General features: G+C 38.9%; 5 protein-coding genes across 9 annotated transcripts; 4 read left to right on the forward strand and 1 right to left on the reverse strand.

The window, feature by feature from the left end:
- Nucleotides 1-4,815: 4,815 nt before the first annotated feature.
- On the reverse strand, nucleotides 4,816-18,052 carry nphp1 (nephronophthisis 1). Of its 3 annotated transcripts, XM_085296305.1 has the most exons (21): nucleotides 17,860-18,052; nucleotides 17,473-17,534; nucleotides 17,067-17,127; nucleotides 16,676-16,809; nucleotides 16,231-16,438; nucleotides 15,543-15,644; nucleotides 15,182-15,318; nucleotides 14,935-14,980; nucleotides 14,695-14,797; nucleotides 13,774-13,868; nucleotides 13,563-13,691; nucleotides 12,088-12,162; nucleotides 11,833-11,943; nucleotides 11,676-11,758; nucleotides 11,420-11,496; nucleotides 11,202-11,301; nucleotides 10,909-11,021; nucleotides 10,755-10,828; nucleotides 10,462-10,506; nucleotides 9,211-9,517; nucleotides 4,816-4,832 (listed from the first exon to the last, which is right to left on the reverse strand). In XM_085296305.1, the coding sequence occupies exons 1-20, from the start codon at nucleotides 17,923-17,925 to the stop codon at nucleotides 9,239-9,241; spliced, it is 2,100 nt and encodes a 699-aa protein (XP_085152431.1). In that variant the 5' UTR covers nucleotides 17,926-18,052; the 3' UTR covers nucleotides 4,816-4,832; nucleotides 9,211-9,238. The 3 variants fall into 3 exon arrangements, with proteins under 3 accessions (XP_085152431.1, XP_085152430.1, XP_085152432.1); XM_085296304.1 differs by lacking the exon at nucleotides 4,816-4,832 and having other exon boundaries at nucleotides 8,123-9,517; XM_085296306.1 differs by lacking the exon at nucleotides 4,816-4,832 and having other exon boundaries at nucleotides 8,127-9,517; nucleotides 14,710-14,797; nucleotides 17,860-18,051.
- A 996-nt stretch (nucleotides 18,053-19,048) lies between these two features.
- LOC146560823 (uncharacterized) lies at nucleotides 19,049-21,887 on the forward strand. The gene is made up of 4 exons (XM_085296307.1): nucleotides 19,049-19,427; nucleotides 19,747-19,924; nucleotides 20,553-20,647; nucleotides 21,301-21,887. The coding sequence occupies exons 1-4, from the start codon at nucleotides 19,101-19,103 to the stop codon at nucleotides 21,490-21,492; spliced, it is 792 nt and encodes a 263-aa protein (XP_085152433.1). The 5' UTR covers nucleotides 19,049-19,100; the 3' UTR covers nucleotides 21,493-21,887.
- An 11,598-nt stretch (nucleotides 21,888-33,485) lies between these two features.
- Nucleotides 33,486-66,098, forward strand: pank1a (pantothenate kinase 1a). Of its 2 annotated transcripts, none has more exons than XM_085296310.1 (8): nucleotides 33,486-34,328; nucleotides 49,561-49,707; nucleotides 50,924-51,129; nucleotides 52,767-53,020; nucleotides 54,719-54,895; nucleotides 57,174-57,297; nucleotides 59,613-59,738; nucleotides 59,894-66,098. In XM_085296310.1, the coding sequence occupies exons 1-8, from the start codon at nucleotides 34,040-34,042 to the stop codon at nucleotides 59,951-59,953; spliced, it is 1,383 nt and encodes a 460-aa protein (XP_085152436.1). In that variant the 5' UTR covers nucleotides 33,486-34,039; the 3' UTR covers nucleotides 59,954-66,098. The 2 variants fall into 2 exon arrangements, with proteins under 2 accessions (XP_085152436.1, XP_085152437.1); XM_085296311.1 differs by lacking the exon at nucleotides 33,486-34,328 and adding an exon at nucleotides 34,761-35,022.
- A 2,156-nt stretch (nucleotides 66,099-68,254) lies between these two features.
- LOC146560825 (monocarboxylate transporter 12-B-like) lies at nucleotides 68,255-79,145 on the forward strand. 2 transcript variants are annotated; one of them, XM_085296314.1, is made up of 10 exons: nucleotides 68,255-68,308; nucleotides 69,686-69,762; nucleotides 69,886-70,119; nucleotides 71,731-71,834; nucleotides 72,374-72,517; nucleotides 76,097-76,192; nucleotides 76,417-76,573; nucleotides 76,911-77,630; nucleotides 77,725-77,786; nucleotides 78,346-79,145. In XM_085296314.1, the coding sequence occupies exons 3-10, from the start codon at nucleotides 69,971-69,973 to the stop codon at nucleotides 78,531-78,533; spliced, it is 1,620 nt and encodes a 539-aa protein (XP_085152440.1). In that variant the 5' UTR covers nucleotides 68,255-68,308; nucleotides 69,686-69,762; nucleotides 69,886-69,970; the 3' UTR covers nucleotides 78,534-79,145. The 2 variants fall into 2 exon arrangements, with proteins under 2 accessions (XP_085152440.1, XP_085152439.1); XM_085296313.1 differs by having other exon boundaries at nucleotides 77,725-77,984; nucleotides 78,346-79,144.
- A 27,286-nt stretch (nucleotides 79,146-106,431) lies between these two features.
- LOC146560826 (uncharacterized) lies at nucleotides 106,432-137,534 on the forward strand. Its single transcript, XM_085296315.1, has 4 exons — nucleotides 106,432-106,582; nucleotides 109,029-109,414; nucleotides 115,996-116,117; nucleotides 132,578-137,534. Exons 1-4 carry the CDS (start codon nucleotides 106,572-106,574, stop codon nucleotides 132,728-132,730), a joined length of 672 nt encoding a protein of 223 aa, XP_085152441.1. The 5' UTR covers nucleotides 106,432-106,571; the 3' UTR covers nucleotides 132,731-137,534.
- Nucleotides 137,535-141,068: the final 3,534 nt, after the last annotated feature.

The following is a 141,068-nucleotide window of genomic DNA, read 5'->3' on the forward strand; positions in this document are numbered from 1 at the left end:
GCATACCCTGAACAGATCAGTCTGCCGCAGGGGTAAGCAACAGACAACCATTCACATATACATTCTCACCTATGGACTATTTAGAATGACAAATTAAGATAACCTGACTAACAGCATGTGTCATTCGACTGTTGCAGGAAGTTGGCAAGAACCCACACAAGCACAGGGAGAACATGCAAATGCAAAAAGCCCCCGGCCAGATGTTGGATTCAAACCTAGGACCTTCTTGCTATGAGGTAACAGTGCTGCCTCTTCAGTGCATTCCATTACTGGTAATATGAGTTGTGAAACAAGTCTCTGCCTAAGATTATGTGTAAAAAAAAAATGTGTGGAGCATTAAAAAAAATTGGCATTTTTAAAAAATATAATCAATATGCGATTTAAAGGTGAGTTCAAATCAATCCACACATGAAGTACATGCCAAATTTCAAATTTCTGATCTTCCCAGCTGTCATTACATATTAGAGGCAAATGATAACTTAAGATTGACATTCAACTTCGCATTTTAATATTTGGATAATTAAGCAAAGTTTGGGTACTCCGGCTTCCTCCCACTGTCCAAAGACATGCACTTAGTGGGGATAGGTTAATTGGTTAATCCAAATTGCCCATAGGTGTGAATGTGCGAGTGAATGTGAGTGCGAATGGTTGTCTGTCTCTGTGTGTTGGCCCTGCGACAGACTGGCGACCTGTCCAGGGTGTACCCCGCCTCTCGCCCTATGACAGCTGGGATAGGCTCCAGCGCCCCCCGCGACCCTGAACAGGATAAGCGGACGCGAATGGATGGATGGATTAAGCAAAGTTTGCAAAGGATGTACATTTTTGTATCTAAATCCATCCGACTTATTTATAAACTTGTAAAAAAGAAGCTTTTGATGATAGCATCATATTGGTGTAGGCAATCACATGAAAAGAGCAGTAAATGATTATTAAAAAGAAGCGGTCCTTAGATGCAACCCTGAGGTACCCCTCTGTGCTGACTAATCATACTTCACACCCTATTGCACAAATAGCAATGAAAACATATCAATTTATTCTAGGAAAGGTTTGTACAAAAAAAGATCATGATTGACCAAATCAAAAGCGTTTTTTATATGAATAAACACTGGACCTCATACCTATACATTTGAAGTTAGCAACATGCAAGAAAAGGACAGGTTTAAAATAGTGCCATCAGCATTAATCTCGTTAAAATGACGTTAATGCCATAAAATCTCCGTTAGTGAGTTAGCATGGATTGCCCCAATAAGTTTGATGTGTCACATGGCCCTCTTCCTATTGAAAAAACTAAAGTTGTATCCAAGATGGCCGACTTCTAAATGGCCACCATGGTCACCACCCATCTTGAGGAGTTTGCCCCCTCACATATACTAATGTGCCACAAACAGGACTTTAATATCACCAACCATTCCCATGTTATTACGGTGTATCCATATATCCTCCGTGAGCTTGCGTTTGGGTCCAATTCCTGCCTGCCACACAGCCCAATCATGACAGGTTCAGGGTCTTGCTGAGCACAGATGATCTTGTATTATTTAATAGATCTTTGTTTTAATTGGAAACTGACAGCCTACAAATTTTCACAAAAACAGTAATGTGCCTAATATGCTTTGGAACTTTGTAAGATGAATTTCTGAGTTAAAGATTAGAAATTACTGGGAAAAAAACATGGGTACAATTTCTAATTTCATGTAATCTTAACAGCATACATTTCTCTCACCTCAATAACACATTTTACTTGAGTATACTTTGATTTACTACTTTCAAAACTAGTTGTATAACAATGAATTAGAAAAAAAAAGCTTTGAAATTAATGTCTGTTTTCCTGTTTAGTATATTCTGTGATTCCTGTTTAACATGCAATTTCAATATTGGACTGTGAGTCACTCTGAAAGAGTAGCTTTCAAACCTTCCACATGCACGTTCCCTCTTTCAGTGACAAATACTTGTTTTGTTCTGCTGATGCTGACACACCCTCTGTCAACCCATTTGTCTGTTAAAGCTAATATGTATAAGGACATGTTCCTGTTTAACGACAAAACATGCGTCAGGTACACTATTCAAGTGAAACTGAAGCAAGGATTTTGTTTGCCATGGTAATGTGATCACCATGGCAAACATTTCTTCATTTATAGAAAATATATTTTATTTAGTTTTATTTGCACAAATAATCCTGCTGAGGGTTAAATAATAACAATAATATTAAATAATATATTAAGTATATGACTAGTATTAAAGTATACGTATTAGTATTATTCACAGAAATGCACCATTATTTAAAGTTTTCTAAATAAATCACTCAAGCCTGAAAGACACTTCACTCAAGGATAAACTAGTGTTGTGTTTACACATAACAATAAACCAAATTTTCAAATTGTCACTTTGCTACTAGCTGCCCATCATAAAAACATATCATTGGTTCCCATTTCTTTCTTGAATTAGAAAAAACTAGAATATAAATATGCTGTTTGACAAGCATAAAATTGTATTTTGACACCAAGGTGATTCCCAAAACACTATTAGCTCATAAACCTAGCCTCTCATGGCACAGTGTGTCACATGTCCTCAAAAAAACTGAGGAAACTGAGCAAGTGGAGGACAAAAGAAGAAGTGGCAACATGAGAAGCTTGAGAAAAACCAAGGACAACACTACCATATTCAGAACAATAGGTAGGATTTTAAATCCCAACCAAGGGCATGCATCCAGTAAGGGCTCCAGTCTAGGTCCCCCCATGTTACCCAGGCCTACCTCAAAATATGATTAACAGACACATAACTGAAGCCATGCTGCCCTTTGCCCATAAGCTGAGGAACCAGGGCACACTGATGAGAAGTGGGCTACTGGAATAAGCTAGTGGACAAGGCATGAGAATAGGGAATTGTTGAAGTGCTACTACGCATCTAACCCCAGCAAAAGGTGATACGTGAAAGAGATATGGAACCTATGGATTTTTTGACACCCAACATCTACACTAACATTGAAACGACTAGTACCTCAGTGTTCGAACATTCGGAATAAGCAAGTGCTGTCACAACTAGAGATTCTCCAGGTACAACACAAATGTTACGGGAGGGCAGAGGTATAATTATCCTCACACTCTGAGATTGGGTACCAAGCCCTAAAGAACAACTGGCGGTCCCTTTTAACAGCAAGAAACCTCCAGCAGAATCACGCTCAGGGAGGGGCGGCTATCTGCTGCGACTGGTTTAAGGTGAGGGGAGAGGGATAGTAACACAGAGAATGAAAAATGTGAGTGAACGAGAAACAGTCAGTGCATCATGGCTGTAACAGCCCAAACTTATTGTAGTGTAACCAATGCAGGATTCAGGTTATCCTATATGCTTGCTCAAAAAGGACTGGTATATGAAGAGAAGGATTTTAAATTTGATCCTGGATTTAACAGGGAGCTAATGAATAGAAGCCAACATGAAATATGCTCTCTCTTTCTAGTCCCTGTCAGTACTTTTGCTGCAGCATTTTGTATCCACTGAAGGCTTTTCAGGGAGTTTTAGGACAGTCTGATAATAATGAATTACAGTAGCTCAGCCTAAAAGTAATTAATGCATGAATTAGCTTTCAACATCACTCTGAGACAGGATATTTCTAAATTTAGAGATATTGCACAAATGCAAGAAAGCAGTCCTACATATCTGTTCAATACATGAGCAGGTCTTGGCCGAAACACCAGAGGGGCAAAACACCAGCTGCTGGTATATATCCAACCGTCATCGGGGTAAAAGCACATTAAAGAACTTAAAACTGCAATCCTTTTCATCTTTGTGCAAATTCATTTAGTCTTCATCTGATTAGTTTGATTTTAACTTGCACAAATAATGCATTTTAGATGTGACTTTGTGGCAAACACAATCTTAGAATAACTGTTGATGTTGTAGCTATCATATTGCAATATAAAACCCCCTCAGTCATTACCACCAGACAAACACACAAGACAGAATAAGCAGACATGAGACAGACACACCTTGCACTAGATCCTCTATTCTGGATCTAGTTACAGGATACACGTGCACACACTCACATACACAAATACACACAAAGACAATGACAGAAAATGCATTATATTTTGTGTCCTAAGCCTGGACAACAAACCCATTGCACGTCCAGGGACTCAGGACTCCCCCAATGCTGTGAACTGTAACCTCGAGGTAAACACTGTGTTCCTGAAAATGTCTGAAGCATTTTAATATCTTTCAGCTCTTTTAGTTGGCTTACTCTCCGTTTGGTTAATGGTCCAAACATCTAAAACTTTTCAGCTGTGTCAAGTTCTTACAAAATGTCCACTGAATGTTACTTGAAACAAAATTAGCAAGAAAGAAAGAAAGAAAGAAAGAAAGAAAGAAAGAAAGAAAGAAAGAAAGAAAGAAAGAAAGAAAGAAAGAAAGAAAGAAAGAAAGAAAGAAAGAAAGAAAACAAATTAAAACTACAGTAAAGATGCAAAACACAAAGGCACACATTGTAACCCATTCACCTAGCAATTTTGTGCACAAGCTCTAATTTCAAACAAAAAGCTGTTTAAGCCATTAAAAGATAGTTAGTCTCCATTTAAATTAAGGGAAAACTCTTTGAAAACATGAGATAGACACCAAATAATTATTCCAGCACATCATAAGGTAACACAAAGTTTCCGTTTCCCAAACTGAATCTGTGATCAGGATAATTCTAGATCCTCCACTATGAATCTATTTTTTTTCTTTTAATAACACTGATAGGACATTAAATCTGTGTGTGCATATTCTAGCATTTAACTACTTACTGTGTGAAATCCCCACCACTATCACCTCTTCTACTTCTTCCTCCTTAGACAATAGTCCACCTGGGGCACAAAGAGAACTGGGTGAGAACGTCTCAGTTTTTCCATGTGATAACAATCAGGTCTACAGTTTTACAGTTTTTTCAGTCTGCAGTCCAGTATCATTTATATCTACACAATGATGGTCCGTGTTGAGTGATCTGCAGTGGAGTTAATACATTATCTTCACCTCTGTAGTTAGCAAAGTGAGCTCGATATGGCACAGATAAGATTTTTCTTTCCTGTTGACCACAATTTGAAAAAAGGAGCATCTGACAATACACCACTGCTTTCAAATAAAGTCACATTTTACTCTCTTTTTAAACAAACTCTTAGTACCATGAGATTTAATAGTGATGCAGCCATTCAGAGCCAGCCTCTACTAATCGGTGTATTCAGTCTATTGGTGTCTCTGACACTGCTCCCCCAGCCGAGTATCCTACACTTAACACAATTGAGTGATGGATAATCTTAATCACTGCGCTGCAGACTTGAAAAGATCCAAAAGAACCCTTTTCGTATAAAGCCTCTGTGTTGGTTTTCTAGTTTAGCCAGTTGTCCGTGTGGACATCCCAATACTTTTACTCCTCCGCCACATCAAAATCCTGTCCCAGCACAGCTACAGGTCGTGTAGCCATCTTCTTCCATCTGAAGTCAATCATCATCTCTTTGGTTTTACTCCCATTCAGAAGCATATGATTTATTCCAGACCATTAGTCCCCTGTATTCCTCCTCCTGCTCATCACTTATATATCCAATCACTGAAGAATCATCAAAGTATTTCTGTAGGTAGCATGAATCAGAAGTACGAGGTTACAAGGTGATAAGGAATGGAGATGGCACAGACCCCCCTCTACTGCCCACATACTGCCTTATATACCTGTCCACCACCACGTTTACTGACATTGCCTGTAGTTTCTCTCTCAGTAGCAGCATTTACCAATGTCTAGAATGTCTGTTATTATGAAACCATCATATAACAAGAAGAAACATTTGAGCAAACCCAGAAGCTAGATCATTTTTGGCTCACACCCCTGTCAAGCAATTTTCATATATGGAAAAAAGTAGTATATAGCAGTCAGCAAAGAGGCACAGAAAAGAAGACCAGACACCAGCGAAGGAGGATAAGAAGGACAGACGCAACAACATTGTCATCCCCTATGTAGCCGGTGTATCAGAAAAACTCAGGAGAGTTTTCTCCAAGCATGACATCCCAGTGTATTTCAGACCCAGCAACACGCTCAGACAGAAACTGGTTCACCCGAAAGACAAAACGCCAAAACACAAACTTAACAATGTGGTGTATGCTGTACAGTGCAGCGAGGAATGCTCAGACCTCTACATTGGAGAGACCAAACAGCCACTTCACAAGCGCATGGCACAACACAGAAGAGCCACCTCCACAGGACAAGACTCAGCAGTCCATCTGCATCTTAAGGATAAAGGACACTCTTTCGAGGATGCCAATGTTCACATTTTGGACAGAGAGGACAGATGGTTTGAAAGAGGAGTGAAAGAAGCCATCTATGTCCACTGTGAGCGACCGTCTTTGAACACAGGCGGTGGTTTACCACACCAACTGTCTGCCATCTATAATCCAGTTTTGAGATCCCTCCCCAGACGCCTTAACGCCCACTCACATCCTGGGCCATCTGACCTCAGGAATTCGCATGATAAGGTGGGGCCAGGTTTCACAATGAACTCACCCGAAACTCTGGCTGATTGGGTCCCACACCCAATTTCACACCTTGGCTCAGGCGATTAGAGGATCATCAGGGGGTCCTTTTGTCCCTCTGTGGGGGGTCACTCCCACTAGGTTTATATCTGGGACTCTCCACCATTTGACCTTAGAACTGAAGAAGCTTCTCGGATGAGAGGTGAAACGTCTTCAAGCAACTTAAAGAAGTCCAGACGCTTTTCTTTGCAAGCTCCTTTGACTACGATGACCTGGATGACTGTGAACCTTCACAGACAGTATATAGCAGCTAGTGATAATTAATTAACACATACAAAGTGTCCACAATAGTTCAATATTGTTTCTCCCCCTGGTACTGTCCTCTTTTCTCTTTGAAGCTAGTGGAATTCTACACAGGTGACCTCATCACACAGCGAGCACTGGAACGATACTGTACAAACTGGGAATAGAAGCTGGCAAGGCACAGTGGGCGAGTTTAGCAGTGGTTAGTACTTTGCTGTTGTGTTGTGTGTACATATTTAAGAAAATCACTTTCCCAAGTGCAATATAATATTTTAATAGATAATTTCTTGACTAATCTCAAATAACATTGTCTCATCAACCCTGGAAATTTACTCAAACACATGTTAGATGATCAGACCCATGCTGACTAACTGTATGATATGAGGTTTCGGAAACACCATTAAATGCCACTCTGGATTCTGTTTTCTTTACAGTGTAGCCTCACTACCTCTCTATAGGTACATAGTAAAAGTATTTTCTGTTTAATCTGTAAGACTTAAATTTCATTAATTATTATTTTATTTTATTATTTTACCGTCTAGATACCATGGGAAAAGCACATCTTGCTCATTGCTACTGTCAATCAAGGGATAATCTAAAACCTGTAAATATAATTCAGGACCAAACGCTTCTCTGTCCCTTCTGGGCTTCACAAAGAGTTTCTTTTCCCTTTGTTTGACACAGCCCTGGGATATCTTACTACTATTACCCTGATGGTAATCCAGTTTTGTTTTGTTTTTTCCAAAGCTTATCAACGCTCCGGTCATCAGGGACAGCATACAGCAACCGCAGCAACTGCACTGGAATGTGGAAATACAGGATGTGGAATATGAGTCGCCTGCAAACAGTGCACCAACAAAAGGCTTGGTATGTTTATACACATTCAGAAAGACCACTTTAGGTATTGGGCTGGGGACTTGGAATATCACTTTGGGGGGGATAAAGGCTTTATAGTCAGTGTTCAGTTAAACAAGACAGTTTGAAGTTCAAACAGAAGGTTAAATGTGTGTTAGTTTCAAGGTTAAGATCATGTTAGACGATGAGGGGATGTAATAGGAATTACTAACATGCTAATAGGTGTTTGCACTCTTTGTCATTTTGGAAATATTCTTACTGGCTTTGTTGCTTTTCTTGAGTAGCATGACCTGGCAGATATATTCATGCCTTTAGGGTACAATTAAATTACTGTAGTCAGTTGTCAAATACACATGGGGAAATAAAATATGCCCTTAAGCATTTCTACTCACCAATTAACCGGCTACATCTTATTCCTTTCTTTTTTATTCAGAATGTGTTGGGGGATATATGTGAAGAGTTTAAAGAAACATTTACTAACATCTTCATATTACAAAACCAACAGTGTAAATAATATGGATTTTTTTTAAAGGTCTTATCTCATAAATTAAATTACAGAAGCCTTAAATGCCTTTCAAACATCTTTTTCAGATTTTATTCCCAAAGAAATATGTTTAGTGTGACAATATATAATTTATCATAAAAAAGTATGTTGAATTGCTGTAATAAATGTTGCTTTGGACGTGAAGCCGTAACCGACAGCACCCAAACTGACCCAACCTCCTAGTGCTCCTTAGCTTTTATACCAGGCTATAAAAAGAACACAGCGGGCCAATTATTAACTCCTGTAACCCTACACTACAGACCCTCCCAAACAAGCACATACACACAATGATGTTGAAATAATGGGTGGGGCTCAGTACCCAGTGAGATGACAGGGCTGAAAAAGCACCTTTGTGGATGTAAATAAGTGATAAGAACACAATTTCTTTCATAAAAATTAAATTAAAACATGCCAATAATGTTACCATTACTGGCATCAGTGGCACTCATTGTCCCTTTTTTAATCCTGTAACACATTTTTTTATCTTTAAGAGGAAGGACGTTGATTCTGTGATTAAATACAAAATAAATAAAATATTTTATTTCACAGCTACACAGACTACGATCAGTGCCTTTGGTAAACATAAGGTTCGCAAAGACGTGTATGCTCAGTAGTTTAGCAGAAGCAGAAAGGAAGTAAAGCGTGTTGGACATGTGAGTTTTGTCTTGTTTTCAACAAATTCAGTGAAAAACCAATGAAGAATCGCCCTATCTTGTCACATGTTTTATCTTAAGTGTATCTAAAATATGACATATTATATATCATCTGTGCCATGGACCAAAACTAAAACTATAATAACTACATGAAAGACTAACTAGGTTATAGTATGTGATATATTGTAATGAAAAACAGCTACTAAAGAGGAAGCCCGGTCTTTCATTCAAATTTCAACCACTGCTGGTTTTGGTCTTCTTCATTAAAATTTACTAAAAATAATAAACATATAGAATATTGTGAGTTTTAACCTTTAATTATTTTCAAAATATACGTGAAAATTAGGATAATTAACTTCAACCAAATAGCACCTTCAGCCAGAGGGAGATGACGTTATTGTCACCACGCCACACGGAGAAGGTCAAAAGTCAACTCGGTAACATCAAAAGCGAGATGCGTGTGAGCGCCATCAACAAAGACCTCAGGAACTCCTGACTGGCCGGTGTTGTTGCGTTGGTTTTTCAGCATTTCCAGCATTGCGTAGATGACTCTTGCGCGTTGTTCCTCAGAGAGCGGGTCCGCCCAACGATAACAGGGCAGCGATGGAGAGTGGAGCAGGAAATACACAGATGACATGTAGACTTTAACAAACTCCAGTTTTAGATAGGAGAGGTCCCTCTGTAAACACACAGGGAGAAAGCTTTAGTTCATATTCACATCTCAGTGTAAGCCACCCAATCTATTATACTGACAGCATCCTCTACAGGTCTGAGCTGATATTACGCATCCAAAGATGCAGACTGTTACTGTAATAATGTGTAATGTATTAATGTGTATGCGATAGTCCCCGTAGGGAAATTGCTCCTCTGCATTTAACCCATTCACCCAGTGAAGCAGTGGGCAGCCACCAATGCAGCGCCCAGGGAGCAGTGTGTAGGGACGGTACCTCAGGGTAACCGTTCAGTGGAGTCGAACCCCCCAACCTTCCGATCATGGGGCCACCACTCTACCTACTGAGCTATCCCTACCCCACTGAGCTATCCCTAAACTCAGTAGCTATCCCTACTGAGTTTAATTAATTAAACCAGGCAATCAATACTTCTTCAAAGCTACCTTTTACCTAACCAAAACATCCTATTTCCTCTTTGTTCCCAAAAAGAAAGCAGATCCCCAACATATCACTTTGTAATGGGATCTGTGTCCCAAAACCCTGTTTCCAAAAGAGTTGTAATAATGCATAAAATGTAAATAAATCCAGAATGTCTGGCCTGCAAATCATACAATCCCTTATATTTGATTAAACATGACAAAAAGACATATTAAAAACCTGGAAGGAAAAAATAATTAAAATTTTTACGTTTCAAAATAGTTGGTACAGGCCCGATTAATATATTTACAGGTTTGCATATGCTTCCATCCAGACACAGGGGACGCTAGACCACCGAGACAACTACACTTAAAACTCAAACTCAGCAGTTTTTCAGTCGTTTTATAATGACTGCCATTATACTATTTAAGCAAATATGTAGTTCAAATAATTTGCATTCCATTTTTTATATTTGCACCGGGCAAAAATGTGTTTGGACACAGAGTTGTATAACTACACACCTACACGCACGCACCTTTTGTGCTCTGTTCATGTTAGTCTCAGCATCCAGCCAGGCACTCTGGAAGAAACACAGTTATTTGAATATTCAGTTGTCCTTACCATCAAACAAATGTGATGGGTCATACCACTTAACAAGCTTTAAACTCTCTCTATATATAATCACACATTATTTTTACTATGAGAATATTAAAAATAATCTCACAGAAATCATCTTCAACAAGCAGAATTTCAGCTGTGTTGATAAAGCAACAAAACAAAGGAGCAGTTGTTGAATCTTATTTGAATGACAAATGTGACTTTTCTCACCCTGAGAGCATCTAACAGGTCTGGCTGGTCCAACAACACAGGGAAGGTTGAAAGTATAGGACTGCATATTAGATCTGAAAGAGAGATAATGGTATTAAACCCAGAGCTGTGAATGTGATCGGTTTGGATAAGAACCACTGACAGTGCGAGCTACCTGCATTCTGCATTGTGGGCCTGTCCATCAGCAGTGCGTCTGCAAGCAGATGCCTGTGCAGAACCAGCAGATGGATGCAGTTTAGGCAGTGGAGGAGAGTATCTGGAAGGACACTGAAGAGAGAAAATGTACTTATTACAAACATATACATGCACGCACATACATACACACAGGGATATATCTGAGATGAGTCAGGAATGAGTCCAAATAAACAGAGGAAGGCTTTATGGATAAGATATTCTACTGCAGGTGTTCAAGCACAGTGGCAGTCTTTTTTTCACTGATCTTCTAACCTGAGCTGTGTTTGCGTCCGGCTGTTGGCTGATTTCAGCTTAACAACAAGTTTGGGCTGCCGCCTGGCTTGGAGCATCTGCTGGAAAACACCACTTGGAGCTGAAAGGAGAGGAGATACACTGATTAATATAACATAAAAACTATTATTTTGTTTCTATTGTTTTTTCCTTATATTATTTTAAGATCAAAATGTACTGAGTCTGCCATTTCTCCTTACATCCTCTAGTGGGTGACGCCTCCACTGCTACATCCTTCTCATATGGAGTGCCACCATTCACAGGCAGTTCATAGGTCCTGTACACAGTAGATAATTCAATTTTGTGCGCGCTTAATAATGTCAGTGGTTTTGCGCTAGGTGTCATTTTACTTTGTTAATCTTTTCACTACTGTAGGTGTCTAAAGAAAAGATATTCTGATATATTTTCGCAGTTTTTTCTGCATATGTCTGGATGAATGTAAAAAAACACATGTACCTGTTCGGCACAGGATTTCCTGCATCATCGGTCAATTTGAGGAAAGCCCAACCACAGCTTAGGTCTCCTCTCTCCCCAGTAGACTAAAACAGAGACACTTTTTCTTTTCTTTCCTTATATACATTTTTGTAATTCGCAAAATTGTATGCACCCTTACATTTCGTATAAAAGTGACTCCTAATTCAAAGAGGATCCCGAGGTTAGGAGACGCAGAGTTGCAGCGCAGAAAACAGTCTCCATCCAAGAGGGTGGGCAAGATACCGGTCACCTTGAACAGACACACACATGAACACATGCTAAATTTCACATTTCTCACAATTTCTTTTTTTGTCTTCTTTTGCAGAGCCTCAGTACAAAGAGTCTGCAAATCAGTTTGTGTTGTAAGGTTACAAACATAGCAACCTCCACATACCCTTGGAGAGAAGCTCCAGGTCTTTGGGCTCTTGGCGTTGTAGGCTGCCCTTATTATGTGGATGTTACTCAAAACCTGAAACACAGTGAAACTCATGTTGAAAAAAGCAAGAGAGCAAGGGAATTAGATACAAAGAGTTAAATCTGAAAAAAACCCTGCATAAAAATCTTCCTGTTTTATGGCAGAAACGTGTTCTTTGTTGTCTGAGTTGAGCTGAAATGTGACTGTTTCATAAGCTTACACACTTAAAGAGACCAATACATGATTCCTGCCACTAAAGTAATCAAGGATATGAATTACTACATCCACACTAGCCCGGTTAAATTTGAAAACGGCATTTTGGTCTGAAAACGCTCCGCGTCACACTATCGTTTTCAGTTGTTTTCACAGAGTTGTTGATCCATGGCCGAAAACGATTACGTTCCAGTCCTGCGCATGCATGAAACGCAAGACGATTCGACCTGCCTCATTTCTGTCTGCTGCTTATTTACTTTCCGGCTCTCTGAAATGTTGTGACAAAATGTTGAGGAAAAGCACCAAGTTTTTTAAATGGACTAACAATGAGGTGAGTTGTTGCTGCGAGTAACACAAAAGTACAAAGTTGCAAAGCAAGTGAGAATTAAAGAATTTGAAGAAAAGCTATCTGGAGCATGTGCAAACTGATCTTTAATAGGGCTGTCAAAATTGAGAACAAACAAAACAACTGCTGTATAATGCCCTCCGCTATCATAGTTTAATTGGTCACATGACTGCATCACATGACAAAATGTATCATCAACTTCGAAAAAGTTCCGGGTTCGCTGTTCACACTGCTACGCAAAAACGGCGTTTTCGAATGTATCCGCTTTGAAAAGCGTTTTCAGAACGCTGCGCTTTCCTTGACCTGTATGCACCCTTACATTTCGGTCTCAGTGTGGACGGAAGGCCAAAACGGAGAGACAACGATGCCCTAGCCGTAATGTTTGACACCTGTTTTACCTAATACACCAAAAGTATTAATAAAATTCATTATACTCTGAAGACATTTGGAGAAATTAAAGAAGTGCAGTAAAACATTACAGTACAAAAGAACGTAATAATGATCGCTCCAACCAAGGAAGAATGGAAGCAAATGTTCCCCTGATTCTGTTTGTAATAACGACAGTGGTATAAGCTTTCTGCACAAGCAAATATGCTAAGCCATAAATTCTAGATGTGCAGATAAGGTTGAAATAGCTCTTTTTGCAGACGACTGTACACCACTTTATACAGCACATTTGAGTCTATTTAGAGTGACGCAAAAAAGAAAAAACTTCATATAATGAAGCGTTCAGGATCTTTCTCAGTTCTCTAAATGTTTGTGACTTAGTACCTTTCTTGGTGTGTGGCATAAATTTATGTTGTAAATATCTCATAATGGTTTTAAATGATTTCTTTTTCATTTTTTGTCATGGACTAGTGTCTAAAATAAAAGTTTACAGAGACAACCATGATACCTGAGTTCCGTCAAAGGCGCAGAGGCGGACGTGCCGGCTGAGGACTTGAACACCAACCCCAGGAGTAGGAATCATCCTGCAGCTCCACAAACTGAAACAAACACTCGTGCTGACCTGCCGAGGACGAACCTACACCACAGGAGAATCACACAGTAGGCAGGTTTATGACTATAGTTGCTGGTAAGTGTCAGAAACACAGGGACAAGCTCACCTTGCCAGTGTCTGGGTCCAGGAAGAGGTCTTTAAAGGAGAGCTGTGATTGGCTGAGCTGAGGCTGAATGTAATGACTTCCTCTGTATGTTACACCTAATAAAGGACACAAAGGGTTACAGCTTTGCCCTGAAAGTCATGTAGCATTGGCTTGTTAGATAAATATTACTATTTACAGTGACAGCTGCTTCTATCAATACGGTAACAATAGGGTAAAAATTGTGCATCTAACTCACCATTCAACCTACTGTACCAAAACAACTACAGTAATAAAAATAACATCCAGTATAACTCACCCAGTATAAACTCTTAATTGTTGAAGCCTGTGCAGTTATGAACTTGAATAAATTAAAATGTCTTTTAAACCAGCTCCTTTATCTCACAGTGTAAGCTGTTCAAGCTGTTTTAAGTTTTGGGTGTCATCTTAGTTTAAATCCAAATTTCCATTAAGATGCAACAATTTGTAGAATTGTTGATTTTTCCAAATATAAATGTGACACATCCTGTGATTTCTGCTTCACTGATGCAAGGATTTGTTACTACCTTGGAATACATTACTTAGAATTGGGGAAATGTAATCCACATATTTTGCTGCTTTATAGAAAAATTATACATTGACAAAGTAATTGGCAGAAGTTGAGTAACTGGCAATGAAAACAGTTTTCCCCTAGCCTTATAACAGCCACTTAACCTGTAGGATGATGTCAGGCAGCACTAAGGGAGGCAGGTCTGTTCACCACCAGTGGACCAGCAAGCTCTAGGATTTACTGAATTCTGCCAGTGCTTCCAAAACTGCACAGATCCCCCATTGTGGGCAGAGTTTACTTCATATTAATTTGTGAGTTTATCCAGTCTCTCTCTCTCTCTCTCTCACTCACACACTCACACTCTCACACTCACACACACACACACACACACACACATGCTGCATAATGACCTTCCTCCACCAGTAATTTATTGAGAGTTGATGGTCTGAATCCTGAAGGTATAGCACCCATGGCGGAGAGCACATCTGTTGCATCAATCTGTCACAGACACACGATAAAACCATAAAACGTATTTAACACAGCGCTAAAGATTGTGAATGCAGTATTTGTTGTTGGGAAAATTAATAGCAGTTTCAGTTCTTGTAGTTATAACTGTAGAGTATAGAAAGTCGCACCTCACTCAGAGCCTTTTTGACTGTAGACCAGTTAGAATGTGAAGCACTGTCAACAAAAACAAAAGAAACCAAGAATAATTATGTTATTCATTCACACCAGTAAGTAATATTTTTATGTTGCCATTAATCTGGATAAATGTAGTTTTCAAAATTATCTTCCTTTTAAACAAAGTCTCTCAAGTGTAGGGAAACACAGACCCTGGAAGCTTAATGCCATTAAATAAAAATTAAATAAAAAACTTTCAACCTCCATTTGGCTGGATCATCAGTTAATTCTTCACTATCTTGATTTTCCTCCTCTTCCGACTCCTCCTTGTCATCATCATCTTCTTTTGAATTATTGTCATCATCATCATCATCTTCCTCATCAACACTAGAGCCAATCTAACACATTATGGTTACATTTAAAATATAATCAGAAATCATATCCTGTTATGGTCTTGATCTTTTTTGTCAGTCTATACTAATATTAAAAACACAATGAATAAAGAAAACTGCTGCAGGCTGCATTTTAATGTTCTCAGTAATGTTTTATAATTCCTTCAGCTAAACACTTGTCTAAATGAAAATTCATAATGTTGGACTTGCTATCATTGCAGATTTTGTACCTTCAGGAAGGTTTTTGGAACCACTCCTCTGCTGCCTTTAGTGTTCTGAGCCAGCCACCATCCATCTGCTGCCTTCCTGATAATCCTCAACACCTCCCCCTTCTGAAACAACAGGCCACAGAACACCATGTAAGTTCACATAACTCACACATTTATAACAAACAGATGAGATCAAATGCAGTTCATCACAGACATGTCTAAAATTCAGATGTGAGGATAAACCTATCTTCCTAATCGGTTAAGTACTTGATTAAAAATTAACCGGCAATGGAATAAGATTCATTAACACAAAGGGATATCAAATTGGATAAGTGGAGATGGATGGATGGATGGATGGATGGATGGATGGATGGATGGATGGATGGATGGATGGATGGATGGATGGACATAACGATTAATAAAGCTTATAAATTACACTACAGTGCACTAGACTACATGCCAATATCTACCAGACACATCATAGAAATGTTTAAAATTAAAAAGGTAAATAGTTTTCAGAAATATGTAAATTACATTTATTACTTAATTCAGGCCTGCAAGACTTGAAGAAGAAGATTTGGATGGCTAGAGCGCCCTCTTCTGTTGAAACTAAATATTATACAATATCGCTTTTAACATGCAAGGGGAAAGAATCCAAGCTCTAAACGTCCTAAATATATTGCTGACATCAAGGCTGTTTGTGTTTTACCCGAACAGACAGATCTCCTTCCTGCTCTCCTTTGAAATCACTGAGGACCATGTAGATGCGAGCATCTGACTGAGATGGCGGTTTCAAATCTCGCCTCTCATCACCGGCAATGTTGTTAACAATTTCTACATGCTCTTCTTCATTGTCGTTACTGTCTTCGTCATCGTCTTCTTCAGCACTATTTTCACTATCTTCCTTTGAAACATTACTGTGGACCAGGGAATAATTCAGTGAAAAAAGGTATTCTTGGGTCAGATTTGTCAATCAATTGTCATTGAATCTGTCAGATAAACTGATGCTTTGCAATGAAGCATGCAGGTTAAATTGTTGTGGGGAAGTCAAGCCCCCTGCAGCATGGACTATAAAGTACATACACAGATCAACAACAAAAAAAACTCTACCGTCCCAGTTTTCCTTCTTTGCACTTAACACACATTTCACTAACCCTGCTTCAGTGCTAGGTCCTGGTGGCGACAGCTCCAGAGAGAGAGTTTTTAGACACTCCATGATGTTTTGCACTCGTCGCTCCTCTTCCTGTTTCCTCTGATCATAATTGCCCACTGGAGCCAGCTCATCACCCTGAAAGATCAAGCGTTAGCTTATGATGGCTAATTAGCTACACTGCTGTCAACCATGCAACATTTTCCACAAAGATAAATTAATATATCGATTTGCTGCCGTAAGTAATGACAACTGCTTTAATAAAAACAACTAATATTAGTCAAGTAATATCACTGATTGCTTCCAATTGTTGGCATCGAAAGATTATATTAAATCTGTGTACAATAATAGTATTTGAAAAGGTTGAAAAGTTTCTTAAAGATTAGAAAACTAACCTTGCTCAGTTTCTTCAGTGTCCTTAGTGTCTCCTCTGCTGACATTTGCAGTTTTTGGCATCTGTTTGCAAGTAGATATCAAATTTTCAAGCATTCCATAAAGTAGGTGATCAGGGCATGTGGTAGAGAGGGTCATCATGCTGAAATATCCTTGGGCAGACTGATAGCGAACTCACTGATGGACCCATTGCAGTCTGAGTACGTGTGTAATTGTTAGAAAATGTTTATAGATACAATCCTGTATGGATTTGTGCGTGACTGGGTGAGTGACACTTTTAGCAGAAAACCCTTTGAGTGCTCAACTGACTACTAACTACACACAAGGATTTCAATGTTAAAACAGGTGAGGGTGCTCATCTTAAGGAGTAAGGAAGGGCACTGCTGGTGCTCTACCACAGTTGGTTACCTTCGAAAGGCCTCTTCAGTGGATCCAGCCTGGCTCTGGACATCCTTCTCCAGACTGTCAACCTGTGAAAGTGTTTAAATCAATGTACAGTTCAGCGTCTATATTGATGATTATGTCGGTTTTTATTCTGGTTTACATTGCTAACTCACAGCAGTGCATCATAATGAATTGTTACGAACAGATGCTAATCAATATTTATGCTAGCGCATGCCACGTCGGTAAAGGGCTTATAAGACAAAAGTGTTTAGAGAAACAGTCGAGTTCAAGCCTCGGGATCACATCATTTCGAAAAAGCTCTGGTGGTACATGTGCAACAACTGTATAACGTTCAGTCCGAACAGTTTGGTGCAGTCGCACCTAAGTTTAAAGCGTCGTTCTTGAACTGACCTGTTTTTTTATTTCATCCACTTCTCTCTGGGCTAGCTGCAAAGGTCCTCTTCTTTTTAGTGGCATTTATACACTTTTTAGGGTCACACGGTACGTGTGTTAGCTGATCTTCTAGCTTGCTAACTGACGCTGGGCTTCCAACAGTTGCTAAGCAACTGACTTCTTCTTCTTCTGTATAAGGTTTATTGGCGGTTGGCAAACAGCAAAATGGTGCATTACCGCCACCAACTGGTGTGGAGTGTGGACCGAAAAAGCAACTGACTTCTTCGATTTTTTTTTAATTGTCAATGTAATTTCCGTGCTTATTGTGGGTTTGTTTTAGTCAGCATATTTCGCTTATGTAATATATTTTTATATATTCGTAAATGAATGAACGCGATATTAATACAAAGACTATGTTTTCTGTTTTTTTTTTTGCAATTATTGGCAGTTTACAAGCTTACATCAAGCTACCGCCGCCTACTGGTCTGGATATTTTCTCACGATTCCTTGAAAAATTACTGACGTTACTGCGACTTCATAATGTTGGAGTTGTTTGTGTTTAATGCGCATTTAATTCAGATTCAATGCCATAAGCGTAAAAATTGATCGGTCTAAAGCCAAATATTGGATCAAAAGGCAAAACTACCATTATTGATTGTAATCATATATGAATCCAAATACCCTCCAAATTATGATGTAATGCATTTCCATTTCCTCTAATACTAGTTTTTAAATCCTAGATGTTTGATGCTTTTACGGGTTTTATGTCCAAAAAAGATAACATAAAATATTACTGATATTTTTACTTCTCTTCCGAATCGAGCGTGAATTCCCCCCCAATAATCCTCAGCTTTTGACTGATCGAACCCATCCAGCACCACATCTACAATACAATACAATCTTGGTCAATACGCCCTGTAAAATTATATCACTCTTTCAAAGGACACTTGCAATGCACAGTTGTGTAAGTGCTTTCAGAAAGACCTATAGGGGGCGTACGTTACGTCCTTTGCCTTTCGTGTTACCTTCACTGTCACTTTTCTTTTCCCCAAATTTCAAATGTATAATTTCAAAACATACCACCACTGTAACAGCGTTGGGTTTTTTTTATATAAAAAAAAGTTTAAAGGTCGCTTATGAGCCCATTTAAGATGTCGTTCGGCAAGCGTCCTCGCTAAATTGCCCCCGATTTTCTAAGTTACGACCCTTTGAGTGGCAGTGAAGGCAGCAAACACTGTTAGTTATGTCATTTATCAACCATGGCTGCACCCGTCGCTCTTATTCAAGGTGCGAGCAGAGGACTGGGCTTTGGATTCTGCAAATATATACTTAAAAATAAATCACTCGCTACTGTTGTAGCAACATGTCGAAACCCGGACGGGGCTGCAGAATTGCGGAGCCTGGCCGGCCAACACCCGGGCCGACTGATGGTCCTCAGACTGGACGTGAACCACGAGGAGGACATCCGCGGAGCTGCAGAGAGGGTTAAGGAGAGTTTCGGTCGGCTGGATCTAGTCGTCAACTCCTCGGCAATGCTTCACCCTTCGGGGAAAGGAGAGACCAGCTTGAGGGATGTTTCTGCACAGGTAGACCTTTGTTTTAGTGTGAGAAGCCACATTTCCGTAAAAACTGGAGTAAAAGTTAGTTTAACTCACTGTCGTGAGTCAAACCGTTGCCTGTGTAGAAAATACATGCACAGAAGTAGTGCAAAAAACTTGGTGAGACACCATCATCATAGAGGCATTTGGATTTCCCCCTGTAATGGTACATACATTGGACTTTTTCTAACAATCTCTGGTGGTCCTTAAACTGTGCTGGTGATGTCTGTGTCCAGCAAGAGAGTCTGAAATCGGCAACACCAAATTCATTAAATCCTTAATTAAGTAACTTTTTTCCCATTTCCAGGGTATCATTTCCACCTTAACGACTAATACAGTGGGTCCTTTCGTCATGGCCAAGTATTTCTCCCCCCTCCTTCTTAAGGGCAGTGGTGGATTTGGTCAGCAGCCTGCAGAGAAAGCCAAACAGCACAGCGGGATCATTGTTAACATCACAGCGAAAGTGGGATCAATTGGAGACAATGGTATCTGGTGGTTCCAAAACACTTTGTGCATACATGTCATGTAGGCAGTGGCACTTCCAGACCAGATTTATCAGTGGGACCAGTGTTTTGTTTTGTTTTTTTAATCGGGGCACAGAACAAAACAAAAAAGATTTTTTTTTTTTTAATGTATTAAGCACATACTGTACAGGATTGACAGTCTCTGTTTCTGATCCCTCGTTCTTTGCATCCTCTCCAGCTAACTCCTCTTTCTCTCTTTCATCCCCTCATGATCTTCATCCTCTCTCTCTACACTGTTCTTTGTTAACAGGAGAAAAACCCACCAGCTAAACGGCTCCAAATTTAAAAGAGCAAGTGTGCAGCACCCTAAACGGTCCACGTTGAACACGTCAGCAATTTAATTCCAGTTACCGTGCCACTGCATATCACCATAAGAAATCAATTAATTATTATCTCTTGAGCACAGAGGCCAGAGCTAGTTCTACGGGGGCGTTGGCCCCTGTCTAAAACCACCTATGCACGTAGGCAGCACCACTTTTGTTACTTAGCTGAAGGACAGAGCATAGTTACAAAGCAGATATTTATCTTTTGTTATAATGTGCATGCATGCACAGTGGTAAAATGTTCATCTCTAACACTTTTTTCTCAGGTCTTGGAGGTTGGTACAGCTACAGAATGTCTAAAGCAGCTCTTAACATGGCCACTAGGAATTTGTCTATAGAGCTGGGCCGCAGTCGACCCAAGGTAAGTGTTTTCATACATGCTGCATTAATGTCTTGATGCATGCTCAATCATCAAGTTAAGGAAATCCCAAAGTTGAGTCTATTCATGTGGTTGTTTGTTTGGTTGGCGTTTTCAGTGGGAGAAACATTTCGTCATTCGTCCAAGTGACTTCCACCCTTATGTGTCGGGAGTATCAGAACAGCTGAGACGCATTTTCTCTTAAGACTGGGTCTCTGTTGGTTTCAAACCCCAAGACACACTGTGCCAAAAATTGGTCCACCCAAAAGATATGTCACAAATAGAGTAATATAGTGTACGCTGTTAAGTGCCAGGAGGATTGCCAGGATTTATACATCGGGGAAACCAAACAACCTCTGGCTAAACGGATGGCACAGCACACAAGAGCTAACTTGTCAGGCCAGGACTCCGCAGTCTGTTCACACCTACAGGCCACGAGATACTGTTTCAATGATGAGGATGTACACATCCTGGACAGGGAGGAACTCTGGTTTGAGCAGGGAGTCAAGGATTTACACGAAAAGGGAAAAAACATCTCTGAGCCTAAGGTCTAAGATGCTTGTTACTGGTGTTTGTATCTTTCTTTTAGAGCATGGATTAGGGCATGCCCTTGTACATAGATCCCATAGCCTATAATGATGTTTTTTTTCCCCCAGGTTGTTTGTGTGTCCCTACATCCAGGAACAGTGAACACAGACCTCTCCAGGCCTTATCACCGGAATGTGCCACAAGACAAGCTGTTCAGCGCTGAACACTCTGTGAACTGTCTAATGAGCATCGTTGACACACTAAATATAGAAAAGACTGGAAAAGCGTACAGCTGGGATGGAACCGAACTTCCGTGGTAGAATTTCTAAGAGATGAATTTCACCACTTCTGGTCTTAATGGTGAATTTCTGAGCAGTGTTGAGACAATGTGGAGATGAGCTGGACTTCATGCTATTGATGTACAAGACATTTGTGCTCAAGTGACAGTTCAGATGGTCAATGAAAAAACTCTTTTACTACCTCATAATTATCCAAAGTGCTTAAATCATCTGTAGCACATACAGCTTTTGTGTGAAGTCATTATTGACAATGTATCTGGTTTCAATATTTCATACAACTCTCATATAATTTAGTACTGCTCATTTTAATGGTAAAAATCATGTAATATCTCACTAATCTTGACGTCTTTCCCCAATTCAGTAATATCATCAGGTGGTTTGTATTAAAGGTGAATAAATTATTTGACTGTTTAAAATTTGTGGTTGCATTACACACACAAGCAGTCATTTTGGAAACAAGTGCTGTGGACATACAGTATGTTTTAAGAAAAAAAGATTGCATGGCTGGAGTTAATCTGCTAGTACATTCTACATGCAAATGTTGCACAAAGACTAACTCCTAAAGATAAAATAATAAAATCCTTTACATAGGATCTGTAAGATTTTTTTTTCATCCACATCAAGTCTGAAACTGATTGTGATAAAAGTTAATCCCAAAGAATCTGACTCTTTATGAGATATAAAGATGAAGCTATTTGGCAACTGGAAAAACACTGGACTGCAGCAGTCATGGCTCAGTCTGTTGCAATCTTCCACCAGAGGTGTAGTCACAAAACAATTAGTGCTTTCACTACCTCATATATTCAGAAAAAGTTAATTTAATATGTAATTATAATAATGGATTGCATTTATATAGCGCTTTTCTAGGCACCCAAAGCGCTTTACAATTCCACTATTCATTCACTCTCACAAACTGGTGGAGTTGTAGCCACAGCTGCCCTGGGGCAGACTGACAGAACATTCCGGTTACAGATGAGCTTCCCAATCCCCTGAGCCACGGTCGCCCCGTAATCATAAGAAAATGAATACAACTCCAATAATGTAAATAGATTACTGCATTTGTAGGCTTTTGGTTTTGTAAGTTGCTTTTTAAAACAAGATTTACACTTTAAATTAGAGATGGCACGATACCACTTTTTTATGTCCGATACTGATACCGATATCATAAATTTGGATATCTGCCGATACCGATATGAATCCGATATAGTGTTTTTTGATCAACAAAACTGTTTTTTAAATATCTTGCTGCATTTTGTATAAGTTCATACTCAAGTTTAAAACAACAACTACACTAAAGCTATTCTGTTATACCTGTATGCAAAAAAAAATATTTCATAGTTCAGCAATACTGTTCAATCTAATAAACTTAAACCTACACCATCCTCCCTATTCTGGTATTTTAAAGAGTACTTAGCATAAATATTAAGCAACCTAACTAATAGGGTTCCAACTCCCAGCAACAACAAAAATAAATAAATAAAAAATAGGGAACCACCCCTTAGACTTGTAGTCAAGACCGCCTAATCCGAGACCAAGACAAGACCAGAGGGTATCGAGACCAAGACAAGACCAAGACCAAGACCAAGTTGAGACGAGACCGAGTCGAGACGAGACCAAGACCAAGACCGAGACAAAAAAAGTCTTTAAACTGCAGCCAGATGCTATTCTATATACATATGCAGGACACCTTAAACTAGTTTTTTAATTAAGCAGCAAGGCAGAACAAAGTCGGGCCTGTATCAAGACACAGGGACTAAACCCCAATTCAACCAGACCCAGAACTGATCCGGAATTAAAACAGGACTACAACAGTAACCAAGACAGAACCAGAATCAGAACTAGATGATAGTAGCACTAAAAAATCATCATAGACCTGCACTACACTTATTTTTTAATTCTACCAAAGTACAATATTTAGATTGAGAAAAGTTTATATAATTATTTAGCCTTGTTGTGCAAACAAGCCTGCAGAACTTAATAAATATAGAATTTGAAAAGGAACAAATGGTATCTAAAAAGAAACACTAGGTACATGTTCTGATGAGTTTTGGCAAACAACCATTTGACTAACATGTGTGTCTCACCTGCTCTTGTTCCATCTCTGTTCTGTCCTCATTCTCTCTCTCCCTCTCTGTTCCTCTCTCTCCCTCTCTGCTCCTCTCTCTCCCTCTCTGCTCCTCTCTCTCCCTCTTTGTGCTGACAATCAAGCCAAACACCAACATCATCAAATACAGTGGAAACCAGATATTTACACACTCTTCAGATAAAAACACAAACACTTTTTAATTGTAACATCAAATCAGACTAAATGTTTATTTTTTTAGATTGATAAATATAAAAAACATATTTGTTAACTTTGAGAGTAAAGAGAGAAACTATCTGTATTTCTTAATTGCAAATGGAACCAAATTGTATTCAAAATTGAGCCACACTTATGGAGCTCCACAGTTCTTTTCCTGGTCTTTTGGTTGACATCTCTTGATGTTCCCATGTCACAGAAACAGGCTCTGTGTTTTGCCTTATATGCATCCACAGCTGTGCCACCAGTTTACTCACATGGACTCTACTAACCTATCAGAAACTTCTTCAGCTCAGAATCGAATCGTCTGGAGTTTCTTATTAATTAACAATAAACTTAGTGTATATGTACTCCTAAATTTGATGAAAGTGATTAAAATAGACAGCTCCCTCTTTTTATTCTGACATTCAACTAATTCAAAAGATATTTCAACATTTATTTATCTAAAACAAAAGTTTACTCTAAATTGATGTTTAGCAGTAAAAAAAATTTATGTTTTCTCCCTAAAGTGTATGTAAATATCTGGTTTCAACTGTGAATATACTGCTGTGTATTGAAATTCCTCTTGTTTTGCATAGATATACTAAACAACATCCAAAGCATAATATATAAAATAACATCTACCTGAGTTTTTTCTTTGAAAGAAGCTCCTTATGTCCATTGTTGTGTTCATCAGTACACAATTGAAACCGATTTAGAGAGTTTGTTTAGCCGTGGAGGGTAACAACTGAAAATATGAAATGTAAGCTAAGACTCTCTAAAAAATCAGCATTGCTGTTCGGCTTTTTATTTATCCATTTTTTGATTCACTCGAAGAGCAAGTAACGCAACCAAGTGATCAGTTTGATATCAATCTTTTGTGATACACCGTCATATTTACATTATTAGTTCAGTACGAATGATTTGCTTTGGTACCTGGTCAAACTTAAGCTCTCCTGTCTGCAGCAAACTCGCAGGCAGCAGCTTCTCCCCCCTCGCTCACATGGGTGCTGTGCTCAGTCGCCTAGTGCCTGAGCTCGGATCATACCAAAATTAGGGGGAATTTACGACGGTGCGCTCTGTGCTTCGTGTGTTGTTTTTGTTTTATACAGTTGTCAGTCAGGCATCTAACTAAAAAATTACACTCCAAAAGACCCCATGCTTCTGAAAAAATGACCCGGGCTTAAGCCCAGTAAGCCACCCCCCCCGCTCCGCTGATGGTTGACTCCAAATCTCCCGAACACTATGTCGATTTGAGAACGCAGGACCGAAACAGCGAGACCAAGACCGAGACCAAGACAAAAGTCCGTCGAGACCAAGACAAGACCAAGACAAATGTCCGTCGAGACCAAGACCGAGACCAAGACAAAAGTCCGTCGAGACCAAGACGAGACCAAGACCACGTAAAAGTGGTCTCGAGACCGGTCTCGAGACCAAGACCGGTCTCGAGACATCCAACTCTACCACCCCTCACGCTCCACCTCATGATGCTTAATCGACGTAATCAACCTTAATTTGATGCAGTGTGAAAAAAAATGCACAGAAATCAATTCTTTTTCAAGAAATATTAAATAGATTCAACATCTTTCAGTGTTCCGCGACCAGGACGAAAACCGCATTGTTCCTCCTGTATCCGAGGTTCGACTAACGGACGAACTCTCCTTTCCAGCACCCTGGCATAGACTTTCCCAGGGAGGCTGAGGAGTGTGATCCCCCTGTAGTTGGAACACACCCTCCGGTCCCCTTTCTTTTTTTTTTTTTTTTTCTTTTTTTTTAAATGACATCAGAAACAGCAGTATGCGACATTACCTGATGGCAGAGCTTCAGTTCATCCTTTGTCATTTTTTTTTTTTTTTTTTTTTAATAAATAGGACAGGGGGAATGAATGAGAGAAAGAGGGGGAGAGAAAGAAAGAAAACCAAAGGGGAGAAGAGACGGTGAGAAGGGGGGGGAAGAGAGAGAAAAAAAAAAAAGAACTCCTGGGTCACCTGTATGGAGAAAAAAAAAACAAACAAACAAAAAAAACAAACAGAGGAGACAGCAAACAACAAAGAGCAACATAATAATAGAGAAAACAAAGCACCATCACAATAAACTAGCTAGTCATAGATATCAATATTTACTAAATAATAAACGATATTGTGCAGCACGCAAGATAGACAGCGCACAGTGTGCTTTGAGGCAGCAGCCAAGAAAGCTTTAGTCCGCGTCTGTGAATACCCATGTGTGCATACCTGTGTGGATCAGCATGCTTGCATTCCAAAGGTTTCTCCATGTAATGATCTGCTAGGGAGTGTGGGGGGGCCACAGCCCCGTCCTCCAGGGTGTGAAGCGGGTATGGAGGAGATCAAAACTCCAGACATCCAGAGGCGCCCAGAACACAAGAGACCATGGAAGACCAACAGAGGGGCAGCCGCTTACTGGAACGTAAGAGCTGAGGAGAGTCCCAGATGAGGGCTCGCCCAGCAGCCGCAGAGCAGAAGTCAGGGGGAGTCCCCTTTCTTAAAGATGGGGACCACCACCCCGGTCTGCCAGTCCACAGGTACTGCCCCTGATCTCCACGCAACATTGCAGAGGCGTGTCAACCAGGACAGCCCTACAACGTCCAGAGCCTTCAGGAACTCGGGGCGGACCTCATCAACACCAGGGGCTCTGCCACCAAGGAGTTGTTTAACTGCCTCAGTGACCTCGCCCCCGGAAATTGGCGGGTCATTCCCCTCATCCCCAGACTCTGCTTCCTCCTCGGAAGACGTGTCAGTGGGATTAAGGAGGTCCTCGAAGTATTCCTTCCACCGCCTGACAATTTTCTCAGTCGACGTCAGCAGCGCTCCGCCAGCACTATACACAGTGCAGGTAGAGCACCGCTTTCCCCTCCTGAGACGTCTGACGGTTTGCCAGAATCTCTTCGAGGCAGTCCGAAAGTCTTTTTCCATGGCCTCTCCGAACTCCTCCCACACCCGAGTTTTTGCTTCAGCCACTGCCCGAGCCGCATTCCGCCTGGCTTGTTGATACCTGTCGGCTGCCTCCGGAGTCCCACAGGCTAACCAAGCCCGATAGGACTCCTTCTTCAGCCTGGTGGCTCCCTTCACCTCTGGTGTCCACCATTTGGTTCGGGGATTACCACCACGGCAGGCACCCACCACCTTGCGGCCGCAGCTCAATGCAGCAGCTTCGGCAATGGAGACTCTGAACATGGTCCATTCGGACTCAATGTCCCCAGTCTCCCTCGGAATGCTGTCGAAGCTCTGCCGGAGGTGTGCGTTGAAGATCTCGCGGACTGGGGCCTCTGCTAGACGTTCCCAGCACACCCTCACTACGCGTTTAGGTACAACCGTTGCAAGAGCTTGGTTCGCATTGCCGGCAATAAGTCGGACTCGTTCCCGGTGGGTGATGGGCTTCGCCAGGGCTGCCCTTTGTCTCCGGTTCTGTTCATAATTTTTATGGACAGGATTTCTAGGCGCAGCCAAGTGGCGGAGGGCTTTCGCTTTGGTGGCCTCAGAATCTCATCTCTGATTTTTGCAGATGATGTGGTTCTGTTGGCTTCATCGGGTGAAGGCCTCCAGCTCGCACTGGAATGGTTCGCAGCCGAGTGTGAAGCAGCGGGAATGAGGATCAGCACCTCCAAATCTGAGGCCATGGTTCTCAGCCGGAAAAGGGTGGAGTGCCCACTCCGGGTCGGGGATGAGTTCCTGCCACAAGTGGAGGAGTTCAAGTATCTCGGGGTCTTGTTCGCGAGTGATGGGAGAAGGGAGCCGGAGATCGACAGACGGATTGGGGCTGCAGCTGCAGTAATGCGGACGCTGCACCGGTCCGTCGTGGTGAAGAGGGAGCTGAGTGTAAAAGCGAAGCTCTCAATTTACCGGTCGATCTACGTCCCTACCCTCACCTATGGCCACGAGCTGTGGGTAGTGACCGAAAGAACGAGATCGCGGATACAAGCGGCAGAAATGAGCTTCCTCCGAAGGGTGGCTGGCCTCTCCCTTAGAGATAGGGTGAGAAGTTCGGCCATCCGGGAGGGGCTCAGAGTAGAGCAGCTGCTGCTCCACATCGAAAGGAGCCAGCTGAGGTGGTTCGGGCATCTGACAAGGATGCCCCCTGGGCGCCTCCTGGGTGAGGTGTTCCAGGCATGTCCCACCGGGAGGAGGCCCCGGGGCAGACCCAGGACACGCTGGAGAGATTATATCTCTCGGCTGGCCTGGGAACGCCTTGGTATTCCCCCGGATAAGCTGGAGGAGGTGGCTGGGGAGAGGGAGGTCTGGGCCTCTTTGCTTAGGCTGCTGCCCCCGCGACCCGGCCCCGGACAAAGCGGATGAAGATGGATGGATGGATGGATCTTTCTTCAACAAAATTGCAGACTGCACAGATTAGGGCTGCTCGATTATGGCAAAAATGATAATCACGATTATTTTCACTGAAATTGAGATCACGATTATTTGACGATATTTATTTAACCCTTTAAGACCTACCATAGAACCAAGTCCACCAGAGCTTATATATTTTTTTTTTTTACATGTTGTAGTGCCATTTGTGGGAGCATTTCAAGTTGCTATACATCAATACAACTGTTATAGCCCATATTTTAATAATATGTATGCATTAAGTCCATAGTAATTACATAAATTGCAAAAAAGTGCAATAAACTACAAAAAAAATTGAAAATCGCTTTTGTTTTGTTTACATATATTTCTACTTGGAGAAATTTAAGAGGTTTATCCCTCAAAACTTTAAATACAATAAAGTTGCAAAAAAATAGTTTCCCACCACAGGAAATTTATTTTGAGTGTCTTCATAGTTTTATTTTGGAGATACAGCAATTTTTATATACTGCAGGAAAAACAAAAAACAATCCTATGATGCAAATTTGCAAAGAAAACAGCATGTGCATCATTTTACTATGGGAAGTGTTACGAACAGCTGATAGGAACGGCAAAGCGTGTTTCTGGAATATTATGTTTTTGTTCCTGCAAGCACTTTTTATGCAATTTTTGCAAAGCTATATGTGGAACGAAACCGTGACCGAGGACAAGCTGATGGCATCAGATGTAAGTACAACTCCTCCGGTTTCATATGCAAAACAAATTATTGCGCTAGCTTACACGGTTCAGATTCTACAGGGATTTAAAAATAGTTACGCAAAACGGAGCGTGCTGCTCTGACCGGCTTTAAAGGGTTAACAATAACTTTAAAAAAATAATATAAAATGGTGTGCAACACCACTGAAGTTTTTTTTTTTTTAAACTCTCTTTTCAACCAACGGCAGTCACTCTCCAAATAACTTCTGCTTAGCTTTCCGAGCTTCCCTCGGGTCCTCTTAATCAGCGGTCTCCACCCTTTTTTGCGCCACAGACCGGTTTATGCCCGACAATATTTTCACAGACGGCCTTTAAGGTGTCGCGGATAAATGAGGGAGGGGCTAATAATCGGCTCAGTCATTTTTAATGATCGTTGAAAGCCCAGATCGTAATCGTGATTAAAATTCGATTAATTGAGCAGCCCTAGCACAGATGGTACCTTCCCAAAGGAAAAAGTACTATAGCTTACTAGGGTATATATATTAGACTTAATAGTTACTATATACAGTAATTGACTTCTATTCATTTTACATCAAATTAAAACTTTGGGTGTCAGATAATTATTCATTAAAAGCTAGACATTTTAAATGAGAATAAGAAAGAAAAGTATGTCTTTGTGCCCCCTTTTCCCTGTTAATGCCCTATCGGCCCCCCTGGCTAAACTTTGCTAGATCCGCCCCTGCACAGTTACCAGCGTCAGCTACGTAGAAAAAGATCCTGGAGTAGAAAGTAATATTAAATACATTCTAACAATAGCTGATCAAGCTTAAACGTGCTGCTGTTGTTCAGCCGCTGGTTTCCTCTTTCTGGTGCAAAGTGGGCCAAAAGCAAACTAGAGACACGGACTCGCGACAGAAAAGCCGATCAGCTGATCGTTAAGCAGTTTCATGATTGAAGTAGCAGCAGGAGAGGCAGTCGCTTGTTAAGATTAACGCAGGAATGCTTTACAAACATTCAGAGATGGACTTACACACTTGCTTTACTTCTCTCGGGATAACTTTATCGGAGATGAAATGCCAGGTTGCTAGCGAAGCTCCAAATGCTATCCAGACCACCGACAGGTCCCGCATGCCACAGCCGCTCTATCACGTGATGCATACTGCTCCGACGTGCTAACATTCTGAGGTGAGTTATGGCGTGTTGCAAGTTTTGTGAGGTGCTTTCGTGATATTTAATGGATCGGATTACATTTTTTATTTTTCTCCGATATCCGATCCAGTAATTTAGGTCAGTATCGGACCGATACCGATATGTAATATCGGATCGGTCCATCTCTACTTTAAATAAAAGATTTCACTACATATAAGATAATATTCATAGTTACACGGTTACTTCTATGACTAGGTGGGTCGGTTTTGCTGTCAATTATAAAGCATGTGTCTTTTTGTTTAATTGTTGTTGGTCAATAATTGTTAGTCAACCTATGTTTCACAAGTAGTAATAAAGTCAACCACACCTCATCACTGTGTTTTTGCACGGAGGATGGTTTTTATTTAGAGCATGTAAAATTACATTAAGGATCAGCTCGGAGCCTCTTCTTGTTTACAGTGGTGATGGACAGGTTGACAGATGAGGTCAGGCTGGCGTCTCCATGAACTGTAATGTTTGTAGACAATGTCAGAGTAGGGAGCAGGTGAACAGGAAGATGAGAGATGAGATAGCCTTTATTTGTCAGTTGCAGGTCTTTTGCCCACAACCGAGATGACAGACCTTGCCTACCGTACATACAATACACAAACATCACATTGGGGAGACAGGTCAGGCTACGTAGCGGGGGGGGGGGGGGGGGGGGGGGGGGGGGACGACATCGAAATGTGTAACACAAAAGGATAATACAGGAATGCACAGATATCAACACACCATAACACAATAAAACACAGAAAAGTAACATGGGAGAATATTCCAGTGTGTACAGCTGATCTGGGACCGCTGCAATCTTCGATTGCGCCTCCAGTTGATCCGGTGTCCACATCTGTCCGCTTCTTGTTCTTCGATAAGCCAGGTCCAAGCCAGCCTGAACTCTGTTATCGTGGTTCCAAATTGGTAGATGTCGTTCAATGTCCTTCATCGAGAGCGTTGCCAGACACACGACGCAACCGACCATCAAGTATCCGGCAGCAAACGTCTCTGCAGGACAATTGGGCTCTCCCAAGCCCAGCAGGGTGTCAATTCCATTACAGGACCAGTTGATCAAATCCATAATTCTTTAGGTTTTAGAGAACAAGACTGAGAAACTCTTTGAGGGTAAGAGTTAGACGAGACGAGACAAACACAGAAGCACCAGCAGGGAAGATAAGGGAGGGAGAGGGGGAAAGATGCGTCCGCCTCCTCCGAGAGCCAAAGAAGAGCCAAAGAACAGGAACCTGGAGAGGTGAAGGTATGCTCTGCAGAGAAGATGAATGAAAGCCAGTAGAACACAAAACAGATGTGTGAATGAGAGAGAGAGACAGGTGTAACAATGATCGTGGATGAGTTTACAAGATGGCAGTGATACTTGCTATGATGCATGGTTTTGTGGACAGCGGCACTGAAAAAAAGACAGGTGGCAGAATTGAAGATGTTGAGGTTTTCACTGGGTTTGACCCAATGACTGTATAAAAGATCTTTTATACAGTCATTGGTTTGACCAGAGTGGACACGATTAGAAAGGAACATATCAGAGGGACAGCTCGGGTTGAGTGGTTTGGAGACAAAGTTGGAGAGACAAGGCTGAGATGGTTTGGACATGTGCAGAGGAGGGTTGTGGCACCTTTGCACAAGCCAAAACTACTTTGAGAAATAAAATAACTATTTAAAAAATTAATCACATTTTAATCCTGTTAACACAGATTTGTGTTTGCTGTAGAGGAATTTAAGTAGGGGCCCAAAACATTTCTGTAAAGCTGCAACTTTCCAGTTTCTACATAAACCTGGCAGATTTCTTCAGATTTAGAACTTTTGCTTAAGTGCCGATTTAAAATATTTTTTTCTTTGCTAAATGAATCCTGTTTTATAATAAGATTATAGGCAGTTAAATTACTATATTTGTTAAGCTAGTGTGATTTCAACAGAAATTTTGAAACAACACTGAATCTTTGCCAAAGGCTACATTCAGACAGCATATATTTTTGTTTATGTAACTTTGTGGGTTAGAGGTCCACCACAGTCAGAGGAAAAAACCCAGATTTATAAACTGTATAACAGGGAGCATGACACCAACGGGAACAGTTTTGATATTTTAAATAGACTACCTTAGTAGATAAAACTGATTGTTTCCCTTTTCTGTGAACATTTACTGTGAGGGAAAAAAGCTGATAAACCACATTCAGGTCAGTATGTTATGGACACATGGACATAAGAAGAGTAGAGAAGAGCCTTAAGGCATAGTGAGCTTCAACTAATTGGCTGGGTAATGACTGAACTCAACCCTGTTAAGAGATTTTTATATAAGGTTGACCGGATTCCTACCAAGTCTTGGTTACCCGGATGTCTTTTAAACCTATACTACAACAATATGGTGCAGCCAGTAAAATAATATACCTAACAGTTACTGCATGGTATATGGTGTTTTTTTGTTTGTTTCCTTTTGTTTTTGGTCCATATCAGTCCATGTTACATTATGTCACTTGTAGTTTCAACAGTGGGTTTGCTCATTTTATTTTTGCTTTTGTTGTTTACAAATGTGTAATTTTACGTTAGTTTGTATTCTTGGCGTTAGTTTTCTTCTTTTTGGTTATTATAATTTGTTTCGTTTTAATTAATCATTGTAAGCTCAGTATAACCAAAGCACCATTTAACCAGAAGATGGCAGCAGTACAAGACTCCATCAATTTGGGGGGTAAGATAGTTTGGCTTTATCTTAAACTAGCTGGCCACATAATGGGAATTTTGAGATATGCTTGTTTATTGTGGCATGGTGGTCTCAATTATAGTGTAACTATAGTATTTCAAAGAGTGAAAGAGGGACTGCTATAACTTGTATCAATATATACACGTGACTGAGACTGTTCTAAATGCTCTGTGTATGGCTTCTAAAATTATAGGGAGTCCAATTGTAGCATATTTTATTTATGTATTTTAAACCTTTCATTGTATTTATCACGTAATGATATCAGTTTGTGGTGATGTGTCTGTAATGGGATATCTTATGCATTTCTTTTAAGACCTTTACAAACCGTCTTTCTGGTTTGCCGTCCGTATTAGTTGCTCTAGTCTGTAGTTTCTTTTTTCAAGCTGATATTGCTGTTTGACCTTTGTATCTTATCTGAACCGTGCTCATTATATAATGTTCTGTCCATTGTTTTCTCTTTGCCCCAATGTCTTACGTAAATGATTTTTTCTGGCTATTTATTATAGATTATTTTTTTAAATAAAGTTTGTAGGAAATGGATTATAAGAGGGGCATAATAATAAAAAATATCAGATACTGATTTTAAATTATTCTGCGGCAAAAAATAAACAAACAAATAAACAAACAAAAAACACTGCTCAAAAGACAGATTTTTCAGTTGGATGTGCGTTTTTTTGCATGCAACTTCAGGGTCACTACGGTTCATTTTCATGACTGATACATTGACTGGCAGCTTTGTGCGCGCATCACGCGTGGAGAGGACTACGGGGAATGAGGATGACGGCCAACGGCGACGCTTATAAATAAAGCGCCCACCGCTGCACGGAGTGGTACTGTAGACTTTAGTGAAGAGTAAACCAGCAGGGAGCGGCCGCAGTTCATTGTTGCATCGAAGGCGACGGGGAATGAGTCCATTCTTGCATGTCTCTGTGTTAAAGCGAAGAATTGCGGTGCATCTCCTGCAAAAAGCAGAGGAAACCGGTTAGAGGAGGTGAACAGGTTCAGGCCTTGACTGGAGGAGCTGATGTGACGTAGCAGTCCACCGACACACACGCGCGCGCCGGCTGCTGCTGCCTGCCAGGATCTCAGTTTAGGGAAATGACCGCGAGTGACCTCAAGGGAAACACTGTATTTTAGCAGCTGTTCGCAGTTTTGTTTTTACGGACATTATAGTAAAATATACGACACAATTTAGCCACATACTTTAGATTAAAATACGTTATATTTAGACGCTAGCTGGTCGCTAGACTGCCTCATTACGTTGGAAGACGGGCTAGTATTAGCTGGCTAAGCTAAAGTAGCCGGGATAGACACTGCTAGCGGCTGGGGCTCTTACGTTTTGTTTCCCTCACAGATGCTAAGCTACGTTCGGCTAGGGTAGCTGCTGCCATGGATAAAGCCAAGTCAATGATGGATAAGAAAGGAGCTTCGGGACCCTTTCATGTTAACAATGGGCAGAGCCAGAAGGTTTTTCACAGTCATGTCATGGTGGCCACTAACGGCAGCTGTTGCAGCAGCAGCAGCAATGCATTCGGCTCAAGCACCGTACCCAGCGGCAGCGGCACTTTTGAAAACATGCATCATCTGCACCGCGGGGATGATGCAGAGTGCAGCGGGTCCCCGGCCAAGAGGTGCAGACTACGGAGGAGGACCGAGTCGGTGCGAAAACACAGACCCCGTAAGTTGATTTTTTTTTTCGTTCTGACATGATTTTTCTGTATCTGCTGTCATTTGTGCCAAACATGAGCCGGGTAAATGCAATACCAACCGGCCGGTGTTTGCACAATCGTGCAGTGTTGCAATGACAGGAATGGAAACGCTGTCACTCAGCACGAGTTCTGCCTCATTGTTAACGATTAATAATTTTTATAACTGTGTTATCTGCTTCAGATCATACTGGTGTCCGATCAGAATGCGTTTCGAACTGTTCTGTCCAATCTTCAAGCCCTGCCGTCGCCAGGGAGACCCCCTTTTGTTTTTAATGAACCCTCAGGTTGCATTTGGAACGCTGTGATTGGTCGGTTTCCGGTGGTGAAAAAGCTCCTGATAAGTGGGCCTGGTTTACCGCAGCCAATAAGCACTGGACTCTTGTCTACAAGAGTCAGGGCGAATGAGCAGCAGTCCCGCCCCATTATTTACCGAGTATGTTCTGATGATGGGAGTAGGTTCATCCGGGTAAAGTTGGAAGTTTTAACAGAGAATGTGTGAAAGTCTCGTTTTATTCAACGAGCTAAGTATTTTCTGATCTCCGGGACTGAAGACTTTCTGCGGAGATACAGTTTTTAACGTTTTTCAGTTGTTATTATTATTTTGTTCACACCGTGAGACGATATATTACACCATTATGAAACTCATAAATGAGAAGAAGCCTGGTAAGTTTTAGTTTAATTTTATTTGTTGGTACTGAGGATATCTAGGCATTACAATATATGTAGAATTACTCTTAATTACATGGACATAGCAGTCAGTAATGCTGTCGTGCACAGCTGATTCCCAGCCATACTTAAGCATTCAGTGAAAGCCACTGGGTTTGTTATGGCTGAGTGTGGCTGTCATGGTAAATCTCGTTACTGCTCTGTGGAGATGCTTGCGGAGTGACCACATGGACTTTTGAATGCCTTTGTTTATAAGTAAGCATGACAGCATTGCGTGAGTCTGTTAGAGACTATTTGGGAGAGACAAAGGCTGATGACATAATTCTTGGTTTTCAGTGGATTTTTTGTCACTTTAACCTGTTACAAGCTTGTTCTATATTAATCTCCTCCCTTATGAGATCTCAAATACACTATATGTACACATATTTTTAATAAGTGCTTGGTTTTGTTTGCTTACTAAGAAAACTGTTACATGTTGTTCTAATGCATTGCAATCTTTTTAAAAAGTGATGTGAGTATTGAAATATATTTAATTATGCTCTGATATTTAAAGTTCTTTCATTGTTACTTTGTCACAATATTTTTATAGTACTGCTACACTTTACTCACTGATGGACAGAAATCAACCCATAAAAAAGTTTTTATTATTATAGAATGACATTGCAATCTGTTTGAACGACTTATCAGAGAATAAATATTATCAGTTGTTATTCTGTAGGATGAAAAATCAAGTTCAAAAAGATAAGACAGAATAACTTCTTTTGGTTAGATGTACCCCTGCAGATGTATAGTATGTATTGAGGTTTGTATCTGTGAGTGATATGAGAAAAACTAATCAGAAATTCTGAAAATGACCATGATAAAATGTTACTGTAGAATAATATAACATACTTTTTATATTTCACATCTTGATCTGGCTTTCTGTGATAACTGGTGCATAAGTCATAAGAGAAGTGGTGCCACTGGAAAGAAGAACCTACACCAGAATTAGCCCGGATTACAACATTAAGGACTATTTCATCTGTAAACTTTGAAATGTCCGGTCAGAGCTGCTCTGCTTAATGGTTGAGTTATCCTTGGATGCAGGCCAGCCATTCTGTCAAACGGATAACTTTCTAAGCTTTTCTTCAGTGAGGGCTGAACCTGGAATGTGTTTCCCTCGGGGGTGTGATTTTTGAAGTGGTTTAAGGTTGGGGTTACTTTCGGGTAACACTGCCTGTAGTACCCTTTATTTGCACCAAAAGCAACTTGGCAGCAGTTAGCACATGCAGTTAACAACAAAGCAGAAACTTGTCTTCACAGTTTTATATTAGTTAATGTTTCAATTTGACCTTTTAGTTTTAAACCAGCACATACGATTTTATCCTGTTTGTTCAAAACAGGTATTTGTATAAGTTATATAAGTTGAAGACAATGTTTCAATACAGTACAAATATACAGTAATTACATCCATTACTGAAGTGCACTGTCGCTCTCACCCCAACCAGGTGTGGCAGATAGTTGTCCCTCCCTAAGCCCAGTTCTACTGGAGAATTCTTTCTATTAAAAGTGAGGTTTTCTTTCCCACTGTCACCAAGTGCTTACTCAGAAGACCATCTGATTGTTGGGGGTTTCCTCTGTATTATTGTAGGGTTTACACTGTAAAGCACCTTGAGGTGACTTTTATTGTGAATTGGCAATTCAATAAAATTGAATTTAATATGTTTTAAGCTTAGTTAAATTAGTGTGAGGATCTCATACCAAAGTTTTCCTGAAACTGTTTTGGCATTTGTGTGTATGTCCCTTAATTAAGGGTGTACTAATTGTCATTTTTATTTTATTTTTGCCACTTTAGTAACAGAAAACATATATATCTTATATATAGAAGTGTCTCAAAAGCATTCTCACAAGTGAAACCCTTGATAGTTTTTGGATATATTCAGGTTGTGACTTTTTCATTTAATGTCAGAAACAAACAGACAGACAGAAAAAGTAACAGTGTCATACCCAGTTTCAATCTCATTTGAGTCAGCCTGTTCAACCTGAGCATAATTTAGTAACATAGTTGCAGTGATAAAGAGATACAGGTTCATCCAGGTGTGCCACAGGTTCAGTCAGTGTTCTACTATTGCCTTATTTAATGGATTGTGACTAAGACATGATGACGAGTTTCAGTAAACGTTTAGGAAATTTGGGAAGGTGTTTCAGAGATAATGTAAATTCAGATGACGGGAAGTGCTTGACCTATGAAACCCAAAAACCAACCAAAACTTCTTTTCCAGACTGAAACTTCTCCTCCACGCTGAAACTATGTGGAGTCCTACAAGTCTTCTGATTTCCATTTCTAAAGAGTAGAAAAGTGCTATTTGCCTATATATGTCCCCATTGTCCCAGCGCACTTGAAGGGGTTTTCACCCAATGAAAACTTGCTCCCATGCAGTCCCCCAAAATCCCAACTGCAAATTGCTGGTTTTTGATGATGTTGTGCAGTGGTTGAAAGCGGATTGGTTGACAAGTGTTCCAGAATAGAGAATGGTGTTTGACAGGAATGGGACAAGTGAGGGGAAAAAAAGAGATATAATATAAAAAACATTAGGTATGAAAATTACACACAGTGGCTGCAGTGGACACACTTGGCCTCACTTCAGCTCTTTTATGCTATTACTTTACTCTTCTCTTTGGCTGGCTGACACCAGCAATAGCTCAAGGAAGAGTAGCCCACAGACCGGTTGTACCACGTAATTTGTACACTGCCTCCATCAACAACATACAGGTAGAAAGTGGTCTGCAGCTGGTTTAAAATAGAAATAAGTTGTTTCCAGGGTGTGTGTGTGTATTTTATATTTGTGGTATACAAAATAAATTGCTCAAAGAATAGTCTGCAATGAAAAAAGTAATTTCCTGTGATATCACAAATTGATACTTACAGTACAGAATCTGGAACAAGGGAATACTTGAGATTTAAATCCAGGATTTTTCTTTTATTTAAAAAGATTTGGTGGTCAACCATGAGATTTTTAACATACATTTTTGTTGAGAACATAACAAAAAAATACTCAGGCTTTTGTTTATTGAGGTAAGACAGACTCAAGGCCAGCCTGCCCATGAGGAAACATGAAACCAGACGGACCAGACTATGTGGTAACAGCAGATGATGCTTCAAATAATGACAAAGATTTCTCAGTAATAAATTGATTGTGTTGTTGTATTGGATATAAAAATACACATCTAAGTAAAGTTCAAGTGTGAGAAATGATGGATGTAATTAAGTGTTAGCAGTAACAGTGAAGGTGATGGCGGTACTTCTCTAATTGTAACTATAATAATATGTAGGTAATAGGTAATAGTAAAAGTAAAGTGGATGCAAAAAGAGATGAAGATAATGGTGAAACTCTTAATCTTAAGACTTTAGAATATCCAGAACAAAACATCCTTATTATCGTCGTACGGCTGTTTACATCATCCCAGAATATAAAAAAGGCAACCTCTGGTTAGCATTGTAACGTGTTAAAATCTTTTAAATGAAAAAAGATGTAATCTGTGACCTGAAGTAATGCCCTGTCATTACTAACAGTAAATATATTGTCTAGGGTATGCAATAGTGTACCTTTTTAGTCTCTCTCACTCATTTTTGTCATGCAGGGCAAAAGCAATACTTTTGTGTCATTCCCTCTTCTTTTTACACAATTTTCTTCCACACACATACAAACACCAAACCCTTCTTTGAAACCTGAGCTTAAAGGTGAAGCAATGAGAAATGTTATATGTATGTTAGTGTGTGTGTATGTGAAATCTGTGTATGAAATCTGTGTATGTCATGGGGACATGCAGTGCAATATTGGTGTTTGTTAGGCCAAGGACCTTTTACCTACATCTACACAAATCAGTCTTCATGCCCCAACCTTGCTCTTTGGTGGGCAAAGTGTGTTTGTGTTATATGGCTCTGTATGCTCTTTGAAGCCTTGAATAAGTCAGGTGTTCCTGACTACTTGTTTTTTTGATGACCCTGAAATTGCTAAAGAGCAACTCGTAGAGAGATTTAAATGCTTTGGATACCTTAAATTAGAGCTGGGCGATATATCGAGTTTTTAAAACATATCGATATATTTTTATACGAGATATAAGATGTGACAATGTCCTTTGTATCGATATAGTCTATGTTACGTTATAATTATAGTTGTGGAGCCGCAAGTTTGCCTCTCTTTCGTCCACTTTTGTCTCTACGCAACGTTACTCCGCCTCACCTTCACTGAAGACAACTCCCCCTCCTCCCCCATCGCTTCACGTGCAGGCAGCGACAAGACGGACACGGCAAATCTCCGTTAACGAGTTACTGCGCATCGCCCCATGCGTGGGGCTGGACGGCGTCAACGTGCTAACGAGCTAAACATGCTAACGAGCTAACCGCGCTAACAGCGCTAACCCTAAAATCCTTTCATTCTCTCAAAAGTTGATAGTGCGCCTTATGTATGAATTCTGGTTGTGCTTGATGGCCGCGAACCGATTTTATGTGGTACACGGCGCTCAGCAATCTGTCAAAAATGTTTGAGTACGACTTTGGTAAGCTACGGAGCTGCACCGCTTGATAGATTGTCGGCGCATTACGGCTACCGAGGAGCTTCGCGGAGTGATACGTACTGTGCATCAACGTAATATTACCGTATTGTGTGTGTATAAGGACCATAAATGGCACCTGTAAGAGACGTGGTTATAAAGCAGATTTCAAACTCCAGGCTATCAGTCACACAGTAAAACTTGGGAACAGAGCAGCTGTGAAATCTGTCTGTCTTTGTTATTACGCTCAGCGTCTTTTAGTTTACATTTTGACTGCACAATTGTGAGCTCTTTGTTTAGCACAAAAACAACCTTGTTTTCTTTTATTTATGGAGCATTATTATTTAATGAATGCTCATAATTTAATTTTGAGTAATTTTTCATGTACATCTGTGCTGTATGTTAATAAAAGTGCCTGTGTGACATCTGGGACACAGCTTTGACTAAGAACTCTCTTTTTGTTCTTACTTTATGGCTTAAAAAAAAATATCGAGATATATATCTTATATCGCCATCCAGCTAAAAAATATCGAGATATGAATTTTGGGTCATATCGCCCAGCGCTACCTTAAATAACTTTCTACATAATAGTAAAAGAGTGATGGAAACAGCTAACAGTAGTTTTCCTATTTGCCTTGCAGTGAATCAAGTTTCAGTATGTAATGAAATCCATCCACTCAACCATCCATTTTCTTCAACTTATCAAATTCAGGGTTCTGGTGGTGCTGGAGCCTATCTCATCTATCATAGTGTGAGGGGGCAGGGTACAACCTGGACAGACTGCCAGTCTATCACAGGCATGTCCATGAAATTCAACAATAACAAAAAAAGTTCTCAAATGACTAGGCTATATATTCATATTTGCTAATAGAGCAGGGCGATATGACCAAAAATATTTATCACGATATACATTTGAAAATTTGCGATAACTATATAACTGATGATATAATTGACACTAGACAAAATACTTTACAACTCCACAACTTAAACAAGCAGCTGTTTTTTATGTGCATTAAAGTTATATAAAAATTTAACAGTGCAAATGCAAATTCCTTGCTGAAAGTTTAACCAAAAGGCATTTCCAGTGGAAATTGGCCTGCCTACGGTAGCCGTAATGCTCCGACAATCCATCAAGTGGTGCGGGTTCGTAGCTTAGCAAAGTCGTACTAAAATATTTGACAGATTTTTGAGTGCCGTGTACCACATAAAATCGTTTCGAGGTCAGTAAACACAACCAGAATTCATACATAAGGCACACCGGATTATAAGGGGCTCTGTCGAGTTTCAGAAAAAATCAAAGGATTGATTTTAAGTGTGCCGTATTTTCCAAAAAACACGGCAATAACGACGGCCCGCTAGCATGCTCTACCAAAAATAGTGCTTTGTTGTGTATCTGACGGACGAAAGCCAAACCAGTGCCACACCACTGAAGTTGCAGCATTTTTACAAACCAATTCTGATTCGTGTGTTTCATTCAACGTTCCGCTTTCGCCCTTCTCATTCTCGGTCACCGCCATGCTTTTTCCGCCATGTGCGTATGAAAACAAAGGCACTGTGCATGCGCGTTTTACCCATATTCTATCGCGGGATTTCATTTTCTTATCGTTGCCCAACATTAGGGCTGGGCGATATGACCCAAAATTCATATCTCGATATTTTTTACCTAGATGGCGATATAAGATATATATCTCAATTTTTTTTTTTTTAAAGCCATAAAGTAAGAACAAAAAGAGAGTTCTTAGTCAAAGCTGTGTCCCAGATGTCACACAGGCACTTTTATTAACATAGAGCATAGATGTACATAAAATTTACTCAAAAATAAATTATGAGCATTTATTAAATAATAATGCTCCATAAATAAAAGAAAACAATGTTGTTTTTGTGCATAACAAAAAGCTCACAATTGTGCAGTCAAAATGTAAACTAAAAGACGCTGAGCACAATAACAAAGACAGATTTCACAGCTGCTCTGTTCCCAACTTCTACTCTGTGACTGACAGCATTGAGTTTGAAATCCTCTTCGTAACCACGTCTCTTAACAGGTGCCATTTATGGTCCTTATACACAGTAGGGTAATATTACGTTGAAGCACAGTACGTATCACTCCGCGAGGCTCCTCGGTAGCCGTAATGCTCTGACAGTCCATCAAGCGGTGCAGCTCCGTAGCTTACCAAAGTCGTACTAAAACATTTTTTGACAGATTGCTGAGCGCTGTGTACCACATAAAATCGGTTCGCAGCCATCAAGCACAACCAGAATTCATACATAAGGCGCGCTGTCAACTTTTGAGAAAATGAAAGGATTTTAGGCTGTGCAGCGCCTCTGGGCTGCATGGCGTTAGCGTGGTTAGCTCGTTAGCGTGGTTAGCTAGCTAACACGTTGCCGGCGTCCAGCCCCACGCACGGGTCGATGCGCAGTAACTCATTAACGGAGATTTGCCGTGTCCGTCTTGTCGCTTCCTGCAGGTGAAGCGATGGGGGAGGAGGGGGAGTTGTATTCAGTGAAGGAGGGGCGAGGCCGAGTAACGTTGCGTAAAGACAAAAGTGGACGAAAGAGAGGCAAACTTGCGGCTCCACAAGTATAGCTTTAACGTAACATAGACTATATCGATATAAAAGATATTGTCACATCTTATATCTCGTATAAAAATATATCGATATTTTTTTAAAACTCGATATATCGCCCAGCTCTACCCAACATTATACCGGTATTACCATGAAAGGTATGATATGGCCCAGCCCTATTTGCTAATAACATCTCTCCCAGGAAAGCATCCTCGCAAGTTGGAGATAAAGACACCCTCAGGACAAAACGGTGACATATCAGTCAGGAAATGCATTTTTCATGAAGTGGAAACTTTGTCCCAACACAGCCAATGTTAACATGTTAGAAAAAGTTGGTGGTAGTCTGTCTTGACCTATTGTGCCAAGCTGGCAGAAGGGAGCATTTGTATAAACAGTATTTTTTGCGTTTAGTTAACTTCATATCTCTTTGATATTCTTTATTTTTTATTTATGCTTTATTTAGTTACAAAGTTCCTGAAGACATACCAGGTCTCTTCTTTTAAGAAGTCCAAGTCAAATAGGCAGTGCAAAAGGTTACTGAAAGAACACAAAAGTAACAAAGAGAAATGGTAAAACAAGAGGGGCTTTACAAACCTTAATGCATTTACTAACAACTTTAATCTCTGCTATCTATTGTCCCCAAACTTTGGATTTACAGTCTTTTTAGCCTCTGATTTCCACACACAAAATTGATGGTGATTGATGACTACCTGTGCTCTATTAGTTCTGTTTCCCATTGATGTAGTGGCCTTGTTGAATAAAATGTAGCATCCCTCATTGAAATCCAAAGAGGTCCCTTTGTTGCTCTTTCCTCGTTTTCCCCTGTCCACTAAGCCCTAAAAGCCCACTTTTAGACACAACCTCAGAAGAACTGTAAAGCTTAATTTTTTAATTTTTATCCTCTCTAAGATTGAGTACATTTATGATAGACTGAGGTGGTATGGAAACTGTCCGGGTGGTCTGTCAAATTAAAAAGGGATTTATTTATTTTTTGCTTTTTAAAAAAAAAAATCATGGATGCTGTGTTTTTTGGGCCAGGGGTAGAGGGACCTTTCCTACTTGTGATCAGCTTGAAGTTGAAAAGCTAGTACTTCTGACTGAATGAGGCGTCATATAGTACGGATAATTTGCACATTTGTGAAGGCTTCATTAATGCTGAACAATATGTAAATATTTTATGGAACAGTGTCTTCTTCAAGAAAGGGCTTATTTAGAAGAATAATGCCACACTAAATTCTCCATGTAATACAACAGCATGGATCTTTCATAAAAGACTGCGACTGGAAATGTAGACCTGTCACTTATTGAAAGCATTACAAAATAAAAAGTATAACTGAACTGCTGAGCAGCTCATATCCTTTATTAAGAAAAAAAATTGGTCAAATCAGTTCCCAAATAGTTAGTTTTGTTAAATAAATGCAATGCAGTATCAATCAAATGGAAGCCACAACTTCTCATTTTCAACATTTAATATCTTGTCTTAATGACAAAGTCATTTTCAATTATTGCATTTTGGCATTACATTTTGTACATTATTGCCAACAGGCTTCAAAACAGGGTTACAGTTTTCTCTTACAATGTATTTGTGATTTTTGCCTCTTGTTCAAGGCAAACACCAGTGTTGCAGGCGCTGTGCCTGATACTTGGCTGCCCATGTAATGGGCCAAGCAATTTCAGTGCTTCAGGTTCCGGACATATGACATCAGCAGAAGGGGCTGGAGCTTGAAACACCAAGCTTGCAATTAGTGGACACTCTGCTGTACCATCTGAACCATAACTGACATCTTCCTTACTAACATTATTATTGTGGCTTAAATGTAGTTTAAAGAATTTCCACAATGACAACATAAAACCCTAAAAAGGGAAACAAGAAGTTTGTAGTTTTCACACAGATCATTAAAAAGTCACAGCAGTGATGTTAACATAGTTAGAGTCTCCAAGCAGCTCAAAATTGATAAAATTAAAATCCTTAGATTATTTATGTTTATCTCAGGGAGGAATTCATGATTTTTACAGTGTAATGTTAAATAAATATGTTTGTTTGTATAAATTTAAATTCTGAATTTGAATAATGTCATGAACTGCTTGTGAGTTTGTTTTTTGGCTGGGATTATGGAGAAAAACATGACTGTCACTTGAGACAGACCCTGTCATCTACCCTGGCTGGCTGGCTTTTGTTCCTTTTGCTTGCAGTGTTGCCTTTCATTTTGTCAGAGTGGGTTCATTTCTTTGAAGGTGGAAGGCAGAAATGCTAGTAACAATCCATAATACTTGTGCAATTTTACTTTCTCTTTTAAACCATTAATCTTGATCTCAGTGGTGAGAGCTGCTGTCTCTATTATAAGCATGTATTTCCTTTATTAAAAAACCAGAAAAAGGAAAAAAAATTCTCTTTGTTTGGCAGGATAAAATGATAGTAATGAATCTAAGAATCATTAGTGTCACACTCAACAAGAGGGATGTTTGAGTTAAAAATCTAGCAGGTGAGATTTCCACAGCAGGCATTGGAAAATCAATGTCTGCCAGTTCTTATTTACAGACATGAGAGAAGGTCACTGGGTAAGAGGGCACAGTGGCAAAAAAGTGCACTAGACAATGTGGTGGGTGACTGAAAGGCATTAGCCACTGTAGTGGAGTTGGAGCAGGTGTAGCGTTGGGTTATCAACAGATAACCTTAACAGGGCTAAAAGTCATAGAGTTGGTTTTGGTTCCTATTAGTTAGCTCAGTTTTCAATAGACAAAGGTGTAAAAGTATTGCACGAGTTTACATTGTTCTGTGCAAATCATTTTATAGATATTAAAAATAATGTGAAACCTGAGTAACCTTTGGTTATGACAGTTTGCTGACATTAAAAGCAATATTAGTGGTATATCATTTACAAAGCCTATCCTTTATGTGTTCAAAAGAAAGTAGATTTTAGTAGGTGTAAAAGTGGAGACTGTGACGTAGTTTCATCAAAAGTGAGATGTTATACTAAAGAGATTAATACTGAAGTTACTGTTGCGCATTCACTTTTCTGACAAACCGTAAACAGTATCGTATAAGGACACATCCCCCTACAGGATCTGCTTGGCCAAAACCATTCCACGAAGTCTTGGTGCACAGTTTTTGTGCTGATGTTTACTCTGAGAGGGTGGTTTGGAACCCTGTAGTTATTGAGTCAGCAGAGCACTCGTGACTTTTACACACTAAGATCCTCAGCTCACAGCAACCCTGTTCTGTAAGTCTTTATGGTCTGCCATTTTGTGGCTGAGTTGCTGTGGTTCCTAAACCCTAGCACTTTGCAATAATACCACTTACAGTTGATTGTGGAATTTTTACAAGGGAGGACATGCAGCAAACTTAGTTTTTGCAATCTTGGCATCCTGTTACAGTACCACACTCGAATTCAGTGAGCTCTTTAGAACGACACATTCTTTCTCAAACATTTTTAAAGGCAGACTACGTTGTTAGGTGCCTAATTTTATACACCTGTGTATAAAACCTGTGGATTTAAAACACCGGAATTCAAAGATTAAGATATTTGGCCCAATACTTTTGTCTGTATAGTATGTCAGTTTGACATAATTTACCATAAACATTAGATCAAGGGTCACATGTGCATATGCTTGTGTTGCTAACACTAATTGCTAACAAATCATAAAGTATGTGTTTACAAGTGATCATCCTCTGAAGTGGAATCCTCAGCTTAGCTGAAAGTGGACTTTGCCTCAGTAAGCCAGACATTCAGTCTGTTCCCTTCACTGGTCAGTTGTGAAATAGTCACTTTGATCATCATGCAAGGGCCACAGTAAAGGCGCAGAGAGGGCAGTGAACAGTCACGTGCTGACCTTTTTAAGTCCAAATGGTGGTAAATTAGTTCAGTGTTTAACTACTACTGTCATGAAGGTAAAGAGTCAAATATATCAATGTTCTAAGTCTGATTTACTTGGATTTGAAACAGTTAATTAATGAATTATTTATGAATGTTGTATTTACTATTTATTCTTTGTGTTATTATTGAGAGTTTTTGAAATTGATCGGAAACTGATGACTGCAGGGACACACTCTTTTTACAGTTAAGTGATTAATCATATGCTGAACTTCTATTCAGAGGTAGCTGCTTCAGTAGAGAAGCTTACTGATCAACATTTACTCTCATTGAAGGTTTAAAATAAAATGTGTTCTTAGCATCTAACAGTATTCAGTGAACCAAATCCAAGTTTATACGCCTGGAGTCTTGAATTGCTTATTCTATATTTACAGGGAAATATATATTGCTCAGAATGGAAATCAAGCTGATGTATAAAGTAAGGACACATCACAAGTGTCAGTGTTTGGGTCCCATAATAAACTGATCAGCCGAGGGGTTATAGAAGCATGCTTCATTTGTTTATCATCTGTGTTTCTGTAGGATTTTGTTTACATGTGAAAGACATTATATATTGTCTCAGTGTGCTGTTTACCAGTTATGTACTAAATGGTTGGCTTCAACACATTCTTTTGTTCAATGCTGCCTTCCACAGCAACACAGTTTAAGTGAGCATGGTTGTCTTGAACACTAGCACATGGTTTCCATTGTACCCAACTGCACACTAAATGATACAGCCAGTATTAAATGTCATGTGCGAAACCTTCCTTTTCATATTTGTCTTGCCTCTCTACAGCGCAGCAAAACCTTAAAACTAAACTTGAGGTATGCCGAGTGTTTTTCCTCTCATTTAGCTCTGTGTAACCTCATTTTGTTATCAAACCATTCTTACCAAAATTTCAACCAGAACTTTTCTCTTTGCTGAAGTGCCAATGCAGTTAGCTTCTAAAAATAGAAATACATTTTGTATGTCTTGAGAAAAATCAATAAGAATACAATTTGATGTATTGTTTTTGGAGGCAAATATCCGTTGCTTTGTGGTGAATTAAAAACATCCTGCAGTATCACTTATGTCATCCTGGCCATGTAAATGTTAATTTAATTAAAGTGACTGACAGATGAGATACAAGGGAAAGCTATAAGGAGGAGTGGAAGAGAATGAAGCTGGAAGAAGATGGTGTTCACTAAAATAAAAAGCTGAAAGGACAAAAGGGAAAAATGTGTGGTGAAAGGCAAGAAACTCCAAATGAGAGAATGCTGATGGAGATGGAGGAGGGGAGGAAGTGGGAAAGGTCGAGAAAGGAAGATGGATGGTGTGTATGAGACTGTGATAAAGGCTGAGAGGTGGAGAGGAGAGGAGAAGCTAAGGGAAAGAGAAAATAGGAGGCTGAACAGTGTATGAGATACCGAGCGAACAGGAGATGATGGGGAGTGGTAACTGTTTCTATGGCAATCTTGTTGTGCTGTGGTAGCTTTTTTTCCTAGCCAGTGGTGCTGGAAGATTTTCATTTTTTTGTGCTGAACTCAGTGTTCTACCCGAAAATATCAAGTCCAGATTGTTTCCCCTTGCTCGAGTGTTGTTGTTTTTTTGCAGCATTCGATGTACAGTGTTCCTACTAGAGATGGACCGATCCGATATTACGTATCGGTATCGGTCCGATACTGACCTAAATTACTGGATCGGATATCGGAGAAAAATAAAAAATGTAATCCGATCCATTAAATATCACGAAAGCACCTCACAAAACTTGCAACACCCCGTAACTCACCTCAGAACGTTAGCACGTTGGAGCAGTATGCATCACGTGATAGAGCGGCTGTGGCATGCGGGACCTGTCGGTGGTCTGGATAGCATGTGGAGCTTCGCTAGCAACCCGGCATTTCATCTCCGATAAAGTTATCCCGAGAGAAGTAAAGCAAGTGTGTAAGTCCATCTCTGAATGTTTGTAAAGCATTCCTGCGTTAAGCTTAACAAGCGACTGCCTCTTCTTGCTGCTACTTCAATCATGAAACTGCTTAACGATCAGCTGATCGGCTTTTCTGTCGCGAGTCCGTGACTCTAGTTTGCTTTTGGCCCACTTTGCACCAGAAAGAGGAAACCAGCGGCTGAACAACAGCAGCACGTTTAAGCTTGATCAGCTATTGTTAGAATGTATTTAATATTACTTTCTACTCCAGGATCTTTTTCTACGTAGCTGACGCTGGTAACTGTGCAGGGGCGGATCTAGCAAAGTTTAGCCAGGGGGGCCGATAGGGCATGAACAGGGAAAAGGGGGCACAAAGACATACTTTTCTTTCTTATTCTCATTTAAAATGTCTAGCTTTTAATGAATAATTATCTGACACCCAAAGTTTTAATTTGATGTTAAATGAATAGAAGTCAATTACTGTATATAGTAACTATTAAGTCTAATATATATACCCTAGTAAGCTATAGTACTTTTTCCTTTGGGAAGGTACCATCTGTGCAGTCTGCAATTTTGTTGAAGAAAGATGTTGAATCTATTTAATATTTCTTGAAAAAAAATTGATTTCTGTGCATTTTTTTTTTCACACTGCATCAAATTAAGGTTGATTACGTCGATTAAGCATCATGAGGTGGAGCGTGAGGGGTGGTTCCCTATTTTTTATTTATTTATTTTTATTGTTGCTGGGAGTTGGAACCCTATTAGTTAGGTTGCTTAATATATATGCTAAGTACTCTTTAAAATACCAGAATAGGGAGGATGGTGTAGGTTTAAGTTTATTAGATTGATCAGTATTGCTGAACTATGAAATATTTTTTTTTGCATACAGGTATAACAGAATAGCTTTAGTGTAGTTGTTGTTTTAAACTTGAGTATGAACTTATACAAAATGCAGCAAGATATTTAAAAAACAGTTTTGTTGATTAAAAAACACTATATCGGATTCATATCGGTATCGGCAGATATCCAAATTTATGATATCGGTATCGGTATCGGACATAAAAAAGTGGTATCGTGCCATCTCTAGTTCCTACTAAAACCATCCTGGAAGCAAGATTACTGTCTTGGCAATTTGTACATCGTAACTGCCTTTGGGCAGTTATTTTGCAACTCCTATCTAAATGAACGGGGAGACATTAGTAATAAACTCCATTGATTGAATTACTGGAATTTGCTTCATTTCCTTTATTCATTCCTTTATTATGATATCCATAGACTTGGATAATAATGAGCAGATGTGCCTGTCACATCACAGTTGAAAGTGTGTTATGATTCATGTATCTGTGCAGCAACACAGTTGGCTCATATGTTTCCTGCTTTAGCTTTTAATTGGCTTTTGGCAAAGGGATTGGGGGATAAATGCCTTGCCGTTATTGAGTTCTTCCATAGATTTCTATTAAGGATTATTACTCTGAGTCTCTGGTGCTTATTTCATGCAACTTTGGTCTAGAGCACATCATGGTTCAGGGGTATGTCCTTATCATTTGCAAAGGAAATAGGCCTGTATTTATTTTTTATTAGCATAACAACCAGAATTCAATATGTTATGCAAAAATGTCTGCATGTCTTGTTTTCCTTTTTAAAGTAACAGTTTACTTGTTTTTCCATTACCTTCTCCAGCCTTCCCCTGGTTTGGTATGGACATTGGTGGAACTTTGGTCAAGTTGGTGTACTTTGAGCCAGTCGATATAACTGCAGAGGAAGAACAGGAGGAAGTGGAAAACCTCAAGTCAATCCGCCGCTACCTCACCTCAAACGTTGCCTATGGTATGACTATTTACACATGCAGATTAGGGCTGCCACGATTTGTCGACTAGTCACGATTACGTCGACTATCAAAATCGTCGACGACTGATTTAATAGTCGACGCGTCGTTTGAAGCTTTGTAAGATCACAAAAGACGCAGGAATAAGTGGCAGGATTTAAGAGTGTAATAACGGACTGAAACAGAAGATGGCAGCATTGCATGTACAAGGATGTCAGCTACCGTTAAACCCCGAAGAAGAAGAAGCAGCTGTGTCCCAGAATTCATAGCGCGGCCCAGCGCAGTTTCCAACAATGGCGGCAGCTAGTTAGTTTTAATGTTACTCTTATTATTCTTTCTGGGTCACAAAATAAACGTTTAACATATTTTCAGGCGAGAATGTAGCTGTGTAAACCTCAAATATCTGCTCAGTTTATCAGGACACCACATATTTTCAAAAGCGCTCCAACGTTTTCGGAGACGTCTGTTACCCACTAGCTCGTTAGCGAGCCGGGGGCAAGGCTAACTAGAGCCGTGAGAACACCGGACTCCCCGCAAATCGTTTTCAAACCCACCGCCGTCTTTCACTACTCAGGTTAAATATATATGAGTCACTTAGATAACTTAAAATGTTATTGTTTGGCTTTTTTTTTAGTATTTTATTTGTTCCTGAGTAAATCAGTTTGTCTGAGATTAAAGTTCTAGTTTTTACACAGCTGAATAAACGTCAAGCAGACAACTGATTATCAGAAGTGTGAGATGCTCCAGAATATACTCCAGTGTCCTGTTATATTTTAGATAGCAAGGAGTTTATTAAACTTCACCAAAACAATCTGCAAATTTCATTAAAATTTAATAAACTATCTTGTCTTTATTTTTAGTTAGCACAGACCTTAAACACTTAAAGCTGTAAGCTAATGATAGTTATATAAGAGCAGATGCTGCTGGTGCAATAAGCTGTAGTTTTACGTCCAATGGATGATGATCTGATTAGTCGACTAATCGCAAAAATAATCGGTGACTAGTCGACTATCAAAATAATCGTTTGTGGCAGCCCTAATGCAGATGGATATAGGTATCTCTCACTGATATATTTTACAGTTTTACAATTTATGAGATGAATTTTGTTATCAGCTTCAAATTCAGCTTTTGGGTCACTTGAGTGTTCAAACGAAATTAAAAGCATAACACAAATCAGGAGGCAATGCCATATGGTAAAATTATTCTTTCCTTATTCAGGTAAAACAGGTGTCCGTGACGTTCACCTGGAGCTGAGGAATCTGACCATGTGCGGCAGGACAGGAAACCTGCACTTCATTCGCTTCCCAACACAGGCCATGCCCCGCTTTATTCAGATGGGACGGGATAAGAACTTCTCTAGCTTGCACACAACACTCTGTGCCACTGGAGGCGGGGCTTACAAGTTTGAGAATGAGTTCAGAATGGTGAGTGTGCAGTATATACAGAGATAACATCTCAGTATCAGTGGTACTGATTAAACATTGTAACATAATTACAGTGAATAGTTGATTAATCAAATACTTAGTTGATTGAAAATAGATATGTGGTGTAGTGGTTACCACATTCGCCTAACATGTTAAAGTTCCCCAGTGCAAGATTGGGAGGAGACACAAATCCTTCATGTTTGAAAATCTGTGTCAATTCAAATATGCAGATTAATTCACGGTGGTTAACCTTTGCAAATAACAGCAGATTTAGAGTTTTGTGCAGTGACTCTTTATACAGCCCACGACGTAACCAATGCAAGCAACCAGCACTATTGCAAGGATTCATACTTTGCGTGGTGCAATAAGTGTTAATTACATTTTGGTCATGTCCTAGTATTTTACAGTATTTGGGTTTTTTTTTAACCTCCTAGGACCTGGCGTCCACATATGTGGACGTCACGTTTTTGGTTGTCAAGACCAAAATACTAAATTTTGCTCTACAAGGGCCTGATATCCACTTACGAGGACATTATACTGCCACTGTTCTATCAAAATTTAAAACGAATGCCCTCTTATGTGGATCTCATTTTTCTTAGAAACAAAAATCAGGTTAAAAAGAAAAAATCAGGTAATTCTTTGTTTTTACATTCATCAGGTCCCAATCAGCCCAAATAGCAAAGAGAAATTGAAAATGCATGCCATTTTTCTACATCTTTGTCCATTCTGATAGTTTCAGCAGTCTCTCTCCAGGAGTTTGCTGGTAGTTGTGACTACTTTTATTGAGGTTTTGATTATTTCTTATATTGAGGTGACTTTTAGTCTCTCACTGATCCATTCAAAAGTTGCAGTGAAAAAGTAGCTGGAAATACACAGGAGTAACCACCTGTACAGAACAAGCAAAGGGAATTTACATTTCTAGGGAGGTCAATATCAGTTTGTGGCATATAGGGTTTCAGAAGGGGCCTTTTTTTTTTTTTGTCTTTGGTGCCCATTTTTGATATGTTAATTCAAACTCTAGATAAACAATCAAGAAAATGGTTAATAGATGAATAAATGGGACAAAAAGTGCAAAAAATCTAGGTCATTTGTTTACAGAATCGTGTTTCAATGTAATTTCATCAGAAATTCTTGCCTTCCCTCACAGTACCTTTTTACCTAGGTTCATTGACCATGTCTGCACTTCAGCAGGATCAGTGAAATCTCTGACACTGCACAAACTGTGCTAAATGTCATCAATTCAACCCCAATGTGTTTTAAAATATTTTAATGTCTCACGTCTACACTCATGTTTTTTTTCTTTATCTCTAAAAGTCATAGTCCATAGTTCTTGGGCTCTACTATTTTCTACAAGCAACCAGTTTTCTTCTTAATTTTTACGCCGTTACCATCATGCCAATTTACAGTAATCCACATTGTATACTTTTATAGGAATGTTGATAGTCTAGTCTGCATTTGGATAAGGAACTTTTTAATTTTTAAAGACCATTTTCAGTGAGGTTTTGAAAGTCATTTTAATACTATACAACTGACAAATCAAGGGTTTCAAGGAATGTTTTACTTTAAATAATCAGGAACAATTTAGCAGATAAAGTAGTGCCTTATCAATGTTTTAAACCTCCTACATTTGTGAGCAGATGGCTGACCTGGAGCTGCTTAAGCTGGACGAGCTAGACTGCTTGATTCGTGGTCTGCTGTTTGTCGATCGGGTAGGCTTCAACGGACACCCTGAGTGCTACTACTTCCAGAACCCATCAGACACCCAGAGCTGTGTGAAGAAGCCCTGCACTTTGGACAACCCCTTTCCTATGTTGCTGGTCAACATTGGCTCAGGAGTCTCCATACTGGCTGTGTACTCAGAGAACAACTACAAACGGGTGACTGGTACCAGGTGAGGAGAATGGGAACCTCTTTAATGGTGCACACAGAATATTTATAAGCAGAGTGGAAGAATATAATAATAAGAATATAATTTTTGAAAATTCAAATTAGATAAGTTTTAAGATAATTAAAAAAAACTGATCAAGAGATTAATGATGCAGTGTGGCTACTGTCACAAGCAAGTGATGGTGTGTAGAACAGTCCATGTCAGTAGAAGACAATACCAATAAGTTATTAACAGAAGTATTAATTAAGTACAGAGAAACTATATTGGAGTTCAGCTCCAATAATAATTTAAGAAAAGTAAAAAATTATATATATAGATAAACTATAACTAAACTATAAACTATAGACAAGTGTTTATTTTTATTTTTCACTCAATAATAGAATATACACATTATTCTTCACATTAACAAACTTGTTAAAAAAATGTTTCTATAACCCGGCTGTGAAATAAACTCATTGTTTGAAGCAAAATTTATGGAAGAAAAAGTGCCAGTGATAGAAAATAGGTGCTGTTTCAACCAAGTGATTTCCAACCTAATAAACAACAGAAGGATTACAGCTGTTTGTTGTTGTGGTGAACTCCTCTTAAGCCCTACATCCGTGTTCTTTGAACATGAAGTTCTGCATGAGAAGTATTTTTCAAGAGTATGTGCAAAAGGTGAAGGTGGCACTTTTATGGCTTTAGTAGATCTGGCAGATATGCCAGACTCAGTTGCTTTAGTTGCGACAGTCATATTCATTATCACCTTGTGTACCTTAGTACTTACAAAGTTGTAGAACTAGATATGATCATAGAATGAACTGTAAATATTTGTAAGAAATTGAAGTTACTTCTACCCATTATGAGTTGTACAAAGAGTTTTTCCTTTGATGATATTAGGATTTACTCAGCCTCCTGAGTATTCTGTAATACAGTGAAATCATATTTGACCTTATAAACAAATTTTTTCAACTATGGCCAGTCGCTGTTGTCGCAGTGTACCTCTGGTCATTCTTTACTTCCTTGTTCTGTAAATGGCAAGTGTGTCTTATTGCAGCTACTCACCGTGACATCAGTGTTTATGTGTGCATGTACAGCCTCCATCTGAATCTATTGCACTGTTCCAGGAAGAGAAACATGATCAAACAGAACTCACTTGTTGTGGGTGTGAGTAGTGTGGGCTAGTTGAGGCACAAAGGCTTTATACATTAATGTTGTATAAAGTATTTTATTTCAAAACAGCTGTCTCATGTTGGCTCTGTTTCTCCTCACTTATTCTGGCACCAACTAGGTGTTTATTTTGTAGCATATTTTAATCGAATGTATTTATATAGCCAGTTTAAAAATATTCTCTAGCATATGCAAAGATACAAAGAAAAATAAAATGAATAATATGGAGTTTAAATAAAGACATAAAAGTATAAAAACATAGTAAACTAAATCTTGAATACTAAAATGACAAGTCACCCAAAAGCCATAAAAACCATAGATGTGTTAAGATTTGTATTATGAGCTTTATTTTACAGTTGAAGCATAATGTGTGAGACATTTTGTTGGCCTAGGACTTAACATTTGTTCCAAGGTTGGAGTTGATATGGACATTTTTTGTGTACTGTCAGTGTTAAAGTGTTCACACCGTTTCAATTGCTTCATTAAACTTCAGTAGCATTTTTCTCCCTTCTTTTTCTTTGATCTATAATTTATGTTGTTTACACCCTTCAGTCTGGGAGGTGGTACATTCCTGGGGCTTTGCTGTCTGCTCACTGGCTGCGAGACGTTTGAGGAGGCTTTGGAAATGGCTAGCAAAGGTGACTCTACAAATGTGGACAAACTGGTGAAAGATATCTATGGGGGAGACTACGAGCGATTTGGTCTACAGGGCTCTGCTGTAGCATCCAGGTAACATCTCTTTTTTTTCTTTCTATATTTAAAGCTTCTTGTTTTTGTTTTTTAGCGGTACAATGAAATACAGACTGATCCCAGGAGTGTTTGTATGCATACTATAAAATAGACAATAAATAGAACAGTGTGATGCAATGAACAGAGCTGTGTTTGGTTTGTATTACTGAACTTTGACCAGGATGCACATCTTGTATTTGTCTGGTTGTCCGGTGTCTTCGCTTCTGACATGATAATGAAAACCAGTGAATTCATGTGAAACTGAACATTTTAGTTAAGTGCATTTCATGATTTAGTAGCTTGGAGAACCAGCTTTAGAAGCACTAACTTGAAGTAAGCATTATCTCTGACTATCTGCTTGACATTAAGAGGCCTGTCCCACCAAGTCTGGACTTTGACTGGGCCGTTGCAACAGCTTGATTGTTTTATTTCTCAGGTGTTCTGTTTGCTTGGGATCATTGTCCAGTTGCATGTCCAAATTGGGGCCACGTTTTAAATGTTAGACGGATGTCCTCACATTTGACCTACTTGTTCAGTCTTTTTCTTATTGTAGTGAATTTTAACATGCTAACTGAGGCCTGTAAAATCTGAGATGTAGCTCTTAGGTTTCTAGCATGTCCACTCCTAGGAATATTGTGGCAGTGTGTTAAAACTAACTTGAACACTCCAGAACAGCAAACTGGCAAACCATCTGCTTTTATATAGGTGATCACAGCTGCAGATGATTTATAAAAAATTAATCTGTTGCATTTGATTAGGAGAGTCTGTCTGCTCTTTATTTCTGTGGAAGCAATAAGAGTGTACTGTAGTTTTCACAATGTTATGCTGTTTCACATGACACTGTTTATGTAACACTTGTAATTTTTGTAGATGTCACAGGAGATGTTATAGGAGCTTATTTCAGCTGGCTGCACTGCATCTGTGGTGGACTGCATTGTTTACTGTTAAAATACTATTTGGTTATTGTAACTAGGGCTGTGCGATATGACCAAAATCTCATATCCCAATATAAGACATCTATCGTCCGATAACGATATAAATCACAAAAATTCAAAATTTTCTGAAAATTCTGTGAATCTCGGGCAGCTCGACTTGCGTGAAGTGTTTCAAGCTGGGCGTTGTGTACCTGGAGTCGAATGTTTTAACCGATGCATGATACTATACATTTTTAGACATAAGTTGTAACGGCTGCGGTTTTCTTTGTGAGTATTTATTACACGGCGTGCTGCGGGGAAAAGCCTGTTCTAACGTTTGAGTCAAAGGTTTATTTTTTAGCACCTGACGGCTCTTTTTTGCTTCTCATCCGTAAATACTCTGCATACTCTTTCACGTGATTTAGTTTATTTTGAAAAGTCTCAACAGGATCTTGAGCTTTATTGTGAAAGGTTTATGTGGAAAATAAATAAGCAGACATGGAGGGTTTTACCATCGTCGTTGTTAACGACAACGCATAAAAAACAGGCACTTGTCCATCGGTAGCGTGGTTATATTAAATATAGGAGAAAGAGAGAACTTTAAGAAATTAATATAGCCACTACAGTGACAAAACGATGAAAAAATATTGCCGTAAACAGTTTATTTTGCGACACCACAAAACAAACGATAGCAATGTTTTTATATCGTCATCCGATATATATCGTTATATTGAGCAGCCCTAATTTTAACTATAAAAGATTAATAAAATGGGGAAAAAACACGTTGTAGATGCAGATACAACACTAGAGTAAATCTTAATCTGTGTCTCTGATTAAAAGCTGGAAAACCTAAACTGATATTTACTCACTAAAATGCACACCTGATTAATCAATAATCTAATTGTGTAAAGTGGATGAAATTGCCTTGGAACTTGATGAGTGAGCTAAAAGCTCTGATTTATGTGCTCACATAAATTGCTCATTTAGCACAATGAGATAAGAGGATAAATTATCCAAAATTGTGTGGACATTGTTTAATTGCAAAAAAAAGCAAAAACATACCAATAAATGAACAGTTAGTTATAAATATTTTACACAGAGACACACTGTGCTCATGTTAAACTGAATTTACCATGTATACAGTAAACCTGCAGCTCTGGGTCCAAAGTTGATCCATAAAGCATTGTAAAAACACATGTAACACCCAGTGACAGTTGCTTCAAAAGGTTTTTAAATAATTTATGGGTTCACTTTTTTTTTTGTTTCCGTTTTTTGTTTGTTTGGTTTTTTTAATGTGAAGAGTTAATCAGACTTTGAGGAAAATGTCTTTTACATGTTGGGTTTTTTTATGGTCTCTTTTATAGTTTTGGTCACATGATGAGCAAAGAGAAGCGAGACAGCATCAGTAAGGAAGACCTGGCCAGAGCCACTCTGGTCACCATCACTAATAACATAGGATCCATAGCACGCATGTGTGCAGTCAACGAGGTACACACACACACACACACACACATGCTGAATCAGTCAACTATACCCAGCTAATCATAATAGCCATATAAAGGTTATGTAATACAGATACTTGCATGAGTTTATCTACTGTTTCATAAACCTCTAAGATAGTTTCTTTGAGTTCTTAGAAACAGACACCCAGACCAGAATTTAGTCATTGCATCACCCATCGACACTCCTACACCTAAACTACTCTTTACTGGCTACTCAGGATTACCAAAAACATAAAATCAACTAATTGTTCTTTACAAACACATTCAAAAGTTACATCTTATGGCTTGCTATAGCTATTTAACAATAGAAAAGAAAAGTTCTTTGTTGTTGTGTGTGTCCGTGGTGGTGGGTATGGAAGCCCGTTTCCGCCACTAAAAAAAAAAAAAAGGATCCATAACTCAAAATTTCGAGTTATTTTCTCGAAATTTCGAGTTATTTTCTCGAAATTTCGACATATTAACTCAAAATTTTGAGAAAAGCAACTCGAAATTTCGAGTTAGCGCTGCCAATCAGTAATCTACGTGAATGACGTCATTTCCATGTTACCCGGAAGCTGAAGCCCTCAGCTACAAATGCTACTGCTAAGCTACCGGTATTACATCCAGTCGTGAATGCACAGATTGCTGAGTGTTTTCAGCCTGGCTTCACAAATGATGAAATCCCTGTGTTATTAGCTGAATCACATGGTGTTACTATCAGCAAACATACTTTAATTTGTTGGGATCCGTTTTTGAGTGCGCGGTACTGCGCCATATGCTTCCGGGTAACAAGAAAGCGACCTCATTCACGTATATTTTTGATTGGCAGAGCTAACTCGAAATTTTGAGAAAATAACTCGAAATTTTGAGAAAATAACTCGAAATTTTGAGAAAATAACTCGAAATTTTGAGAAAATAACTCGAAATTTCGAGAAAATAACTCGAAATTTCGAGTTATGGATACTAGCTTTTTTTGTTTTTTAGTGGCGGAAACGGGCTTCCATAGGTGGGGGGTGGAGCTTTTTTTTTTTTGTTTAGTTTTTTTGTTTTTGTATTTTTAGAAGTCCAAATATATATTCCTTAATTTTAAGTTTTGGTTTTTTTTTTTGGTAAGGTTGCTGGATTTGTTTATATTTTAAATCATGCTTATGTTTTGGGGGGTTTTTTGCTGGCAAAAACAAAATCACCAGATTTCACACTTATGTTGTAATATTTTGTAAATAGCCAGCTGTAAGCTATAAAACAATTCTGGGATTGGGGTTACTCGTACTATGTGACAACAATTTATTAGTTTTAATAGGCAACTGTAAAATTAATTTAAAAACCAAAACCATAGCAGCTAAAGCTGAAGTAAAGGATCAGTCTGGAGTATTTCTACATGCTGTGAGCTTCTTTACAGTGTTGCCTTGTGGCATGGCGATCAAGCAGCATTGTACAGGGCTATCACTGCATGCAGAGCTGCAGCGAAGAAAAACGTGCATATATAGGGTTATGGAGGGTTTCTTTTAAATGACTTCTGAAAGCCTTAGTAATAAAATTAAGACCCGCATTTTATCATAAACAAAAATCTTGATAACTGGATTTTAGTCCTGTATTTGACCATTATATTGGCAAAGAATTGTGCTGTTTAAGCTACATCGACAAACACAAAGTTACCCTGCTAAATTTTCAGGAGGAATTGCATACTTGCATACACCACAGCAGGATGTTTTTCAAGATTTTTGTGTCTTTGGTATTCTACCAGATTTCATCAGTGTTTGTTTATTGGTTCTCTAGCACCACCATGTGGTGGTGCTAGAGAACCTTTATTTTATTTATATTTTCTTTATTACTATATTTGCAGATTATATGCCTTTTATTATAGTCAGTTTTTAATCAAATTTGCATGGCATGGATTAACTGTCAATGTCATAAGAAACATTTACCTTTAAAATATTTTATTTCACCAAATGAAAGACCTGGGATTTAGTATCACTTTGGTGACCGTGTCCAGGGACAGAGCGGAGAAAAATAAGAACTCTGCAGTTCATTATTCCTTGTTAGGTTATATGTAAGAATTTTAGTGTCACACTAATAAAGGATTTTCAAAGCCTATAAAAATATTAGATCTAAAAATTAAGTATATTGGCTGAACTCTTGATAAAGAGAACATAACCTAACATTTTTTATGTGTAGCTATTTATGAGTCATTACTAAGATGACAGGAGCGTTTAGAAATGACCTTTCTTCATTATCAGAACAATTTGTGAATTACTTGTTTAAACTCTTGTTTGTTGGGTCTCAGTTTCTCTAAAATTATTTTTTTCTTCTTTTTCTCATAAGAAAATTGAGCGTGTGGTGTTTGTTGGGAACTTCCTCCGTATCAACACAGTGTCCACCAAGCTGCTAGCTTATGCCATGGACTACTGGTCCAAAGGCCAACTAAGAGCTCTCTTCCTTGAACACGAGGTGAGCAAACGGCTGTCCTTTTATTAAATTAAAGCGATTGCTTAATGTGTTTATAATAATTATAATCATTATATTTACCCTCAGAAACAAACCACTGGTTGGTTACATGATAAAAGCCTATAAGATATATTTATGTGCTTGTCTTTTTGCTCCAGGGTTACTTTGGAGCTGTGGGAGCACTGATGGAGCTGCTCAAGACAACAGAGGACCCCTGAAGGAAATTCTGTCAGGACAACATCAACTCTTGACAAGACGATGTCACCTGCCCTTGAAGGCCGTGATGTCTTAATGCTGTGACATCATCAACTTTTGAAGCTGCTGAAAGGTCCCATTCGTCGAGGCCACAAAAGGAACACTAAGAGAGAACACAGAAACTGATAAAAGCCATTTTTAATAATTTAACACCTGTAAATAACAATGACCTCTAATATTCATCTCTTAAATTTCCCATCATCCCCCTATCATAGACGTTTAATATTGTAATCTTTTATTTATGGTTTCCGTTAATGGGGTCTGCTGATTCGTGTAATCAGCCCTATGTCAGGAAGCAGAGACAAAAAGTATTTTGGTGTATTTTGTTATTGTGTTTGTGTGAATAGCTACTGTAGCATTACATCCTGGGGACAGTAGTGCGCCGGGAAACAATTTGTGCAACAGTTCTTTAAAATGGGATACCTTTGCAGAAGAGTTAACTGCTGAATGAGGGATTTGTACCACCAGCAACTCAAGGAAACATCACCTTTGGGCAGCTGTGGTTGCCGGTTTGTTGCACAAAAAGTAGCCCATTGCTCTACTGTTTCTGCAGAGTGCACTGAAGCCAAAACCTGTTGAGATTCATACTTTACCTGCCTCCTTCAGCTCCAATGGGAAGCAAAAAAACAAACAAACAAAAAACGGTCTTTATTTTGCTCTACTGCATATGGCCTTTGCTTTTTGTTTGTCTCTCCTTTGTCTGCCTATATGTAAGCAAAACTAGCACCACCAGATTGCCATGCATGCATACTCAACCTGCTGAGTTTAGTGTTAGGTGATGGGACCAAGACGTTGTCTTCCAACAGATTGCAGTGCATCATTGATTTCTGTTCTGTTCTGTTCTGATTGGCATCGCCAGAACTACTGTTGAAAACCCAGTCTAACTCGGCTGCTTGTGTTTGTGATGTATGAAATACTTGATCTGATCTTTATATTTATTTCTGTTTTTCTTTAACTTCCCTGTTTTCTGTCAGTGTCAGGAAGATGGAAGCTTCATTCATCCTTTTCTGGCTTTTCTGCCACGCTGATGCCTTGTTTGGGGATTTGTAGTGTGAGTTTAATAAATGTTCAGACTCAGAATCCCAACATAAAAAATAGTTAGCTGATGATGCAAAGGTAAAGTGTCAGTTTGGGGACAACATGTTAGACTGTTTACCATTCTGGTGCCGACACTGTTGGTAGCTGTTTTAGGTTTGGACCATTAATTGTATTTTCCCCCAAACCCCAATTACTCATCTCTAAAAACAAGCACTTACAGAATTTTAAGAGTTGCCCAACATTCCCAAGAATTTTAAACAGGTACTTTATGCTTGCTGTGAAACAACCATAAAAACCTGGAAAATATCCAAATCCAAATTGTCTAAATTGAAATAATTGGTGAGTATTAGCCACAATTATGTGGTAGACTTTAAACAGAGAATGGGCTTCATATGCTATTGCTGCCTGTTTGCACTGATCTAAGTCTATATTGACACTAGAACTATAAACAAGTCTATTTTTAACACTTAGGGTAATACCCATAGGATCAGAGACTCAGACCCTTTGAACCGAGAGCCAGTCCAGATTTCTGCACTGAGGTAACCGGGGCTGAAATAACACACTTGTATATTTATCATATACTTGAAAATGGCACATAGAGCTTTAATATGTAATAATTTAGCATTGCCATTTTTTTAAAGGAAACATAGCGTGATCTGCGATTATTTGAGAATGCTGAAACTTAGTTAACATGAGCGCATGTTTGCATGGACACAGGAAAGGTTTGTGTTATTTACTAAGCTTAGAAACAACAGTTGTAGGGAGTCCCACTACTAGTAAGTTTTCCATTTGCTATAAGAATTGTATAGTGTTTTTCGAGAAACAGACCACAAGTGTATTACGCTGTTATGTCCCACCCATCTTCACTTCCTAGCCTGAACCTTTCCAGCCTTTCTTTTTATCATAAAAGCAGCTGAGCTATAAAGCTGAGCAAAGCAGGAAATACTGTCCACTGTTTTATATTAGGCGTAACTGTCTACCTGCCTTTACTCTCCCGAATAGGAACTATGTGCTTTACGCAATCTCGAGTTAGTCGTCGCTTAATTCGCCTTCAATCATTAGACTTTTTATCAACACTCACACCTCCAGCTGTGTTCAGTATTGCGGATTTTTGTGAAAATCTTACCTACAGTACCTGAATAACACAGATATAAACTTAAAATTACAAGGGTAAAATCCTAAGGATCTAGCTTAATGTAGCCTACTAAAGTATTCTGAACATTTTATTGACAAATATTGTCCCCACTTCACCATCTAACACAGCGGTCCCCAACCTTTTTTGCGCCACGGACCGGTTTATGCCCGACAATATTTTCATGGACCGGCCTTTAAGGTGTCGCGGATAAATACAACAAAATAAAACCAGTACCGGTACCGAAAAAAAGAAAATTTATTCATAACGCGTGAAAAGACCCAGGAAAACCAAGTAAACGATAACAAAATAACGCTGAAAACCGATAAAACCCCTGAAAACGATACATTTCACACCTGAGCCTCAACTCTCGCGGCCCGGTACCAAACGACTCACAGACCGGTCCGAGGCCCGGGGGTTGGGGACGCTGATCTAACATACACACTGACTACACTTTGACCCTGACCCTTAAGCTGCTTTGCTGATCTGTTTGTGTTTAACACATAGGAGGGTAGGATCATAGACCACTTTTTGTGAAACGTTTATTTTAAACTGACACCCATAGTGCAATAACATCTAAAAAGATTTTCTTGTGAATTGAAAATGCATCATTGTTTCCCATTTGGTGATTGAACAGAATCAAAATAGATAATTATACTTTTTTTGTGACAAATGGTTTGGGTTATCTGTCTCATTGTAGTCCAGCCAGTGTGATTCATACTAAAAGTTTGTATTCAATTTCTGCTGAAAGGTTAACAGGCTTTATAAGCTTTGTAATGGCTTGAACAATGTAAATGCCGTCACTTATGCAAGTGTTTTGAGTAACAGTGTAGTGAAATAATGGAGGCATAATATTGTGAAGAGAGGTTTTGCAATTGCTTCCTCAAAAATGATCAAGGTTTCCTGATGTTTTCTTTTAGCTGTGATGACACTGCAAACTGTGACACAAGCTATGCTTTCTTCTCTGTGTGTTTTTCTTTTTCTGTTTTCCCCCCTTTGCCTTGTACCAACTGATGTTTGGATGTTAATTAGTGACCTCAATCTGTCAGGTGCCACTCTGCTTTAAAATCAGGCTGGAGTTTGATAACTTGTGCCACCACTTCATTTAATCTAAAAAACCAAATCATTTGCCTTTTAACATGTGTTAGCCTGGTTGCACCGTGTTTGTGTCCTTCAGTTCCCTGCTACTTCACCTCATTTTTACAAGTTTTAAGTTTTACTCTTGCTTTTTTTTTCTCCTTTTCATTTGTACTGTAACAGAAGATTCATTGCAGTTAATACCCATTCAGAGTCTGAATATCAAAGTGTCCACCTGCAGTCCCAAGTGGATCTTGGTACATAAACAACATTAACCTTCAGTGCTAGCTTTGGTTTCCTTTGTTTTTTATTTTATTTTGGTAGAGGTTGTGACTGTCTTTTGTTTTTAATCCTTATTTTTTGTGGCCAGTAAGAAGTGATAATGTGAGTTGGCATCTTTTTGTGTGTGTGTGATTTCAAAATGTCTAAAATGCCTGTTTTGTTTTTTTTGTTTTTGTTTTGTTTTTTGTTTTGTTCTCTATTGATGTTTCCATTGATTTCAGTTGGCACAACAGACCAGTGTAATTGCTTCCAGCCGTCATAATCTGTCAATGTGCAGAAATCTGTGGGAAAGCGTTGAAAGTTTTACTTTTTGAACACATATCACCACTGTCTGCAGAACATTGTTTCGCAGCACAGGGGAACATCTTTTTATGGAAACCAGTGGTTGTATCTTTTTACTTGGTGTTAGGGGAAGCATTTTGAGATGATACATAATCACTGTAGAACATAAATGATATGTTGTTAATTTTACTGTTTACCCCTATATCCCCACTAACAATTGCAAGCTATTACATAATTTTCATACTCCAGAAATTTGAAGCTGGTGTTATAGACTGTTGTGGGAATATGGGATTATATTGAGTTTAGATACGTTTAGTATTGTTGAAACTAACTAGTGTACTTCCATACTGTTGTAGCTTCACTGTTTCTAATGAGAACACTTGCTGGGTTTTAAATTCTTCAGATAAAATGTTTATGGAACTGCATCATGCTGTAGATAAAATGTGAAACAAGAATTAAGTCCTTTTAAGGAAATGAACTACTAAGTGGTGGGTTTTTCTGTTATCATAAGTGATCAGTGTGGGTCTCTGTCTGCTTTCACAGCAGTCTGAATTTAGAGTTTGCTGTTTGAACATCACTAACACTTTTTTGGTGTTTTATTTCCCATAGGAAGGGACCATCTGTATTCAGACCAGTATGTATTTCTATGTACTGTACAGAGTCTTGGCCTACAGCAGGAGTCCCCAATCTCAGTCTATGAGGGCCGGTGTCCCTGCAGGTTTTAGATCTCACCCTGGGTCAACACACCTGAATCACATGATTAGTTCATTACCAGGCCTCTGGAGAACTGAAGACATGTTGAGAAAGTAATTTATCCATGTAAATCAGCTGTGATGGATCAAGGACACATCTAAAACCTGCAGGGACACTGGCCCTCGAGGACTGGGATTGGGGACCCCTGGCTTACAGTATCCACTGAACTGCAAATCTTATGTAATCATAGTGAAATCTAACCAACAAGCTATGCAGTATCTCGTCTGTTGATATCTTTATCCCCACGTCTCTTCTTCAATACCTACCAGAGTTGATTTGACTTGATGTTACTCTAAAAGATATGCAACCCTGTTAGCTTTTCCTTCTGAGAAATCCTGTTTGAATCTTGACAGAGAGTGAGTTTCTCCTCCTGAAGTTTCTGTCCTGCTAATTTAGTTAACACTAATCAAGGTGGATGCTCGTAATCAGGATGTTTCAGACCCAATTATGCAGCAGAAGAAGCTCTTTTTCTTTTCTTTTTTTTCCAGATGTGTGTGACAGTTATTTTTGAATGGTGCCAGGTGTTCTTCTAATCCAGTCTATCATGTTGGATGGATGTTTGAGGGGGAAAAGTATTTTAAATGTCCTGGAGCTCTGTAGTGTTAGTGAAACCTAATATTAAATACAAGCCACTGTGATGACATGTTCCTCTGACCTTTTGCTTGTCTAATATCTTTCACACCATTTTCCTAACATTTCCTCAGAGGTTGTTAATCTGGTCGAACATCCTGGTACGAGAAGACATCCAGCCTTTTAACTGTTTTCTGGAATGCTTGACTGGCGGGGCAGATATTGTGTATTTGATTGTACAGAGATTTTGTAAATATTAATATGATATATTCTACACCAGCAATCTGTCCGTTGATAAAGTTGTTTTAACTGTTCAGAGCCAGGTTTCCCAAGCACGACTCACAATCCCAATGCAGACAGAAAATGCATCATGACAAGACAGAGTTATTACCTTTGCTAATAATTCTATTGGGGCTGTAATTTAAAACTGTTGGCTAATTGTGCTGTGACTGATTAGATTAACTAGATACTAAGTTTTGTGACATTAACATGTAATTGTGTTAAATTTGCTAATTGGATATAGAATTAATATATATATATACATTTTACATTTATTACCACTTGTTTGTATACATTTCCCCATTGAATTCAAATCCATTTTACTTCTTTACCAAGGTTATTTCTTAATCTAAGTTCAACTTAACATTAGGTGGCGATGAAAGATGTAGTTGTTGAATCAAAGCTTGTTTGGATGCTCTTTGGTGGCCTCAGTGGGGGGGGGTTGCCTGTTTTCTGTCTGCTGGATTTCAGTGCTGGTTGTTCACCTTGGCTCGCCTGCATTTGGGAAGTTTTGGGAATCCCAGTGCTGGTTGTCAGCGTCAGTTCTGCTGCTGCTTTTAACTCTGATTTGGGGGGGAAATGGTTTTTAAAAAGTCAGTTTAAAAAAATGGCTCCCTGCCTTGTGCAATGTGTATGTACTGAAGTGAAGAGATTTTTTTTTTTCTAAAGAGAAATAAAACTAAAACTGGATGAGATTTTTTCTGGATATTTCTTTATTGACCTCGAATGAAAGGTACACTGCAATCTATACAGAAAAAAGATGAAAAGCATGAAGTAGTTAGGAAAAAAACGCTAATAAACTATAGCTAGTTTAAAGGTGAAAGCTACAATTAGAGTCCGTAACTATTTATTTATTTGTTATTTTTTATTTAAAAAAAAAAAAATTTTTTTCAAGCTGACTGGATGAGATCTCATCCCGTGGGGTCAAAATGATCATGAGAACGGTGAGCAAAGATCCCAGAACCACACGGGGGGACCTGGTGAATGACCTGCAGAGAGCTGGGACCAAAGTAACAAAGGTCACCATCAGTAACACACTACAACGGCAGGGAATCAAATCCCGCAGTGCCAGACGTGTTCCGCTGCTGAAGCCAGTGCATGTCCAGGCCCGTCTGAAGTTTGCCAGAGAGCACATGGATGATACAACAGAGGATTGGGAGAATGTCATGTGGTCAGATGAAACCAAAGTAGAACTTTTTGGTATAAACTCAACTCGTCGTGTTTGGAGGAAGAAGAATACTGAGTTGCATCCCAAGAACACCATACCTACTGTGAAGCATGGGGGTGGAAACATCATGCTATGGGGCTGTTTTTCTGCCAAGGGGACAGGACGACTGATCCGTGTTAAGGACAGAATGAATTGGGCCATGTATCGTGAGATTTTGAGCCAAAACCCCCTTCCATCAGTGAGAACTTTGAAGATGAAACGAGGCTGGGTCTTCCAACATGACAATGATCCAAAACACACCGCCCGGGCAACGAAGGAGTGGCTCCGTAAGAAGCATTTGAAAGTCCTGGAGTGGCCTAGCCAGTCTCCAGACCTCAACCCCATAGAAAATCTGTGGCGGGAGTTGAAAGTCCGTGTTGCTCGGCGACAGCCCCAAAACATCACTGCTCTCGAGAAGATCTGCATGGAGGAATGGGCCAAAATACCAGCTACTGTGTGTGCAAACCTGGTAAAGACCTATAGTAAACGTTTGACCTCTGTTATTGCCAACAAAGGTTATGTTACAAAGTATTGAGTTGTATTTTTGTTATTGACCAAATACTTATTTTCCACCCTGATTTATGAATAAATTCTTTACAAATCCTACCATGTGGATTCATGGATTTTTTTTTTCACATTCTGTCTCTCACAGTTGAAGTGTACCTCTGGTGCAAATTACTGACCTCTGTCATCATTTTAGGTGGGGGAACTTGCACAATCGGTGGCTGACTAAATACTTTTTTGCCCCACTGTACATAAAATGAGATGCTGAGCTTCTTTAGAATAAAATCTGCAAAAATACTGCACTTTGCCAGAGGGGGTGCTGCAGATTCATACAGGTTAATGAGTTTCTGAACATAAATTTCTGAACATATTTCTGAACATAAAACATATATAAATAGATACAGATCTGTATGCACTGGGACTGAATATTAAAGTGGGCGTCCAGTGTATCTCCACTAAAATATTTCGGCAGGCATTCATTGGTAAGTCAGGGCGAAAATTGGCAAAACAATCCACCTCTGGGAGAAAACATTTTAAAATCAATTGCAAGACAGATTTGAAAAAACAAATTTTGAACATTTTTAAATATGGCACTGCAAAAAAGTGAAAATAAAAAAATACATATATTTTTTCATTATTATAAAAACCCAGCGGTATATTAGCTGGCAGATATTATTACAATTGTTTGCCGACCACTATCGGCAAACAATTGTAATTTACGTGCCAATAAATACAAATTTTACAAGTAAAAAGTCGGTGGAAGAAACGCCTTTCGGCCATGTTAAAAGAGTTGACTTTGCATACACAAAACATAGATCTGAGCAGAGTTGGGTAACGAGAAAAAGACTCATTTACGTGTTGTTGTGACATTAAAAAACGTTTAGGGTCGTTGTAAGTACTCATAACTAAATACACACAACAAATGCTTGGGAATCTGCTGGTTTCGTGTACCTGAAAAAACAATATTATTTTTACTGTTATCACTATTGTTGCGTGCATAGCGTTTTGTGTAAGTCTAAAAAAACTCATCTTCAGTCCTCCAATGGCGGAAGCGTAGCTCCACTGCAGCGTGCTGATGCGTCGAAGGATCAGCCAATTAGCTTCCACTTCTTATCAATGGAAGTTCTCTGTGTTACTGATGAACACTTGAGTCATGGAACGGTGACGGAGGGGAGCGGAGATTATCTGGAGGCTGTAAGCAAACACCCGTACTTCTCACTTGTTTTGTGTTTTAGTCTTGTTCAGTACTGCTCTGCTGTTTCTGTTCCTGCTCGTTTTTCTTTCCAGTTCCATTCCTTGACCCTCTAACCCACATAGGCTATGTGTTGATGTTTACTCTGTTTTGACTTGTACTGCAAAAGGCTGCTGCGAAAAACAGCAGAAAAAATGCATTTACCTGAAAAAACAAAGCATGCTTTTAGATGACAGTCATAATAAATGAATTGTACTAATTTACATTTCTTATGGATGCTTTCCCCTTTTTGTTTTCAAATGAATATAAAGTGAAATCAAATATTCTGTGGCCACATTTTACAACAAATTACAGTCTTCAATGACTTAATGTAAACTTTTTAGTGTTTCAGAGCCAAAAGGTTTGCATTTTACTGCAGGGTGGAATTTCTGTGTTTCATACGTTTGCTGGTAGCACAGGCATGCAGACTAACAACCTGTTATTTTGTCAAGATAACATTTTGAGCAACATATGACATAACAAAAGAAGCTGCACACAAACCTTTGGACAAACACATGAGTGGAGTTGCAAAAGCACAGATAGGCCAAGTGCAATACTTTACATTTTAGTCTCTTGTTAAGGTTTTAATTGTCTGTTTTTTTTCTGGTGTTTTATTTTGAAGGTTTGCTGTTCTACTGGCTATTCTGTTGTATTTGTCACCACACATAAAGCTAAGACCCAGGAGCTGATTTGTAAACACAAATTTAGCTAATGTGAAACCTGGAGCTTAAGAAATGGAAAATACACATTTTGCATATCAACACAATCTGACATCGCACAGACTTTGTACTCAGGAGCTGGCAGGTTAAAGACTGGCTAATGTTCTCAGCTGATCCTCGCCTGTGAATCGAGTTGGCTAATCATATATAGGGTTCACTATTTAAGCTGTTTGAACCTGCCCATATCTCTTGCACTGCTGCAAGCTGTTTTGCAACACACTTCGACCCCATCCCTTGCTTTCATGCAATATTTAAATAAATAAATATCATATTGGTATCTTTCTACCTGCCTACAACAGAGCCATAACAACACATATAAATTACTTCAGGTAGAAATGACAGTCCCATACTAAAAATATACAAAAGTTTTAACTTAAAGGATCTAAGTGAACTACATATGCACCGTTTGTGGCATTTGCATGGTCAGTGTTTACAATAAATGTACTTACTTTGAGTTTCTTGACCTACTTTTCAACCATGAAATCTGTGAAGTCGGTAACTAAAACAACTGACTCTAAACTCTAAAGGCCATTATGGTGTCCAAAAAGACTACATCATCTTTCTTTGTTTTTTGTTATTAAAATGTTCAGTAATTGCTTCTTTTGACTGCTCCCATATTAGGAAGGGGTTGGCACAGACTTTTACGCTGCAGCCATCCTTCCTGACACAACCCTCCCAGGGATTTGTGTCTCCTACTGGTATGTGAATGTGTAATAAAAAAGTTTTACACTGTGTATTTATGTGACATAACAATAACAAATACATAGGAAAATAGGTTTAATGTTATACTTATTGATAATGTAATTTCTACAATTTCTCAGGAGGTGGCAGAAGGCACACCGACAAATGAGGGTGATTTAAGAGACATGTAACAGACAGGTTTGCTGACATCAGCTGGTTCTGTAAATGGCTGGAGGGATGGCAGTTACCAAGCAGGAGACACTTGAAGGAGGCAAAAGTGCATCTGGAGTCCAGACCGAGCCTGAAGGAGGCTGGGGTTGGATGATTGTCGCTGGTTGTTTTCTCGCTACCATCTGCACCCGAGCAGTAACCAGGTACCAGTCCTCACTTTGAAGCTAATTATGCTTAAAAACTACAAAATCGCTTATCCATAGATTTTGCTGTGATTTTCCCATTGTCACTACTGGGCACACTCTTTATATGCTTGTGATACAGCTTCCATTTAGTATTTCACTGTATGATTTAATCTGTTATTAATTTAAGAGCACCAGGCCAACAGCAAATTATTTCCACTCGTTGGTGCACTTAAATCTTTATTCTCCACAAACTACTCAACATGACTTCACCTCCAGGTGTACAAAGCTCCAGCTTAGCCTTTTGTAGCAGGTGTAGGATTATTACTATGCAATATGCAGTTTTGACATGTAGCTGTACTTAGCAAGACTTTATGTTCTTAGATTATTAACACCTCAAAGTTATTACTTGGCAATAATCCATTCTGACTCACTTCCAAGGTTTAAGCGTCTCAGCAGCCATATTTTTTTTTCTACTAAGACTTTGAAATCCTGCAGAGATGTTTCCACATTTACGTCACTGTACATTACTTTCACAGGTCTGCCACAATCTGGTGTTTGGCTTTAATTGAAGGTTACCTCTAGATTTACACTATAGAAACTGACTGGGTGAACAAACTGGGTGAAATGTGTAATTTTTAAAAAAAGTGACCTGTATAGTTTACAGCATGTGCTGGGAAGAAGACGTTTGGTGAAGTGTTGTGTTTTTCCATGTAATTTACTAACATGTTCTTTATAATACTCAGTATTTCCCAACCACCCCAGCTCACGCAGGACATAATGTCACTTGCCATATATCTCAATAGATAATATAATCTTTCAACCCTGTGAGGTCACCCCTATAGTTTACATTTGATTTTGAAACCGTAGATTTTCCTGGGGGGAAAAAATATGTTTTTTTGTTTTGTTTTTTAACACCTAACAGGATGTTAGAGAAAACGTCTTAGCTTGTAAAATTGAAGAACAAAGCCATTCATCCTCTAGTTTGTTTCTCTGCCTGAAATAAAAGCTAACATTGCTAAAGCTTTTGTAGTACTGGCAAACAAAGTACAAGAAATGAAAAAGTGTGTAATGATGAAAATAATAATGCATCGAATTCTGTTTTAATGTGAATTTTATCAAGGCGGTGAGTGATTTACAGCACTGTTCTTGTCTGAGGCTTCAAGAACAAGAAGTCCTGCCTGGTGTTAAGTAACAGACAGCAAGGGTGAATAAAAATACAGGTCATGGAGTGCAGAGCCCTCCAACTGTTTGATATAAATGCCTGTCATAACCTGATAAACATTATATTGGTTGCCAAGTCTGACAGACTAGGATTTGGCAAGTATTAAATAGTCTAATTAATATTGCATTTGGCCCAAATCATCACCCAAAGTTAATATATACATGATATAGATAGTGGATGTAAGATCCCATCTTAAACTGACCTGAAGATACGGTGTTAGCCCAACTAACAGACTAATTATGTTTTATCTGTTCTTCGATATGAAGACTTTCTCTTTTCTTATTGACTTAATGTAATAAACCTCTTTGAAGTTGTTATTGAGGAAAGCTACTAATCCTATTATCATCAGTTTATTGCTTTATTTCACTCTTCCTTATTCATGTCACAAACAATCTCTCTGTATGCAGATGTGTCTCCATGTTCTTTGTTGAGTTTCAAATGCACTTTGAGAAGGATTACTCCAACACGGCCTGGATCCACAGCCTGATAGACTCCACCACTATGCTTTGTGGTAAGATGATCATTTGCACCAGTTATCAAAAGCACTTCAAAGGCTAACAGTGTATATTGGGCGATCGTGGCTCAAGAGTCGGGAGTTCGCCTTGTAATCGGAAGGTTGCCGGTTCGAGCCCCGGCTTGGACAGTCTCGGTCGTTGTGTCCTACACTTCACCCGTTGCCTACTGGTGGTGGTCAGAGGGCCCAGTGGCGCCAGTGTCCGGCAGCCTCGCCTCTGTCAGTGCGCCCCAGGGTGGCTGTGGCTACGATGTAGCTTGCCATCACCAGTGGGTGGATGACTGGTTGTGTAAAGTGCTTTGGGGTCCTTAGGGACTAGAAAAGCGCTATACAAATACAGGTCATTTTTTAAAATTTTTATATTCTTATCAAACCATACACAAGTTAGGAGGGTATAGTTTGGCCAGAAGGGGAAGAAACAAATCTTGTTGCGATTAACAGGCGTCTACACAAACTTGCTTTCCTTTTGAAAATGAGGCATTAATTGGAAAGAAAATCTTATGAATAAAACAAATCTACTGAAACTGTCTCTGCAGCTCCTCTGGGCAGCTTTCTTGGGAACCGTCTGTCCTGCAGAGCTACAGTGATTCTCGGAGGCATGCTGTCATCTGCTGGTCTGATTATCAGCTCCTTCGCTAACAGCCTGGAGTATCTTTATATGTCTCTGGGTGTCCTCACAGGTACATGTTCATGATACTCGGCTGTTATCTGTTATCTGTTGTGTACTGCAGATAACAGTTAACAGCCGCATGGGGGACTGCAGCAGTACTCCATGTGCACACGATCCTGTACACACATATCTAACATACACAGCATGATCTTAAATGTAAGCACAGAAGATTAAATGGTAACAGCCATGCGTCAACAGGGAACCTGCCTGGTTGTTGGAGATCTTGTCAAAATCATCTGGAAGGCTCCTGATTGTCATGGAGGGACAATGATGCCACCCACATTGCCAATGCATTAAAAGCATACCTGGATAGAAAAACACGCAGTGTAACATAAGTCATGGACAGAGCCCAAACCTCAACATTATTGAAGCATTGTGGGATCATCTTTATAGTGAATTAGGGCTGCCACGATTAGTCGACTAGTCACGAGTACGTCGACTATCAAAATCGTCGACGACTGATTTAATAGTCGACGCGTCGTTTGAAGCTTTGAAAGATCACAAAAGATGCAGGAATAAGTAGTAGGATTTAAGCGTGTAATAACGGACTGAAACAGAAGATGGCAGCACTGCATGTACAAGGATGCCAGCTGCCGTTAAGCTGTTAGTTTTAATATTAGTCTTATTATTCTTTCTGTGTCACAAAAAACATATTTTCAGGCGAGAATGTAGCTGTGTAAACCTCAAATATCTGCTCAGTTTATCAAGACACCACATATTTTCAAAAGCGCTCTGACGTTTTCGGAGACGTCTGTTACCCACTAGCTCGATAGCTAGCCGGGGTTACAGGCTCACTAGAGCCCGTGAGAACACCGGACTCCCGGCAAATCGTTTTCAAACCCACTGCCGTCTTTCGCTACTCAGGTTAAACATATATAAGTCACTTAGATAACTTAAAAATTTTATTGTTTGGCCTTTTTTTAGTATTTTATTTGTTCCTGAGTAAATCGGTTTGGCTGAGATTAAAGTTATAGTTTTTACACAGCTGAATAAACATCAAGCAGGCAACTGATCATCAGAAGTGTGAGATGCTCGAGAATATACTCCGGTGTGCTGTTATATTTTAGATAGCAAGGAATTTGTTAAACTTCACCGAAACAATCTGCAAATTTCATTAAAATTTAATAAACACTATCATCCAGAGGTGTGGACTCGAGTCACATGACTTGGACTCGAGTCAGACTCGAGTCATTAATTTTATGACTTTAGACTTGACTTGAAAAAATGTTCTAAGACTTGTGACTTGACTTGGACTTTTACACCAATGACTTGGGACTTGAATTGGACTTGAACCGGTTTACTTGAAAAGACTTGATATTTTACCCCAAATATAAAATTTAACATGCATATTATATAGAGATTGAAAATGTGACGTCATTCACGGGTAGAACCGCAAAGGATTCTGGGAACTCGTGGCAAGCGGTACTAGCGCACGCAGGCTTTTAATTAAAATCAGTTATACAGCGATAAAAAGAAACACAAAAATGTCAAGAAGCTGTTGTATTATTAACTGCAATAGCCGGTCACATGACAGCCACGGGAAGCCGACGGGTAAAGAGATCGGTTGTTTTCGGATTACGTCGTTGAAGAGAAATTGTTCAAGCCATGTTTCCGAAGTAACAAAGACGCGACGGATGGCCTGGATTGCAGCCATTCAATGATCAAATATAACGTCCCAGAACACTCCAGCTCACAGGTTAGTCTGCTCCAAGCATTTACACGAAGGTCAGTGTTTTTTAGTAGTTAATACGTCATTTTCATAACATAATTAGTGATATAGGTTACAAGCAAGTCTGGCGCTGAACAGAAATTGTCGCGCTATGCTCCTTTATTTATTGTGTTTATTGTGCATAAATAGTGAATTGTCCTGACACAATATTGCGTTTCGCTTCTGTTATTATGGTACATTGACAAAAACACATACTTTTATTCACAGGATAAAACAGGTTTTTTGTATCACTAATTGCCCAGTACGATTACAGCATACAATATTATTGTCACTACATTTCTGTAATGGGTACCAGAAATTATTTCCACTACTACCCATCCCACTACTACCCACTACTACTACTACCCATCCGTCGGTAAACTGTACCTGGGCTTGTTGCAGTGACCTGAAGTTACTAAACTTCATGAGTGTATGCACTCACTCCAAGAACCGTATGATTATAAATATGCATATAAATATGCTAAGATGAGATAGCTGACTTCATCTAACTAGCAAATGTTGTCCAGGCTACGTTGGTGATACAGTTTTTTTTAATGTGTATGATATTTTTGTCATGCGATTTTAAAGCTGGTCCTACAACCGCATCCAAGAATAACATGCAGCTTATCTCAGAACTGTCGGTGAAAATTATTCTTGGAGCTAGGTTTAATTGAGCTGCATTTTAAAGAGGTGCAATTTCACAATTTGTGTATATTTTCTAAGTTCACTATTTTGTCATGTGTTGAGAAAAACACAGATTTTAAAATTACATGGTCTAATATTTACATTTAGCATAACTGCAACATTATTTTTTCGTTTTTTTTTTAAAAGACTGGAAAGGACTTGAAATTCAAAGTTTCAGACTTGTGACTTGACTCGGACTTTTACACCAGTGACTTGAGACTCGACTCTGACTTGCCTGACATTACTTGAGACTTGACTTGAGACTTGAGGATAAAGACTTGAGACTTACTTGAGACTTGCAAAACAATGACTTGGTCCCACCTCTGCTATCATCTTGTCTTTACTTTTAGTTAGCACATACCTTAAACACTTAAAGCTGTAAGCTAATGATAGTTATATAAGAGCAGATGCATGCTGGTGCAATAAGCTGTACGTTTTACGTCCAATGGATGATGATCTGATTAGTCGACTAATCGCAAAAATAATCGGTGACTAGTCGACTATCAAAATAGTCGTTTGTGGCAGCCCTATAGTGAATGAAACAAAAGGTGGCCAAAGAAGAACTTCAAAAGTCCTTCAAGAAGCCTGGAGAACTATTCTTGAAGATTACTTAAAAGAAATGACAAGAAAGCTTGCCTAAGAGAGTTCAGAATGTGTTGTACATATTCTGCTACTTATATACTGCATTTCCACACATGTCTGTACATTTGATGTGTGGCTCAAGACTTTGACACAGTACTGTACAAACATCTATATACAAAGACACAAGCTACTTTTGACTGGTCGCTACAGCGGGTAGCTACACATGTTTGATTTGGCACATTTTTACTACAGATGGCCTTCAAAGGGTTTGTGGGTTAAACCATTTAACAGAAAGATACCACCGACAGAACCTCAGGGAGCCTCGACCTATATTGTGACCACTTGAAGGGAAAGGGAAACAGTTTTTTTTCACTTGTTAAAAAGGAGAAAAAAACAGAAGCATTTTTACAGGGGAAAATATAATGATATGAGCCGTGAACGTTAATGATGATCTTACTGTGGCGTTTAAATATTGTTATACCAAGTTGCTTTGGGGGAAATATTTGCTAAGTAAATAGCAGATTGTAGAATGGCACATATGAGAGCTTCTGATGAGATTTGGCAACATATGGCAGATCTCCCAAACTACAAAAACCCTTTATTCATTCTCTGCAGGTCTTGGCTTTGCTCTCAGCTACACACCAGCCATAGCGATGGTTGGGAAGTACTTCAGTGAGAGGAAAGCTCTGGCTTATGGCATTGCTCTGTCTGGTAGTGACATCTTTACTTGTCTTCATTTTTCTTTCTTTTCACTGATACTTTATTTTTCTCACCTCACCTGTTCATTCTTCCTTTCACCGTTTCCACCTGTATGTATTTACTGTGTTCCTCTGTGCTTTTTTCAGTCTGCTTTTAAGTTCCTCATCCCATATTCCCCCTTCACTCTTTTCGTGTTTTATTTCATTCCATCAAATCCAATGTTACCTCATCTTTAGGCAGTGGCATTGGGACCTTCCTCCTGGCTCCTGCAGTGCAGCTCCTTATAGAGTATTATTCCTGGAGAGGAGCGCTGCTCATTCTTGGAGCATTTGTGTCCAACTTGTGTGTCTGTGGTGCCCTGATGAGGCCGCTGGAACCAAGAGGAAGTCAAAGGTAAGTTCTTGGGTATTTTGGTGTATTTTACTTGGATATGAAAGAAATATGTTGCCAAAGTAAAACTACTGACAGGTAAAATGGATAACATTATTCATCTCATTACAATGAAATGTTCTTCTGGTAAATGTTACCCAAATGGCAGCTCATGACGCAAAAACTGCTCAAAGAGCCACAGTTGTTTACCCCCAAATTCCAAATATCCCAATTCGATTAACTACCTACAGGATACACTAGGAAAAAAACCTGATCCATCTTGCCACAGATTTAAAAGATCACCTAATCCTTAAAAAATTGAAATCTAATTATTTTCTTATCTTTCTCACTCTATCTGAAGGACATGGGAGAGCAAGCTGACAAAATTTGGGAAAAACTGCATGAAGACAGTGCTGGATTTTAAAGTCCCTGAACAAATATCTGCTGATTGTATCCAAGTGGACCACAAGCAGCTGGATGTAAAGAACTTAAAGGGTCCTCAGGGGCTCCTCATACCAAACGGAACATTGAAAAACTTTGGACTTGAAAAGGGCAAACTAGGTAACATAGCATTTCTTCCAACCCTGGAGCCATCTGATCAGAAGTTAATAGATCTGAAGATAGGGAAATGCTTTTTATTTAGCAACTCACTAACAGACACAATGCTAGGCAACATTGAATTCTCAGATCTTAAGCTACCCAACACGACCGAGGACTTGATATTGGTGGAAAGCATTAGCTTGAGCAAAAACTTGGCAGACATGGATGGAAAGATAGAAGACTCAAAATTTAATGAAGCCAAACAAAGTGACAATAATCCTTTAGTAAACCCTTCATCCAGAGCTCAGTGCTTTTGTTTCAAGTCCAGGGAGGAGTTTGGCTTCCTTTTGATACCCAGCTTCCTGATTTTGTCCATGTCATTCCTGTTTATGGCGTATGGTTGCAGCCCTCCAATAGTTTACCTGGTTCCTTATGCCCTCAGTTTGGGGGTGCAGCCTCAGCATGCTGCTTTACTCATGTCTGTATTTGGAGTCTGTGGAATTGTTGGCAATATCACATTTGGATGGATCACAGATAGGGGGTAAGTATTAACCTGGAGTGTATTTTTGTTAGTTAATAATTAGTTTGTTGTATTAAATTCAAAGTTCAGTGGTGATGGATTTCCTTCGTTCTAGGTGTGTTAGGAGGTTTCGCATGCTGAGCTACACGGTGGCGATGGCCATGGAAGGCCTCTGCTGTATGTTCATGCCTTTCCTTAGCTCCTTCTCCCTTCTCGTGCCTTTTTCCATACTCTATGGGTACTTTGATGGTGCATATGTAGCACTAATACCAGTGGTGACTTCTGACACTGTGGGCTCCACCTATCTCACCTCAGCTTTGGGTGTGGTTTACTTCCTTCATGCCATACCCTACCTGCTCAGCCCTCCCATTGGAGGTAAGGATTCATGAATATACTACAGCAGAGTTAAGAGTCAAACTTTGTTTGTTCATCCTAATTATTCCCCCATGCATGTTCTAGCCTCTATACCAACCTTTTTAGGTCTTTTTTGCCTTCTAGAATCTGCTGTTTGCAAAGAACGAGCAGCTCTCTCCACTTGTTTTTGTTTCATAAGCCATAAGGCACCACCTAATTTTCATTCTTCATGCTTTTACATCCATATTTTCAGAAATAACTGTGCAGAAGTTTGAGCATAAACTCTGTAAAACAATGCCATTTTGGAGGAAAAATAAGTCCTACTTTAAAATATGGATTAAAAAAAAAAAGTGTTTATCTTTTTTCTTTCCTATTTCTCCAGGTTGGTTAGTTGATCGGACGGGAAACTATGCAGCAACTTTCTTCCTCAGTGGGGCTTCCTTTATCTTCAGCTCTGCAGTCCTAGCAGCAGCCATGTTAGTCAGACACTGCCAGAGGTCCAAGTTGAACTCAGCTGCACATTTAAACCCCAGTCACACGGCCGCTGCAGCTCTGCAGAGCATCCTATGACATGTCAACCTTGCTTCTTATTCACTGTCTGCACAGGTGCTGCTGGTCTGTGGGTGTACTAAGATAATAATAATAATGTGTGACTGGGCTAAAGATCAAGAAGCAAGTGGCCAGGAAGGAAAAAATATAGAGTTTTAGTTATTTCACAGTGACATTTTCCTGTTTGTTTGTTTTTTGTTGTTGTTTTGTTTTTTTAATGACTGGATAAATATTTTCTATAGTAATTAACAGTATAGTCTACTAACTGTCTGAAGTAATTTTGCTTTTTAAAAGATGATACTTGAGAAGTGCCTTCCAACATAATTTAAAAATGAAAGTTCCTCATGTCTCTTTATTTCTGTTTTTATATTGAAGACCCGCTGAATGTGAAAATGTAAGCTAATCCTAATTGTTGTTGTTTTTTTTTGTGCGATTCTACAACTTCACCTCCAAAAAATGTTGGCACGCTGTGAAAAATGTGAATAAAACAGGATTGCATTCATTTGCAACCCACATTTCATTCACAATAGAAAATAGAAAACATATCAAATGTTTAAAGTGACACATTTTACTGTTTCATGAAAAATAGCTCCTTATATTCAATTTGAAGACACAAAAAAATTGTGAAGACTTTAAATACTTGATGTCATATCTTTTCGAATCTGGAAAACCAGTATTGGATGTCTGTTGTCTTTAGGCTCTGAGACAGCACTGCATTGCAAACAGGCATGATTCTGGCATAGAAATCACTACATGGGGTCAGGAAAACTTACAGAAATCATTGTCTGTGAGCACAGTTCACTTTGGCATCCACAAATAGAGGTTAAATATCATGAAAAGTGGAGTCCAGAAAAACTGCTGTCATCTCTGGGTCAAAACTCATTTAAAATTCACTTAAGCAAATGGAAGCCTGTTCTGTGGTCAGATTCATCAAAATTTGAAATGTATGTTTTTTGGAAACCATGAATGCTGCCTCCTCTGAACAGAAGAAGACTGGGACCATCCGGCTAGCTGCCAGCACTCAATTCAAAAACCAGTCCAGTGTCTATAATGGCCATTTGCAATATAGAAAGACACCATCAAGCTTGAAAGGTATGTGCAGATTTTAGAGCATATTTTCCTATCCAGGTGCTGTTATTTCACCTCATCTTTAGGCAGTATTTTCTGCATATTTCAGCAAGACAATGTTAAACTGCATACTCCAGTTATTAGAACAGCATAGCTTCTCAGTAGAAAAGTCAGGGTGCTGAATTTCCCTACTTCAATTCAGCCCTTTTACCGACTAAAAAGATTGGGAGCATAAAGAAATGAAAAAGACTTTATTTATACAGCATCAAATCACAACAACTGTCACCAAGGCGCTTTATATTGTAAGGGAAAGACCTTAGAATACTACATTCAGAGAAAAATGCATCAATCATATGACCCCCTATGAGCAAGCACTTTGGCGACAGTGGGAATGAAAAACTCGCTTTTAACAGGAAGGAACCTCTGGCAGAACCAGGCTCAGGGAGGGGCGGCCGTCTGCTGCGACGGTTGGGGTGACAACACTGCTCTCCTAGAAGTCGAGCAACAGCTCAATTCCCAGACATTTTTCGACTAATGTTAAAACACGAGGGGAAGCTACACAGTGGTAAGCACAGCCCAGTCTCAACTTACTTGACACACATTGCTGCCATCAAAATTAACAATTTTTTTAAAATGATGCATCATATTGATACGTAAAAAAATTTGGAATGTTCTGTTGTGAATAAAAAACGGGTTCACTGCATTCTGTTTCTATTTGCAATTTACGCAGCATCCAAACTTTTCTTGGAAAATTACATCAAGGTTAAGGGGGTTGTTTTTAGCCACCAGGGGGCAGTAGGCCCATGTGTGCACTGTTCACCCTCTGTCACTAAATCATTTAATGCATTTCAAAAAGTTCATTCAAAACAGATGTTCTTGCAGAGACTGCTTATTGATGTGGGGAAGTGTAAATTCAGCTTGAGGAAACCAAAACAACAAAGCAAAATAAATGAAAGTTTACAACCGAAATTCCCTTGTCACCAACAATTATGAAGTCTATGCTGTTTTAGAATGAATCTAAACTAGGACCGTATTTGTGCTGAATGTGCATTGTTTGATCCCTTTATTGGAAAAATAAAGAATACAGAATAGCTATCTTTACAAAAGTGGAAGTCAAATTTAATGTTAGTACAAACTGTAAAAATGGTGACAATTTAAACAGGTTTAAATTTGGACCTTTATGTGTAATAAATAATTCTGTGTGAAAACAAAATGTCCAGTTAGGGCTTTTGTGAATCATCTGAATGCTGGACATACACTGAATTTGTTTATGATTTGTGGTGTGTTATCTATGGATTTAGAAATGTGCATCGTGTGAGTTGGTGCCTGTGCATTCAGGTGTGTGTTTGTTGGTAGGGGTGGTGTGGGGTGGGGGATGTTCACTAAAGAGAACATCCCGTTCTGGGTGTATCCGCCCACACACGGGGAGCCCTGCATTGTTCCGCTGCTGAAACCACCATTTGTGTGTGTGTGTGTCTGTGTGTGTGTGTGTCTGCTGGGTATTTTTTTTCTTCTTTCTTTTCTGCATTCTGAACAGTGACTTTTGTGTGTCTGTCTGTGTGTGTTTACCTATCACACAGTAAATGCATGTGTCTGGCTTTTTAAAAAATTATCAGCACCCTAATATCTTCAGTTATTCTTTGTCATTTTTGTGTTTGTTAAGCCAGAACCAAGTCGTCACACAGAAATGACAATAAATTAAGCATTTTTACGACAAAATACTACACAACTATACTTTTAGATCAAAGGAAAACATCAGTTTATCAATCAATTAAAAATGGTAAATGGCCTGTATTTATATAGCGCTTTACTAGTCCCTAAGGACCCCAAAGCGCTTTACATATCCAGTCATCCACCCATTCACACACACATTCACACACAGGTGATGGCAAGCTACATTGTAGCCACAGCCACTCTGGGGCGCACTGACAGAGGCGAGGCTGCCGGACACTGGCGCCACCAGACCCTCTGACCACCACCAGTAGGCAACGGGTGAAGTGTCTTGCCCAAGGACACAACGACTGAGACTGTCCAAGCCGGGGCTCGAACCGGCAACCTTCCGATTACAAGGCGAACTCCCAACTCTTGAGCCACGATCGACCCAATTATATCAGTATCCGTCAAAAAAAGAATGCCGTCCATAAAAGTATTTTACCTCTACATTTTCACAATGAGCCCACCCGAAACCTTGGCTGATTGTGACCTACATTGTGACATGTTTTCACACCTTGGCAGTGTGATTAGGTAGAGGATCATTAGGGGGTCCATTATCCCTCTGGGGGGGACACTCCCACAGGGCTTAAATCTGGGACTCTCCACCATTTGACCCTAGAACCGAAAAAGCTTCTCGGATGAGAGGTGAAACATCTTCAAACAACTTAAAGAAGTCCAGCGCTTTTCTTTCTGAGCTCCTTAGACCTCTACTTGCAACATAGATTTTGTTGATCTGTCACAAACATCTTTTAACCTTCAGTGTGTGAATGGGTGGATGACTGGATGTGTAAAGCGCTTAGGGGTCCTTAGGGACTAGTAAAGCATTATACAAATACAGGCCATTTACCATTTACCGAGATGACTTCATACGATGCAGTGTGCTGTGAAAAACGATTGATAGCACCCAGTCTAGAAAAGGGTGAGCTATTCAACAAAGGTTGTTGTGGTCTGTCTGTAGCTGTATACAGACGTGTGATGTTTTCTGTGAAGCTAGAAATCTGATAAGGTAGTTCTGTTTCCAGTAAGCAGTTTTGTGTTAAACTATGCTGTAATCCAAAATATACAGTTGCATACATTAGGTGCTCATGAAGGTGAGCCACTGCATTTGGCTATATGGTTATAGTTTCTCACTTTTAGTCTGAAGTGTGTGAAAGAGAATCCACCTCATTGATTCACTTGTTTTTTAAAGCAGCTGGTGAATGTTGTTAGTAGCACACAATTGCTGTCAGATAAATGGTGGCATAAAAAATACACAAGTTCTTACTTCTGTAATTGTTTTGTTAAGTAGGAATGCTAAAGTAAAATACAGATACCTCAAATCTGTAACTGGGTACATGACTTCTGTTAGATCATCTGAAAGCCTTTACAGGTGGCCTTGGTGATTAAACCTTGTGTGTGTGTGTTTGTTTGTGTGTGTGTGTGTGTGTGTGTGTGTGTGTGTGTGTGTGTGTACTTTTTAGTTAGAAGTTTCCAATGTGTAGGTGGATGCGTGGGAGGCAAGCAGAGGAGGGGTTTCCTCTGAGGTTGGCATCCCCGAAGACACCAAAAAAAAGAGAAAAAATACAGAAAAAAGGACTTCCCCTGTAATAACTCAAACACACACACACACACACACACACACTTCTCCTTCCTGTTTCATGTTCGTGCTTGCATAAATTTAACTGATTAGGCCCACATTAGAACTCTTCATACATTTGCCTGGTTGCTTGTACAAGAGTTTTTTTTAGTCTCATTGCATTAGCAGATTTTCACGTATTAAATATAACACATTTGTTATGTCATCATGATATTCTTTCTTCTTAATGTACTTCTTACGTTTGCTCCAGGATTCAATTAGATTACTAATCCACATGAGTGGGCAAAAACCATAATGATGTTTCAAAGTGTCCTTTGATACTTTCTTTGATATTCTGGGAGAATTTCAGAATATTAAAGAACAAGTCCTCTGAAATACATTCAAGCACTTTTCAACTTGTCCTTTAATGTGTTTTTCTCTTGTTTTGCATATATTCCTCTTGTTTGTTATTGATTCCTGGTGTCTTACTATTTATATTTTTTGCACTGTTGATGTGAAGCAACCACAACTTTATTGTACATGTTTAATGACAATAAAGGGCTATTCTATTCTAATTTGCAACCATCCCCATTAATGTTATGCTGCTTTGACCCCTGCAAGTAATACAACTGTGGCTGGCTGTGGAGAAGCTTATCTTTCTTGCAGATATTTAAACCAGTGTCTGCTTAATATTTCATTCCAAGAACTCAGTGTGGGTTGTGGCTAACAGAAACCAATATCACACGTTCACAGGAGGCCAGCACATGCAGATTTACTGGGTGCTTACTTACTGCTTTACTGCCTTAAAACAAGATTTTACCTTAGGATTGATCTGCCTTTAAATTCAATAAAGTGAATTATTGTAATTTAGATTTAAATAATATCTTTTTGCTGTTTTAAAGACCAATACTGTCTAACTACAGAACAGCACTGCTGCTGTGCATGGGGAGAGGTGATGTCACACATACGCACACATAGACAGCACCTGCGTTGTTGGTTTACACTAGATTCACTCTCTGATAAACTTTTGTCATGCAGCAGCCAGGTGCATAATGCCACTGTATGTCTCTGTGTGTGTGTGCTTTACCACATCACTCACACACACTTCTCTGTGGGAAGACAAACACTGTGAAAAAACAGAAGATGCTCCTGAGGAAACACAGGTGAGAAGGACAAATGTAGACACGCATGCATGCAGACAGATACTGTATGTTCCCTCAGTTGTTATGTTTACTCTGGAATAGCAACCCGGCTTGGTTATTTTGTAACATTCTGTCTGCCATGTTTGCTCTGAAATAGTGACCTATCCACTGTGTGCCTTGTCTCTTAACCATAGTTAGCTGAGATAGGGTTTAGCCCACGTGGAAAGGGTTTAAAAATATGCATGTATGACATGATCATTTTTCATTAGATGTCTTCATCTTTATTTTCATATTGTTTTGTGTTAGGGTTAAACTTTTAATACAATCTTTCTGTTTCTAGTCCTGTGGCTGGCTGTTTGTGTTTGTTTTGTTTGTGGCCTCAGGTCTTGGGTGTTTTTGGAGGGTTTGGTTCACAGGGTTGTGTTTTATGTGCTTTTGCAGATAAAATGCTCTTGGTTGGCTTCCTCAGCTGTGGTACAGCAATTTTTTCCTTGGCTATTTGTTGTAATTTTAACTGTGACTGATCTGTCCTCTTCACTGAAGTCCTGTATTTGGATTCACGTTTGCTACAGATGTTAAAGGCACCAGTGTGCATAATATGTCCTTATATAAGATAATCAAGCATGTAGGAAACTATCTAGTCCTCATTTAATGCAGTGTCTGCATATCTATTAATTGTATGCATGTATGTTTTAAAATATGATTGCATACCACCTGAACTGATAACAAGCCGGATAAACCTTTTCCTCTTCAGTTCAGAGGACGTGGCAACAGTTCTCCACTTTGCCTCAATCCATTTTATGCTGCTGAGAAGACGGCAGCGTTTTTGGATTGATTTCACATATGGGTTTTAACTTGCATTTGTGAATGGTACAATGAACTGTGTTCACAGGCAGTGATTTCTGGAAGTTGTCCTGAGCCCATGCAGTGATTTCCATATCAGAATCATGCCTGTTTTTAATGCAGTGGCGCCCGAGGGACCGAAGATTGATTTTCGGCTTTCTCCGTGCACACAGAGATTTCTCCACAGTCAAGGAATCTTCTGATGATATTATGTGCTGTAGATGTTGAGATATTCGATGTCTTTACAGTTCACAGGTGATCCGAAGGGCCAGCTCTGTTCTAGGATGCCCTCTGGACCCAGTGGAGGTGGTGAGTGACAGGAGAACGGCGGCTAAGCTGTCATCCCTGTTGGACAACATTTCCCACCCCATACAGCAGACTGTGACAGCACTGAGCAGCTCCTTCAGTGGGAGACTGCGGCACCCACGGTGTGGGACGGAGAGATTTCGCAGGTCTTTCCTCCCCACTGCTGTCAGACTCCATAATAAAGACTTTAACTGATCAAGCACACACATCCATACATATGCAATAATACTAAGTGCAATAATCCTTTCTGTCATCGTTGTATTTTTACTCAGTTGTATATAGTATTTGTATTTGTATTCTATTTTTATCTTATTGTATATTTATTTTATTTTATTCTACTGTATATAGTATTTTATTCTATTCTGTACAGTTGTGTACTGTATTTATTCTTATTGTATTCTAATTTTTGCCTCATAACTTTTGCACTGTCCACTTCCTGCTGTGACAAAACAAATTTCCCACGTGTGGGACTAATAAAGGTTATCTTATCTTATCTTATCTTATCTTATTTTATTGAGGACCATAATTCTGTATTTGTTCCACAATTTGTGGATGTAGCTTTTTGCAGAGTGGTGAGCCGCTGCCCATCTTTTCTTCAAAGAAACTCTGCCTTTGTAAAATGCTCTGTCATGCTGCTGACTCATTGCCAATTCCAGATCTAATGACTTGCAAAGTTCCTCCAGAAGTTTCATGCCAATATTTCTGACACACATATTTGTTTAGATGTTACACAGCATTCTAACGTTTTTGGAACTGGGATTACAATAATAAGGCTTTCTCTTTAGAGCATTGTAAATAATCAAAGTTTTCTTGGATTCATGTTTCAGAAGTTGCTATTTCTCACTATAAATAACTACATATATCATTTCTGTAATATTTGGAATATAAATGTACTTCTTAACATGCATATTTTGGCTGAGGACTAGCTTAGAAAAGATATGGCTGGACTTTACTCTCTTTGCCTTTTAAAATAGGATTTTAACAAGCCAGAACTCTAAACGGAACTCTTTGTCCTTATGTGCAGCAGGCCACTCTTCACATTCAGTCACAAGGCTTCAGCTCCACTCAACATTTGAAAGCAACTTTTGTCAACTGCTGAAGCCAGAATGCATTAAGTGACCTCTCCCAGTGCAGAAAATCAGATTTTCCTTGCTCTGATGACAAGCAAGAAATTCAGCAGGCTCACTTAGGGTGATGGCTGATCTGTGGAGACATGGCCTTGTAATTATATTAACCCATCACTTTGTACATCTCACTAAAAACCACATAAGACATGCAACTTGCATTTTCAGACCAAATTACAGAACCAGAAAGATGCTTGTTTCTGTAACCAAAAACAGCAGATCTTCATGGGCAGTCCTAAAACAGTTCTCATCAATCCAAGGATAAGGAACAAGCAGATGTGATCCGCTCTTCTGCTGCTTTTTGAGTCGACATCAGGGACTGAGTTGTGGTTCATATAGGGCTACTAACACATTGAATAATGATTAAGGTAAAGCTCCACGGAGTGAATAGCTACTGACTCGCTTTCAACCAAGTAACTCAATATATATATAATAATAATAATGGATTGGATTTATATAGCGCTTTTCAAGGCACCCAAAGCGCTTTACAATGCCACTATTCATTCACTCTCGCATTCACACACTGGTGGAATGGTGGAATATATACTACATGCACTTTATATACACTCGTCAACCACTTCATTAGCCACACCTGTTCAGCTGCTCGTTAACACAATCACATAGCAGCAACTCTGAGCATTTAAGCTTGTAGACATTGGTCAATATGACCTGCTGTAATTCAAACCAAGCATAAGAATGGGGAAGAAATGTGATTTAATTGTATTTGGTGCCAGCCAGGCTGATCTGAGTATTTCAGAAACTGCTGATCTGGGTTTTCCCTACACAACCATGTTTACAGGCAATGGGTGGAAAAAAGATAATATCCAGTGAGTGGTAGTTCTTGCTGGAGGAAAATTGTCAAACTGCTTAAGGCTGTTAGGAAGACAACAGAAACTCATCTCAACTCATCTTTGAATCCATAACAGGTGCACATCATACTCCAAAGCAGATGAGTTAGAGCAGCAGAAAACAACCCCGGGTGCCACCCCTGTCAACTAAGTACAGGAGACTGGTTACAATTTACATGTACTCCCCAAAATTGGTCATTGGAACATTGGAAAGACATTGTCTCAGTCTCAATTTCTCTTCTGCAACATTTGTTGCAAGGGTCAAAATTAGGTGCCATCCCACCTTCTATCAACATTTCAGGCTGCTGGTGGTGTAATTATGTGGGGAACAGTTTTTTCCCCTTCGTAACAGCTAGCCATCATGTCAGTTCCTTTATGACTTCAGTGTACCCATCTTGTGATGGCTGCTTCCTGCAGGATAATGTTCCTTGTCACAAAGCTCAGATCATCTGAACATGACAGTAAGTTCACTGTACTCAAATGGCCTCCTCAGTTACTAGATCTCAATCCAACAGAGCCCTTTTGGGATGTGGTGGAATGGGAGATTGATTTCATGGATGTAAAGCCGACAAATCTGCAGCAACTGTGTGATGTTATCATGTTGAATTCCTGATGAATGTTTCCAGCACCTTGTTGAATCTGTGCCACCTAGAATTAAAGCAATTCTGAAGGATAAAGATGGTCCAAGTGGTTGGTGAGGGTAGCATACCATTATAGTGATCATTTAATGAAGTTTTAAAGTCTCTCTCTCTCTCTCTCGCTCTCTCTCTCTCACACACACACACACACACACACACACACACACACACACACACACACACACACAGAGAGAGAGAGAGAGAGAGAGAGAGAGAGAGAGAGGATAGTCTAAATGGCTAAAAGCAAATGAATTAACCATAATTCTCTCCCCAAACTCACCATCAGTTCCTTGCTTCGAATCTCAGTGATTTACCATCTGAGAAACTCTCAAATACTCTAAAAGAGAGTGTTTATTATTTTTGGCCCTATTTTGTTGAATTTTCAACAAATAATATGGATTTGAAGATCTAATGCTTTTCAATGTAGAGAGCACTGGGGATCTAAATAAATAAATTGCACTTAATAACCTTTGAGAGGCGCTGTTTATTTAGTTTAGTGTGCTTGTGTGCTGTAACATGACACCTTACTGAATTGTGTTGCCAAATTTACAAACTAGAATGTGTGATCTGTGAGCGGGAACAATGGCTACTACTACTACTACTACTGCAGTTGAATGTACCACAACTAGTGGCTTAGACACCGTCACATGATATTAATGAAACATAGAGGGGGAAAAAGTGGACAGACTTGCTTAAGATGTAACTCTTCATGGTGTCAAGTGTTCCTGGAGCTGAAGTATACACACAAACACGTATAAAGAGCTGGTAATACTTAAGTTGGTGAACAGCCAGTGTGATACTGCTGGCTACTGATTGTTCGACTAGTTTGTGTGGATTTGGATTGTAAAACTGATGCACTATTAATCTGTAAAAATTAGAATGTGATGTTCAAAATATCAGAATTTTGTCAGCCAGCTTCACACACACATTAAAGCATGATGCTATTATCTCCCGTGCCAGTATCAGTGGTAGTCATGTGTTTCTTTTACCTAAAATTTTGGCAGGGTGTGCAGTAGACACAAAGTTAGATTGTGATTAACTTTATGCACACTGCTTCAGGCGGTCGAGGTAAAGTAAACCACACTTTTTCACACCCCAAAGGCTATAATCTTTCCAGTCCCCTTTCTTTACCCTCCCACACAAAAATGCGCACACCTTTAGAGAGTTGCAAGAGGTTAAAAGAGAAGAGGAAATAAAGAATAAGGAGAGCGCTGATGAGAGTGACAGAGACAGAAAGAGACAAAGAGAGGCAGAGATAGCGAGTAAAAAAAGGGATTTGCGTCTAAATTTTAAAAACCTCACAGCGTGCAAGCAACAACACAGATGAAAAACAAACAAGGTTAGAAAAGAGACACAAAAAGAAAAGTTAAAGGTGTGCTGCTTTGTTGTGGGAGATTTCTCTGCCTTGCCGGTTGTTGCCGATTCTCACCTGCTGTTTTATGTTCACCACAAGAGTTTTGATTACAGTATTGCAGTCTTACAGACTGCAATACTGTATGATAGCAACTCAAATTAAAACTTACAAGGCATACAGTGAAGAAGGTTTTACCTGAATGCTTGTGTTAATCTTTAATTACAACTAACACTACACAGTATTTTTTGCCATAATGTATATTTATGTATTTAATATTTTGTACATAATTTGTCCTTTTTTACTCTTTTCTGTCTGCTGTTTAATCTTCAAAAGACGCAGATGGGCAGACCCACCTGCTGAGTGGTTATCACACATAATACAAGTATACATACAAAGTTCTGCGTCTCCTTGGATGATCTAAGGATGTAATACAAGCTAGCCTGGATAATAGTATGATTATGTTCAGAATCAACAAAAAAATAAAGCGATAGATCTTACAGAATATTTATGGAAAAATAATCTTATTATTCCCATTTTGCAAATCTTGCATTGGAAAGCATTTTTATGAGTCTCAAAGGAAGTAAATAAAGATATAAGTCATCTAGAACGGCTATTTTTCTATTACGTAAGGATAACAGAGTATAGATGACAGTTGTTCCATCCATGTGTCATCCCAGAGTCATCCCATTATGTGCTCACGGGCGAGCGTTATCTCTGTCGACATGTCGGGATTTTGCAAGTGTAGCATGAGCAGGTTTTACTCTTTGCAGCAATAGCTCTCCAGCGCAGGGATACTGGTTTCTGGATGGTGTCGTTCAAGTTGATACAGCTGTCTTTCTGCCGCTTCTTTAGTCTTTAGTCCATTTTCCTCGTTTGTGCATCCACCATCAAACTAAAACGTCAGCTTGATTCAGACAAACAAACATACAGCAACCAAAAAGTCAACTCACATAAATTTGGGGCCAAATTCAAAACTGAATACCATCCATGTAAAGTCACATGTCTTGGAAAGCTTACATGAGTTGACACTTTGCTGCAACTCAATTGCAGTAATCTCTACAATGGAGGTGGTGAGAACAACATTAGCATGAACCACAAAGCCACAATAGCCACATTAATGGGAAATACACCAGGGAGAAATGAATAGAAATGATCTGTTAAGACTAATGTTTATGTAAACAAACAAACTGACATTCTTTCAGATTTTAAAATAATGTAAATTCAGCTCCCTCTTTAGACATCTGATCTCTTCTGATGAGTATGTTGGTATTTTAGTTGCTCTAATTTCTACAAAGACAACACTGTGTTTGCCTCGGCTGTTTAATGGTGTGTGATGTTACTGCATGTCGGTTTCACATTACAATATTCATGTGTCAATGTCAGTGTCACTGTGCTTTGGATTCTTTCATTTTTAGTGCATAATCTTTGCATTATTGAATATTGCATGTGTGCATGTCTGTGTGAAACCAGTTTTCCACTCATCTTCTGTCTCAAAGGCTTGTAGAGGAAACAATGAGTTTTCATTTTGAGTCAGCCCACTGTTCTCAATGGAAACTTCACACACAATCACACACAAACAAAGAGATATGGTATATGATGGAACATGCTGCTAACATGTGTGTATCTGTCTGGTTTGTTACCAATAAAACCCTGATATTTTGATATGAACAATACAAACAAGTAATAAGCATGCTAAAGAGTACTGGCTATATTATTCCACATTCAGAGTATGCTGTGTTGTCCTTAAACCTCAAACAAAAACCTTATTTCTTGCATATTGTGTTCCTTTGTACTAATCTGCCCATTTGCAAGCAAAATGAGGCATGTGAAGAGGAATCACATGCCTCACAACAGTTGCAGCAACCTGTATTCAAATTGACCTAACTTTCCATCAGCTTCATAGGAAGCTTTTCTCTTCTTCTCTCGTGCAGACACCATTAGAATTGAGGAAGACAGTTGTTTCATATATGTTCTTTTTACAGAGTATCAGTTCACAGCTTAATGCAGATTCATTGTTGGGCAGAGAGGTGTATCGGGGGAGATTCTTGTGTATTCCTGAGGCTTATTTTGTGGTTAACCAGTCAGCAGTACTTCAGAGGAGCAGGGAGATGTATTTTACTGCTCATACTGAGAGGATGTAGTGTTAGGGAGTGTCAGTACTTGGCTGATAACATTTCTGCAGGCCAGTGTTAGTTCGCAGCAAAGCTGCTGTAAATCAGTGACATGCAATGACATCTAATCCACTCACAATTTACGCAAAACAATTCCACATAACTGCAGACCATAATCATGATACAGAGAAAACATTTTGCTCATGTCCAGACTGGTTCTGTGGCTTGGACTGCAGCTCACTTGCACACTGCTTTTAATGAAATGCTAAAGCAATAAATGGAAATGACATCTAGCAGTCAGGCTCACTACCTTTTGGCAAAATGGCAATGAGTTTCCTTTGATCGTAACTGTTTTTTCTAAGTCTGTCATTCATTGAAAGTCAAGATATGATACATTACTTGTGAGAAATCTATCATGACTTTGTGACTGCTTGCAAACTCAAATTGTGTTGCCTTCAGAAGAGTCCAGGTCTATTTAAGGGGAAGTCCACCTCATATTGAGTTATTGTTTCAGACGGTTAGCAATGGCGGTCATCTCCCCCTACACAAAATCCAGCATTTTGGTTTTATGTCTTCTGCTTGTTAGAAATTACATTTGGTTTTTATTTTTCCTTTAATAAACCAAACTGCAGGTTCCCTGTTAAAAATATTACATCTCTTTCAAAAACTTTTGAGCATGCTTATTTTATTTATTTATGTATTTATGTCATAAAAATGCTAATATTATAAACATAAAATCGAATCGCAATTTTAGCTCCAATGTATTAACGTCACTGAAAATACAGAAACTTGCCTCTTATCTCACAATCTCATTAGTTTCCTAATAATAAAAACAAACAAACAACATTTTTAGTATTATAGCACAATGACATTGATATTTTTTGCTCTATACCCCAATGTGGGACTAAAATGACACCAGCCCTCTGCGGGGGGAAACACCGAGTGCATATTCTGTTTCTACTTCTTTCATCTAAATATGCATACCGTCTCAGAATATCACCTTTTGGGTTTTTAGGGGAGTTTGTGGTGGGTTTATTTTTCACATGTGCTGTGCACGTGTGCTGCACAAGACAGAAATTTTAAACACACACGTACACGCACACACAGAGGAAAATTCAGGTAAGAAAATGTTATGAGGTCATGTTGTTGAAATTAGATGGCTCCAAGGTAGACCGCTTTGACATTTCAGCAATCCTTTCTTTGGCAACATGCTTTCGCATTATGTTTTGAAACTAAAACAAAAGCTTTTTTTGGTTGTTGGCATGTTAAATGCCATGTCTTTTTGTGCAAATAACTTTTACAGCAGTAAAAGGGGATGTGTGACTGATCTTTCACATGCAGGTGTATAATGTGTGCTTGCCCTTTTGTTACATTGCCTCATCTCAAAATTTCAAAATACCTGCTTTGAACAAGGCCTGTGGAATGAAATTGTGGTGTAGTGACAACGTGTATCTGGCACCAATTTACCACAAGAAGGCTAAAATGTTGCTAAAATGAAATTTTTGTAAGAAAATTTACTAACGTTATGCTGCTATCTGTATCTACACAAACCCATTTTAAGCCCTGACAAAAGTAATTTTTATTAACCAAACTCAGTGCTTAGAACAAACAAACATCCTGACACGATGAAACGAAAGACTGAAATGTGCATAGAGAGATGAGCTCAGAACATTTTTTTTCCAATTATTGGGTCAAATGTGATAACAGCACAAAGGTGTGTGTTTTTTCCACTCTTTGATTTGACCACATGTGGCAGTTAAGATACACAAACACAAACATACACAGGCACTGTAGAGACCATCTATTAGAGCAACCATGTCTATTTTTCCATTTCCTCTGTTCACACTAAGCTGTTGAGGTACCTCTCTAACCACGTGCTTTTCTTTTCCAAAAACGAAATTGACTTTCACCTCACAAAACGCAGCTCATTTTCTTTGTTTTGCACCTTTGTGTGAAGCTGTGCACGTGCACTGCTCAGCACCTGACGGTTTTAATAAATGTGCTTTTTGTTTGCTTTGCTGCTTCGTAAACCCGCCGTGGCCCTTCAGATGCAACAGTCCCCAGGTTCAGCAACTGCTAAGGCAAAATTCGCCCACACAAAGTTGCAGCGTTAAAAACAGCCGTGTTCAATATATATAAAATCAAAATAACCATACAAGACTTCGGTTGGAAAGATCTCATGCATAATCACAGGGACAGACAAATTCAGCAGCTGAAGGACTCAAAATCAGTCAATTAAAATACTACTGCAAATACTTCAAAGGTCAGCCTGGAGGCCACAAAAGGAAGCAACAAAGCCATCAGCTTGAACTTGAAGTTTGTAGAATTCACGTCATGGAATAGTAAATGTTCGCATTTTTATTTAATCTACTCAACGCAGATTCTACTCAAGGACCCCTTTGCTATATTAATGTTTAACTTGACCTAAGGTTTACTTAGCAGGAGTTCAGTTAAAAACTGTTAAACTACATGTAGATATGTAGTAAAATATAGGAAGTAGATATGATAAATATATACACTAGTGTTTATGGGTATGCAGTGTGAGTAAAACATGGTCTTTATGATGGCTAACAGTGAGCTGGATTAATAAAAAAATAAAAATAAAAAAAAAGACCATATCTGAAATGAACCACTTTGCATGTGCACATCATGAATCTGAAAAAAGCACTAAGATTCTTTGATATTTTGATTTCGATGGTCTCTCTCTGACTTTTCCCTGCAGTCCATGTTGTTGTTGCACTTCTCATTCAATACCATGAGGGTTCTTTAAAGCTAAGAATTACAGCATGTGTTTAACAATCAAACCAACATGTTGCTTTGAATGTATGTTATTAGTATAAAATCCACTTTGTTGTTGAATGTGAGGAACTGGTAATTTCCCCCAGTCAGCGTCTTTCTGTCTTTTTTCTTCTTCTGCCGCAAGAAAAGAAGCTTAATTTTTTAATTGTATTACAAATAACACATGCAACACTTCTGACAGGATAGTTACAAGAATTACAGAGGCATTTTTTGCGTTGCTTCATGTTGGGCACTTTGTGTTCTTTCATTGTATTTTAGAATGGTTCATTCCTTTAATGGAGGCACAGAACACTTGAACGTATGCTGCCCATCAGTTTACATCTTTGTGGCGTACTAAAAGTGCAAATTTCAGCAGAAATTGCAAACCAGTATTTCTGTTGGTCTTTTATCTGTTAGCCTTTGAGGTTTGTTTGGTGTGTCATGGCCTGAAGGATAAACAATATGCCGAAAGGGGTTCCAACCCAACGTGACAACAGAGTAAAGTATTTCATTAGAATGATCCACGACACAAGGTGTGTGTGTGTGTGTGTGTGTGTGTGTGTGTGTGTGTGTGTGTGTGTGTGTGTGTGTGCGCACATGAGTGTGTCTGTCACTAGTGTTTGATCACAGCAAAGTGAGAACAAGTGTATTACTGGACTGCTGGAGCAAAACAAGAGTATAAAGGATTATAAGCAGAACTGCGAGATGAGGGTAGAGACAGAAAAAAAGGCAAACAGGGAGCGGTTACTTTGGTCATTGTGCTATACAGCTTCCTGTATTTGTGTCTTGCAAATCAGTAAACAAATTTATGTAGAGTGAGCTTCTTTTACAGGTTAGTTAGGCTTCCAGTGAGGTTAACGAGTGTGGTCATGAAGCAACAGACTGCAACTGACAGTTTCTCATCAAAGCAGAAGATCTCCTACAGATTTTCCAGGTAACAGATAGAGTCTTTTGTCCCTCTGGGGGTAGAATTGCATAATAAATAAGCTTATTCAATTCCCAAGACAAGATGCGTAGATGTATGATCTTAAGCTGCCTCGACTGGATCTAGATTCTTTTGCGTGTTAGTGCATTTTGGGGAATAATTGAACCCTAAATCTTTAAAAGTAAATATGAGTGTAGCAAAGTTTTAAAACATTTTAAATGATTTTGTTCTATTTTTATGGCTTGTTTATTTATTTATTTATTTATTTTTAATCAACATTTTCTGTGCTGGCATAGATTTACCAAATGAACTGGACCATTGAGACGAGACAGTACAGAAGACTCACTATTTGGATATGTTTGAAAACATATTTGGATGAGCTAGTGGACAGACATAATTAGTCCACCAACATACTACGAGCATACTGAGGTGAGCCTAGAATTTCATTCACCAAAAATGGATCACAGATTCTTTAAACACAGTCTTATGTGGCGTTAAACAGAAGACTGCATAATCACTGCACATGAACAAAACCTCAGGAATGCACCAACACCACAAAGTCTTCTGTATCAGCATTTACCCGTCATTCGAAGTGGCCACACCCCTAATTTTAAGCTTTACTTTCATTTAAAAGGCTGAATTAAGAAAAAAAACATACCTTTTTCACTCATCTTTTTCAGCAGACAGGACAGAGGCTACTGGATCACCTGGTATCTGATTATAATCTAAATTTAAACAGATGTCATGGGCAATCACCACAAGTACATGAGCTGGATTCAGATGTTGCATGTGTTTTTTTTTTATATATAAAATGATCTACTGTGCAAGTGCAGGGTATTATATTACTAATGTAATAGCCTCTCAACCTTTATGTACCAATTTAAAAGTATCTCTGTAGCATTGTTTGTTTTTTGTATTTATCTTTAAAGACTTATTAACAGAATTATGGGAAAAAAATGAACCCTTTTACACAAAAATGCTTTGTGTGTCAGGCTGTAAACATTCTTGCTTCTGCTTTGATGCTAGTGATTTTCTCAAGAGTCTAATGGGACTGACTTGCTTTGGAGCCAGCCTCAAGTGGCCACTGGAAGAATTGCAGTTTCCCTTTTTTAGTTGTCCCTAAGACAACTAAATCCTGTTTGAGCAACAAATCTTAAAAGTTACATTATCGTGATATTTTGGAAAATATTCAGCTTCTATTAACAACTTACATTTTTCACATAAGCAAACACGCTGTTTGTTTAGTCTTTTTTGTAGGATAAAAGAAACAGTTCAGCCTCTTTCGCATAAAGTGCCCAACTCTTGATGTTCAGAAGTAAATAGTAAAAGTAAACTGTCCTTTTTTTCTTCTCTTTTCATCATTTTGATATAAGGTGAGTGTCCTGAGTTGCTTCTTTCACAGCGTGTCTTCATCTTGTCTTCCTCCTCTCACCCCAATTGGTCACCCGTCCTTGAGCCTGGTTCTGCTGGAGTTTTCTTCCTGTTAAGAGGGAGTTTCTCCTTCCCACTTTCGCCAAAGTGCTTTCTCAGTGGGTGTCATATGATTATTGGGATTTTCTCTCTTTTCTTTGTATTATTGTATAACTGTTGTAGTGATTTAGAGTTATACAGATAAAAATGAACTGAAAAAACTAAAGTCCAGAGTACTTTGTTGCAAAGCTTAAATAGTTTCAATTGTTTTATGAACGGAAATCTTTTTCATTTTGAAATTTGGTAGAGCTCCACATCCTGTGCTGAATTTTCTGAGGTTAAACCTTGATTATTAACATGGACACATATTTGTGGATTTCCAGTGTAGAGTCCAGAAAAGCAATGTATTACACATTATTGGTAGCATGTTAGTCAACTACTAACTGGAGAAAGTAGCTGCTTACAGTATATTTCTTTTACACTGTTTTCTTGTTAGTCTGAAAAATGAACTGAAACACATTATCTCTTAATGCAATGTGAGACAATATCCATCTTAGACTAAAGTCCCACATAAAAACACAAATTCCTATCCTAATGAGGACAATCTTTCTTTTGTTTTTTTTTATGTATGATCAGAAAGCTGACAGCTGCATAGCAGCCTTAATTCAAATCAATTTTATTTATATAGCGCCAAATCACAACAAAAGTCGCCTCAAGGCGCTTTATATTGTACAGTAGATACAGAGAAAAACCCAACAATCATATGACCATAAGAAACTTTAAAGTGATTCTGTTTTAGAAACACAGAGGCAGAAATGTCCTGCTCATCACTACTTCTGTTACCTGATCAACATCAGGTTCTGGCTGCTGGACTTAGCTTTGAAATCACTCTAGGTTCTTGGCTAGCTTTGTGTTAGCATGCTGTCTTTGCAAATGTTTGCAAAGAGCCAAAATTTTGTTAGCAGTGTAATAGTTGTTTATGTCCTGCATGAAGTTTCCACTTCACCACTGCGCTCTTGTCCTTTTGGTGCAATAAAAACAAAAGTAATGTCCACGTCTTCACTCTTCAAAAGCTGTGTGGCTGTATTGCTCCACCATTTTCCTCCTCCCACACACAAACTGAAATTAGCTGATGATAGTGTAAGTGCTAGAATACGGCATGTCTGATGTTTTTTTTTCTTTCTATGTGCCCAGAGAACAGACAACAGAAGAAACTTTGTAATGCAGAAAGAATGAATAAAAGAATGTTCTTAAGAAATGCATTAGTACAGTAATGCGTTACAAACTGTGTTACTCAAAAAAGGGAAAGTGACTACAGTAATGCGTTCCTTTGTAACATTACTTTACATTACAATATGTTACTTTGTAACGACCCAACATTGCTGATGTCCTGAAGGACACTGTGACTTGCTGCGTTTTCTTTGCCATGCAATCCACAAATCTTATGTTCTTCTCATCATTAAGTGTGGTTTAAATAACAAGAAACAATACACAAGGAGCTAAGAAACATTTAAGAATCAACCAATCAGTTACTTTTGATTCCTTTTTCTGTCTCACATAAAATTCTGTCTGTGTTGCAAATCCGGTAAGCCAAAGTTTATAAATTATTTTTTTTAAAGTCCATGATTTTACTTCAAGGAGAGTGTGTAGAGGCACAATGCCTAATGAAAAAATAGAAAAAAAAAGAAAAAAAAAGTAAATGTGTGTGCACATGTGTATGCGTGTATGCGTGAGTGTGTATGTGTGAGTGTGTATGCGTATGCGTGAGTATGTGTGTGTGTGTGTGTGTGTGTATGTGTGAGTATGTGTGTGTGCTTGGAGGTGGGGGTGGTTATCACATAGATGTGACCTCTCTCAGCATGGTGTTAGGTCTTCAGAGTCACAGTGCTATTGTGTCCTGACCTCTCACATTACAGCCGGTCAACACTAAGTATTATGGAAATACTTGCATGCTTGGACACTCACAAACGCACACTCATACACACACTGTTGGTCCAGGTGGTCAGTATTGTCTTCTTGGGGGAGGGGGATGCTTTGCTTCAATGCTTGAGCACTAGCTGGTAGTTTCCATTACCACTCAATAGCCTGGTAATCACACTTTTTTAAAACTCAGACTTAAATATATGCCCGTTGCTCCGCTTCCTTTTTAAATAATTTGTTTTAACTCAGAATGCCTCTAATAATGGTTTACATTATTAATGTATTTTTCAACTAATTAATCATTAATCACATTGTCTAGAAAAGTGCTTGAAAAGTAAAAGAATGTTCAGTGTGAGAAATAGTAATCAAAACTTTTCAGCACCCAAGATGATTTCTTGTGTAACCTGAAGGGACTCAAAGCGTTAATTATCATTTTGCATTGCAGAAAACTCATTTTCTGTCAATCACTGAATCACCAAATAGTTTCAGCTCTAATATTTATTATTTGAATAAATAGGCAGCAGGTGGCAGTAAAGTTGAACTTAGACTGTATAGTTTCCAGTATAAAAAGTGTTGCATGTTATTCTTTCTGATTTCTTCGTTTACAATGTTTGGCAGAAGTGATTTTTTTTGTATCTCTGTAACAGCTGAGAACAGGGCAGGACCAAGTGGGCAGTGTTTGGTAGAGCTTAGGTAATGGGTGATACACAGGACACTAGTTACTTTCTCTCTAAACTGGTTTAGGCAGTGAGCAAAGCTTGGATGGATATTTTATGACGCACGTGGCCCTCTTCCCACACACACACACACACACACACACACACACACACACACACACACACACACATACAAGTTAAAACTACAATTCCAGCTTTGAGTTCATTTGCAGTATTGATGTCCACAGAGGGAGAAACTGATTCTTCAGTGACCGTTCGGTGAACGTTTGCTTCCTGATTGGGCCTTCTCACTCAGTTACTGTCCTTCCTTGATTCATTGCGCTGAAACAAAGCAACAGAGCCTCTACTTCCTGTTTAGACTGGCACATGCATACCCAGTGAATGTGAATTGTCATGTAACATTGTGTAATAGTCCTTATTTCTCAAATGGTGCCGAAGCATTTTGTAACCTGAGATCGTTTTTGTTCTGCAATGCAGTTTTGAAATGAAAGTGCGTTATCATTTTCTGCCTCTGATGCTGCGATGTCCGTGTACACCGTACAGATGGAGGTTCAAAGAGCTGGTTACAAGGCTTGCTAGGCGTAACAGTTTGCTGCTGCAACCTCATCTATTGCTAAACAGCTCTGATGCATATGTTCATGTGAATCTTAATGTGTTTCAGAGAATGTGGTGTATCACTGTATATTATTGAACATAGCTCTTTTTTTCTATTTAATGCTCTAACGTTCTGCCTGTGTGTTGTTAAATTTGTTTTTGACTATTTCTAAAGTATATTTGCTTAATGTTTACGTTCTTGACTGATTAAAAAAAGAAAAAAAGCTTCTATGTACATATATTTAAATAGAATATATAGGTTTTCAAGGCCAAAAGAGTCCTGTCTGTACACTATAAGTTGTGTCTTTCTTGCTGAGTAAACAGCGAGAAGCCTGACTCAAATTTTCAATGCTTCATTGACTAACACCTGGGTCGATAAGCTGTAATGAAGCCTGTCCTGAGGCAACATATTTAGTGCAGTGACAATAATCACAGCAGTAAAATAAGCTTTAATTTGTTTATTACCAACATTACCAGCAACTACTGAGGGTGCAGCTGTTAATATCTCCTGTTTCTCAATAGGGAACTGATGCCTGGGGGAGTGGACTGCCATAATAACTGTTATAACACTGATAGAGTTTGTGGACAAACTGTGAAATATTTGTCACCCCCAACCTACTATTTATCAGGTCATATAGACAGGCGACCTATGGCCATCATTTTGTTAGTATGACAGAATTGCTGAGTTGGCACTGCAGTAGAATTAACAGCTATTTGTGTGTATATTGTGTCGACTGTAGTGAATAATCTGTAATTACTGTTAAATTCCCTGGGGGCAGCTGAAAGTTTCAGTGTTCCTGCAGTGTTGAGCTCCAACAATGATTTGCCTGTTTAAACCGATTTGCTGAGGAGAGCGCAGGCAGCCACAAACATCATTGTAAAGCGGGAAGCACTTTAACAGCCGTGAAATCAGCCATGCGTGAACGTCTCTCTTTCTTATCTCGCCCCTCTGTTAACTCAGCAGAAGTGATAGCGTGACAAAGGCCACGTGTATTTCAATTACCTTGATGGCATGTTAATTCCACCCAGCTTCTATGACCACCTTAAAAAATGTCATCATGCTATCATGCTGTTCCTTGAAAGCACATTACTTATCGAGGTGCTTATCTAAGTTTAGCTTGTTAGCATGGTGACACCTGTAAGTACAGGTGAGGTTGTATAATAAAACTTAGTAAGTTTTATTCTCCCTTTCTGATTTCTCATTTTTGTCGCACTTACATCCAAAGCTACCTAGCCCTATTTTAATAAAGTAATTGTGCTCATTGTTAAATCATGAATGAAGAAACCATCATTTTTAGAAAGCTGAGATCAATTTTACTGGCAACACCCAGGCCTGGTTACTGCCAGACCTGTGGAATTAAGAAATCACTTAAGTAGAACCTGTCTGGCAAAATGAAGCAGGCTAAAAGATCTCTACCATGCCATCAGTTTTAAAAGAAACTCAAGAATAGCTGAGAAACAAAGTCATTTATCAGTCTGAAAGGGTTACAAAGCCATTTCTAAGGCTTTGAGGCTCAAACTGCAACAGTGGTGCAGTGGTGATGATTTCCAGGATTGACCAGCCTACCAAAATTAGTCCAAGAGCACAACAACGGCTCATCCATGAGGTCACAAAAGAACCCAAAACAACAACTAAAGAACTGCAGATATCACGTGTCTCAGTTAGGATCAGAGTTCATAATTCAACAATAAGAAAGAGGCTGAGGAAAAATGGGAGCGTTCCAAAGTGAAAACCACTAAAACAAGACAATGGCTCAGCTCACATTTGGCAAGAATGCCATACCTGCAGTCAAAGATGTTGGTGTTGGTCTGATGGTCTGGGGCTCCTTTCCTGCTTCAGGACCTGAATGACTTGCTGTAAGTGATGGAACCATTAGTTCTGCTTTCTAACAGAGAATCCTGACAGTTATGCAACAGGACATCGAAAACAAACCAGTAAGTCCACCTCTGAATGGCTCAGAAAAATGAAGTGGAGAGGCCCAGTCAAACATCAGACTTAAATCCAACCGAAATGCTTTTCACAACCTTAAACAGGCTCTTCGTGCTCAAAAACCCTCTAGTGTGGCTGAACTAAAGCAATTCTGCAAAGAAGAGTCCTCTACGGAGATGTGAAACACTCATTTCCAGATATCACAAATGCTTGATTGCATTTCTTGCTGCAAAGTTGTTAGATTAAAGAGTCACTCGTTTTTTTCACACAGGGTAGGTCTGGGTTTAGATATATTTTTTTCCATTGGTAAATGAAATCATGATTTAAAATGTTTTTATTTACTGGGGTTCTCTGTAACATTGTAATGTAACAAATATATATAAACTAAGAAATCAGAGAGAAAAAAATTTTTCTGCTCATTTGCTAAAAGAAACATAATGATGGTGTGTTTTCAGGGTCATGGCTGTTCATTGCTTTCAGCAGACATGAGTATATGTAACATGAGCCAGAATAAAAATACATAGGCCTTTGGGGAATGGATTCCAGTCTGTAGAAATTCCTTTGTCAATTTAAGAAATCTAGACATGTTTCTAATACGGTCTGAAGAATCCAAGACTGTACTTATTGAACCATTCAAAAGTAGCCAATGGAAATAATTAGTGTGTTTTAATATCAAACAAAATCAGGGACACACACATTTTATTTTAACTTTCTTTTATTCAGGCGTTACTGCCCGTGGCATTGTTGAAGTAATAAAACCATTTTAAATTATAATCAAGGAATTGTTAAAGTTATTACACGAAATTAAAGTATTTACCTAATTTCATGCTCATTAGCCAGTGTGTATTTAGTGGTTCCATTGTGTAGTGATTTGTACATTTGCCTAACAAGCAAAGGTTTCCTGGTTTGATCCCCAGAGGACACACAAATCCCTTTGGGGTTGTGTCAAAAAAGGCATCTGGTATAAAAATCTAACATGTGGTGACCCCCTGTGATTAAGGGACCAGATGAAAGCAGCTTATTTAGATAAAGCTCCCATATTCACCACACCCGGTAGCTCCTCATGTTTTGGCAAAGTTTTTCTGGTGAATGCCCTTCCTGACACAACTCCAAAGGGATTTGTGACTAAACCAACAAATTATAAATTCTGTAGCACTACATAAATGGTAATTATATTAGACCATAGTGCTGAAAACCACTGATATAAGATATTCATAAATATATTCTTATCGATATATTTTTTTTATCTTGCTCAATTTGACTTATAACCAGTTATCAGCAGGTGGGTTTTGTAAAACACTTGATGAAGATGAAGGTTATTATGTTGTTTACCACTCTTGCTATTTTGGTCTCGTAGTTCTTTATATTATCTTTCTCATCACTGGCACCATCGACAATATCACCTGCATCATCATCATCACAATAAACAGAGTTGTAAGCCTCCCAATGAACACAAAAAGGCAGAGTTGTAGAGCAGTTCACACACATTTTTCCCACACTCTGAGCAACTGATTGGTATTGATTACATGCAAATGGTACTGAGTGTCTCACTCTTGTCTGTTCATACTGATTTGTCTGTGTGTGTTTGTGCATACGTGTGTGCAACTTTTCCCTTAGTCCTTTATCACTGCAGGTGCTGAAGTTGTGTAGATTGGGCCTCCCTTATTGTTTCTTGGCAGTTGATACTGTAATGCAACTTTTCCATTTTGCAGCAAAACTCCTCCACGCCTCACTGTGCACAATACAGAGCAGGCGCTCGCAACGAGATGGGAGACTTGTCTGAATGCAGTAGAAATGTGTAAATGTCAAATGTCTGCTCATATACGGTGTGAACCTTAGCTGAAGAAGGAATACAATACAAACTTAAGGTTACCTGTTTGATTAAATTATATGTATATATGTGATCAGAGGTTTCTGAGAACAAGTCTATAAAAACTGAAAGTTTTAACAAGATCTAAACAAATTCTTACAACTCAGGTCATCGCCTCATGCCCCTTAGGACCATTATCTGTGCTGCTATTTGATGATTTCTCAGTTAAAGTCTTGCTATATTCTCTTGCATGTGCTTCTGTGATGGGCACTTGATCTCTTTCAGTGCGTCGAAATGCTGGTCCTTCGACATGACATTTTTTTTTTTTTTTTTTAAGAAATTGACAAAGGTTGATATAGAGAAATGGATAAAACTGCTAGATTTTTAAAGCCTACTGTGGCAGCATATGCTAGTAAGCACACCACAGTTCCTAAAATGTCTTCTGAATCTCTTTCAATAGAAATCAAAGGATGTTAGAAACTGTGTGCTGACAAACTCACTCTTGTATGCAAAATAGTGATGAGAATGATGAGATTTCTTTCGGTCTTTCATCTCACCTGATTTGAAAGTGTAAGTGTAAGCTCTCATTAATATATTTCATATCACATTTGCTTTCTGCCCAAGTTTGAACTCTCAAAGTAAATTGCGGATTATACAGCAGCCATGCTAGAAGCTGCTTGGTCAAACCTGAGAAGATAAACTTGAGTATGAGACTGGATAACTTTTACAGGTACACTTTTGGACTTTTATGGATCTTTCACAACAAAATTATTAAGCGGTCACGTGGTGAAGGAATATATTATATATTAATTAGAGAATGGCACACCAGAATTTAAGCTTTTCTTACCTGTGTTTGAATCATTCCATTATCTTACTGTATGTTGTTAATCAGAATCAGATATATGAACTTGCTGCAGTGCAGATATAAACTGTAAAATCCATGTTTTGTTGCATCCCCAACTAACTTCTTTAGGTGTTTTTTTTTTTTTTAAATATCTATCTTAAGGAATACAGTTATGGTACTAAGACGGCCTTAACGATGATTCATAACAGCAGTCCTATCTCATGTGTACTTTCACGCTAGCAGTCATATGTGTAGGTGTCAGTTTCATCCAGATTGTGAATGTCTCAATTTCAAATGCAGAAGATGCATGAGGCCAAATGGCAGTTAAAAGGAAAAAGTAGTAGTAATTTCAGTTTATGAATTTCTTGAAGAAGTGTGTGGGGGTTGGGTGCACAGGGGCAGGTGTTAATTTTGCAAATCATTCTGTAGTTTTAACTAGACCGAGTGCGAAAGCCTTGAGAGACCAATCAGTTCTTTATATTTTGCTTCCAAGGTGTCAGATGTTCTTCTTTTTTAAAGTGCTCTTCAGCAATATTTCTTTAAGTTTCCTGAATGTCTTTTAGAGTTTTTCTTTGAGAATTGGCTGCTTTTTCATTCATTTTTAATCCAGACCTTATACCTGACAAGGTACTTAACACTACAACAAATCATTCAAGGCACCTAACTCAAGGGATGAACCACTGGACTGTCTACACATACCAGACAACTTAGCAATGAATAAGTTTTAAATGGTATCTTTAAGCACTTTGTAACTAGTAGCGTGTTGCAAAAAGAGATACTTTGTTCCAGTTTCTTTAGTCAAATCTAATAACAGGCCGAAGATATCAAGATGTGAGCATTCTCAGGTTATGTGTCAGATACCTGACACATAACCTGAGAACGCATCTGGGCTTTCAGATGACCCATCTACTGTTAGCTGAAGCCTCATCAGAAATGGTCTCAGTGAAAGTGACTGTCTTATGGAAGGGAAACAGCGAGAAAAAGATTAGGTATTCCAAATTACACAAAAACTGAACTGAAAATCAGTGGTAATCGATCTCATGAAGCGATGAATCCAAAGTTACAATTTTTAGTTCAAATTATCAATATGCTGGGAGGGAGTCAGGAGAGAAATATAACAGTGAGTGACCACAGCCATCTGAAAAACACAATGGAGGCTCTTTGGTACTGATCTTCTCATAATTGATGGAATTATGAATGCAGGAGGTGTCATCAGATTTTGTTCCACTATGTAATATCATCTGAAGAGCTCAATTTCTCTGCATGATAATGATCCCAAGCACACTGCCAATGTGCTAAAAGCATACCTGGACAGAAAAACACACAATAGAATATTATCATTCATGGACTGTCCTCCTCAGAGCCCAGACCTCAGCATTATTAAAGCAGTGTGCAACAAATGCATCCAAAGAAGCTTTAGAATGTCCTCCACAAAGACTGGAGAACTATTCCTGGAGACCATGTAAAGAAATTAAAAGAAAGCTTACCTATGAGAGTTTAGACTGTAGTGAAGAATTATGGCATAGCATTTCAAGCTCATTGTGGTTGCAGAAACTTTGTTTTTGCCTTATATACTGCACTTCCATTTATGTTTCGATGTTTCATAAAAAACTGCTGCACAGATTTCCCATTTTCCTAGCAAAATACAAAGAAATGATGGGTACTGTAATTTTGTATACAAATCCTTACATCTGGACTGTGCCAGTGCACTTTACCAGATTTATGAAACTTGGATGAGCAAACTTGTACTTGCACCTTTTAAAAAGGGTGCAAAAAGAAGAAGGTAAAGTATTATACCATTTATTTTTCATCTTGTTAATGTCCTGCAGTGGAAAAAGGGAAAACCAAAAAATCCAGCAATAGGCTTAAATCTTATAATACTGAATAATGTGTATAAATGTAGGCAGATGTAAAAGTGCCAGAGAGATCACAGAGTGCCCCCTCCCTGTTTTCAGTCATTGTTCCAGCGTGCATACAGCACTTGTTTAAAATTTGGGAATCAATCATTTGCCTTTGCCAAGTTATAAACACAAACAATTGGGGCCAGATAGCCTGTGGCATAATGAGTGCAATGACAATTTTGGTTTAACAAAACTTTTTGTAATTACATTGCAAATTTTGTTTCTGTAACTTTTAATAATTGGTGTCCTTACATTGAGCACAAAGAAAGCCTCATGGGTAGCCACTGGAAATGCTCCTCTTGACATACAGAGGTCGTTCAAGAGCTGTAATAGGCTTTAAAGCATTGGTCCCTCCCAGGGGCGGACCGACTGTTGGAGTAGATAGTGTACTGTTACGCACAGTTTGCCTTATTGACGCGACATAGAGAAAGGGAGAGGAAGCAAACAAAGGGTTGAGTTTGTTTACAGGTTTGCAGACTGATTAAAACACTTCATTCTTTTTTGTTGTGTTTTCATGTTACTTTTTTAAGCTCTACTTGGATTATGTACTCAGAGGCACGATCCTGAAATGCATTCAAGGTGAGTTTTAAGGACGGGCTCCAAAAAATATGTGTGTTACTTAAAAAAAATACACAAATCTTTACAAACGTGCTCTTTAGATGTTTCAGTCGCTGTGTCAGGTGTCACGTTGCAAACAGCCGACACCTGCCTAGTATATTGGTAGATTTGTGGAAAAATCTAGAAATCAGTAGATCTAAATTTGAATTATTCATATTATTGTGAAATGTCACTGCAATCACCATGAAGACATTTTTGTTTAAAAGGTGTTTTAAACAAAGGTGCTCTTCCCACGCATGTCTACTAAGTGGTTACTAAAGCAATTAACAAAGTAGTGCAGTGGGTGTTTGAAACGACCGTCCCGTGTTTGATGGGACTTTCTTCTTTTACATTAATCTGGATTTGGGTGTGAATTTTGCAGCGACCCTCTGACTCCGCCGGTATATTTGGCAACGCGGCGCGCTGGCTCGAGTTCAGCTTATTAATCTGCTAACTCTGTAGACGGGTGAACGTCTGGTTTCACCCGACATCGGTTGTGTTGACTGTAAAGGAGATGCTGTCAATGCCGGTGTCCCCAGGGATGCAGAGAGGGGAAAAACATGCGTTTTATTTGCTCGATAGAGTGACGACAGCTTCTTTCAAGAAATAAGCACACGCTCAGTGGGTTGAGGATTTAAGCGACAATTCTCCATTTAAACTCCTCAGAAGAGCTGATTTTTTTTTTGTTTTTTTGTTTCATCTTTCCCTTGTTAAGGGAGGTTAAAGAGTTCGTCCGCGTTTCTACTTAACGGCTACTGTCAGGCGATGACGCCCGCGTGGGAGATTTTTATCCACTCCGGCTAGTTGGCTTGAACTTTTCTCCCATTAATTCTTGTGATAATGGGCAATTACGGACACTAATGGATATGTTTGGGCATGCTACTATGAGACTCCCAGGACTGGAGATGGCGCACGACACCACTTGGTTTTGCAGATAACCATGCGAGGGATAGCGAGTAAAGCCGTACGCGCACACGGCCGCTCAGCTATTTTGCTGTTTGTGTTTTAATAGTTAAGTGAAACCTAATATGTTAACCGAGAGGTCACTTTCTTCTATCCGATGATAATGTCAGCCGTCACCCACGAAGACACGGAAACCTCTTTGTGTTCATAAAGTTTCGGTGCAGACGTGTCGCCGAGCGAATTTTCTTACATCTTCTGCCCTGTTGCACCTACATAAAACACACCGAGTTAGTGTTCTCGTACCGGCTTTGCGGATTTTTCTTCCTTCCCACTGTGTTGTTTCCCTCTTGGCGTAGTAGCCGCACGAACGTGTCACTGTTATTTCTCTAGTGCGCAAACTGTCTCCGGAGGCGCTCGGATCGGTACTGAAACCCACAAGGAAAGTAAAAATTTTCATATGGTTGAAGTACGGCCATCGCGCCCGGTTCACACAGTTGTCGCTCCTCCTCTGCTCCTCTAAAAGCAACGCTATGATGAATATTTACATTAGAGATGTGCGAAATAAAAGCGCGAATACCGGCGAATAAAAAAAATGTCTGCCTAGAATTTCATTTTGGCAGACGCCTTGCACTACAGGTCATTACAGCGGGGGATTCGTGGGCCGAGGAAGCTGCAGTTTATTCTGGACAAACAGGAAGTGCCGCAACAAAACATCATTTTCATGATTTTGTTTTGTAAGACTGTCACATTGAGAGTCTGAAGCTCAGTAATCCAAACGGAAAATGGCACATGTGTAAATCGTTGTTATCTCAGCGCAAATCACCTTAAATAAACTGACTTTGCAGAAACCAGTAGACTACTTGAGTGAACTTGATTTCACAAATCCCTTTATTAACTGCTAATAAGCACCGATGTGAGAAATTCAAGATTGTTATATTTTACTTATTTGAAAATGCTGATATGCAGGCTGATTGCGGTCTGTTGCGGCGCATTTATTTCTGGCTGTTTCTCTGTGACGCAGCTGAAGTCACTCTGGGGCTTCCTCATGCTTTTCCTATCAGGCAAACAGAGATGTGCCGCAATCAGCTAATTTATTTTCAAACAATGGAGGCGCACCGGGCAGCCAGTTGGACAGGAAACCTGGGCCACAGAGCAGGAACACGCTCAGCGCACAGCCAAACACTCGCTCCTGAACTCCCTGTGCTTATCTGAGTTTCAGCTACACAGAGAAGTAAGTTACAATACAGTACCGTTTCATAAAAGTCACTTATTGTTAGCACGTTACATCTGCTATGATTTGGCAAAAAAAGGAGAGAAAAAAAGTTGGCGCGTGTGTAAAATTAAGTTAAGTGACAGAAGTCCCGCAGTTCTGATGGGATATTTGGAAACAGAGTCACGTCCTGCCAGCGGATCGCTGGAATACGTGCGCCTGAAACTCCAGACGAAACAACAGCGAGAGGCTGTTGGCTGTTTGAGCACAGGGATGACCAGCCAAACTGACGGTGCCGCTCTGTTCATTCAACAGACCACCAAATTCGTCCGATGGCTCGACCGCAGTAACAGCATCGGAGGCCAGCGGAGGAGATCTACCACCTGTCGGTGCCACAGGAGCGCAAACGTCCCGTTTAAACCGCGGCTCTACCGGAGGAGGAGAACCGGATTCGCCTTCCTGGTGCAGAACCCCGAAGAGCTTTGACGTTTTTCAGAGCCGGACGATATTCCGCTTCCCTCGCCGTTCCTCCAGTGGATATTTTTCCTCTGACTGCGACTCATTGCCAAGCTCCCCGCTCTCCCCGAAGCCAGTGATGTCTGACAAAGCGATACAGACCCCGAGCCTCACCGGACAGGTGCTAATACACGCCCTGCAGCGCATGGGTGAGGTGCACGGTGAAGGACCGGGCACGCAACACGGTGAGCACAGACTCTTCATGTATAACTCCCGCATTAATGTGAGTGCACGCACGTGGAAGATGTTCAGGTGTCTTTTTGTAAAGTCGTTTCCCAAGTGATGGAGTGACAAACCGAGATGCAGGAACTCCATTTGGTAATGTAAGGTGGCTGTACTTCACATTACGGTAAAGGTGTTTCTCGCCTTGCGCCTTTCGTCATGATGTTGCTGTTGTTGTAGATGGTAAAAGAGGACATGCACACAGTACAATTTTCATGCTCACAATAAAGAATGCAAATTAAAGTGTAGGAATTTGTCTAAATGCCTAAACGCACTGCTAATACTGTTATAGGTGTGGGTGAAAGTTTGACCTGACTCAGTCAATAAAGACTACCCTGGACGTAAGACGTAAACTAGATAGGAGTCTACAACTAGTTCCCTCACGTTTCCTCTATCAAAGATTTGGGGCTTTGGGCGGTCGGTGGTGTTGAGTGTTACCAATGATAGTGAAAAGATGAACAAAAACATACTTAGGATGTTTTTATATCTAGTTTCATACTTAAGATGTGTTTGTTTTCACCCCTTTCTCACTCTAGAGCTTAGTCATGAAAGAGAGCCGTTTTTCCACTACCTTGATGTGCTATGCTTGCTATTCTCACATGAGTAAGGCTGTTGCTTTTTTGTTTTTGAGATTCTGGTTTATTGACTAATACTCTGCATGTGCTACTCTGTTTGCCCTTGAAGAGAAATCCAACAAATCCAGGTGGAAACATGCTTATATAAAACACACTAATGACTCCTCCATGCTGCTAAATCCACTTCTGCTGCTTCTCTGTTTTCATTCCACTGTAGTAGTACTTTGTTTTTCTGGCGAGTAATGCCTGCTGCCTTCGAGTGTGTAAAACCTTTCTAAAACCTGCAGGATACATTTGAATAACATTCTCAGGTTTAATTTAAAAGGAAACTGTTGACTTGTTTATACAAAGGGTGAGTGATAGTTATAACATTGTGGACAAAGGTGGATCCAATAGGTTGGATGTGTGATTTTGTTTTGCAAAAAACAAAACAAAAAAACCCATAAAAAAAAAGCAGAAACGGTGACAACTTGTATTCACATTAGTTTTCAAAGTCTTAATCCCACCCTTACTCTGTAAGGGTTTGTCATTTTCATCTTCACATTGGTGGTTTGAGGGAGACAAACACATAATGGTGTAATGCGTGATGACCATTCTGTACCATGTTTCTGTTAGGAGTTGTTAATCCTGCTGATGTTGGTTTGTTTCAGACGTTGTCCTGACTCATGGCTAGACTAACAGGGCCATGCCCAGGAATGTGTGCATGTGTGTACTATTCCACACACAATGTAGGAACCTGTCAGTGAACCTAAAGAAACACATTTCTACTGACATCATCGTTACTGCCACGATGTCAGATTTATATACACTTTTATTAGTCAAACTTAAAATGATGTGAAAGAGTCATAATGTATCAGTATTTCATAATGATAATTGAGTCTGTACTCTTAAAGACTCTTGACTCCTCAAAGTAAGCATTATTTAGCGTTCGCTAAGTATCACTTAGCAAACTTGCAGGTGAAATGCAGATGTGAAACACACAAACATTGAGCAATGGCTGAGCATGATATTTGGTAATGGAATCTTTCTGGTTTCCGTTTGTAGTCCAAGTAGTATTGGTTGGTCACATTTAAGTGGGCTGTGTTTGCATGCTTTAACAGTATTAAAGATGGCTGAAGTTTCCTGCTTTGAAAAGTGACAACACAGAAGTACCTTAAAGCTGCATTCTGTTTAATGGCCAGTAGGGGTGCAACTGAAGGTTGGCAATAAACTTGTAGTTGTAAAGTATAAAAGCCTATGTGGGAAAATAGGCCTCAGCTCTTTTGCTCTTCAACCTCAGAAGAGACTTACCCAATGGGGTAATTGCTGGTTTAGGACACATTTATAAAAAATAAAGTTAGTTTTTGTAAACTGTCATTACTGGAGTAAAAAAGAAAAGTGTTCATCCTGGATAATCTTATTGATTATAAATAATAAGTCAATCATAAGTGTGGATGACAGTGAGCATGTGGTGTCCCCGGGTTTCACAGTCAGATCCACCTCTCACCCATTATATTGCAGAAGTTGACAAAGAACATGCTCAGTTCTAGGATTCATAAACTAAGGTTAAGGTCAGGTTGTGTTTTAGATAGTCTAGGGTTGCATTCTGCTAAAAAAAAATGTGTATAAGCTGAACTACATGTTGATTCTCCAAACTGCACCAATTTCGTGTCATACTTTAGCCTCCATCAGCATTGATGCAGACTCAGGTTATACCATTCCACAGTGTGAAATACTGTTGCTCCTCAGATGCTGCTGTTGTTGCAGAAAAGGTGTCCATTTGGTGTTGGACTCTTGTTGGTTAGGTTTAGGCATCAAAAGTACTCGGTTACACTGAGTTAAAGATGAAGAACTTTGTCCCTTCTCAACATTAATTTAGTATGCTGAAACATAAGGCTTACCGAGTGTGTTTAAATGTGACACTAAAAGTATTGGACCACACCTCTTAATCTTTGAATCCAGGTGTTTTCTGTCTCATTGGTACAGGTGCACAAAAGCATGCACCTAACCAAACCATGTAGCCTGCTTTTACAAACATTTGTGAAAGAATGAATCGTTTTAAAGAGCTTACGTTGATGCCACCTCTACAAGTCAGTTTGAAATGTCTTCCCTCCTAGATATTGCATGATCAGCTGTAAGTGGTATTATTGCAAAGTGAAAGCGTGCAGGAACCACAGCAATTCAGCCACATAAAGTTACATAGCAGGGTCACCAAAGGCAGTGGTGCATAGTGTGTAAAAGTCACCAACTCTTTGCTGACTCAATAACTGCAGAGCTTCACGGCATGGGTTTCCATGGCCGAGCAGCTCCAGCAGGTGTACTGAGTAGGTGGCCTGGTACTTTTGTTCATATAGCATATCTGATGAGTGTGGATTGAGGCCCTTATTGCTAGTACCTTTATCCATATGTCCTCTGCAAACATACCGGTAACAGCAGTATTTGAGGCCTTCAGGATGCTAGCAGGTTGTTACTAAGAATTTATGTATTTCCCTTTTTATGGAATTAATATATCGATTGAGGTGTAAAGTAACTAAATACATGTCAGTTAGCTGTTAATTAGAATGTTCAGTTGATACTAAAGTAGAAGTAGAAGCTGTTTAACTTATCCAAAGAGCTTAAAATGAAATTCAAATTGCCATAATAAAAGATGAAAGCAGATAAAGTTTTAAATATTATAAAACAGGAAGTGCAAGTTATGAGCTTAGATTATATCATCATATAAACACATTTTCAAATGTGGACATTAAAATGTTGTGCCAATATTATTTTTTAATCTCTATACCACAAACTCATTACAAATCATTCGTGCCACCGTTGTATTTAGATGCTCATTAAACGTTAAATATTTAGTGTATACTCCCACAGCAATTTTATGACCAACGGTTTTGAGCATACATTGAGGGATTCCCCAAAATGTTTTTATCGGTTATCACAGCCTGGATCCTATTTTTATTGTTTTCTGTTTATTTCAATCCCAAACAGAAATGAAAGAACTGCCACCTCCAGCATCACTGGTCTAAAATAGTGCTCCAGTTGTCTTGTTTACATCAGCACAGCTTAGAAACAGAAGGCTCATACTTTTAGCTGTGATGCTGTTGGCTAAAGTTGCCCATCCTGTTGCTTGGTAACAAACAAAATTTTGCCAGGAGGTTAAAACTTGGCAAAAAAAAAAAAAAACAGATAAAAGTACTAACAGAGTAAATGCCTTCACAGTGTTGCTGCAGTGGAAGGCAAATAAATCTTCTATGGAATAATGCTGTTCTGTCATCTTAATGAGAATAAACCTATTTGTTTTGCTCAGACTGGTAAAATTGTGCGGTTACGTTACATTACAGTCTAACCCTCTCTGTTTACATCTCAGCTTTAATCCTTCAATTTGTTTTTCTAAACACAATGGGGTTTTATTTTTTTGTAAATATCAAAGTAATCTCCTAAGGCTGAAATAAAACTTCTGAAAACCTGAGCATATTCTCTGCTTTGTATGTGTCGCTATTCTTTTTCATAATAGCAGCGAGTAGCTTTGCTGATTGCCTTGTGTCTCTTTTATTCTCTTTCACTGAAGCCAGACAGACAAGATAGCAGTCAAAACAGAGCAGTCCATGTGTGTGGTTACGTGTTAAGTAAGCCACTCAAAAAAGGACTCAGTATGTGTGTTTAGTAGCCAAAATAGGCTTCAGGTCTTTTGTAAGATGCAGACAGTAACTTGCATCTCAATCAGTCCACTGCATTTGCAAGATAGGACCAATAAACACAAACTGACTTGTGCAATAAGTTACACATTGTCCCCCCAATCACACACAAAAGTCTCACTTATCAAGATTGCTAACTTGTTTGTGTGTTAGATATGGTGCAGGGGCTTAAGGAAGATCTGTTTATCTTGTTGTTGCTGCTCGACATCGCAGTACTTCCTCCTGCAGCAGCAGGAAGATCACACTCGCAGTGCAGTCAGGTTTCTTCAGTTTTAGAGCAAAACAGATGCCTCTTGTGAGTTTTTGTCCTTAACACAGTCTAATTATAATACAACCTCAGGGCTGGATGGAACAAAGATAGATTTTGCCTGAGGCTTTGATCTTACAAATAAACTTTAGCTGAAATTCAAGTTACTGAGCTGCACAAAGCCGACTTACTGTCTGTTAGAGGAATTCACTATTTATTCAGGTTACTCTAGTACTCTTTTGACCTAAGATGCGACTGTTTGCTGGCATTTGTTTTTTGCTTTTTAACTGAATGCCCTTCGGCATGAGCAAACTGTGGATTATGAGCCAAAATCGGTTGTCAGCAGATTGCATTACAGCAGCCAGGTTGATGTCTTAGAACTGCTCCTATACAAAATCAGTATCATCATGTATACTATGTATAACTGTCGTTTTGGTTATTGTGGTCATTGTCAAAGGAACATCCTGATAAAGTAAGTCCTCGTGCATGATACAGTATTTAACCCGCTAAGTACATGCAGTGTTACTTAAAAGCATCTTGGACGTCAGTACAGAAATCTTTGAAAGGAGGAAACAAGTAACATATGCAAAACTTCATAGGAGTTCTTGTTTTGTGTTTTAAAATTCATTATTTGATGTCTTGAGCATCCTGGCATCGCCTACCTGCACCGTTCGTAGCTTCCAAACCCGAATAAATCAGTGAGATTCAGTGATTACTCAGCATTTATTACACTTTGAGGCATTGTAGCGTAGCTCCTTGCCCATATCGCCATTAAAATCCCTCTTGCTGATGCTGCAGTCAGCAGCTTGATGGATTGATTGCTGTATTGGTCTCGTCAATATCAGAGGATGTGAGAAATATTAAGTCTGGGTTTCATAATGGCGTGCATGAGTCATAAGCGGAGATCGGTAAGAGGTCAGAGCCTTTCATAATCGTATTGTAGTTCAGACTGAAAATCTAACAGATTAACCACGAAAACACACATTCACGCGTACTGACACATGAACGCACTCGCACTTTTCCTCATCCTGGTCAGCTGGCAACTGTAACACCATGAAGCACTCAAAGTGCACTAAATGTGTCTGATAACCTTCTCTACTGTTAATAATTAACAAATATGTTTGTCATTTACCTATTCTGTCTCACCTCGTTGAATAAGTACCCTGATTTACATCTCCTCTGGGGTTTTTATTATGTCACTGTGAGCATGCATCGATTATAACATCAAATAAACTGAACTGGGTCAAAACCAAAGGAGTCTCACTTTATGAATCACACTCTGATTGTTTTTCTTCTTTGTCTGTCGTATAGTTTCTTCAAAATTTTACCATTAAAAGGAGTTTATTGGTGTGTTTTTTTGATAAAAGCAGTCATGGATTGGCGGGAAAGCCGAACATGCACATCACATATGATTTTCTCCAAAACAACAACAACAACAACAACAAAAAAAAAACGATGAAGGTTTGAGTTACAGTGCTTTTCTGTTACATCTGTTCATGTTTTTTTTTTAAAGATTCAATATCAACAAGTGAATCAAGTTCAAAGGAACTTAGCTTGGCTGCAGTGAATTTGGTGTAACCACAGTCTGAGCCATGTGCCCGGTGATGCCCAAAAGGACTTTATTTTCTTTCTGGGCAACCTATTGTTAACATAAGTTACGATCAGAGAGCCGCCATTTTGAAACACCTCGTATGTAAAGCTATGTAAATACATGCGCTCGGTTTCTGTGTTCCTTTGTGGTTTCTCTTAATCTTACAAGTCATATTTCAAATATCTTTGTGCTGAAGTTTCACAGTGTTTTCAAGTCTGAACCCCTAACCACAAATAAAGCTCCAAATACTTTTTGGTTATGCTTCACTTATATGAAGCATAAATAAACACATATTTTGTCTCGGTGGATAAGTTTTGAGCATTTAACCTCTTCAGAAATGTAATGAAAGATCATGTGAGTTAATGCTGTTGCACCCTGGAACTGACACGCAGGATGTATAACAGTTGTTTACCTGATCATCATATGCAAAGATGGCATGTTTTCTTTTTACTTTGTGTTGCAGATCCGTCACCCAGCCCCTCTAGGACGTGGCAGCAAAACGCAGCAGGGGACATGCAGGCAGAGACATTCGGACAACAGCTCAGACGAATAGGAGACGAGTATAATCATCTCCTATTGCAAAGGGTTAGTGATCACTGACACTATTTCTGTGTGTGCGTGAGAGAGAGAAAGAAGTCATATGTGTGTTAAAACCAGCCTGCAGCAGGATACATTTTTACATCTCTTGACCAGAAGGCTGAACACCCTGCAGCTGTGGTAGTGAAGCTGATCAGCTGACAGACAAGACTGCCATTAACTAAAGGATATAAACGACTTTTGCCAAATCATCTCATCTCAGCAACTCAAAAATATATAGGCTGTTGGAAAATTGCCTTTTTCATTCAGTGTTTCTCTGTGAATCCAGATTCATGCTGAACATGCTGAAATGAACCACATGTTCAGCAGGGCAGGAAACAAGAAAGGAAAAAAAAAAACAGGACAAAATGTGTGTGTGTGTGTGTGATCAGAGTCTCTTAGCAGCTGGTCATTTCCACTCTGCTTTGGTTGATAAAAATAAAAAGACCTGTGATCAAAGTATTACACGAACAGACAGCCTGAATCTGCAGAAAATCCAGATGCCACAGTTACCACTGTAGTTAAAAAACATACCAAAAAACAGGAAAACAGCCTAATGATAGAAAAACCTCAACAGTGCAGGAGCAGGTGATGGATAGGTTAAGCGTAGAGAGAGGAAAGCAATGTTTACAGAAGTTGAAAAGAAACAAAAATAAACCTTGTGATACAAATTGACCTTTTAATGTGGGGAGAGTGAAAGAAGTTCATTATGCAGCACACGAAAACACATATGTTACATAGATGTATTTGTAAATGCCGAAGGTGAAATTCATCAGAGCTTTTTCAGTTTATTAATATATATCGCATTTGAGATGTTAAATATTTTCTGCATGCTATGCTGCTCTAGCCTCTCAGTTACAGTATTCTTGAAACTTCCTACTATATACCCTTTAGGCCAAATCACACACAAAAAATACAGGTTTAAGAAAATTCCTATCACCTTGCTTGCTTCGGTACTTGTTCCATGAGATTGCAGTTGCAGTATTCTGACTATTGCTCTGCTAAAGAGACGTTCATATTATTCTTGGGAGTATAAATCCTGTGAATGGTGCAGTTGTGAAGTTGTAATCAGACTTAATTTCCTCTTGGCTCCTTTTCCTTGGCAATATTTCGGCATATTGCATCACTCCGGCTTTATTTACTCCTCTATCAAAGAGCTGACTGGAGCTTTGGGAAGACAGAGAGGAAGCGAGGAGAAAACATGATCTAGTTTAAATTCACTTTAATCTCATCACAGAAATGGGTTAAAAAATAGAAGTCAAGAAAAATGCATGACAGGCCTATTATATCTCAGTAAGGAGCTTAAAACACTCCCTCAGTGTCAAAAGCTTAACAGTTACAAAGCTGCAAGTCTCCATTCGAGTCTTTTGATGCATGAGAAATCTGCTTCACTCACTGAGTGTTTTTTTTGTCTGTGTAACTAATGAGCTGCAAACAGGAATAGAGTGAACCTTTTCTGCAACTTTGCTTCTGCATTTTTTCCTAACCAACTCATATATCTGATCTCTAGTGACCCTGTGCTTACGTATTAGAGATTCAGCCGTGTAAACTGCTAATGCATTAGTAATATAAACAAGCACAAATGTAGAAATCAATGATTAAAAAATTATTTTTCAACATTTGTTAATATTTCTCAGCATTCTAATGTTTAGGTTTCCTCCCCCACACACTAAACAAACCTAAATTAGCCAGTGCTGTAATCACTGACCATACAGTTACTCAGCTACGGGAGTCATGATTTTGGAATGTTTTCAGTAAAAAAGCAGTAAAAAAGCTGGTGTTTCTCACATCCTCTGTGAGCAATTTCCATTATTCAGTGCTGAAGATGGTGAGGAAAGCAGAGTACAGGCTCTGACTCAGCACCTTGTCACACAAGTTTGGAACGTGTGTGTATTTTAGTGCCTCCGTTATCTTGATTGCAGAACCAACCAGAAAGTGAGCGCATGTGTGTTAGGTAACTTAACAAACTTACAAAGAAATAGGCTGGGGATGTTATCCACTGTCCTGACATTGTGATCGTTCACCCTAATCTACTCGGCTAACTGGCAGTTGCACTGAAGCACTGAAGCTTACGTAGCTTGCACAGGAAGGTCAAACGTTAAACGTAAGGCACTGTGACTGATTAAAGGCCCAAACAAAGGAGCTCAGGATGCAATACCCAATGAGGCAGAATATAGTTTACTTTTACATATATGTAAGTGACATAAAGTTGCATTTTTTAATGTTAAAAAAAGTAAAGGCTATGTTAGTTCTATTGCATGTAGATACCTTTATGATATAACTATCAGTTTGGGAGGGGTTTTTTTGCTCTTAAAGAAATAAACACACTGACTTTTCGATCAGTCAGTTTAATCAACATTTTAAATTACTGATGTTAAAGTGACCTGTAGTTTGTGGGACTGATTCTATATGTTCCTCAAAAGTATTAGCTTACTATAGCCCACTTTAGTAAGACTCATCAGTTCATTAAGTCATATATTAATGCCACACATGTGTGGAGATTTATAGTTGAATGAAGGAATATGCAGTGCTTGTGGTAAAAGACAGACTGTATATAGCCTTGACACACCCATGTTGTAGTTTTTGTTTCATAACATCTGAAACAAGGCAGCACGGTGGCACAGTGGGTAGCCACACAGCAAGAAGGTCCTGAGTTCAATTCCACCATCAGGCCGGGGTCTTTCTGTGTGGAGTTTGCATGTTCTCCCCGTGTTTGCGTGGGTTCCCTCCGGGTACTCCGGCTTCCTCCCACCGTCCAAAGACATGCAGCTTGTGGGGATAGGTTAATTGGATAATCCAAATTGCCACTAGCTGTGAATGTGGGAGTGAATGTGAATGCGAATGGTTGTCTGTCCCTATGTGTTAGCCCTGCGACAGACTGGCGACCTGTCCAGGGTGTACCCCGCCTCTCGCCCTATGACAGCTGGGATAGGCTCCAGCGCCCCCCGCGACCCTGAAAAGGATAAGCGGAAGCGAATGGATGGATAAACATCTGAAACATACATAATACAAAAAGTACTTCCTCATGAACAGTGGCCTCCAGCCCCTTTAGTTTTATAGCCAGCATCACCAAACAATATGTCAGCACCCAGCCTGTAATGTAAGTGCTAACGAGATAAAGTGAAAGCCTTCATTTACCTTTATTTGTTTTTTTTTTGATGAATTAACTCCATCTGCCTTAATAAAATATAATGTCACTATGCTGTTTTCACTAAGGTAGGTGAGACTGGTTGAACTCAAGAGCTTAACAGATTACAGTATTACAACTCAGTGCACTAACGTCGGGGAAAGTATTTAATTTAGTCCATATGTGAACAGTCCCACAAGCTGGGATTTAGTACGTGATAAGCGTCAGTGGCGTGAGCCTGCCATGGCCTCAACGGCTTCGAAACAAACTTAAACACAAAGAGGCTGGATACATGTGAGAACAAAATGAGTTAAGGCTGTGACTCAACACCTTGTCACACAATCGCACTGCTGTGGAAGACAGGAAGAGATAGGTGTGCGCGTGTGTGTGTTTTTTCCAGTGTGTCTTAGTGGGAAATCATCTGTGGTGGTTGCAGAATCATCCAGAAAGTAAGTGCAGGTGTGTTTGTTCTTGCTGTAGAACAATAATGAGACGGAGAAAAGAGGAACGTGGAGACTTGTTCCTTGTTCTCTTGCCAGGTGTTGATGCTGCAGTGTATAAATGCACATGTGTGGTTACACATAAGGTTGACCAGGTTTCTCACTTTATGGGTGATTGCACAGTTTTAATCCCTCGCCTTTCATCCCACATATTGAGACAACAGTGCGCATTTTGATTAGCTCTAGTTTCCAAAAACCAGGACTGCGACACAGGCACACTTCTGATGTCTGGATTTTATCCACTAAAGAAAGCATACAAGGAGGTCATCGTGAGTGAAGTGCTGTTTAATCTACTTGAGCTATAGCTAATTTAAAAAATTGCATGCAATTACAAAACCTCAGGTCATACAGATTTCAGTGTAATATGATGGTAACTACAAAAAGGAAAAGGAAATTCAGCTGTAATAAACAGTGAAAGAGAAACTGCTCAAGTTTCAGTGAAACTGGTGAGAAATGATTGTCAGAGATCTTTTTTCCAGTTTTTAATCATAGTTATCTTGCAGTTTTGCAAGGATGAGAGTATGAAAGCAGTCTTACAAGAAATATGCGGTTTACAAAAAGATCGGGCTATCTGTCGATGCATCTTTATGAAACAGAACAGTAGCTGAAATAAGAGTACACTGATCAACCTTAAAAGCATTAAGTTTCAACATTAGAAATAAACATCTGAGTGCACCAAGAAGTAAAATAAACATATGAACTCATGTTGATATATTTTTCTACCACTGTGAGTTTGTGATGACAATTAATTCATAAAATTAATGATTTTCTGCAGCGTAATTCTCTTGTCTACTTTGCAGCTGCAGGGTTGTATTTTACTGTTATATTATTTCTGTTCTTTATAGATATCTATCACCCGTTCCTCTTGTAGCACCTCGTGCTCAGTTGATCTATTTTACGCAGAAGAGTCAAATGACCCATCAGAAGCTTTGCTTTATGTGAGCGCACTAAGAGCCTAAAGCAGAAAGCCCGAGTTAACAAACAAATCCGATAACCACCATTGTGATACCAGTTTTCTCTGACTAGATTTTAGACTTTTTCAAGCCAGCTGATACAAAGGAATCCTGGCTATGTTGAGCATGCTTCATAGTACGTCCTACTGGTCACTCAAAATACTTACATTTTCAGAAGGTCAGCAACAAGACATTTTTTAAAGATAATTAAATCCATCTATCTGAATAATGTGAATTATTACCACTTCAAATATTGAAGTTTTACATTTAGCATTCTTTTTATGGTTTTTTTAAAGCCTTTATTATGACAGGAAAGCTGGGAGAGAGCAGGGGGAAGACATGCAGGCTCTAAAATAGCCTTATTGCATTATGAGTCACCTGTTCAACCCGGTGAACTCAAATGGCACTCCATTCTCGTGTAATTCAGAAAGCAAATTCTCAACAGATGTTCTCTCACATCCCTCAGGTTTCTTATGTCTTATCTGAGTGTTTGTGAGTGGCTGTGTCTGCGTTGAGATATCCTGGTGGGACTGCATCCTTGAAGTGACCTGGAGAGTTGAACTTTAGGAAGATTTCTGAATACAAGAAAATATAAGAAGTCTTCAGCACTGCCACGAACTTTACACCGTAATCAAACCGACACAGCAGTAAATGATGAATCATCTGGCTCCAGTACAGCCGGGCTAGACAAGGGTTGAACTGAGGTGATTAAAGCATGTGGTGTGACTGCCTGCAACCCTACACCCTTTTGACCTGTTGCTCCTTAAAACTAAAACAGTTTTCACTTCCAGCTTCCTTAACTCAAAAATGCCAAGCCGGCTGTGAGCATTTCTTCAAGTTGCATTATTTCACATACATTTTTGGATCTCTACTGATCCAATAAAACCATCTAAAAATATAAGATCAAATTATCAGTCTTCTTTTCTGCACATTTACGTGCTCCACAGAGAATGATTTCTACTAATGTTGATGGGCCTCTAACTTTTCTTCCAGCGGATCTAAAATGCTGACATTTTGTTTGTTTTTTTACCAAAATTTCCAAACAGTTTTTAATTACAATGCCACAAAATTTGGTACATGGTACACGGATTGTCACATTTGGTAAATCACGGTTCCAAGATGATCTATCCTTATGTGACTTTGCTGATATGCTCTTTTCTTCTATAGTTATTAGAATTACGTTTCTGGTCGTGTGTGAAACATTATAACAGTTATAAGAAAGATTAGAATGAACTTAAACTCTTACCACCAGGTCAACAGTTGAGCTTGAAGCTGTCCAGACCTCTGGGTTATGATCAGGAAAACTAATGACACATCCAACCACCCTGTTTAGAGTCATCTCGCAACCCTGCTTCTTTGGCACTCCTCAATTTAGGATTGCGAGTCACTGATCCAAAGGTGTCTTGAAATATCTATGAAAACAGGATCCAGTTAACAAAATTTTATACTTAATAGGGGAATTTATTATGTTTTTAGCTTCAAAATGAAAAACATTATTATCAGCCCGTATCACATTACTTTTGAACACTTAGCTGCCAGCATTGCTAAGGTTGACAGAAGAGCTTTATTCGACTTCATTGCCTGAAGCCTAAGAGATGCCTGAAGGATAAGAAACAGTCTGCCTCACTTCAGACTGCAGAGTGACTCACAGAGACGCTACACTGACACAGACTCTGGGTTTAGTTCACTTTACTGCCTGAGAAGTTTGAAAAGCACTTACTACTGTAACATACCATGCAACCATACTATATTATAGTGGTTAATTATTTTGCTGGAAAACATATGCAGCAGTGTATAATCTCAAATGTAATGAGTAAGCATTTGTTTTTTTAGTAATCTTCCACACACTTAGCTTTTTCTCCTTTGCCCTCAGTTAATCCATCCAATCTCTCTCTCTCTCTCTTCCTCCCTGTCTTTATATCTGTCTCTCTCTCTCTGTCAAACATTTACACAATGTGTGCATGTTTGTTTTCAGACTTCTGTGAACATGCCCAAAATGGTGTCCATGCCCATGTGTGTTTGTGTGTGTGTGTGTGTGTGGTGCGACAGCCCAGTGTCCGTGACAGTGTAGATTCATTATGGCTCAAACCTGCGGTTACAGAACTCTAAGGGAGCAAAGCACAAGGTCTAATTATCCTGTCCAAACACACACACACACACACACACACACACACACACACACACACACACACACACACGCACGCTTACAGAAACTCCCAACACACACTGTCTTTCAGTAAGAGGTACAAGCCTTTGTCCTGAAGACAGAAATAACTCTGAGGAACACTCTGGACCAGTTGGGTGTCACTGGCTGGCTGCTTGTATTTGTGTGTGTGTGTGAGAGAGTGATTGAGTGTGTATGAAAGACAAAGGGCAGGACAATATTTTTAACCCTTGCTTAACCATCTAGGTTTGCCTACAGCACTGTTTCTGTGACTACACAGTGCCTGCCGTAGGTTCTGCCTGTTTATGGCCTGCTAGCTGAACAGTTGTTTTGTTAAAGGCGTTTTCTGAACTTAAACACCATTATCAATTTCTGCTGTCAGCTATTGTAACGGAAGGAACTTTGATGTCTCAAAGTTTCAAAGAAACTAGGACAGTAGTCACTGAGAGAGGAAAGTTATTTCAGCATCAATACATTTTTTTTCTATTTGGGGGCTTCAAATATTTCACTATTGACTCATTTGAAATATTGACTAATTTCAGGTTTCTAATATAAATCTTTATAAATGCATAATCACCTATTTCTCTCAGTCATGGCAGTCAACACCACACCTCAGTTTACTTTATTACTGCAAGATTTGGCAACTTATCATGGCCTTTTATCAATATTTACCCCACTCAGGATAACATAAAATCTCTAGGTCAATGCTAGCACAGCTTTCCCTCCGTTTCTCGAGTGAGATAGCAGAGAACTGCATCACTGTGATGTTCACCCAATCTGGTGCTTCGAGCTTTCTCTCAGAGGAATAATTTTACTTGTAAATATAGCGACAATGGTGAATTAATGTTATGGTAACTATTTGTTTCTGAATACCACCACCTCTCTAAAGCCCTCAAAAGAATGGTATTCAGAACACCCCAACCTTTCACCCATTATTCAAGTACACACAGAAAAAGTACACAGAAAAAAAATTAAATCTTTCAACTCAGTAGCAAGAGTTGGGCATTGTTATGCAAGTATTTGTAGCCGTTATTATGCATATTTCCCAGTGCAACTCTATGAATGTCAGTTTGGACAGATTGTGCAAGATCAATGAGTAGATGTTCAAGCTGACAGTAAAGACATATTTTACAGGAACAGGAACTTGTTAATACTTGGTTGCAGTACTTTTGCATTCAGAACTTAAATTTTACATTTATTTTAGCAATGGTATGTGATTAAGTGAAGCTATAGCATGCATGTAAGACCCATGGCATATTTTTGTTTTAAAGCTTTTTTTTTTTTAAAAAAAAGAGAGACAACTGAAAAAGAAAAGAAAAACACTTTAATTCAAAGTGGCACAGACACCACAGAGATGGTAATAGTAGATAGAAAAATAATGTAGCAAAACCTGAGTCATTTTGCATTGTGTGCATCAGTGTGTGTATGTGTGTGGTTGAAAGTGTAGCCTTGTTTTGAAAGCTATTTTTGAGAAGCAGCATAGTAAGTTGTGGTAACCAAATAAAATCACACGAGCTCTTTGGAAGTGGCTGACTCAATGTTTCCACTGTGAAAGGAACGAGGCAAGAAGAAGAGCAAGATAGAAAGATGAGAAACTTAAAAACCCTTGCATCAGAGATGTCTGTCTTCAAAGACTTTGGGCAGAAATAATCACTTGCAGAATGCGCACAACTTGGCTGTCTTTTCATTCGCATCACCTTTTGCATCCACAATTTTTAGATTTCTGGATCCAAAGTGCATCTTGTCAACTTTTAATATTTCTCAGTGTCATGGTAACACTGCAAAGGTTTTTAAATATGCTGCATTCAAAAGCCAGTGGGGAATCTTCGACTTCAAATCTCCTTTAGTGCTCTAAAACTGGCAGAAAGGCACGATGTTAACAGTAAAGGATTCATTTACCTGTGGCTTCCCAAAACAAACAGACCAAAATAATTCACTGTGCAAACATGAAAGAATCTGCAGTAATTGTGATAAACTGTTTTATCTCTAAGTAGATGAATTGTATCATCTTGTTTGACTGATGGGCTGAATTCTGTTTTTTTACTGATTAAATGCCTGACTGGTGAATTGCCGATGATTGGCTGACTTCCTGCCTTTCTGAATCTGTTTTTGTGAAAGTTTGGCTTTTCGTCCTTTGGCATCTTTGTCACACTTTGCCTGCTGTTACATCCCGCTAGCAATTACTGTGGGTGTGTGCGGGAAAATGCATGCACTGTACACGGTACCTTCGTGTGTTTGCACGTGCTGTTTGAATTACTTGTTAGGAGCCTGCAGAGTTGCAGTGACAGCAGGAAAATGATTTGTGGCAGCAGGTTTTCTATTCTCAGATGAAGGATGAGGTTATTTGAGGTAAGAGTTCAAATGAGGAAACTATTAGAGAATTACCAATGTGTGTCTGGGTGTGCATGTGCGTGTTTCCTTTCTGTAATCCTGAGGTATACAGTAAGCTTGAAAATGAAACGTTTTTTGGGAAACTGGTTTTGGCTTCATGTCAGTCTCTCGGCCCGCAGTTTGTCAGCTAAAGGAATACATCTGCTTCTGATTGCAGTGCAATTCAAACCTCTTATACTGACTGTGAAATACAACCAATCGTCCAGAGTAACAGATCAACCCTATACACAGTGTTTCTGATTTAAGATGTTTATTGGTTTATCCCTGGATTTACAGTAATGTTAAAACAGCAAAAGAAAGTAGTTAAAACATGTTAATGTGTGATATTGTAAAGCACTGTTTGCTGTTCTTTATCATAAGCAAAGCTAAAAACGTTCTGCTCTCATACTCAAAGCATGGACATGACACTGAGATCTTCTCATCAAACTGCCAGCAAGAAAGCAAACAAGTCTGTTTGCCAAAACGGCAGACTATTTCTTTGAAATCTATGAAGTAAAGAAACTTCCAGCATGCATGTTATCAAATAAAGTATTATTAGTCCAGTTCTAATTATAGCTTAGATGCAGTTAATTTGATAACAATGAGAGGTGGTTTTAGATAGTCTGCATACAGGCTCCTCTCAGGTACACCACATCCTCCTGTTATGTTGTCATTCATAGTTTCTCAGCTTTCATTTGCAGCCAAGCATGACTATAGATCAGCACATACTGTGATTTGGAAGGTCATTCAGAAGTGGCATTTTTGGCCTTTTTGATCAGGATATGAAATTAATCCAAATCCTTAATTTGGAATAAATTCACATGCTGTGAATCCAAGCAGTTCCTATTGAGCTTCCCTGTTTTTCATTGCACTGGTTTTGATAAACCACATAACCCATGTTCTTCAGTGTACCAAAAACAGCTAATATATTATAATAGTATCTAGACATCAATGGACCATTAAATAAAACGTTATAATGAAAAAAGCTTTCAGTAAGATTGCTTTGCGTCATGAGACCCATACATCTGCCAACAGGAGCCCTTCCCTTACTCTGCAAGCTGAAGACCATCATGACAGTCAAATCATTACAGTGGTTGGTGAGGTGACGAAAGAGCGCAGAAACGCTGCCAACTAAAGCAAAAAAAACAAAACAAAAACCCACAAACCTTGTGTCTGTGTTCCAACGCTGCTTTGAGGAGAGACAAGTCTCTAATGTGCAACATGATAAACATTGCTGCAAACAAATTAACAATAATAATAATAATCTCACTGTTTCCATAACAAGAAGGTATAATAACATCTCTGAAGGCCTAGAGAAAATAAGTTGCCGAAGGAAAATTGCAACTCTTTATTGCTTTTACAAAAGTTCTTATTCGGGTTGAAATCCAGTGTAATATTCTACTATAAACAAAGGCAAAGCTCTAATGGTAATGTGTGATGTGAGACGCCAATTTTTGATGCCAAATGAAAGGGGAGGCTGAATTAATGGGTATTAACTTCACTCAAGACAAGAGTCTTGATATATAGTAATGGCAGACGTTCAGGTTGCGGAGATGAAACTAAATTGCCAAAAAAATCAACATGTGGAGAATTTACTCTTCACTTTGCTGCCAAATACAACAGTCCCCTGATGACATTCAGGGAAACTGAGCCTTAGAGAAATCAGTCTTACTGTATTGACTCTCTGCCGGTGATCGGCTACTTCCTACACTGGTGTAGCTGAATTGTTGATTTAAAGTTAAAAAGTTCATAAAGTGATGATTACTGGAGGAAAAATCCACAAAGGAAGAAAAAGTATCACATGTCCTGTCAGAATAAGATGTTTTTCCAGATGTGCAATTTTTTTTCCCCTCTGTCATGGTGAATTTGATTTAAACCACTGACAGATAATAAAACTTAGTCTTCAGTCCCACCAGCTCTGTGAAGCTATTCACAAGGGTACTTGAACCCAAATGCTAGCACCACAATGCTAACAGGATAATATTTAACAGATATAATGTTAACACCTTCCAAGCGATTGTCTCCAGATTGCCGTTACCATTTGAGAGCATTTCTGTCAGGAGATGTTAGTAAAGTGGGATTGTTATTTCCATCTACAGCAATTTATATTTGGCACCACTGCTATGTTCTGTGGCCTTCCCACCCTTCTATACCCACACAGGGAAAGCCTCAAGTGGGGAGAGCATTAGCTGGGATGTAAGTGGCAAATGGATCAGTTCTTTTATAGCACTTTTCTACAGTACCTAAGGGGTCAAAGCACTTGATATAACTTGTCTCATTCGCATAAGCACCTTTTTCTATACACGTGCTTCCTATCTAAGAAACATTCACAAAGGATGCATTGGATGGAGAGCAACTTGGGTGTTCCAACAATCCAGGCTCTTAATATCTTGTCGGATATTTGGCACACAAACTAGAGCAACCAGGGATTAAACTAGCAACCTTCCGATTAGCAGATTACCTGCTGAGCTACAGCCACCCCAACTACAGAAACTATATGCATAGATATCTTAAATGGCACACCAACCTGTATGAGATTAGCTCTAGGAATGTTATCAGCTGGTACCCGTGATTTGCCTGCCAGAACTAACCCTACGGTTGACAAGCTATACCCCATTACCTTCACCTGCCATAACTGTTTCAGTGTAAAAAATCAGGGTCATGTCTTCTTCAAATAAGCATTCTGCTAGCTCTTTGGTCATCTAACTTGCTTCTTTGTTTAGTCAGATGTGGAATTAGAAGCACATTGTGATTCATTTCAGGGTTAACTAGTGTTCCCCTCACCTGTTTCCTCCTCTGGCATTAGAGGCTTCTGTGGCTTTTGGCTCACTTTTCAAATTAAACCACACAGCTTTTATATCCCTGTTGCATCTGTAAAGATCCTGTTTTTCAGAGTACAGTGTGGCCTGGGGCAGGCAGCATTATTTTGTGCCAGCGGATATCTGGATGATGTTGCACAGTCTGTCCATCCGGGCTAAATCTGAAAGGCTTAATGCCACAACGTGAGGGAAAAGAAAAAAAGATTCTTCCTACCCTTGTAAATTCCTTAGCTGCTCTTTAAATTATTCATGTATGGCAGTTTAAGCAAACATTTTGTACGGAACTCATTAAAACTCACACCTGAAAGCTGCATTTCAACCAAAACCATCCACTGTTAGCTACTCCGGGTAGTTGTGGCTGTAATTTCCAGCTGTTAATTATATAAGAGAGGATTCAGTTACTCAGGTGTTTTATTCTTAAAATAGGTTTAAAGTGGGTGAAGAAAATACATTCAGTAACTTGCACAACATTGTGTCTGAGTGAAGTAGCTAAAGTCTCTGTTGTTGTTGTCTAAAATGGCTTTCTGTGTACACAAGTTACTACATAATTTTCATTGTGGGGATCCCCTTCCACAGTAACAGGAACCTTGTTGTTTCTGGAGAGAGGTTTTTTTTTGAGCATCCACCCTGAGGATGTGTTCCTGTTCTACTGACCAGGGAGATTATTACTGAAAAGTTACTCTTCCTGCTGCTGAAGAAATGGACTGAGGCCAAGACACTGAGCGATCAGCTGCAGGGTTACTGTACAGAAAAGAAAACACCTGTTTCAGTCAACAGCCTGCCAAGTGTATCTAGATGACTGAGGCAAGGAGTTACAAATAGACACAGCTGAGGGGCACAGTGTGAAACAAGGCAGGTGATTTCTGTTATAACATGCAGACAAGAGGACTGGGCACCCAAAATCCAACCAGACTCAGCTTTCAGCTTGTTTGCTTCAACTTTTATTTTTTAATGATTTGAAAAAGAAAATTTGAGCAAATTCAGCTTGACATTGTGATAATGCTTGAATGTGTCACTGGAGCTACAGCAAGTATGGGGATCAATAAAGTATCCATTATTATTATTATTATTATTATTATTATTATTATTATTATTATTATTATTATTAAAATAAGTATTGAACACATCACCAGTTTCCTAAGGAAATGTATTTCTAAAAGGTGTCATAATTACCATGTAACAGCATTAACCTGAGGCTACAGCCCTACACACCAGCACAAATCTCTATCCAAATGAAGACACGTGTGAGCTTACGTGTGGCTGATTTCACCACAAATGATGGCTCACTTTATCACGGTGCTGTGCAGGGGTCCGCATTTACTCAGCTTTAACATCACCCTGGGCTCTTGGCTAGCTTAGCGTTAGCATGCCGTCTGTACAGGTGCCTGCAAAGAGCCAAACTTATGTTAAAAGTATAATGCAGTTGTTTCTGTCCTGGAGCGGTTTCCACTTTACCATCACACTCTCATCCTTGTGCAATAAAAAAAAAAAGAAAAAGTAATGTCTATATCTATGCTGCAGACTGCAACACTATTTTCCTACTACACACAAACTAAAATCAGCTAAATGTAACGAGACTGCAAGAACCGATAAGCGGGATCAATAGGCAGGCAAAATAACGATTCCAAGGAATTGGACTACTGTGAGCCATTTCCTGGGAATCCCTGATAACAACTGAGAGTTTCCCTGGCAGTGTGTTTGGGACGATCTTCCTTCTAAAAAGGTCCACCCTCATTTCAACATCATCATCATCATCATCATCATCCTGGTAGATTGCTGCAGATTTTTTTAATCACAATATCCTGGTACATTTTTCCATTCCACCTTCCTTCAATTACGTGCCAGTGCCGTATGCTGAAAAACAGCCCCACACCATGGTGCTCCCACCTCTAAACTTCAGTTATGTGAAATTGTTTTGGGGTTGATATCCAGTGCCCTATTTTCTCCAAACGTGGTGTGTATTACGGCATCCAAAGAGTTTAATGTTGGTTTCATCTGACCAGACTACATTCTCCCAGTATTTCACAGGCTTGTCTTAATGTTGTTCAGCAAACTTTAAACATGCTTCAACATGCTTATTCTTCAGCAATAGAGTCTCGCGTGGTGTACGAGCACACAGGCCATGGCGGCTGAATGCATTACTTATTGTTTTGTCTTTGAAACAATTGTACCTGCTGATTTCAGATCTTCCTGTAGCTCCCCACATATGTTCCTTAGCTCTTAAATAACACTTCTGATAACTCTTTTCATTCTTCTTGCTGGGAGCACCTGGTTGTGGTCGTCACAGTGAAATTATGTTCTTTCCAACTCCACATTATGGCCCCAACACTGCTCACTGGACCCTTCAGTAGTTTAGAAATTCTTTTGTAACCAGCACCATCAAGGCTACAACGGTCTGCTCAGTAACTTTATCAATCACAAGCGATTTCTTGTGTAACACCTGGGAATGAGACCTTTTTATAGGCCAATCAGTTGGGACTGAAGCAGCTGATTTTAATTTGCAAAAATTGGCAGGATTGCTTTCTAATTACTAATAGATTTCAGCTGGTGTCATGACTTTGCATGCTTTGTTACGCCTCCCTTTCTTCATGTGTTCAACAGCACATTTAGAAATACATAGAAAATTGGTGACATGTTCAGTACTTAATTTACTCGCTGTATTGACAATTCTCTTTTTAGCAGAGTTGACTGAACAGTTTATAAAGCAATTAACTAATTAGGAGTACAGTAGCACACCCTCATTCACAAAAAAGTTGAGAAACTCTATGAAATGTAACAGTAACAGAAGACAAATATATCTAATTTCATTAGTATTTATTTATTTATTTTATTATTTTAACAGTTTGCATAATATGTGTTTGTTAAAACATCTTCTGTGCTCAGATTATATCAAACCAATCATCTTCAGTTGTGCTTGGCATTTCGGCACTTGCTGTATCAGGCATTTCCTAAGCTTAACCTTAGAGGTTTTCCTGTTTCACATCTTTGTATCTTGCTTGGTTTTCCACCACTGTATGGAAGTGCAACATTAAATTACCATTTTAATACATTCTTGTACTGAACCATTTCATTGTCACTGTAGAATACATACAGCATTAATGTTTGACATCTGCTGTGGGCTTTTCTCAAATGGTAACATGAAGTTTATCAGGCAGCATTGGGCAGTAGATGGGGCTTTTGAAGTGCTGCTAATATCGGCTGCAGCAAACTTTCAGGTTAGCTACTGTTAATTAAAAGTGTGCTGGAGTGAAAGGACTGTGACAGCTTTTGTTACAGTACCACATTCCTTGTTCTGGGAATGTGTATGTATGCTCTCATGTAAAGGTAGTTAATATTCTCAGAGTGTGATCAACTGTATAAATTCTGCTGTCATGCAACATATAAAACAAGATTTTAAAAAAGTCAGAACTTGAAAGATCAGAAGCTTTCATACGAACCCAAAATATAAGAAGACATATACATATATGGGGTGACCGTGGCTCAGGGGGTTGGGAAGTGTATCTGTAACCGGAAGGTCGCCGGTTCGATCCCCGGGCTCTCTGTCCTGGTCGTTGTGTCCTTGGGCAAGACACTTTACCCTACCGCCTACTGGTGTTGGCCGGAGGGGCCGATGGCGCGATATGGCAGCCTCGCCTCTGTCAGTCTGCCCAAGGGCAGCTGTGGCTACAACTGTAGCTGCCTCCACCAGTGTGTGAATGTGAGAGTGAATGAATAGTGGTATTGTAAAGCGCTTTGGGTGCCTTGAAAAGCGCTATATAAATCCAATCCATTATTATTATTATTATTATATAAACACGTACATTCAAAAATGCACTCACACCGGGAGATGGAGAGAGTAAAAAGAGAGTTGTGGCAGGATGTTGAGAACTATACTTACATGCTTCCTGTAGACGTAAACATACAGTAGGTGTCTGCCCCTTTGATTTAAAACGTCAAGTGATCACAGGGTGTTTACATGAGCTTTAGATCTACATCACTGCACACTCAGAACATTTTGCGATATGGCAACACACTATGCAAATGCTAATGCAAATTCTTCATGTAGATATAATTTTTTTTTTACTGTACATGTTGTTAAATAAAACAGTTTAACCGTTTTATTAAGTTTAGGCATATAAAACTGCATACAATAAATACTTTCTTGGTAATTACTTGCACAAGGATTAGCATCAAGCACCCTCACCCTAAAATACTTACCTTTTTGTCTTGATTAGACAATGATTAGTCTATAGTTCCACATCAAGAAGCTCTCAAGTGAATATTTAAGACATGTCAAACAGAGTTGTTGTTGTCAAATAACTCAGTAAGAAGCAAAGTTAAGTAACACCAGACTTGTTAACCAACTCATGGAGCATTGGGTTGATTTTATATAAGCCCACATATATACAACAAGATATTCTAGTAAGAACAAGGAGTTAGCTTTTGTTTCAATAACTGGGTTTTTGTTACATTTTAATGCAGTCACATGTGTATTCTATGAAGCATAACTGTCATTAACTAAAATATCTCTTCTTCTCTCTGTTCTTTCTGTTCCAGAGGGCACCTAGACCGGTTGTTCTCCTGCCGAACATAGTGCCTCATATCCACCAGGAGCCTGTCACCCTTATCTGTGTAGGCCTACTGCTGATACTGATTGGGCGATGGATTTGGATACAAGGCAATACAAACACCCAGGACACCCAGGTTTAAAATGAGAGTGGTAGACCTAGAAACCCGGCAGATGTAGCATTTTTTTACTAACTGTTTTTGGATCTACGTTTTTTGGGGGGGGAACTCATTTTTAGCCTCTACTCTCTGCTTTTCCATTTGCAAAAAAGACTGCTTTTGTCTCCTGGAACTCTAATCCTTTTTTGTGTTTGCACCAATGTTTTTCCGTCATGGCCTCAAAGATTTTGTGATGCTACCAAAGAGGCAAGATTTTGCAATTCTTTGTGGGCAGGGGCAGTCGCAATACCTTAATATGCCTCTGCAAAATGACGCCTATGGAAATTCAAATGTGCCTTGAACAGTTTCTCGTTTACTTCGCTAGCTTTCCATACATTTTTTTTTTTGTACAAAGATTATGTTCTCCCCAGGTCAAAATATCTGTCAAAATGGATGACTTTGGTTTGGAATTGCACCTGCATCACATTCATTGCCATCATGCAGCAGACTCATGACCTCTGTAGGAATCAGCCGGACCAGACTTGCATCAGTATCCAACATGTTTTTAAAAATACTTGTGGCAGATTGACAGCACACCAGCATTTTAGAACTCAAATGAATTGGGTATTATGTTTTTCTTGAATCTATAATCTGGATTATTATCCCTTAAAAGGTACTTTTAAGTTACTGATATATAGCAGGAGACATCTGTATGAATCTTCATTTGTTTTCTAAACATATATAGCATAGAAATTTGTTGTCTTCTAAAACTGCAAAATTGATGTTTTATCACTGTGTTTCATGACTACTTTAACAACAATTGGTACATAATACACAGCACAACCTGATAATGAACTGAGCCCACCCAAGTAGATTTTACCATCTGCATCTTTTAGACTTTATCAAAAAACCCTTAATCATAACACAAGATGATATTGAACCAACTTCCTGCAGTAGTAGATACAAGTCTTCCAATCTCCACTAGAGAACTCAAAAATGGGTTATACCACCAAATACTATCTGTGTACATGGCTTCCTACAAGATGACATCAAAATGCAATAACAGTTTTCTTCTTTGGTCATTTTGTATTCAGCATTAAAGCAAAGAAAAAGAGTGTGTTAATAACCAAAATCTGAATGTGAGTGTTCCATTTTTGTTTAATAACAAAATTGGAGGAATTGTTACTAAGTTGAAATCCAGTTAGCAGAGTGGTGTTGATGAACAAAGTGAACAACAAAACTATTAAATAGTGTCATTTCACAGTGTCTTGTTTATGCATTATGCAACCTTTAAATTTAAACTAATCAACCATTACTGTCTTCCACCTTCTTCGTTAAGCATCTGGTTTTACCATTAGCAGGCAGAGTGCAATGGTTTCTTGACAAGGTCACGATATCCGTATATTAGCACAGTGATTCAGACCTGGCCAAGTCTCCATACGCTTGCCAGGTCATTAAATAGTTAGTTTGAGTTTTGGACAAACACCAAACATTGAATAGTGCAAGTCAAAGACTCTTAAATAACTAAGTGATTAGCGAACAGCGGAAATAGAGGCTTCAGATTAAAAACATGTATTTGTATCTTTGAACTCTTGATGCCAATGAAAACCTTTGTTGTGTTATAATGTAAGAATTCATGATCCTTAAAAAAATAGATATTGGGTTATGTTACGAAAAAATAAATGTTACCACTTAATCCTGATTAAATCTGAAGTAAATACAAACAACTGAGTACACTTGTCTGTGTTTACAAATATCAGAATTTACTCCCATTTGAATGTTGAGGGTAAATATAAATCAGTCCATTTTCTTGACTTTGAACATTGTTTGCTATCTGAATATAATGTGGTGTCAATGGATTATGCAAAAATACATTTAACCGAAGCACTTTATAATACCAAAAGTGCATGCTTCTACTAGGAAAGTTGAAGGAATCAACTGTGCACTACAGTTTATTGGAGGTGCGAAACCAAATCAACCAATACTTCTTATGTTCTGATTCATGAAAATTAGAGAAAAAGACACAAAGATAGAATTCCCGCTCTGTTTAACTGGCTTTTTTGAGAATAATCACAACATCCCTACCTCCTTTAAAGCATGGTGCACAGCCAACTCCTTGAACTTTTCTGACAAACTTTACCAAGCAAGCAGACTGACTAGGTTTGGTTGGAGTAGTAAGCATTAAACACTGTATTTCAAAGGTCCAATGTGAACACTGACCAATTATATTTGTGTACAACTCGTGTTTTCCATGTTGGTTTGAATGGTACAAGTTGAATATTCCCAAATTCATTGACATAATATACGTTAACTTGATCGGTACCAATAATAATAAAATGACATTGCCTAGTGTGCATGTTTGTTTAAGCATGGCACAAACAAAAATAGGGAAGTATCTTTTATGCCCCTGTGAGCAACCTTGGAGATGTACTGTGCTATTATGTGTGATACATGTGTTTGATTTAAAACTTCAGAATTAACGTAGTTCAATCACTGTTGACGACTCCCTGTGAGGTTAGCCCAAAAGTTTGTTGTAACACAGCAATAATCAAATGTACGTTTGCACAGTTGTGTCAACACCACTGAAAATCACTGATACATTAATGTGCTGGTATTTATCACTGCTACATAAGAATTTCAGCTACTCTGTCAGCTGTGTAATCTTACATTTTAATAGCTATTCATCAGCTATAAGTAATCATTTTCAAGCTTTCTCCTATGATATGATGAGATGGTTTAGGACTGGTCACTAATTGAAGGTTTTGCAGGCGTTATCTAAAGATATTTAGCATTACTTGTAGTGGATAAAGTCATTAGAATAATCTGTACTTGTATTGTTAAAAATCCACTTCTGACAGCAGTGTCATATAGATTATATTTGTCATATAAACATCACCGTACACATCTGGCTTATTGGTACAAGATTAAAATAAAAAATTGCAACAAAGAGACATTAATGGCCATAAAAAATACATTAAAAGATACAAAGAGATGTAACATAACCACAGAAAACCACAAAGAGCTCTTACCAATGTATTGTTTATTTCCGAGAACCACATTTGTCCACTTATGTTAGCAAAACTGCCACAGCGCAACCTAAACAGAAAACGCAAAAGCTGTTTTACACTACTTTCTGTTTCTGGTTGTATTTCCTCTTTGTTCTATCTTTTCCTGTTGGAGTAATGTATTGCATACCATGTAACCTTTCTGATTTGTCTCTGTTTGGAATTGAACACGTTCCAGGTGTGTGTTCATGTGCACCAAACCTAAGTGCTTTTGCTTTTGTCTCTGCTGTGACACTGAGATCGCTGTAACTGCGTGTTGATTTTTGATATTGTGCCATGTGAAACCTACAACCTCATTTTGAAGTACTGTATTACAGCTGGAGTGTGAGAGAAGAGCATGGCAGGGAGGAAACTGAAAGATGAATTAACGGCTTATGAAACTGATATGGAAACCTGGCAATGTGCAGATTCTCCGCCTATCATTTGTAGGTGTTAGAGCACAGAAACACTTGTATTACATTCAGGGTTTTACTGACTCGCTTTAACCCTGCTCAGGCTGCGTTCGCATATTGTGCTGTGCTCTTTGGGGCTTTAAGATAACAGCTATTATCTACATACAGTTATGTGAAAAAGCAAGTTGCAAGTTGTTAGCTTTTTTGGCATATCTTCAGTGCCGACTGATAAAGGTGGTCGACATGACAAGAATTTTTCAATCATGAATTTGACAAAAGCATGAACAGATGTAATGATGTGTGGAGAAAGAGAGTCACCGTTGGTCTTGGTCCCCTTCGGCAGAAATCATTTTTAGCAGGTGTTTTGTATAATTGTTATAACTGTCCTTGCTAAATGTCTAAAGTTGCAAAAGTTTTTAAGGGTTTTACTGATATTGCTGCACTTTTCTAATCCCCCCCATAACTTTTAAATGGGATCATATTTGGGTTGTTTTATATGACCTTTCATGGTTAATCAAATCCATAACCCTCAACATGTTCTTTTTGAGGCATTCCTTAGTAGACTGGCATAATTTATGGCACGTTTGGGCTGCTGAAAGGTAAACATATTTGCAGCTGAATCAAAGACTAGACGGGCAGGCTAGACAATAACCTAGGTGGGAAATCAACAGCAAAATTATTATCCACTATACTCCAGAATTGAAATTGCATAGGCTGAGAAGTTAAAATCTCCCCTGTTTCTGTTTGTTGTCTTGAGTTTTGTTTTGTTTGGGAATAGCAAAGGCTTTTTTATGAATGAATAAATACAGTTGAGGTCCAGTGATACATACATGTTGATGCCAACAATTATAGGCGATACCTTCAGAGTTTGTGATTACAACTTTTAGATTTATGAAAACTTCAGTTTGCATCAGTCTGCCTTTGTTTGGAATTTAAGGTGGTTCTAAACCCTGGTTGAAATGTTCTGGTTTTTGAAGGTGTGACGAACACCTTTTCCACTCAAATTATTTACATGGAAAAATTACATAGTACATTTATCCATAGGCATTTTATGAAATGTTTAACAGATATGCCAAAAGAAGCCAGACTATTAAGACTATTCTCATGACAGGAAAATAAGATAAAAATAAAAAAATCAGTGGAATTGTTAAAAAGATAAAACACACAGTATAGTGGACCCAGAGACATAGCGGTTTATTTTGCTTTTGCTGAAAGTGCTGTACAGAAATGCATCTCTTGGATGGAGGTTGTTTGTGCAAGAACTGAGACAAACAATTCCAAATGACCCAGTAAAATTGTAGCAAATTTGTCTTTTGTTAATATTGTAACTGTACACTGAACATGTAATTATTGCTTCAATTTAAAATAAAGCTTTTTACATTCAATTTAATCAAAAAATCAGAGCAGTGTGATTATTTGTCAATACAAACCATCTTTTTATTCTAATTTGCATATGTTTGGTTATAGAAAGTTGTTTATTTGAATAAAATTTAGTTGTTAATATGAACAACTGTGAATGTGTAACCAATGTAAAGGTCAGACTTTGTTTGAGGCAGTCATGTGTACATTTTCTTTTTTAAAAGAAAACAGAATCCCCCTATTTTTCCCCAGTAGCCCATTTGCAGCTGAATTTTATGCATAAAGACTATGACTTTGAGAGATACTTGTTTGCCATACTCAGCTGAAGGCTTTTATATCACATCCACACACATCCAATATGCTCACTTTATTTGGAAGTATTAGTGAAACATCTAAGTGAAGCATATAAAATCTCTTTATGTACATCTTTCAGAAAAGAAATTATAGAAGTAAAATATATTTTACTAGCAAATATATTTTATTTTTATGAGATCTGTATTTGATCAAACATCAGTTTGTTTATTGGCATAAAATCTCAAAAAAAAAAAAAAGAAATAAAGTTGTTTCCCTTTCCTTTTGTGTTTGTGTGCGTGCGTGTGTTCGTGTGCTCATCTGCAGTACACGGAAAGTACGGTGCCTTCCAGAACTTGGCAAAAGCACATGCTCAGATAATTATATGTCTTCCACATTCAGACTCACATACACAACTCATTAACACACGCACACTTGGTCACACACACAAATGGTTTCTACACGCCTGCAGGCACACACACACACAGACACCAACACAAACACATTCATACACATGTGTGAGTCAGAACTGTAGTCCAGCCGGGGTGGATTCCTCCATCTGTAGAGAAAGAGAGAAGTAACAGTTTTAACTCTTAGTGGTTTGAAGGTAAGAGAACAAAAGGTGTCTAAAATGACTTTCATATAGCAGGTTTGTGTTGCTCAAAGTTCAACTAAAATGAAAATGTATGACTGTTTTCTGACACAGCATACAGATCTGCTTTGTAAACATAATTCAGTATTATATGGTGTGCACTCTTTAGAAGTTCAACATGCACTTCAGTTGCACTAATGTCCTATGTACAGGTCAATGAATTGTCGTATATTTAGTGTTTAGTCTGTTTCGTAATCAGTACTACAGACTTTTGTTCTTTTGAGAAATTATTTTCCCTCAATGTTTTACATAGACCAGGAGTCCCCAATCCCAGCCCCACGAGGGCCGGTGTCCCTGCACGTTTTAGATGGGTCAACACACCTGAATCATGTGATTAGTTCATTACCAGGCCTCTGGAGAACTTAAAGATGGTTATTTATCCATTTAAATCAGCTGTGATGGATCAAGGACACACTTAAAACCTGCAGGGACACTGGCCCTCGTGGACTGGGATTGGGGAACCCTGACATAGACCCTTAAAGCCTAATCCACAACCATGACACATGTTGATTCTATTGCATCTACTATTCCCTTGCGTAAGAACACCACTGCCCTTTTCAGGATCAGGACAGGTAAGATAAGATAAGATAAGATAAGATAAAACTTTATTAATCCCTTGGGTGGGTTCCTCTGGGAAATTCGGTTTCCAAAAGCACAGCACCGACAGAAGTTACAGAGTCAGACTTAACTTATCAACAAAGTCTTGATTGTATTTTTTGTTTCTAAAAGAAGAGAATGAATTAGCTCTTCGGAGTGTAATGTGGTAAAGGAATGCTTCACTTTTTGTAACGCTGGTTTCAGTAGTTTTAACAAGGAAGTAGCATTTTGTGTATTGCACCTGACCTGATAAAAGTGCTATCACTTACCTTCAGTATGAAGGTACAGTGTCTGAAGATAATTATTTAGACTGCGCCAACAGTGATTCAGGACAGTCACTTTAATGGTTCAAGTAGCAACTGGTTTGTGGGAAAACAAGTGTGCTCTTGTTTTTAAAATTTGGATTATGCACCACTAAAGTCCAAGTATCAACTGCCATGATTCATTATCTCTTTATGCCTCATCTCAGTTTTATAAGGCAGGTCAAGGACTTCATCGTTACATGACGTATTCTTAAAAATGTTTGTGTAATCAAAGACCATACTGCAATTTTGGCGCTTTTGCAGTCATTCAACCAACAGTTTGTTGACATTTCTTAAGTATTTAGGGCCAATTGTCAGAAATTCCTGCTAATAAGAAGCAGTTTTAACAATAAAAATTTAACACTAAATTTGAAAAAGTATTTTGATTATGATTTTTGGCAACAGTGGCACTCATGCTGGGCACACTATGATTATATAGGAAGTACTTATAAAAATGGTTTGTGGTTTGACTCCTTCAGACTACACTACCTACTGTGTAAAACACAGCAGGAACCAGGTGTGCGCATAGTTTCCTCACTGCTGCTTTTCACACATACAACTAGTGTAACAGAGTTCTTTCTGTATTAGGGCCAAGAGGAGACATATTCAGGATGCTGTGGTCAGAGACCTCCAGTCTATTCTCTTCCTGTATTGAGTGCTGTTTGTGTGAAAAGTGAACCACAGGAAAAAAAAAAGTCCTGCATTTAAGGGGCAAGTATATAAGTGTTATCGACAAAGAGCATACATAAAAGTATTCACATCTAATTGATGTAAAACTTTGGCTAGCCTATAATAAGTTTTTATATTAAGTATAGAGTACAAGTGCAAAACAATGTATACACTCAAGTAGAACAAAAATGGAAACTACTTGCAGTTGTCAGTATATAAAAACAGATGTTCCTGTAAATCATAACTTAAAAAGAAAAAGTGAACTTGTTAAGTCTGGTGAATTTCTGCTGAATTTGACACTCAGGTTTTCACAACAGCACCTGCATGTGTAAATAATGTACACATATGACTCCAGCAGCACTTTTAGTGAACTTCATGTCTCTGAGCAAAATCTAGATCTTGAAATGTATTTGAACAAGGACATGTAAACATGTTGTTTAGTGCTTTTTTAGCAAACTAATAAAATGCTGGAATTTCTTCATTCACCAAAACAAACCTAAACTCTTGGTTGGGATGGTTTTTTTTTTAAATTTGTCTTCTATTTGGCAAAAGTTGAATCTGATAAGTTCAAAAAAATAACCTTAATATTTGAATAGAAAGTAATCTTTTAAAAACATAAAATAAAGTATCTCATTATGTGGCCTTTACTGAGCAAAATGAAGTAGAGGGTGCAGAAAAGCCACAATGCAATGTCCCTATATAAGTATCAAGGGTCTCATGGTGCAACATGTCAGTTAAAACAGCCACACCACTAATAATGGAAATTTTAAGTCTTCATTTGAACTGGTAGACAGAAATAAGCTATAGTATGTCTGTGATTCTGTACATAAGTTAATGTTCTTATGGAAATGTGGGCATGGAGAGGGACTTGCTTTGCCTATAGTCTCTATTTCAGGAGCTGTGATTTTTGGCACTTTCACACAGGCTTTTATTTTTTGTTTGTTTAGCCATAAAAGTTGCTGCTTTATTATAATATAGATTTAAATTACACCCACTAGTAGAGTATCCTGCTGACCCTTGGCTACTATTTTATGCATCATCCCACCCCTCCACATA

This window comes from Mchenga conophoros, linkage group LG13 (genome assembly GCF_057382185.1).
Source record: "Mchenga conophoros isolate Kocher_MC1m ecotype Shallow Benthic linkage group LG13, M_conophoros_male_GT1.1, whole genome shotgun sequence".
Lineage (NCBI taxonomy): Eukaryota > Metazoa > Chordata > Actinopteri > Cichliformes > Cichlidae > Mchenga > Mchenga conophoros.

Coding starts and splice junctions, on each gene's coding strand:
- nphp1 (XM_085296305.1), bottom strand. CDS start 17,925: ATGCCACTAAAAAGAAGAGGACCTTTGCAGCTAGCCCAGAGAGAAGTG. Junction 15,645..16,230: donor AAGGAGATCTGTCTGTTCGG/GTAAAACACAAA, acceptor CTGTTGTTTCAG/AAGGGGGAGGTGTTGAGGAT. Junction 11,022..11,201: donor CGGACGCAAACACAGCTCAG/GTTAGAAGATCA, acceptor TTCTCTCTTCAG/TGTCCTTCCAGATACTCTCC.
- LOC146560823 (XM_085296307.1), top strand. CDS start 19,101: ATGGCTGCACCCGTCGCTCTTATTCAAGGTGCGAGCAGAGGACTGGGC. Junction 19,428..19,746: donor TGAGGGATGTTTCTGCACAG/GTAGACCTTTGT, acceptor TCCCATTTCCAG/GGTATCATTTCCACCTTAAC. Junction 19,925..20,552: donor GGGATCAATTGGAGACAATG/GTATCTGGTGGT, acceptor CTTTTTTCTCAG/GTCTTGGAGGTTGGTACAGC.
- pank1a (XM_085296310.1), top strand. CDS start 34,040: ATGGATAAAGCCAAGTCAATGATGGATAAGAAAGGAGCTTCGGGACCC. Junction 54,896..57,173: donor GGCTCTGCTGTAGCATCCAG/GTAACATCTCTT, acceptor TCTCTTTTATAG/TTTTGGTCACATGATGAGCA. Junction 57,298..59,612: donor GCATGTGTGCAGTCAACGAG/GTACACACACAC, acceptor TTTTCTCATAAG/AAAATTGAGCGTGTGGTGTT.
- LOC146560825 (XM_085296313.1), top strand. CDS start 69,971: ATGGCTGGAGGGATGGCAGTTACCAAGCAGGAGACACTTGAAGGAGGC. Junction 72,518..76,096: donor GTCTCTGGGTGTCCTCACAG/GTACATGTTCAT, acceptor CATTCTCTGCAG/GTCTTGGCTTTGCTCTCAGC. Junction 77,631..77,724: donor GGATGGATCACAGATAGGGG/GTAAGTATTAAC, acceptor CCTTCGTTCTAG/GTGTGTTAGGAGGTTTCGCA.
- LOC146560826 (XM_085296315.1), top strand. Junction 109,415..115,995: donor AGGACCGGGCACGCAACACG/GTGAGCACAGAC, acceptor TTTGTGTTGCAG/ATCCGTCACCCAGCCCCTCT. Junction 116,118..132,577: donor ATCATCTCCTATTGCAAAGG/GTTAGTGATCAC, acceptor TTTCTGTTCCAG/AGGGCACCTAGACCGGTTGT.